The 123,831-nt window shown below is 27.7% G+C and overlaps 4 protein-coding genes across 9 annotated transcripts; 1 reads left to right on the top strand and 3 right to left on the bottom strand.

Moving 5' to 3' along the window:
• Window positions 1-5,516: 5,516 nt before the first annotated feature.
• On the bottom strand, window positions 5,517-56,916 carry LOC122509054 (AP-3 complex subunit delta-1). 2 transcript variants are annotated; one of them, XM_043622817.1, is made up of 15 exons: window positions 56,815-56,916; window positions 56,606-56,710; window positions 56,385-56,480; window positions 44,248-44,376; window positions 43,753-44,163; window positions 39,496-39,569; window positions 30,797-31,240; window positions 30,475-30,702; window positions 22,163-22,325; window positions 21,858-22,040; window positions 21,347-21,776; window positions 11,678-11,937; window positions 8,705-9,262; window positions 6,074-6,499; window positions 5,517-5,714 (listed from the first exon to the last, which is right to left on the bottom strand). In XM_043622817.1, exons 2-15 carry the CDS (start codon window positions 56,699-56,701, stop codon window positions 5,622-5,624), a joined length of 3,591 nt encoding a protein of 1,196 aa, XP_043478752.1. In that variant the 5' UTR covers window positions 56,702-56,710; window positions 56,815-56,916; the 3' UTR covers window positions 5,517-5,621. The 2 variants fall into 2 exon arrangements, with proteins under 2 accessions (XP_043478752.1, XP_043478762.1); XM_043622827.1 differs by having other exon boundaries at window positions 56,804-56,822.
• Window positions 56,917-57,565: 649 nt separating this feature from the next.
• Window positions 57,566-64,751, top strand: LOC122509203 (60S ribosomal protein L28). The gene is made up of 4 exons (XM_043623055.1): window positions 57,566-57,769; window positions 59,613-59,705; window positions 61,549-61,791; window positions 64,633-64,751. Exons 1-4 carry the CDS (start codon window positions 57,566-57,568, stop codon window positions 64,717-64,719), a joined length of 627 nt encoding a protein of 208 aa, XP_043478990.1. The 3' UTR covers window positions 64,720-64,751.
• Window positions 64,752-72,254: 7,503 nt separating this feature from the next.
• LOC122508936 (endothelin-converting enzyme 1-like) lies at window positions 72,255-120,052 on the bottom strand. Of its 4 annotated transcripts, XM_043622619.1 has the most exons (11): window positions 82,700-82,838; window positions 82,306-82,392; window positions 81,849-81,939; window positions 81,281-81,454; window positions 81,093-81,193; window positions 75,443-75,501; window positions 75,317-75,368; window positions 75,162-75,250; window positions 74,940-75,025; window positions 72,847-73,017; window positions 72,255-72,698 (listed from the first exon to the last, which is right to left on the bottom strand). In XM_043622619.1, the coding sequence occupies exons 2-11, from the start codon at window positions 82,332-82,334 to the stop codon at window positions 72,528-72,530; spliced, it is 1,023 nt and encodes a 340-aa protein (XP_043478554.1). In that variant the 5' UTR covers window positions 82,335-82,392; window positions 82,700-82,838; the 3' UTR covers window positions 72,255-72,527. The 4 variants fall into 4 exon arrangements, with proteins under 4 accessions (XP_043478554.1, XP_043478580.1, XP_043478571.1 ...); XM_043622645.1 differs by lacking the exon at window positions 81,849-81,939 and having other exon boundaries at window positions 82,700-82,749; XM_043622636.1 differs by lacking the exons at window positions 72,255-72,698; window positions 72,847-73,017; window positions 74,940-75,025; ... (3 more) ...; window positions 81,093-81,193; window positions 81,849-81,939 and adding exons at window positions 82,945-83,043; window positions 83,188-83,358; window positions 83,486-83,643; ... (2 more) ...; window positions 84,730-84,785; window positions 119,902-120,052 and having other exon boundaries at window positions 81,318-81,454.
• On the bottom strand, window positions 114,667-118,885 carry LOC122508926 (proline-rich protein 36-like). Of its 2 annotated transcripts, none has more exons than XM_043622597.1 (2): window positions 118,583-118,885; window positions 114,667-118,528 (listed from the first exon to the last, which is right to left on the bottom strand). In XM_043622597.1, the coding sequence occupies exon 2, from the start codon at window positions 117,221-117,223 to the stop codon at window positions 115,373-115,375; it is 1,851 nt and encodes a 616-aa protein (XP_043478532.1). In that variant the 5' UTR covers window positions 117,224-118,528; window positions 118,583-118,885; the 3' UTR covers window positions 114,667-115,372. The 2 variants fall into 2 exon arrangements, with proteins under 2 accessions (XP_043478532.1, XP_043478541.1); XM_043622606.1 differs by having other exon boundaries at window positions 117,239-118,528.
• Window positions 120,053-123,831: the final 3,779 nt, after the last annotated feature.

Below are 123,831 nucleotides of genomic sequence, written 5' to 3'. Positions count from 1 at the left end.
GATTATTGTCCGGTACACACCATTAGAACTCGACTGTCGATAAACCGGTTGTACTCAGGAGAGGTTTTCTACAGTTTCCCTCTTCTCTGGCGAGAAAACCCATTGACGGGTGGTCTAGGCAAATGCGAGTACTCCTAATCTCAAAAAGTCGTTCTGTAGAAACGCAAAACTAGTTGGTATATAAGAGTATGTGTTCTGACAGTTGGCCTAGCTTCAAGTCATTTAAAAAGAAAAAAAAAAAAACCTTCTCTCCTTGTAATGGCAAATGGTTGGAACAAACGTCTTGCCGCCTGTCATTACATCCCAGATAACAATAGTGCGTCGCACATAAGTGTCACGAAATGAGTTTCATTTTGTGCATGCATAAAATCTGCTTAAATGCATGAAAATAAACTACACATGACTAGCACGATATGCGTCTCATTTTCTGCGTGCGAAAATTATGTTTAATGCCATTTTTTAATGCGAGTATATTGTCGCACGATGGTTGCACGTATGTGATGGTAATGCAAGGCATTTTGTGTGTTCGAAAGAGCACCTTAAAGTTTTACATTACGTGACTTAAGACAATTTGCGTTTTGTGCGTGAAAAAGTGCACCTTTAATGAGCGTTCTTCACACTATTGGGACTATTCACCCATTACACAGGCCTACAAATTTCAGACCCACAAACGGGATAAGTCATTTCCGATGTAATTTGTCACCCTGAATCCAAAACTGGCAGCGAAATTGCTCTATCACGTCAGGATTCTGAGATATTCTAACCTAAAAGAGTAAAAAAGGCCATTTTTGGCAACATTCGACTCTCCATAACATCTACAACAAATTTTTTGTATCATTGGAACGAATTTTAAAAAAATTACAATTATTCACCTTTCAAAATATTCTACACCCGATCCGATCCGACTTTTTTTACTAAGATACAACAATTTAAAGTTTAGGTTACACGACCTAAAAACTGAAAAAAGGAAGAAAAGAATAATTGGAAAGTACTTTAACTTAAGCATGTGATTCTTAATATTTTGGGATCGTTGATTAGAAAACCGATGTCGGATTTTTAAAATTCAAAATGGCGGATCCAATATGGCGGCTGTCAAAATAAAAAATTGATCGGATTCGCTTGAAACTTTTTACTCGGGGGTTTTTGTGGTCGCTATTTACGAATCCGATGTCAGATTTTCGAAATTCAAAATGGCGGATGTAATATGGCGACATTTTTAAAAAATTTAACGGATTCGCTTAAAACTCTTCACTCGGGTGTTTTTGAGGTCGCTTATTAAGAATCTGGTGTCACATTTTCGAAATTTAAAATTATTGTGGATCTAATATGGTATTATATGTTAGTAAAATCGAAAAACGTAAAATTCGAAGTCTTTTGAGTACTTGAAAAAAAGATTTCCACACCTATAGATATCTAAATTGAGAAAAGATGTATTTACAGGTCCAGATATAAGCAAAGGAGTGATTCTGTATTATATTCTAAAAACGAAACCAACTATACGAAGATCCTTTGTAGAAAAATGTGTAAAGGTTCATAAAGAAAAATAAAACTTTTAATTTTCTTTACTAAAAAAGTGTATAAATTATGCACTAAATGTTCGAATTTTACTTTCTTCGATTTTACTAACATATAATACCATATTAGATCAACAATAATTTTAAATTTCAAAAATGTGACACTAGATTCTTAATAAGCGACCTCGAAAACACCCGAGTAAGGAGTTTCAAGCGAATCCGTTAAATTTCTTAAAAATATGTCGCCATATTACATCCGCCATTTTGAATTTCGAAAATCTGACATCGGATTCGTAATTAGCGACCTCAAAAACCCCCGAGTAAAAAGTTTCAAGCGAATCCGATCAATTTTTTATTTTGACAGCCGCCATATTGGATCCGCCATTTTGAATTTTAAAAATCCGACATCGGTTTTCTAATCAACGATCCCAAAATATTAAGAATCACATGCTTAAGTTAAAGTACTTTCCAATTATTCTTTTCTTCCTTTTTTCAGTTTTTAGGTCGTGTAACCTAAACTTTAAATTGTTGTATCTTAGTAAAAAAAAGTCGGATCGGATCGGGTGTAGAATATTTTGAAAGGTGAATAATTGTACTTTTTTTAAAATTCGTTCCAATGATACAAAAAATTTTTTGTAGATTTTATGGAGAGTCGAATGTTGCCAAAAATGGCCTTTTTTACTCTTTTAGGTTAGAATATCTCAGAATCCTGACGTGATAGAGCAATTTCGCTGCCAGTTTTGGATTCAGGGTGACAAATTACATCGGAAATGACTTATCCCGTTTGTGGGTCTGACAAAATTCTAAATTTTGTAGGCCTGTGTTATCGATCTAGCTGTCGATGTATCAACACGTCCTCGTGGTCGTTGTTGTTATTTAGTTTGGTGATAGTGGTGTTAACTGAATATTTGGATTACAAGAAGTTTGTCAAAAAGGTAAGTACTACAACAAAATAATACATTTTTGTCCTTTAAATTTTAATTAGTAAAAATATTGTTGTAAAATTTTTTATTTTTTACTGTGTACCAAGAAGTTTAATACAAAACCTTCAAAAGATTTTTCTAGTTTACGAAAACATTCAATTATTTTCATCGCTTAATTTCAAATCCGTACTTTTAATGCAATATTAAATAAATTCCTCGAAAAATACAATTAATTTTAAGAAACATTAAATTATTCAATAAAATTAGTTGCAATAATTCAATTATTTTCATAAATAACTTTTAATTCAATTAGCTTGATAAACAACTAAATTTCTTCCCATAAAATCAATTACTTTAAGGAATTTTAATAAAATTTTTTCCAAAATTCAATTATTTTTATAAATATCAATATTCATCACAAGAATTCAATACTTAAGAAAAATAATTAAATACTTTTCAGAAATTAAACTATTTTCAAAATTATATTAAAAATTCTTGTCAAGAATTAAATTATTGTCAAAAATTTTAATAAAATTGAATCCAATTCAGGGTATCTACTAACTAATTCCGGGAAAAATTTAAATTATGCGGTAAAGCAGTTAATGACTGACGAACTTGTCAGTCAATTTTCCTGGCCCGGAAGCAAAAAAAGTGAGTAATTCGGAGACACTAAGATTTCCAATCTTCTGTTCGGTAAGTTTAACTTTTAATACAGATTCATTATTTGATCTACTTAATGGATTGATTTTGCAATATTACATAAATTTTTTGTAGAATCTAGGAAAAATTAATTACTATGTTTATCATTAAAAAATACGTAAACTAAAATTTGTTCTTTAACATTAATTAAGTAGGTATATTTTAATGTTTTTATAATTAATGTATTAATCTTCATATTCTTTCATTAATTCTGTCCGCAGTTAGAATTTGCTAGAGGTGTTAGGGAAGGCACCTTCAATATCAAGAAAGGTACCAACCGCAAAGCCACCACTACCAATTTGTCCCTCTATTCTACCTACTGCAGAATGGAGGGCTGTTTCTACTGAGAAACCAGCTTTAAAAGCATGTTGTCCCTGGTGTAGAGTATAATCCCTAAAACATTCCTGTCTAATAAAATTATCCACCAGTTTCTCTAACGCCTTTAATATAAAAGAAGTTAGACTGATTGGTCTGAAGACCTTTGCAGCAGTATACCCTGATCGACCGGCCTTCGGAATAAACACAACCCTCGTCTTTTCCAAGACTCCGGTGTGTAACCAAGAGCTATACACGCTCTCATAATTTTACACAGGGGTAGCGTAATATATTCCAATCCCTTTTGCAAAAGAACTGTATATGTACCGTCCCCCCCTGAGGCCTTAAATGGTTTGAAAGTTCCTATTGCCCAATCAATTCCTTCCGGAGTTACAACTTTGGCTGCTAGGTTCCAGTGTTCCCGATTTCCACGGGCCCTTCTGGGTCCCACGCCATAGTTATTCTCCAAATTTTCTCTAAAGTCCGGGAAGTTTACTTCCATCAAATACTTTAGACACTCCCTTTACTCTTTAGACACTAACTACTGATGGTAGTTAGTTTGGCCATTGGGTCTCTAGCTAGTACCTTATGGAGTCTTGATGCTTCTGGTACTCTTTCGATTCCCTCGCAAAAGCTCCTCCAGCTGATACCCCGTGCCTTCTCTACCTCTTTCTTGCAAGAATTACGAGCGGCATGATATTCATCCCATGCTTGCTGATTCTTACGTTTCATGACTTTATTGAAAAGCTTTCTTACTGTTTGCCTATGTCCCTCCAAACAGGAGTTCCACCATTTACCACCCCTGTTGGAGTCCACTTTCTTGGCTACACAGCTTCTTTCAAAAGAGCAGATAATCGAATCTCGCAGATATTTCGCTGCGAGTTATAACTCTTCATATGTTCCATAAGAGGTGGGGAAGCACTCCATGGAGGCCTTGAGGTCCTCAAAATATGAAGCCCAATCAGTACTCCTAGGATTACGTCCCCATTTATGTTCCCGATCTTTCGATTCCATTCTGAATGTAATAAGTCTGTGGTCCGAGAGGGAATCTTTATCAGACACCCTCCAGTCCCTCACACCACTCCACACAGACTTGGAACAGATCGTAATATCCAACACATCTTTTCTGTTAATAGTAACGAAAGTTGGCTCATTACCCTGATTTAAAATTTCTAAATCCGTATCTATCAGAAAATCTAAAAGTCTTCTGCCTCTGCATCACAACCTATTATCAAAGGGAGACTTTGCCGTTTCCGTTCTTTTCCAAGTACTTAGCCTTAACAACAGCTAAGTCCCTAGTAGTTAATTCCAATAGAGGGAAAGCGTCTAGACCTTTATAGATCAGGCAAGCCCTTGGAACTGGTTCCTGTGGTGAACTAACTAGCACCCCACAGCTATGCCAATTTGAAAACCCGACTATTCAATGACCGACTCTACAAATGTCAATCGTTTTAATATGACAATTAAAAATTCCGACTCTTCAAAGACCGACTCCTACAAATTTCAAATTTGCATCATATGACAATTAAAGATACCGACTGTTAAATGACCGACTCTACAAGTGTCAATTTGACTAATTTGTTATTGTAAAATTGGTAATTTTAAAAAAGAAAAAGCTCCAGGGATACCTGAGGAATATTGTGAAGAAGGACTGTACCTCAAGTTCTAATTGTTGAAATACCAACCGAGTATGATTTCGAGGATTCAATAAAAAACAATTAATACATTAATTCTGCTTATATTATTTATTAATACATAACATAGCTATTTTTATATATTTTTGTATTTAATAATAATTATATAATCTTATTCCTTTTACTTTAAAAATTACTGTTATCTAATTTCTTGCACTGCGTTACCAAAACATAATTTGCATGGAACAATGAAATAATTTCTTTAAACGTTGGTGATAATATACATAGACTACAGAAGATTAAAAATATTTAATTATAATTCAATTGCTTTTTCATCATATGACCTTTTTTATATGTATATACATTATGAATAATTCCCGATTTATGGAAAGTAAAAAAATTATTATTATTATTATATTTAACAAACAGTGTCTTCAATATTGGTTTATTTTTCACATAAATATTTATAAAAATTTAATTTTTTTACAGTATCTAACATATATTCAATAAAACTGATAACTATATACCTGAGCATCTTATGATAAAACTTTTACAATTTCCTGTACGATTTCAGTCAAAAGAGAGCTATTATCACTTTTTCCATCAATCTTCAAATTACCCACCGCACTCTAAAAATAAAATTCACGTATTAGTTTTATTTTCCAAAGAATAGGTTAACTTAATAATATTTGCCTTTCTTTACTATTACATAAAAAAATAAAAAATTTTATAAAAAGTTTAAATATTCAGAAAAAAATGTTGATATCATTCTTTTTAAGTTCAATTACTCAACACGAAAATAAATAATGTAAACTGTACATTTTTAAATTAATAAAAAAATTTTTTAAATAAATAAACCACTTGCTAAAAAATTTAATAAGATTTCCTTTTACCTTTATAAGAATATAAATCTTCCAGATAATTGATTACTAATTTCTTAATAAAATGTAATAAAAAAAACGAGTTGTATTTTTACAATAAAACTTACGTTTTGTTTTAAGAGAAGACATACGTGATGTCCTTGAAGGGAATGTCCGTAGAGAGAAGCAGTATCGTCAATTTGCTCAACAAGAGTGAGATGACATTTTTGACAAATTTTATTTAAAGCATCGCTAAAATCTTCACATCGAGATACTTCTTTTTTTATTTTAGCTGTTAGTTGGCCACTTTTTAATAACTCCGTGAGAATATCTCTATGTGAAAGATGACCAATCATAAAATTACTGCACGACAATTGCATTGTAAAATCAAGTTTCTCTTGCACCGTTCCTATTGAACTTTCTACCATGTAAGTCAAACTTCCACGCAATTTTTGAGGAAAAGTAACGTCTGATACAATAATAGAAAGTTCAGCTTCAGTATTTGTTTTCGGCAGCAATTGAAAATTTAATTTAATTCCAAATTCGTCCTGTGGCTAGAAATAAAAAAAGATACAACAGTTCATTTTAAATATAAAGTGAAAATAACAAAGATAGAGAGTTAAATATGAATTTTCTAAAAAATTTTAAGGATTGATGAAAAATAGTGGAGTAGAATATAAAAAACAAAATGTTGATAATTTGAAGAAATATCTAAATAACTAAAATGATGATATTCGCTCTTGTATTTTGAATTTTTTTTCTATTAAGCAGACTTCGCACTCGATAATTAATTTTAAAAAAAGTAGAAAAAAGTAGTTTTCAAACTAAAAAAAGTAATAAAAAAGTAGCTATGGAAAAATTAAAATTGAAGACCAAAAAAACTCGTTTTAAACACTTCACAAAACTGACAAAAATTCCATTGTATATTTTATTTTCCTGACTTTTCCATAACTTTCATCAAAAATATTTATTTATTTCTTATCCTGCTAATAAATTGAATTCCTGCAACGAATTTTATTATTAATGAAAGAATGTAAATATTAATAAAAATAATATAATTCTTGCAAAGAATTTTATAAAAAAAGTTTTAAATAATTGCTTTCTTTCGACTTATTTTTATGCAAATTCTAATTTAAATAATTAAATTCCAGAGAAATTTTTATTATTCATGAAAATAATTGAATTGTTACCACAATTTTTACAAAAAAAATTTAAATTATTGAATTCAGTTTTGCAATTTTATGAAAATAGTAGATATTAAAAATCATTGACTTGCAAAAGGTTTTTAAAAATAATTAAATTTTACAAAGAATTCAATAAAAATTTTTGACAATAATTCAATGTCTGTGTGGTATTTTATTAAATTTTTTTTAAAATAATTGAATTCCTAAAAAGCATTTTATTATTTATGAAAATAATTGAATTCTTGCGAAAGATTTTATTACAATTTTTTTAAAAAATTGAATTTCCAAGAAGGATTTTACTACTTTCAAAACAAAATTGAATTCTTTTGATGAATACTGATATTTACGAAAATAATTGAATTTTGCAAAGAGTTTTATTAAAAATGTTTCAAAATAATTGGATTTTCGGGAATAATTTTGTTATTTATCGACATAATTGAATTTTTTCGAATAATTATTTATGTAAATAATTAAATTCTTGGGAAGAACTTTATTAAAATCTAATAGAATAATTAAATTATTTCAAAAAAATTGTATTTAAAATAATTGATTTCTTTCCAACAATTTTATTAAAATATTTGAAAACAATTAAATTGCTGTAAAAAAATTCTAATATTTTTGTAAGTAATTGAATTTTTGCAAAAAAAAATAATAAAACATTTTTTTAATTAATTGATTTTTCCGAGGAATTGAAATCAAATTTTTAAGAATAATTACATTTATCAAGCAATTCCTGTGAAATTGTATTAAAAATAATAGAAATCCTGCGATGAATTTTATTATTTATGAAAATAATTGAATAGTTGCAAAGAATTTTATTAAAATTTTCAAAAATAATTTAATTCCTGCGATGAATTTTATTATTTATGAAAATAGTTGAATAGTTGCACAAAATTTTATTAAAATTTTCAAAAATAATTTTTAATTCCTGAGAATTGAATTTGTGTAAAAAATTTTATTTTTGAAAATAATTGTATTTTTTTAAAGAATTTTATAAACATTGTTTTAAATAATCCATTCTTTCGAAATATAATAAATATTATGAAAATCTTATTTTAAATAATTGAATTCTTGTGGAAAATTTTATTTGTGAAAGTAATTGAACTTCTCGAATAATTAATTTAAAGATCTGTGGAAATTTTATTATTTATGAAAATAATTGAATTTTGGATGAATTTTATTGATTTTTTTTAAATTCGAATTCTTTTGCGAAATTTTATGAAAATACTAGACATTGAAAATAATTGAACTTCGAATATTTTTTGAATATATAATTGAATCGTTGTAAAGAATTTAATTATAATTTTTAAAAATAGTTTTTTGATTTCTAGTATTAGCGAATATAAAGTAGTGAAAATTCCCAAAAAAGAACAGAAATAGTAGCTTTTAGTGGCTGAAATTTAAAAAAAGTACCCAAATAGTAACATAACGTTAAAAAAGTAGTAAATAGGTTTTAGTAGATGGGTGCGAAGCCTGAAAAAAACTAAATAAATAATAACAAAATTTGAACAATTTTTAATACAGTAAAGAATAAAATTGAACTATTTTCTAAATAGATGGAAAAAATGTACTTACAGATCTCTCAAGTTTCAATGTCGATGAGTCGGATACATTAAAGACCAATTCTTTAACAAGATTTTCTCCAACATTAGTTAAAAGAATAGCCGTTATTACTTTATTCGTTTCAAGAGGTAGCTGTTTTAATTCATACACCATACTTATTGTTTTGTCACTAGCTAACTTTTGATACATGGGAATTTTCATCCCAGGAGAAATCATACTGATTTCCGACAATTTAATATCATTTGATACAATCTCTTTAGAGGGTGTAGAAATTCCAGCTGTTTCCTCATAACCAGATGTTTTTTTCACTTTTTTTTCTTTATTTTGTTTAGATTTTCTCTTGTGCTTAAAATGCTCATTAACATCCTCCGCATGTTTCTCGGCATTTTTTGACTTTTTGTATTTACCTTTCTTACTCTCATGTTTCCTAATGCCAGTGGTATTCTCTTCAGCTTCTTGCGATTTTTCCGTTTGACTCATTAGCCAGAGATTAACACCTTCATCTTCTTTTAATTGCTCATTTGATTGACTTTCTTTTGCATTTCTACGTCTTTTCTTAGATTTGTGATTCTGTAAAATCGTAAAAATTTTATTGATTTATATTAAATTTTATTCTTATATTTAGATAAATTTATTTTTAATTTTAATGAATTAACAACTGTTCAGGGTTGCAACGCTTTTTCTCATTTCAAATTCCCTGACTTTTCCATGTTAAAAAACGGAATTTTTCCAGGTTTTTAAAACTACATTTGTTGCCAACAAAAATTTAATTTTGTTTTTCCCTGACTTTCCCTTGAATTCCAGACAAAATTCTTACTTTTCTTTGACTCTAAAAAATATTCTGATTCAGTTCAAAAATTATTATTCAGAAAAATGTTCTATTACTTCTTTTTTAAATAAATATTTAATCATTATTATTTTTCCATAAGAGTTAAGGTTTTCAAAAATTTCGAATTCAAATCTTTTTGAAATTAGACAATTTAAAAAAAATTGTTATAAAACATGAAAAAATCGATCACTCTGAGTTTTCGACTCGGAGCAATCGATATCTTCGTGTTTTATAATAATTAGAGAGGATCGAGTTTTAAATTCATTATTTTATATTATAAGGATATTGTTACTGTAACTTCATAAAAATTATTTTTTTATCATTTAAAATTGTATTAAAAATAATTGAATCTCTGTAAAAAATTTGGTTGAATTGAGAAAATTTTTTGAAAATAATTAAAATTTTGCAAAGAATTTTATTAAAATTTTTAAAAATAATTGAATTTTAAAGATAATTGAAATTTTGACGAGAATTTTTTTTTAAACTTTTGACCAAAATTGAAATTTTGCGAAGAATTTTATTACTTTTGAAAATAATTGAACTCTTGTGACGAATTTCAATAATATTTCTTTTTAAATAATTAGTTTTACTATTTATTAAAATAATTGATATCCTTTAAAGAATTTTATTATTTATACGCAAAATAATTGAATTCCTGTAAAAAATTTTATCATTTGTAGAAATAATTAAATTATTGGAAAGAAATTTATTAAAAACTAGCAAATAATACGCGCGCTAGTGCGCGGAACGCGGTATTTCATTTGTTATTATTTTGTAAAATAAAATTCTTCTCAGAAATTCAATCATTTTTAAACATTGTAATACAATTTTTCTAAACAATTCTTCTTAAAATTCAACAAGAATATTGAAATAAATTCTTAAAAACAATTCAATTATTTTAAAGAATTATAAATAAAAAATCTTGACAAGAATTAAATTATTTTCAAAACAATTTTAATTACATTTTGTCAAAAGAATTTAATTATTGAAAAAAATGTTGATAAAATTCTTGAAATGAATTCAATTATTTTCAAATTTTTTGATAAAAGAATTCAATAATTTTCATTACATTGACAATTAAATTATTTTTGAAAATAACTGAATTCTTCAATAGAATTTTATTAAATCCTTTTTAAATAATTGAATCTCTGCGAAAAAATTCCTGTGAAAAATTTACTATTTATTGATATTATTGAATTCTTTCAAAGAATTTAAAAAAAATGTTTAAAAATAATTTTATTTTCCCTGGAATTCAATTAAAATTGTATTTAAAATAATTTAATTCCAGCGAAAATTTCATTATTTTTAAAAATAATTTAATTCTTGAATTGAATTTTATTAAGTTTTTTAAATATAATTGAACTCCTGTGAAAAATCCAATTATTTTTTAAAATAATTGAATTTTCTAGGAGAATTTTAAAAAGATTTTTTAAAATAATTGAAATTTCCAAAGAAATCAATTAAAATTGTATTGAAAATAAGTGAAATCCTAATAAGAATTTTATTATGTATATATAATAATTTAATTTATTACTAAGATTTTTAATATTTATAAATTGACTTTTTGCAAAGAATTTTATTACAATTATTATGAAAAATAATTGAATTCTTCATAAAATTCAAATACTTTCAAACTTTCCAGTAAAAATTATTTTTAAAAAATCCACTATTTTTAAGAATATTGAAATAAATTCTCAAAAACAATTCAATTAGGATTTTAAAGAATTTTAATAAAAATCTTGACAAGAATTAACTTATTTTCAATACAATTTTAATTGTTTAATTTAATTCATTTTTTTTATGAATTCAATTAATATAGATTTGTAAATAATAGAATTTTTGTTAAATTTTTCTTATTTAATTAATTCGTTTAAAATTTAAATTTTCTAAAATTTTTTATTATTTATTTTTATTTTTTTATTTATTTCTAAAATTTTTTTATGAAAATTGTAAACGCAACTCTTTTAAAATTGAATTAATTTTGAAATATTTAAGTAAAATTAAATTTCAAGAATAAGCACAATAACACTTTAGAAAACAATAAATAATTTTCCAGGATTCCGATTAAAATTCAAGGTTTATAAAATTCCCTGACATTTCCAGGTTTTCAGGTTGCGTGGCAACCCTGACAACTATTCTATAATTATAAAAAGTACCTTTTCTTTCTTAATATTTATGGATTCAATTTCATTATCTTCGACACTTCGATGTTGCAAAACTGGTAAACCTTCATCCTCCCTTAATGGTAAATCTAAATCAACATTTAGAGCTCGATGTGGATCATTTGCATCAACATCGTCATCGTCATCGCTGCCACTTAACTTTGCTCCAGGTGGCAATTCTCCTATTCCAGTATTCACCAGTTGCGACGGATAATTTTCATTTTGTTCATCTTCTGAACTACCTGATTTCCTACCTGAAAAAATTTTTATAACATTTTTATTATTATTATTATTATTATTATTATTATTATTATTATTATTCCTCGCTCACTTTTTTAAATGAAATTAGCAATTTTCATAAATAAATGAAATTCAAACGGTTTCAATTTAAAATTTTATAAAATTTCAATGTTGAATGAATTTAATTAGAAATTTCAATGAACTTGGATTTTTGAAAAATTTTAATAATTCAAAATCTTCTAAAATTAGTTAATTTGTCAATATATATATTTAATTAATTATTTAAAATAAAGGATTTATAAACGAATTTCAGTTAAAAACACGAAAAAAAATTGAATTTTGTGAAAGTTACAAATTATTGCAGAAATTCAATTATTTTTAAAAGTAATAAAATTCTTATCACAAAATTCAATTATGTTCAAAATTTACAAAAAAATCTCAACAAAATCCCAATTATTATCTTTATAAATAAAAAAATTCTTCTTCAAAATTCAATTATTTTAAAAATTTTTAATAAAATACTTGTCAGAATTTCAATTATTTTCAAAAAATTTCCTCATTTCAATGATTTTCAATATCTACTATTTTAATAAAATTACCCAAAAGAATTCAATTATTTCAAAACAATTTTAATAAAATTGTATACAAACATTTAATTATTTTCATATATAATAAAAATTTTATAGGAATTCAAGTATTTAAAAATTTTTATAAGTTTTTTTCCAATAATTCAATTTTTTTCGTAAATAATAAAACTCATTGTAGAATTTCAATTTAATTATTTTTAATACAATTTTAATCAAATTCCTTGAAAAATGTAACTATTGTAAAAAATTTTATTAAAATTAGTCAAAAGAATTCAATTATTTAAAAATTTGTTAATAAAATTCTTTATAAGAATTAAATTTTAAGAAACATTTAGAAATAATTAAATTCTTCTCCGCAATTCAATTATATTTTCAAAAATTTTAATAAAATTTTTGGCAAAATTTCAAGTATTTTCAAAAACTTTCATCAATTCAATGATTTTCATAAATAATAAACTTTTTACGGGGATTCAATTGTTTTCGTAAATAATAAAATTCTTTTTAGAAATTCAATTATTTTCATAAACAATAAAACTCATTGCAGAAATTTAATTACTTTTAATACAATCTTAATCGAAGTCCTCGAAATAATTCTTAAAATTTTTTTCTTTATTTGTCAAAAGAATTCAGTTTTTTAAAAATTTATAGATAAAATTCTTTATGATAATTTAATATTAAGAAACATGCAATTATTCAATAAAAGTTTATTTTTGTATTTGAATAATTGATCTCTAGTAAAATTTTCTAGGCCTGTGCGGTATTAAAAATCCATAACCGGTTTTCGGTTTTTGAAAAAACCGGTTCTTCAGTCGGTTTTCGGTATTAAAAAAAATACCGGTATATTTTTTTAAACTGGTTTTTTTAAAAATACCGGTATTTATTTTTAAACCGGTTTTTTTTAAAATTGGTATTTTTTTTAAACCGGTTTTTTTTAAACCGGTATTTTTTTAAATACCGGTATTTTTTTAAAAACTGTTTTTTTTAAATACCGGTATTTTTAAAAAAAACCGTTTTTTGAATACGAGTATTTAAAAAACGGTTTTTCAAATACCATTTTATTTAAAAAGAAAACTGGTTTAAGAAAATTTGGTTTATTATAAAAATCAGGTAGTTTTTCAAAAGCAACATTTTTTAATTGATCTGTTAAGTAAAAAAAATCACTGCACACGGAAAAATGTAAGGTGCACATGCTATACCTTTCAAAAAATGTATCCAACAATTAACTTCACTTCATATAAAAACAATAGGAAATAATAAGTGTAAAGTGAATTGAATAGTAAAATTTTTAGACGGGGATAACCGATGCACCAAAAGGTACAGATACTCTCCCAAACATTTTTCCGTGTATGCCTAATAAAAACAAAAAAGATTAATATTTCCCAATCATCTGTTTCTGTTCTGGCTTTATGTCACTTTTGCGCAGGCATAATGCGCAAGTCGGTTAGATTCAGTATTTCCTGAAAAACCGGTTTAAAAAATAAAACCGGTATTTCTTGAAAAACCGGTTTAAAAAATAAAACCTGTTAAAAAAACAAAACCTTAAACCGGGAATTCATAACCGGAAACCGGTTTCCAAGAATACCGAAAAAAAACCGGTATACCGGTTTACCGCACAGGCCTAAAAAAGATTAATATTTCCCAATCATCTGTTTCTGTTCTGGCTTTATATCACTTTTGCGCAGGCATAATGCGCAAGTCGGTTAGATTCGGTATTTCTTGAAAAACCGGTTTAAAAAAGAAAATCGGTTTTTCGAAAAAAACCGGTTTAAAAAATAAAACCGGTTAAAAAAACAAAACCTTAAACCGGGAATTCATAACCGGAAACCGGTTTCCAAGAATACCGAAAAAAAACCGGTATACCGGTTTACCGCACAGGCCTAAAAAAGATTAATATTTCCCAATCATCTGTTTCTGTTCTGGCTTTATATCACTTTTGCGCAGGCATAATGCGCAAGTCGGTTAGATTCGGTATTTCTTGAAAAACCGGTTTAAAAAAGAAAATCGGTTTTTCGAAAAAAACCGGTTTAAAAAACAAAACCTTAAACCGGTAATTCATAACTGGAAACCGGTTTCCAAGAATACCGAAAAAAAACCGGTTTACCGCACAGGCCTAGAATTTTCTCATAAACATTGATTTCAGTTAAAATTTTAGATTATAATTGAATATTAAAAGCATTATAATGGAAATTTTTGAGTAATAATTTAATTTTGAAAAGGTTTCAAATTAAAATTTTTGAAAAATAAAATTTTTCATACTTTTAACTAACAATTCTGTAGAATTAATTTTTTTTGAAAAAGTTTAATTGAATTTCTTTTGAAATTATTTCAAGTTTTTATTTTCTAAATATTTAATTGAAGAGTTTACAAATAATTGAAATTTTGTAAAATTGAATTTTGTAAAAAATGGATTTGAAAAATCTTAAAAGTACTTTTTCAAAAATCATTTAAAAAAATGGATTTATAGAAGATGTTTAGTTAAAAACACGAAAAAAAATTGAATTTTGTAAAAGTTATAAATTATTGCAGAAATTCAATTATTTTCAAAAGTAATAATATTTGTGTAGAAATTTTGTGGTTTGTAGGATCAAATTTAAAATGAAAAAAACTAAATTTTTAAATTTTTTTAGACGTTTCGATCCTCGTTTGGATCCTCTTCAGTAGTTTTATTGATATTCTGCAAATTACATATATTTTAGTTTGATAATAAAATGGTAATGAATTATTTGTATATACATGAATTAGGAATGAATGAAATTTATTAAGAAGACATTAAAACTCATACCTGGTTACATAACACAATTTTTGCACATTATTGTTGTTTCACTTTTTTTTAAAAATTTTTTTAAACATTTAAAAATTATTTATTTATTTCTCATTTTTTAAATTAAAACAAAACACTTATAGACAATACCAATGAATTGAGAAGTGAGATAAACTTGAGATGTGATATGTTTGGCTGTTTTTTAAATACTGAAGACTTTTGACTTTTCGGTTTTAAGTTAACATGTGTTTTAACTTTTATGGTTTGTAAAGATTCTGTATGGCGACTAAGTGGTTGGAAGAAATTGTGTGAGACGTAGTAATATGAGAAATATATATTTTTTAATTTTCTTTTCTTTTATTTTCTTTTAAATTTATTTATTTTTAGTTCCCTATAATTTTTCGTTTGCATTTTTTTCTTTCCTTTTTTTTTTTTTCCCCCTTTTTTTGGTATAAATTATTTTTTAAATCTTTTGAGAAGTGGTAAATAAATTTCTGATAGATGTTCAATATCTTTTCTTTCGTTAACCGAGTTTAAAGTAACAATGCGAGTCATTTCTAAAACCAATCTTTTTCTATATTTTTCAGTTTTATTTAAAATTGTTGTATTATCGAAGTCGAAAGTGTGGTTATATTTGTCAATATGTCTAGTTAGTGCTGTTTGTTTGTCTTGTGGTTTTAAGTAGTCTCTTTTGTGTTCATAGAGACGGTTTTTTAGAAATCTTTTCGTTTGTCCAACATAATTGCCTGGACAATTGTTACAGGGAATGGAATAAACTATATTTGAATTTTGTTCCTTTGTTAGTTTGTCTTTATTGCTTGTGAATATTTGTGAAAGATTGTTAGTTGATTTAAACGAAGTGTTAATATTTTCTTTTTTCAAGATTTTTGCTAATTTTTCTGACATATTTTTTATATAAGGTAAAGATATAAATGTTTTGGAATCAATGGGTTGTTGATTCTGAATTTGTGTTGAATTTTTTTCCCTGTCGTTTAAGGTTGTTACTCTTTTTTTGATATTTGTTTCTATAAATTGAATGGGGAATCCATTATTTATAAGAAGTTTTTTGATTTTAACCAAATTGTCATTATGAAACTGATTGTCTGAAAGTTTAATAGCTCTATCTACTAAATTATTTAACACATTTATTTTATATGTTTTCGCTTGATTCGATTCAAAATGTAAATACCTTCCTGAAAAAATGTCTTTTTGGAACCAATTCGTTATAATTTTTTCATTGTCTTTTATTAACGTAACATCTAAGAAATTAATTTGACAATTCTTTTCTAATTCATATGTAAATTGAATATTTTTGAATTTACTATTAAAAAGATTATAGAAATTTTCTACTTGATCATTTGGTATTGCAGTTAATATGTCATCGACATATCTAAAAAAGAAAGGAAGACAGTGAGGGAATTCTTTGAGGCAAGTTTGTTCTATTAAATCTAATACTGTTGTTGCAAGTATTGGTGACAGCGGGGAGCCCATGGGTAGACCATGTTTTTGCTTAAAATGTTGATTGTCATATTGAAAGTAAGAATTTTTTAGGCATTTTCTTAATAATTCTTCAAAGCGTGTTTTTGGAATTTTTGTGAATGGTTTTATTTCATCCCATCTCGTTTTTATACAATTGATGGCTAAACCAGTTTGTATATTTGTGAACATTGATTTTACGTCAAGAGAAAGAAGTAAATAATTATCAGGGATTGTAACATTTTTTAATTTTGTAATGAGTTCAAAACTATTTTTTACTTGAGATTCAGGAGGTTTTAATGATTTTGTTAGAATATCACTTAAAAATTTAGCAGTCGGATAGGTCGGACTACCAATAAATGAAACAACAGGTCTTAATGGAATGTTGTTTTTGTGAAGCTTTGGTAGACCATATATTTTTGGTGCAATACCATTTGTAACTTTGAGTGTTTTTGCGGTTTCATTTGTTATATAAAGTTTTTCATGTAGATATTTGATATCATTATTAATTTCTTTTTGAATTTGTTGAGTTGGATCAGATTTTGTTTGAGTGTAAATGTGTTTATCAAATATAAGATCTTTCATCTTTTTGTCATAGGATGTTTTTGTCATAGCAACTGTAGTGTTAGTTTTGTCTGATTTTGTGAAAAAAACACGACTTTGAATCAAACATACATAAAATTAATGAAGAGAATCGCGCAGATGTTCGTTTAAAATTTGTACAAATGATAGATAATCAATTAAAAAAAGAAAAATCCAAACAATCATCTACACGATCACATAATCTCTCTTTTAATGAACATTATAAACAAACCAAACTTTTTCTAAAAAATACCCAAAATGTTTTTTTCACAAAATCAGACAAAACTAACACTACAGTTGCTATGACAAAAACATCCTATGACAAAAAGATGAAAGATCTTATATTTGATAAACACATTTACACTCAAACAAAATCTGATCCAACTCAACAAATTCAAAAAGAAATTAATAATGATATCAAATATCTACATGAAAAACTTTATATAACAAATGAAACCGCAAAAACACTCAAAGTTACAAATGGTATTGCACCAAAAATATATGGTCTACCAAAGCTTCACAAAAACAACATTCCATTAAGACCTGTTGTTTCATTTATTGGTAGTCCGACCTATCCGACTGCTAAATTTTTAAGTGATATTCTAACAAAATCATTAAAACCTCCTGAATCTCAAGTAAAAAATAGTTTTGAACTCATTACAAAATTAAAAAATGTTACAATCCCTGATAATTATTTACTTCTTTCTCTTGACGTAAAATCAATGTTCACAAATATACAAACTGGTTTAGCCATCAATTGTATAAAAACGAGATGGGATGAAATAAAACCATTCACAAAAATTCCAAAAACACGCTTTGAAGAATTATTAAGAAAATGCCTAAAAAATTCTTACTTTCAATATGACAATCAACATTTTAAGCAAAAACATGGTCTACCCATGGGCTCCCCGCTGTCACCAATACTTGCAACAACAGTATTAGATTTAATAGAACAAACTTGCCTCAAAGAATTCCCTCACTGTCTTCCTTTCTTTTTTAGATATGTCGATGACATATTAACTGCAATACCAAATGATCAAGTAGAAAATTTCTATAATCTTTTTAATAGTAAATTCAAAAATATTCAATTTACATATGAATTAGAAAAGAATTGTCAAATTAATTTCTTAGATGTTACGTTAATAAAAGACAATGAAAAAATTATAACGAATTGGTTCCAAAAAGACATTTTTTCAGGAAGGTATTTACATTTTGAATCGAATCAAGCGAAAACATATAAAATAAATGTGTTAAATAATTTAGTAGATAGAGCTATTAAACTTTCAGACAATCAGTTTCATAATGACAATTTGGTTAAAATCAAAAAACTTCTTATAAATAATGGATTCCCCATTCAATTTATAGAAACAAATATCAAAAAAAGAGTAACAACCTTAAACGACAGGGAAAAAAATTCAACACAAATTCAGAATCAACAACCCATTGATTCCAAAACATTTATATCTTTACCTTATATAAAAAATATGTCAGAAAAATTAGCAAAAATCTTGAAAAAAGAAAATATTAACACTTCGTTTAAATCAACTAACAATCTTTCACAAATATTCACAAGCAATAAAGACAAACTAACAAAGGAACAAAATTCAAATATAGTTTATTCCATTCCCTGTAACAATTGTCCAGGCAATTATGTTGGACAAACGAAAAGATTTCTAAAAAACCGTCTCTATGAACACAAAAGAGACTACTTAAAACCACAAGACAAACAAACAGCACTAACTAGACATATTGACAAATATAACCACACTTTCGACTTCGATAATACAACAATTTTAAATAAAACTGAAAAATATAGAAAAAGATTGGTTTTAGAAATGACTCGCATTGTTACTTTAAACTCGGTTAACGAAAGAAAAGATATTGAACATCTATCAGAAATTTATTTACCACTTCTCAAAAGATTTAAAAAATAATTTATACCAAAAAAAGGGGGAAAAAAAAAAAAGGAAAGAAAAAAATGCAAACGAAAAATTATAGGGAACTAAAAATAAATAAATTTAAAAGAAAATAAAAGAAAAGAAAATTAAAAAATATATATTTCTCATATTACTACGTCTCACACAATTTCTTCCAACCACTTAGTCGCCATACAGAATCTTTACAAACCATAAAAGTTAAAACACATGTTAACTTAAAACCGAAAAGTCAAAAGTCTTCAGTATTTAAAAAACAGCCAAACATATCACATCTCAAGTTTATCTCACTTCTCAATTCATTGGTATTGTCTATAAGTGTTTTGTTTTAATTTAAAAAATGAGAAATAAATAAATAATTTTTAAATGTTTAAAAAAATTTTTAAAAAAAAGTGAAACAACAATAATGTGCAAAAATTGTGTTATGTAACCAGGTATGAGTTTTAATGTCTTCTTAATAAATTTCATTCATTCCTAATTCATGTATATACAAATAATTCATTACCATTTTATTATCAAACTAAAATATATGTAATTTGCAGAATATCAATAAAACTACTGAAGAGGATCCAAACGAGGATCGAAACGTCTAAAAAAATTTAAAAATTTAGTTTTTTTCATTTTAAATTTGATCCTACAAACCACAAAATTTCTACACTAATATAATAATTGGATCACAAAAGAGTCTTATATTCAGTAATAATATTCTTCAAAAAAATTAAATTTTAATCAAAAGTATTAAAATATTCTTCTTAGGGATTCAGTTATTTTCACAAATAATAAAACTCATCGCATAATTTCAATTATTTTTAATATAATTTTAATCGAATTTCTCAAAAAATGTAATTATTCTTAAAAATTTTATTGAAATTCGTCAAAAGAATTCAATTATTTAAAAATTTGTTGATAAAATTCTTTATGAGATTTCAATTTTAAGAAACATTCAATTATTCAATAAATTATTTATTTTTGTATTAAAATAATGGAATTCTCGTAGAATTGTCTAATAAAAATTTATTTGAAAATGAATTTTAGTTTAAATTTTCGACAATAATAGAATATGAAAATAATTTTTATGAAGTTACAGTGTAACAATATTTTTATAATATAAAATAATGATTTTAACACTCGATCCTCTTTAATTATTATAAAACATGAAGAAATTGATTGCTCCGAGTCGAAGACTCGGAGTGATCGATTTCTTCATGTTTTATAACAATTTTTTTATAATTGTTTAATTTTAAAAAGGTTTGAATTTAAAATTTTTGAAAATCTTAATTAATATGGAAAAAATAATAATAATTAAATATTTAAAAAAGAAATTATTGTTTTCGAATAATTTTACAATTAATGATATTCGTCAAGAAATTTAACAGAACTTTTTTTTTCAATAAAATTGTTTCCTTTATTTTCTAAAAATTCAAAAATTTTCAGTTTCATTTTCAATTAAATTTTCTAATTGACAAATATAATTTATAAACATTTTTTCCTTTATTTTTAAAAAACTTTGTATTTTATTAAAACAATTGAAATTAAGAAATAGAATTGATGCAAATTATTTCCTTATGAAAATTGAGAATTTTCTACAAAAATATTAAGAAACGGGAATATCTAATGTTCTTCTTCCCAAAAGAAAAAAATGAGTTTGTAAACAATATTGTTATTGAGAAATAAAAATTATGCATAAAATGGGTATATTTCCTAATTCTTAATCAAAATTTTTTAACAATTAACAATTTTCTAGTATTTTTTATAAATAAAAAGGAGAATAATTTGCATAATAATTTAGATCAGTCAAACGAAATTTGTTATAGAAAAAAGCATATAACAAACAAAATGGGTTTATTTTTTATTTGTTAAACATAATTTTTGTTTAAATTTTCTAATTTGTAATATTATTTTATTATAAGTCAGGAAAAAATACCTGCATATTTTCGATTTGTCAAACAATACCTATTTTTTAAAGAAAAAAAAAGCAAAAGCATACACAAAAACTAACTTCAAACTGTGGAAAGAATGAATGAAAGAATACGGAGATTAATATAGTTAATAATAATTATTATTTATAAAAAGTAAAACATACCTTTACTTCTTTTTGATCTTTTCTTTTTATCCATCTTTTTATGCTTCTTTTTATTAGATTCTTTATCAATGTTGAAATATTTCGTCGAACATCTAAAGTCGGAAATTTTCAACGAAACAGGAATATCAAGTTCAGCAACGGGAATATTATCAAAGTTTTCACCATCATTATTTGAATTATGATACGACAATGGATTTTTGTTACTCGAAACTTTAAGATAATGGGGATTATTTTCCTGTTCCAACATTCTTGCCTCTCTCTGTTTTTGAAGCTGTTCATTAGTTAATTCATATGATTCTCGTTTAGCAAAACTATCAGATTTTTCGGCTTTTACAAAAATCTCGTTCATATCTGGACCTTCTGAGTCAGAATTATCAGAAGGTGGATTATTGATCCATGAGTCCAAATCTAAGTTCGCTGGTATTTGGACCTGAAATAATTATTATTTTCATTATCATAATCATTAAATTTAGATGATTTATAAAAATTACTATAAATTTAGAATCATTACCTTCTTTTGTGCTTTAGGAGCCACAGGATTTAATTCTCCAACAAAAGCATTTGTTAATTCTAAGGCCAATTCTGGATTTTCTTTTAAACATTCCAGCAGAGCCACTGCAGAACTTGACCTTTCCTGTACTTCTAAATCACTACTGCATATAAAATCGGAAAGTTTCTCCTTGAGAAGGAAAATCTAGAAAAAAAATTTTATTGCACGAAAATCAAGTTTGTGACTAAAAATACACATTAAATAGAAACACGTATAATATTTAGTTCAACCATTTTTAGACAAGAATTATTAATTTTGAAACAAACCTGTTCCATTACATCAGTATTGTTATCTTGCACTGCTTTATTTAAAACATGGGCAGAAAGTTTAACAATATTATGGACATACACTGCTTGAATATGTCCAGGTAATGATGACGCTTGAGATCGAATCATTGATTGCAAAGTTCCCAAGGGATCATCCAGTTCTCTAAAATATTTACATTATTTTTAATATATAATACGTAAAAATTATAAAATTTAAACATATACAGGCTTCACAGTGCCCCTAAAAGGTATTTTAGGGGAAATAGGGGACTGAAAATAAAAAAATAGGGGACTTTTAGGGGACCATAAAAATTGATTAAATAAAGATAAAAATATAATTTATTTATACAGGGTTCCTACAAAAATTTAACTTTATTTTTCCCTGACTTTTCCCTCATTTCCAAACACAACTTTCACTTTTTCCCTGACTCTAAAGAATATTCTGATTCACTCTAAAAATTATTAGATACTCAAAAAAATGTTCTGTTCAATTTATTTACAAATTTCTTCAAAAGTAAAATTATTCGAAAACATCAATAGTTTTATTTAAAATAAATATTTAATCATTCTTTTATTGAAATTAAGATGTTCAAAAATTTCAAATTCAAACCTTTTCAAATTGAACAACTCATAAGAATATTATTATAAAACATAAAGAAATGAATCACTCCGAGTCTTCGGAGTAACAATATTCTACAAGAACATTGTTACTGTAACTTCTTCAAAATTATTTGTATCATTTCAATTCAATTAACATTTTCTAGAATTTTTAACTAAAATTCTACTTTAAATCAATAACATCAATTATTATTATTATTCGTTTATTGTTTAGATCAGCATAAGATCCATACAAAAGAGTATTACATCGAACGTATATTGAGTAAAAATTCACAACAATCATACACTTATTTACTTAACAAAACGGTCTTGTTCAGCTCTACATTTTAAAATCTCGCAAACAATCAATACAAATTCCCTAATCAAGGATGGCTCATTAGTAGACATAACACTAAACCAATATTCAGCTGAATTCGATTTACAATCAAAAATCTTGGAATATTTATATCGAATCATGTTATATGTGGGGCAGAGGGTTAACATGTGTACCAGATTTTCAGGTTCCAAACCACACAGAGGGCAAAGATTATTTATTTCAACATTATATTTTTCTCTTCTTATTATTATCCTTGAATTATAGATATTCAATAATCTTATTTGCGCAAATATACGTTTATAAAACAGAGTCATTCGTTTGGATACCCAGTAAAAAAAAACTAATTCAAATGAATTGAAACGAATTAACATTTTTGGTAGGCTCCAATTCGTATTTGTCACAAAGCGGGATTCACTCAAGCTCTTTGTATATTCAATTGAATTTAATTCAATATGTACCAATTTGTCCAAACGAATTCGCATTCGAAAGAAATGGCCAAGGAATGCATTGAATTCGTGCTAACGAATTGAAAAAAATTAAAGGCTCAAAACTTGTCCAGTGAATTGGTACGGATAGAAGGTTCGGAAGTTCAATACAGTTTCACGAATTCAGGAAAATTGCATCATGGCTCCAATTCGTATTTGTCACAAAGCGGGATTCACGAAAGCTCTTTGTGAATTCTTTTTAATTCATTTCAATTAGTTTTCGTTTACTGGGTATATATGATTTTTCGAAATCTGTACTAATCAGGTTTGGCCAGAATTGCAAACTTTTTGAAATATTAATATAACTTCCGTCTTTTTCCCTTACAATAGACTCATATTTTTTAAAAATTTTTGTCGAGTTTTTAACTATGATTTCCAAAAAGCAAGAATCCCATATTTCTACGAAGCCGCAGACATCATAATAATCACTGAATTTTTGAAACCAGTTACCATTTATCATGCCTGCACTCCCGCTTTTTTTCCTCTTTGTTAGACTCATCAACTCCTCCACACATAGTCTTGGATAACGTGATTGGTCCATCCCTTTTAATTTTTCAAACCATGATGGAGTTAATTTTAATAAAGTGTATGACAATGGGAGAATATCAGTTTCCCTTCTGATTGCTATTGTTGGTGAGTTTATAGGTAGATGTAAAAGTTTTTTTAAGAAAGTTATTTGTACTTTTTCTAGCACATCTATATAATTTAACCCCCAAACCTGAATTCCATAAGCTACAATGCTCACAACAAAACTCTGAAATAGTTTCTTATAAGTACTCCAATTTTCAGCTTTTGAAACTGTTATGATTCTTAAACATGTTTTTATTGCCAGATTGGCTGAACTGGCAACTTTCCCTGTCATACTCTCAAAACCAAGTGTGTCAGAAATGATGAGCCCCAAATATTCAAACTCTTTAACTACTTCAATGTATTCATTATCATATTAAAAATTTTTTATTTTAATGGGACCTTGTCTATTACATTTGAAAATCATAATTTTAGTTTTAGAGGTATTCAATTTTAAATTATTTTCTTCACAATAATGTTGTAACGCATTCAACTTTCGTGTGCATTCTGAGGGTGTGTCAGCGATAATATCAATTATTATTCAATTAAACTTTTTCAAAAAAATTAATTCTACAGAATTGTTAGTTAAAATTAAAAAAAAAAATTTAATTCTACGAGAAATCAATTATTTAAATAGAAAAATAAATAATATTGAATGCTTCTTAAAATTAAATTTTTACGAAGAATTGTATTAAAAATTTATAAAAATATTTAATTTCTTTTATGGAATATAATTAAAAGTTTAATGAAATTTATTATATATTGAAGAATTTTATAACAATTTTTGAAAATAATTGAAAACTTTTTGAAGAATTTTATTCAATTTTTTAAAAATAATTGAATTCCTGAGAAGAATTTAAATAATAATTTTTGAAAACAATTGAATTCATGAGAAGAATTTTATTAAAATTTTTGAAAATAATTGACTTCTTGAAAAGAATTTTTCAAAAATTTTTGACAATGATTTAATTCTTGAGAAGAAATTTTCCTATCTATTTATAAAGATAATTTAATTCTTGACGAGAATTTTTAAAAAAAATGTTGAAAATAATTCAATTTCTGGAAAGTATTTTATTACTTTTCAAAAGAATTGAATATTGTCAAAGAATTTTATTATTTATGAAAATAATTGAATTTTAAAATGAATTTTATTCAAATTCCTAAAAATAATTGAATTTTGTCGACGAATTTTTCTATTCATTTATAAAGATAATTGAAATGTTCACAATTTTTTGTAGATTCTTTAAAAATAATTGAATTTCTGCGAAGAATTTTATTAATTTTGAAAGTAAGTGAATTTTCTCAAAGAATTTTATTAATTTTGAAAATAAATTCAATTTTTGCAAAGTATTTTATTACTTTTCAAAAGAATTGAATTCTTGTGATGAATATTGATATTTATCAAAATAATTGAATTTTGGAAAAGAATTTTATTATAAAATTCCTTATAATAATTGATTTTATGGGAAGAATTTATGCGATTTTGTTGTTTATCAAGCTAATTGAATTCTTTTGTAAAATTACTTGAAAATTTTTGAAAATAATTGACTTTCTGCGACGAATTAAATGTTATTTATGGAAATATTTGAATTATTGCAACAAATTTCATTGTTTTATTGAATAATTGAATGTTTCTTAAAATTGAATTCCTTCCTCAAGTTTTAATAAAATTTTCAATAATAATTGCATTTTTCAAGGAATTTATTTAAAATTGTATTAAAAATATTTGAAATTCAGTGATGAAAATAATTGAATTCGTAAATGAAATTGTATTATTTATGAAAATAATTGAATCTTTTCGTAGAATTGTATCAAAAAGTTTTTCCTATAATTAAATCTGTTGATAAATTTTATGAAAATAGTAAATAAAATATTGAAAATTATTGAATTGCAAAAAACTTTTGAAAGTAATTGAACTTTTGCAAAGATTTTTATAAATGTTTGAGAATAATTGAATTTTTGGCGAAAAATTTTGCTATTTGTAAAGATAATTGAATTCTTGACGAGATATTTGTGAAAATTTTTAAAAATAATTGAATTTCTTTGAAAAATTTTATTACTTTTGAAAATAATTGAATTGTTGGGATAAATATTGAAATTTATGAAAATAATTGAATTTTGTAAAGAATTTTATTAAAATTCCTAAAAATTATTGAATTTCTGTGAAGAATTTTGTTATTTATCAAGATAATTGCATTAAAACTTTTGTAATAATAAATAATATTACAAAAAACAACCAACTTTTAAAAATAATTGAGACTTGACTTCACCAAAATACTAATCTTACAAATTTTATAAATTTGATGAAAAATTTCAAGATTTGAAACTTTCAAAACAAAAGTTTCCAATTGAAAGTTTCAACTGCACTTTGCTAAATTTGGTGTGAATTTATCATTAAAAGATAAAAGAAAAAAATAGGGGAAATTTAGGGGAAATTTTCAAAATAGGGTACGTTTAGGGGCCAAATATAAAAAAGGGGACTTTTAGGGAAATAGGGGACAGACTGTGAAGCCTGCATATAAACAATTAAAATTACTTTAAAATCGAAAAATCAAATGAATCGACTATCAGTCTTACTATTTAATATAGTTTTAAAATTCGTTTCAAAAATAACATTTTGACGCTATCCGATTAAATGTGACGCTTCATGCTGAAAGGAACCTTTCCAGTGTTTTAAACCTATATTTATTTTTTTACCAAATTCAGGGCTCGAACCAGTAAAAGGATTTAAAAATACGGACTTTACGTTATGCTACTATTTAGGTACTTTTTTTAGATTAATAAAATTCATCCAAAATTTAATTATTTTCATAAATAATAAAATTTCCACAGGAATTCAATTAATTTAGAATAGAATTTTTCAACAAAATTTCGAAAAAATCAATTATTTAACAAAATTTTTATCAACTTTTCACAATAATTCAATTACTTTCACTAATAATAACATTTTTCATGGAAATTTAATATTTAAACATTTTTTTTGATAAAATGCTAAGCATAAATCGAAGCATCGAAGACTTTCAGTTAGGATTATTTTTAAATACCTAATACTATTTTAAATTAATTAATCGAAAAATTCAATTCTTTTCACATATAAAATTTTTCGCAATGCAATAATTCAATTATTATTTTCATAAATAATAATTGTTTAAAAAATGTTTTTTAAAATTCTTTGAAAGAATTCAATTATATATTTACAAAAATATTAGAATTTTTCACAGGAATTCAATTTTTTTTAAAGTTATAAATTTCTTCTTGGAAATTTAATTATTTACAAAAACTCTAATAAAATCGTTCGCAAGAATTTAGTTATTTTTATAATAATAAAATTCTTTTTAGGAATTCAATTATTTTCAAAAAAATTTAATAAATTACCACACATACATTTAATTATTCTTAAAAATTTTAAAAGAATTCTTTGTAAAACTTAATTATTTTTAAAAACTTTTCGCAATTCAATGATTTTCAATATTTACTATTTTTATAAAATTTCCTAACAGAAAACAGTTTTTAAAAATCTTTGTAAGAATTCAATTATTTTCATGAACAATAAAAATTTCTCAGTAATTCAATTATTTAAATTAGAATTTGCATAAAATTAGTCAAAAGAAATCAATTATTTAAAACTTTTTTTATAAAATTCTTTGCAAAAATTAAATTATTATTATAAATTTTTACATTCTTTCATTAATAATAAAATTCGTTGCAGGACTTTAATTTATTAGCAGAATAGGAAGGAAGTAAATATTTATGATAAAAATTAGAACGAAGTCAGGAAAATAAAATATAGAAGGGAATTTTTGTCAGTTTTGTGAAGTGTCTTAAACGGGGTTTTTTAGACGCTAAGTTTAATTTTTAGATAGCTACTTTTTTAAAATTAACAATCGAGTGCGAAGTTTGTTTTTCGAAAAAATAAATTTTCAAATTTAATTATTTTTAAAAATTCACGCTATATTGCTTTTAATATTCAATTATTATCTAAAATTTTATCTGAAATTCATTTTTAAATAAATTTTTATTAGAAAATTCTACTAGAATTCGATTATTTAAATACAAAAATAAATAATTTTTTGAATAATTGAATGTTTCTTAAAATACAATTCCCATAAAGAATTTTATCAAAAGATTTTTAAATAATTGAACTCTTTCGATTAATTTTAATAAAATTTTTGAGAATAATTACATTTTGCGAGATATTCGATTAAATTGTATTAAAAATAATTGAAATCCTGCGATGAGTATTATTATTTGCGAAAATAATTGAATCCCTAAGAAGAATTTTATTATTTTTTAACAATGTTACATTTTTGCGAACAATATTATTACTCTTAAAAATAATTAAATTTCTGCAATAATTTGTAACTTTTACAAAAAAATTTTTTTTTTCAAGTTTCTAACTAAAATTTTTCTACAAATGCATTATTTTTAATGATTTTTGAAAAAGTTTTTTGAGAATTTTCAAATTCATTTGTTTACAATTCAATTTTACAAAATTTCAATTTTTCGCAAATTCTCCAATTAAATATATATTAGAAAATAAAAATTTGAAATAATTTCAAAAAAAAAATTTCCAATTATACTTTTTAAAAAAAAATTATTTACACAGAATTGTTGGTTAAAAAATGAAAAATTCAGATTTTCAAAGATTTTAATTTGAAACCTTTTCAAAATTCAATTATTTCTAAAAATTCTAATTGAAATGCTTTTAATATTCAATTCTAATCTAAAATTTTAACTGAAATCAATTTTTAATTCAATTTTTATTAGAAAATTCTACTAGAGTTCAATTATTTAAATACAAAAAAAACAATTTATTCAATAATTGAATGTTTCTTAAAATTGAATTCTCATGAAGAATTTTATCAAAAAATCTTTAAATAATTGAATTCTTTCAACGAATTTTAATGAAATGCATTTTTCGTGGAATTCAATTGAAATTGTATTAAAAATAATTAAAATTTTACAATGAGTTTTATTATTTATGAAAATAATTATATTATTGCAAAGAAATTTATAAAAAATTTGTAAATAATTGAATTTCTGTAAAATTTTTATTAGTTATGAAACTAATTAAATGTTTGTGTAGGATTTTTTCAAAAAATTTTTTTTAATAATTGAATTCTTTTGGAAAATTCTTGAAAATAATTGAAATTGAGTCAAGAATTTTATTAAAATTTTTGGAAATAATAGAATTTTGAAGATAAGTTTTATTATTTATAAAAGATAATTGAAATTTTGAACAGAATTTTTGTTTAAATTTTGAACATAATCTAAAATTTTAACTGGAATAAATTGTTAAATTAATTTTTATTAGAAAATTCTACGAGAATTTTATTCATTGAATAGATAGAAAAATAAATAATTATTAAATAATTGAATATTTGTTAAAATTGAATTGTCATAAAGAATTTTATCAATAAATTTTTAAATAATTGAATTCTTTTGACGAATTTTAATAAAATGTTTAAGAATAATTACATTTATTATTATACGTTTTATTATTTATGAAAATAATTGAATTCCTGAAAAGAATTTTATTATTTACGAAAGTAATTGAATACCTACCTAAAAAGAATTTTATTATTTATGAAAATAATTGAAACTCTGCAACAAAATGTTTATTATGTACTTGTAAAAATAATGGAATCATTGAAAAAAAATTTTTCCGGGAAATTTTATTAAAATATTTTTTAAATAATTGAAAATATTGCCAAGAATTTGATTATAATTTTTATAAATAATTGAATTTCGGAGAAGAATTTTATTACTTTGAAATTATTAAATTTCTGCAATCATTTATAACTTCTAAAATTTTTTTAGTTGTTTAAAAAGAAATTATTGACAGAAATAGAAAAATTTGAAGGTTTTGTATTAGATTTAAAAAATAAACACAATAACTTTAGAAAACAACAATTTTCCAGGATTTCGGTCAAAATTTCCTGACTTTTCTAGGATTTTTGAAGGTTTATAAAATTTTCTGACATTTTCAGGTTTTCCAGTTTTCCATGTTGCATGGCAATTCTGGAATTGTAGGTTATGTTTATGTTAGATTTATCTTGATAAAAATTTATTTTTTAATTATTTAAATTTGAAATCAGTTTTTTATTGAATATTTTTGGTGTAACAAAGACTTGAATATCAAGAATTCGTAATAGTAATTAATCTTTTTGTATTTTTACTTCAAAAATTATAAACATAACCTAAAAATCTTTGCTTCTTAGCCTTCTTAGGTACCTTTCTTGGGAGCTCGTCACAGATAATCCAATAGACTATCACTATGTCATTTGATATAAAAAATTCTAAGCTGAAACAGATACTCCACTTACTTTGAAAATTCTCCACAGATCCACGCTGCAGCGTATAAAACTTCAGACATAGTTGCCCTAGGCTGTCCAGCAAAAAAGCAAGCGTTCTCCAATAATAAGGCACACTGTTGAACAGCATATTTTCGAATTGCTTGAACACGTATTGCAACATCCAATAATTGAGTTGCTATTAATTGTCCGTGTTTTGTTCCCTCCATTCGTGTCAAATCCACTAAGACTGATATATACCTAAAATTAAGTATTACAATTTTTAGACTTAATTTCGATTTTATCTTTAATTAGAAGAGAAGAACAGAATTAATGAAGAATTAAAAGAACAAACCATTCAAAATACGTTATAAATTGATAATTATTCTGAGAGCAAATTTGTATAATTTTCGAGAGCAATTCATCCCGATAAATTGTGCCTTCAGCTTTATCCATATGGACCATAAGTTTCCTAACAATTTCCATTAGATTCTTCTTGGACACCATTCCATACAATAAGTCCAAGGCACGCAATCTTATACTTTCATCTTTGTCATCGAGGCACTGCATAATTAGGTCTTTATGAGCTTGAACACTTTTTGGATGAGTCTTTAAAATTTTTGACATTGCCAGCAATCCCAAGTATTTCAAATTTTGATCTGAATCTTCAATGAGAATTCTTAGTTTTTGTACGCACAGTTGAATGGAGTCAGAATGATTTGGCATACCAGACGAGATTGATATCAACACAGCTATAACAGTGTTGATACACTCGTAAAGTAGGGACATTGCAGATGTACTGAAAATTTAAGAAAGTAGTCAATTTATTTTTCAAAAATATTTATTATAAATAATATTGCGTCTATCTGGCAAAATATAAGCAAAACATATGAAACTTTCACTCAAGCTGTTCGAAAAAGTAATTATGAGAATTTGCAATTTGAAAGCAGTTCACTGCATTTTTAACCGATTTCGTCCAAGAAGTCCGTTTTTTCCCTTTATGTTTGTACTTACCATTTTCAAAGACTGTGGGCTAAAAAAAATTTACACATGGTGTTTCTTATGTATTTTTTAGTCCTCTTTCAGAAGCTGCAAGAAAATTTAAGTTTTGACTAAAGGATTAAAAGTTATGATTGTTTAAACAAAAAAAACAAAAAAATTTTGGGTTTTCTCTTCATTAAAACTGTATTTTCGATTGGAAATCCAGACTTCGCACTCAATAATTACATTTTTTTTAAAATAGCAAAAAGTAGCTTTCAAACTTAAAAAAAGTAGTAAAAAAGTTGATATCGAAAAATTAAACTTGACGACCAAAAAAATTCGTTTTAGACACTTTACGAAACTGACAAAAATTCCATTCTATATTTTATTTTCCTGACTTTTTCCTAATTTTCATTAAAAATATTTACTTCTTTCTTATCCTTCTAATAAATTGAATTCCTGCAACAAATTTTATTATTCATGAAAGAATTTAAATATTTATAAAAATAACTTAATTCTTGCAAAGAATTTTATAAATTTTTTTAAATAATTGATTTCTTTCTACTAATTTTTTGTAAATTCAAATTTAAATAGTTAAATTCCTCAGAAATTTTTATTATTCATGAAATAAATTGAATTTTTACAATTTTTACAAAAAAATTTTAAATAATTGAATTCTGTTTTGCAATATTGTATGAAAATAGTAGATATTGAAAATCATTGAATTGCGAAAAGTTTTTAAAAATAATTAAAATTTACAAAGAATTCTATTAAAATTTTTGAGAATAATTGAATGTCTGTGTGTCATTTTATTAAATTTTGTTGAAAATAATTGAATTCCTAAAAAGCATTTTATTATTTTTGAAAATAAATTGAATTCTTGCGAGCGATTTTAGTAGAATTTTTTTTAAATTATTGAATTTTCAAAAAGAATTTATTGCTTTTGAAAATAATTGAATTTTTGTGATGAATATTAATATTTATGGAAATAATTGAATTTTGCAAAGAATTTTATTAAAATGCCTCAAAATAATTAAATTTTCGGGAATAATTTTGTTATTTATCGACATAATTGAATTCATTCAAAGAATTATTTATAAAAATAATTTAATTCCTGTAAAAAATTTTATAAAAAATTTTAAATAATTGATTTTTTACGACTAATTTTATGCAAATTCTTATTTAAATACCTAATTGAATTCCTGAGAAATTTTTATTATTGATGAAAAGAATTGAATTCTTACAAAGATTTTTACAACAAATTTTTAAATAATTCAATTCTGTTTGGAAATTTTATGAAAATAGTAAATATTGAAAATCATTGACATAATTGAATTTAATAGATAAGAATTTAATAAGAAAAAATTTATTACTTTAAAAAATAATTGAATCCTTGTGATAAATATTGTTATTTATGAAAATAATTGAATTTTTTAATAATTTTATTAAAATACCTCAAAAATAATTGAATTTTTGGGAATAATCTTGTTATTTATGGACATAATTGAATTCTGTCGAAGAATTATTTATATAAATAATTGAATTCTTAGGAAGAATTTTATTAAAATCTAAAAGAATAATTGAATTATTTCAAAAAAATTTGATTAAATTTGTATTTAAAATAATTGATTTCTTTCGATCAATTTTATAAAAATATTTGAAAATAATTGAATTCCCGTTAAAAATTCTAATATTTTTTGTAAATAATTAAATTCTTCCAAAGAATTTAAAAAAACATTTTTTTAAATAATTGATTTTATTGAGGAATTGAAATTAAATTTTTAAGAATAATTATTCTTAAAAATTAATTAGAAAATAAAAATTAATTATTCTTTAAAAATTATTTACAGCAATAATTCCTGTAAATTTGTATTAAAAATAATTGAAATTCTAGCAATAAATTTTATTATTTATGAAAATAATTAAATAGTTGCAAAGAATTTTATTAGAAATTTTATTAGAACTTTATTATTTATGAAAATAATTGAATTCTATCAACGAATTTTAATAAAATTTTTAAGAAAAATTGCATTTTTCGAGAAATTCGATTAAAATTATATTAAAAATAATTGAAATTATGCGATGAGTTTTATTATTTGTGTAAATAATTGAATCTCTAAAAAAAATTTTATTACTTTTGAATAATATATTTAATTTTTGCGAAGAATATTATTATTCTTGAAAATAATTTAATTTCTGCAATAATTTGTAATTTTTACAAAATTCAATTTTTTTTCGTGTTTTTAACTAAACATTTTCTAGGGGAGAGTCTCCAGATGTGAGACACCTCCAGTTGTGAGACAGTCAATTTTTTTTACCATGCAATATTAAAAAGCCGATTGGTTTATAAAAAAACATTTCTTTTTATATGAGCCAACCTTTTCGAGTACGCCGAAGCGGATATATAAACTGTTTTTGTTAAATACCAACACTGTGTGTGATAATCGACTAAAAAGCGTTTTTTCAATAAATGCAAAGTACTTTTTTTCCAAGTTAATTAATTGGAAAAGGTAAATGTAATGCATTTTCTTTTAGTGTTTTCCTTATATTTTGTGATGCAATATTGCATTGTTCCAATCTACGGTTGAAAATAATTTAATTTTCCTTTTTCAAAATAGCGCCAATTTCTGGGTGTGAGACACAGCATATCACCAGTTGTGAGACGGTGTCAACACCCATCTGGGCAGCATAAAAAATACGACTTTACAGGCATACTATTTAAATGTTGTTTTGATTTTTTTTTCTAGTATTTTTGGGCATGTCAAGTGGAAAAAAGTCAATTGATTCAGAAGAAATCAATTTTAATCCTCTTGTTGAAGCTATTAAATTGTGTTTATTTGATAGTCATATTTTAGTGAATAAATATTATTATTTAGTATATAATAATATATATTATTAATATATTTAATTATTTTTACTAAACATAACGTTTTATGTCAAACTTATTAAATTTTAGCAATTTTTAATGAGTGTCTCACAACTGGAGACATTTTTTTTTTTTGAAAAAAGCGATGTGCTCGGAAAATGTATCGTAAAATTTTTTGAGTTCATCGAAACACTATACTTTCTTTTAATAAAAGTTGCGTATTTCTGTTACCTTTCGAACGGTGTATTTTATTTACAATTTCGTTTGCCCGTTTACAATTTACGGGTCAAAAATAAAACCCGTCTCACAACTGGAGACTCTCCCCTATAAATCCATTTTTTAAAATAATTTTTGAAAAAGTACTTCAAGAATTTTAAAATCTACTTTTTTACAAAATTTAATTTTACATAATTTCAATTATTCGTAAATTCTTTAATTAAATATTTGGAAAATAAAAACTTGAAATAATTTCAAAAGAAATTCAAATAAACTTTTTAAAACATTAATTCTACAGAATTGTTAGTTAAAAGTATGAAAAATTCTATTTTTCAAAGATTTTAAGTTGAAACATTTTCAAAATTCAATTATTTCTCAAAACTCCCCTCTATAATGTTTTTAATGTTCAATTATAATCTAAAGTTTTAACTGAAATCTATTTTTAAATCAATGTTTGTGAGAAAATTCTACTATAATTCAATTATTTAAATATAAAAATAACAATTTATTGAATAATTGCATGTTTCTTAAAATTAAATTCTCATAAAGAATTTTATCTATAAATTTTTAAATAACTGAATTCTTTTGACGAATCGTAATAAAATTTTTAATATGTACTTTTTGTTTTTTTATTGTTTATAACTTTATTAAAAGATATTAACAGGTAAATTAAAGTTGCAAGATTCTTTAATCCTATAGAAAAAAATAGTAAAAGAAAAAACGAAATCTTTTTGCTAATTTAGAATTTGTTTATAACAATTGTTTATAAAGTTGTTAAATAATTGTGGTCAATAATTTTTTATCTCAAAGATTTATGAAGAGAACAGTAAAAATGTCGGTGGAAGAAGACACTATTTTTCAGCTTCAATTGTTGGCAATTCTTAATTTGTCTATAAATTTGTTTATAACATTGTTAAATAATAATGTTAAACAATTTCTATCCTCAACATTCATTGCAACTATAAAAATGAGTGCCGTAAGGAAACAAAAGTTTTTTTCAATATTTGTGTCTTTTAAAAAACAATTTGTTTATAAATTATAAAAATTGTTTAAAATATTGTTAAATTAGTTATGGTGATAAAATTTTATCATATATGTCAATTTTATATTAATTTTAGAAATTTGTGACGAGAAAATGTGTTGCAATCTGTTTTTCTGACTATTCGAAATTTTAGATATTTTGGCCGCCATTTTGAATTTCGAAAATATTAAAATTTCTAATAATACCTAAATGAAAGGTCGTACATTTTGGACGCGATATTTTGTCATTACAAATTTTCCTGAAGCGATTTCCAATCGAAAATATAGTTTTAATAAAAAGAAAACCCAAAAATGTTGTGTTTTTTTAAACAATCATAACTTTTAATCCTGAAGTCAAAACTTAAATTTTCTTCCAGATTCTGAAAGAGGACTGAAAGATACATAAAAAACACCATGTGTAATTTTTTTTAAGCCCACCGTCTTTGAAAATGGTAAGTACAAACCAAGAAGGCTAGAGACAGGAGGTGAAATTTCGGTAGTGGGGATGAGTCAAGAGCCTTCCTTTAACCAGGCGTTTTTCGTTTCGAAAAGTCGCCGGCGCGGTGCTTCTGCACATCACTCACACATTCAAATTCTTGTATACCGTGTTTCACATGTGCACTGTAAAAAAATTTTTCTGTAGATTTACAGTTTTTTACAGGAATTTGTAAAATACCACCTTTGAAAGTAGCGAATTTACAATCCCTTTAGTAAAATTACTACTTTCAGCGTGTCAACTTTACAATTTTCTGTAAATTTACTACTATGAAAGTAGGTAATAATCAGTAATAATTTTGTCCTTTTATTACCTACTTTCATAGTAGTAAATTTACAGAAAATTGTAAAATTGACGCGTTGAAAGTAGTAATTTTACTAAAGGGATTGTAAATTCGCTACTTTTAAAGATGTTATTTTACAAATTCCTGTTAAAAACTGTAAATCTACAGAGAATTTTTTTACAGTGTGTATGATATGATTTTAATTTGAGGTTAACTTTAAAGTGCAATCGAGACACAATATGTGTCATAACGGATATATAGAAATAATGTGAGTGATTATTAAATTAAGTGTTATTCAAATAATTACAAATTCCGAAAACGTGCTGTGTGAAAAGTTGTAACAAAGAAGAAAGATAAACACAGCACTATGACTATTACTTTTTGTTAACTTTTAATACACTTCATGCTATAGTTCTCACATTTTTTTGATTTAAAATCTTTTTTTTAATAACTAAAAAATGTTTGAAAATATAAACACTTATATTTCATATTGTATTTGTATAGAATATATTTTCCTGTGTTTACGTGTGTAGCTGCGCAGAAGTCCGTGTGGTCTATTGCGGCGAAAACTTTTTTTGAAAGTAAACGCCTGACCATACATCAGCTGAGCAACTCAGCATTGCCATACCCCCACTACCGAAGTTTTACTTCCTGTCTCTATAGTCTTCTTGATACAAACACAAAGGAAAAAAAACGGATTTCTTGGACGAAATGGGTTAATTTAATTCTTAACAATGTTCCATGAAATCATTGCTGAAATTTACATGACAAAAGTTTTTTAAAGAAACATAAATATTTATTCTTAGGCTTCGATGTGTAAAACTTAAATAGTTATAAATATCATGTAATTCTGTTCAAATTTTTTTAAGAACAGGGTTGCCACAAACATTTAATATTGCTTTTCCCTGATTTCCAAACAAAACCCTAAAGAATATTCTAATTCACTCTAAAAATTATTAGATACCTAAAAAAAGTTCTATTTACTTTCATTTACGAATTTCTTTAAATGTAAGATTATTCAAAAATATCAATAGTTTTATTTAAAATAAGTATAAAACAAATTCAATTAAACTTAAAAAAAAATTAATTTCAAAATTCAATTATATTTCTAAAAAGTCATGGTATATCATTATTATTTTAATATTCATTTATTATCTAAAATTTTAACTAAATATAATTTTTAAATCAATTTTTATTCGAAAATTCAATTGAATTCATATAAAGAATTTTGATCCACAAATTTTGAATAATTGAATTCTTTGGACGAATTTTAATAAAATTTTTAAGAATAATTGCATTCTTCCAGAAATTTAATTGAAATTATATTCAAAATAATTTAAATTCTGCAATAAGCTTTATTATTATTAATAAAAAATTGAACCCCTAAAAAGAATTTTAATATAAATGAAAGTAATTGAATTATTGCGAAGAATTTTATAAACAAATTTTAAATAATTGATTTATTTCATAAAAATTTAGGAAAATTCTATTCTAAATAATTGAAATCCTGTAAAATTTTTATTATTTACGAAAATAATTGAATGATTGTGAAGAAATTTATAAAAAATTTGTAAATAATTGAATTCCTTTAAAATTTTTATTATTTATGAAAATAATTTAAGTCTTGACTAGAATTTAAAAAAAAATGAAAATAATTAAATTTCTGCGAAGAATTTTATTACTTTTGAGAATAATTGAATTCTTGTAATGAATATTGTTATTTATGAATAAATAAATGAATTTGGAAAAAAATTTCTAAAAATAATTGAATTTCTGCAAAAAATAATGATGAAAAAATTTTTTTTTTAAATAATTAAATTCTTTTGGAAAACTTTATTTAAATAGTAAACAAAATTATTGAATTGAAGAAAATTTTTGAAAATAATTCAAATTTTTAAGTGAGTTTTTAAAAATTGTTGAATATAATTTAATTTCTGCGAAGAATTTTATTAATTTTGAAAATAATTGAATTCTTGTAATGAATATTGTTATTTATGAATAAATAATTGCATTTGGAGAAAAATGTTTATAAATTTTCAGAAAATAATTGAATTTTTACGAAAATAATTTTTTTTAAATAATTGAATTCCTTTAGAAAACTTTATTAAAATAGTAAACAAAATCATTGAATTGAAGAAAATTTTTGAAAATAATTGAAATTTTGACAAGAATTTTATTAAATTTTTTGAGAATAATTTAATTTTGGAGAAGAATTTTATTACTTTTGAAAATAATTGAAATTTGTACCTGAATTTTTAAAAGTTTTTAAACATAATTTAATTTCTGCGAAAAATTTTATTACTTATGAAAAAAATTGAATTTCTGCAATCATTTGTAACTTCTGCAAAATTCAAATTTTATAGTGTTTTTAAATAAAATTCTTCTATAAATGAAATTAAAAAATTAAAAAATTGAAATAATTAAAACAATTTCAGAAGAATTTGAATTATTAAAATTTTAAAAAAATCCAAGTTCTTTAAAATTTCTAATAAAATGTTATTAGAAATTTTAAAGAACTTAGATGTTTGAAAAATTTTAATAATTAAAATTCTTCTGAATTTTATTTTAATTTAATATTTTTACTATATTTTATTTAATTTATTTACTTAATATGTAAGTAAAATTATTCATTAAGTAATTTTTGAGTAATAAATTTATGATAGTTCTTCAAGAATTAAATTATTCCAAAAGGAATTATTGTCAGAATTAGAAAAAATTTAAGGTTTTGTATTATAATTCGTGGTAATTTCATAGTTTATGAGGCAAACAAAAAGACACAAAAATTCTAAATTTTCTTATAAATCCTAAAATTTTAATTTTTTCTAGTAATTTTAATAAAATTCTCTGACTTTCCTGACCTGTGGCAACCCTGATGAAAAATGGATATAAATTAATAATTGTTTGAAAAACATAAATTGACTTTTGTTATCATTATTTAACAATAGAAAATAAATCTTTCAAAACAAAAATTAAAAATATATGTTGAATACATAATTATTATTTCATAATATTTCAGAAATGATTCCACTTGATACAAGCCTAAATCATTTTAATGTTTGTTTTTACATTCTTTTCAAAAATATATGGAAAATCATTATTTGTTAAAAATATTTACAATATTGGTTTAGTAATGTTTGAAAAAAAAATGCTAAACTATCTGGATAAGAAATAATAGTATGGAAAATTGTATACCTGTGTATTAAATTCGTTAAAGGTTCTATTAGCTTTTTGCCAAGCCTAGGTTCTAGGGGTGTCAATGCGCCAAACTGAAAATTGTAACATTATACTCTACAGCTCGCATACATCAGCATATTAGTGCAATGTTATATACAAGTCCCGCTTATATTATATTACACGGCACATTTATGGTTTTTAAGAAAAAAGTTCCAATCATTGGAATATTTCCAAAAAAGAACTTGCAGATTTTATTTCTCTATTCTTTAAATTAATTAATTATCTTAATTCATATTTAAATGATTTCAATGTTTAATATGAGGATTTATATACACATATACATAGTAAATATAAATTATGCATTGGAAATTTGGGTTTAGAAAAAAATAATAGGATAATATCAAGAATAATAACGATAGAATTTGCTGTAGATAATGATAACAATTAAAAATAAAAATTATTTAATTCATACAAAGGTTATATTAATATGACAAATGTTTAAAAATTATGACTATAATATTTATTTTTGTGCCACATGACCAATGTTTGCGATGCGAATTATCAAAAAACTACTGTAAGTTACTGCTGACTTAAAAAGAAAGAAATTTGCGAAATTTTACTAATTCTACAGAGCTGGACAGTAACAAAATTCATGAATACCTTAAACTAATTATTGTATTATAATTTTTAGTAAGAAAAGTTTAAATCCAAAAAATACAATTTTAGTTAAATTAGAAAAATAAGAAGGGGGATCTGACATCCCTTATAACATTTAGACAGTCAATCTTTTTCTGAATCGTCTCACAGTGGGAAAAAAATGTTAATTTTTGCCCAAAAATATGCCACCACTTAAATTTAAATAAAAATATGAGGCGCATGATTATTCCCCAAATGTCATTTGACCGAACTGTCATTCTACCGAAAACATCAATAGTTTTATTTAAAATAAATATTTAATCATTTTTTTATTGAAATTAAGATGTTCAAAAATTTCAAATTCAAACCTTTTTAAATTGAACAACTCATAAGAATATTATTATAAAACATAAAGAAATGAATCACTCCGAGTCTTCGGAGTAACAATATTCTACAAGAACATTGTTACTGTAATTTCTTCAAAATTATTTGTATCATTTCAATTCAATTAAAATTTTCTAGAATTTTTAACTAAAATTTTACTTTAAATCAATAATATCAATTATTATTCAATTAAACTTTTTCAAAAAAATTAATTCTACAGAATTGTTAGTTAAAATTACAAAAAAAATTTACATAATTCTACGAGAAATCAATTATTTAAATACAAAAATAAATTATATTGAATGTTTCTTAAAATTTAATTTTTACGAAGAATTGTATTAAAAACTTAAGAAAATATTTAATTTCTTTTATGGAATATAATTAAAAGTTTAATGAAATTTATTATATTGAAGAATTTTATAACAATTTTTTAAAATAATTGAAAACTTTTTGAAGAATTTTATTCAATTTTTTAAAAATAATTGAATTTTAAAATAAATTTTATTCAAATTCCTGAAAATATTTGAATTTTTTCGTCGAATTTTTCTATTCTATTCTCAAGGAATTTTATTAATTTTGAAAATAAATTAATTTTTTGCAAAGTATTTTATTACTTTTCAAAAGAATTGAATTCTTGTGATGAATATTGATATTTATCAAAATAATTGAATTTTGGAAAAGAATTTTATTATAAAATTCCTTATAATAATTGATTTTATGGGAAGAATTTATGCGATTTTGTTGTTTATCAAGCTAATTGAATTCTTTTGTAAAATTACTTGAAAATTTTTGAAAATAATTGACTTTCTGCAACGAATTAAATGTTATTTATAAAAATATTTGAATTATTGCAACAAATTTCATTGTTTTATTGAATAAGTGAATGTTTCTTAAAATTGAATTCTTTCCTCAAGTAAATCTGGTGATAAATTTTATGAAAATAGTAAATAAAATATTGAAAATTATTGAATTGCAAAAAACTTTTGAAAGTAATTGAACTTTTGCAAAGATTTTTATAAATTTTTGAGAATAATTGAATTTTTGGCGAAAAATTTTGCTATTTGTAAAGATAATTGAATTCTTGACGAGATATTTGCACGGAGAGAGAATATATATTAAATTTTGTAAAAATATTTTCAAATTAGGGAAAAAGTGCGACAAAGCGAAATTTTGATATAAAAAATACTAAACTTTAAAAAAACTTATGTGAAATATTAGTATAATTATATCAAATATCAAGAATATTAATTAAATTCTAATATAACTATAATAAATTTCACAAAACTTTTTTTAAAGTTTAGTATTTTCTATATCAAAATTTCGCTTTGTTGCACTTTTTCCCTAATTTGAAAATATTTTTACAAAATTTAATATATATTCTCTCTCCGTGTGTGAAAAATTTTAAAAATAATTGAATTTCTTCGAAAAATTTTATTACTTTTGAAAATAATTGAATTCTTGGGATAAATATTGAAATTTATGAAAATAATTGAATTTTGTAAAGAATTTTATTAAAATTCCTAAAAATTATTGAATTTCTGTGAAGAATTTTGTTATTTATCAAGATAATTGCATTAAAACTTTTGTAATAATAAATAATATTACAAAAAACAACCAACTTTTAAAAATAATTCAGATTTGTCTTCACCTAAATACTAATCTTACAAATTTTATAAATTTCATGAAAAATTTCAAGATTTGAAACTTTCAAAACAAAAGTTTCCAATTGAAAGTTACAACGGCACTTTGCTAAATTTGGTGTGAATTTATCATTAAAAGATAAAAGAAAAAAATAGGGGAAATTTAGGGGAAATTTTCAAAATAGGGTACGTTTAGGGGCCAAAATTAAAAAAGGGGACTTTTAGGGAAATAGGGGACAGACTGTGAAGCCTGTAAAAAATGACAATTCGAAAAAATGACATTTCGGAACAATAACGATTCGTAAAAATGACAATTCGTAAAAATAAAATTTTGCAAAAATGACTTTTCGCAAAAGTGTCAATTCGTAAAAATGTCGATTCGCAAAAGTGACATTTCGTTAAAATAACAGTTCGGATAAATGCAATTCGGTAAAATGACAGTTCACTCAAATGGCATTTGGGGAATAATCATGCGCCTCACGAATACTCCTAATTCAAAGTCGTGCTGTATACTCAATATTTAGTAAAATGGTTATTTCACTAAATATTTAACTAGTATTATCCCTAACGACCGCGTGTAGGGAAAATTATTCAATCCATACGCTCAAATGGGCTAAATTTACGGTCGAACCAATCTACCATCTTCTATATAAAAGCGCCATTTTTGTGAGTGCGGAATAAAATATTTTTTAAAATTAGTTATGCACAAATAATTTTTCAATATGTCCAACTCTGAAGTCTAACAAAATAATAAAATGTAAGCTATTTAATGTAGAATCTAGAAATCAATGTTTTTAAACCTTGATATGAGGTCAATTAGAGGTTGAGTCAATCGGCGACCCAATTTCATTTCGATCAGCGTTAATGTTGAAAACTGAGCACGCAAAATATCGAATTAAATTAATTCAAATGATTTCAGTATGAAAAATTTAAGTAATTTTAATGTTAACTCCAAACACTTTCTAACCATTAAGATCGCAAAGTTATAGTACATTTGTCACACCGTACAGGAAGAAGAATTTTTGAAACTCATTTTTGCCTTCAAAATATTGTTTTATAAATAATTTTAGACGACACGTATTTTTTTTATAAAAATAATTTAATTTCAAAGTTATAAAAATTCGAAGACTTTCAAAATTCACATCCTTATAACTTTAAAAAAAAAAATTTTTATCCAAAAAAATACGTGCCGTCTAAAATTCTTTATAAAACAATATTTTGCAGGCGAAAATGAGTTTCACTACCGAACATTCGATTAAAGAATTATACCTACACTTATTTCTTATATTTATGGCTTTGAACAAACATTTTTTTTCATCAAACTTGAAATTAATATAAAATAAATAAAACATACTTAGGCATTTTGATAAATATAAAATAGATATATGATGCATAATTTAAATAAAAATATAATAAAAATAATATTTTTAATTCCAAAGAAATTTTTGTTTGTAATTAATAAATATTATTTACAAACTGACCTTACAACGTTTAAATATATATAATTCAAAAACAATGATCGTGAAATAAAAGTAACTTGAATTTCTATTTCAGATATAAATGATGACGATAGATAGAAAATGATGGGAATTTTGTAAAAGAAAAATTAACTTACAAGTTTAATGATTTTAATAAGCATCCAGTTGTTTGTAGAAGTGGTCATGAGCTTGAAAAATACAGGAGCAAGACTCAAATAATTTTTTGGATTTTTTCTAGCCAGTTCACAGACAACATTGACAGCAGCTGATTGTACACCGCTATCTGGATCTTCGAGTCTCTCTTTCAGTCTAGGAAAAGCTGGCCTTAGAGCCTCGGGAAAACGTAAAAACACTTTGTACATCATTAACACTGCCTTCTTTCGAAGATAGGGTTTAGTTGAAGTTAACAAAGTCATTATGTCATTAACTAAATCTCTTGCAAGATCATGACTAATGAAACAAGAAAGACCACTTAATGCTAGACCTGCATCATATTGAGTTTGACTGTTCAAGTCCTTTCGAATCATATTTGTGGTCAACATCAATAACTGAAAACAAACATAGAATTAAGCATTTCATGTAAATTGGAAATAGTCTTGTTACCTAATTAATTTTGAAATTTAAAATATTACTTCAGTTTCTGTGTGGAAGCTCTGACTGGCAGCTAAGTATCCTATTCGTTTGTAAGTGAATTTTGGAGATGACATCACTTCAATAATATTGAAACCTGCCCAACTGATATCATATCCCAACATTTGTAGCTGAAAAATAATTTAGATTCAATTAATATTTAAAAAATTAGTAGAAAGCTCAGTTTAAAATGTAGGGGGGGCAATAGATTACGCTGGTTTACAAATTAAAAACTTTTTTTCGTCACTCGAACAAAACATTTTTTTTCGTTTAGTAGGTGTTTTTAGAGTAAAAAAATCATAGTTTTAATTTTTTCCCCTCAAAAATAACTGGGTTGACACTCTTTTCCTCATTTGAAATTCATTTTTAATTTTTAAAATAAGCCCCCAAAAACCCCCAGACATCAAATTTCATAAAAATCAAACAATTTTTTAAAAATTCGCTCACCATATTGGATCCGACATTTTGAATTTTTTAAATCTTCTACTTATATATATATATATATATATATATATACTAGGGGGGCTTCGCCCCCCTGCGCGCTTTGCGCGCCAACCCCCTAACTATTTTTAATATTTATTTTAATTTTTAAAATCATGTGATCTTAATATGATGGCATAGTAATAAGTTAGAGTAAATTATAACAGGAGATATTAAAAAAGATAACTAATAGAGAATTCTACTTTACGGAAGTGATTATAGTGTTAACTTTTTCAACTTTGACACTCCTTATAGTAAGTTTGATCATTCTTTTTTCTCAGTGTCAAAAGTATTATTGGGCCCCTTTTTTTCCTTGCAGTTGACATAAATGTTGACGTAATCTAAGGGCCATTAGGGGCTGTCCATAAATTACGTAAGACATTTTTTGGGTAAATTTGACCCCCCCCCTCGTAAGATATTTTACATACATTAGCGCCATTTTTCCTATTGTTCGTAATATCTTGCTGACCCCCCCTCCCCCTAAATGTCTTACGTAATTTATGGAAGGACCCTTATTTGTCCGTTTATAACCTGTAAGTAAAAGAAAATACCAAATTGACTAAAGATTTCGACGTAAAATAATAGACGTTTGTGGGCTTCATTTTTACCCGTAGGTCAAAACAGACCTTAAAATTGACCTAAATTTTGAGGAAACAGTAGGTCAGAGGGAATTTTCTTGTCAATTTTTAAAATGTAGGTCAATACTGACCTTCAAATTGACCTAAATTTTGAAAAAATATTAGATCAGTGGAAGATTTCTGGTCAAATTTTAACTTGTAGCAAAAAACTGACATTAAAATTAAAGTACATTTTGAGGACAGAAAAATAATTTTAATAGAATTTTTAAAAATAGATGTCAATTTATAACATCTTTTATTGATTGAAACTTAATATTGAAATTTCGGTCAAACTTCTTTAAAACAATAGGTCGAAAATTCCGTCAAATTTTAATATAAGGGAACGACTTTTTAAAAAGTCCTAATTAATTTGCTTTTTTTATGTGTAGGTTAAAAAATATGTCAAATTTGACCTAAACTTTAAGGAAAGGTCAGGTCAGAGGAAGTTTTTTCGACAATTTTTGCGGTGTAGATGAAAACTGCCTTAAAATTGACCTAATTTTTGGGGGCAGAGGGAATTGTTCGTCAATTTTTTCCGTTAAGGTCATAACTGCCCTTAAAATTGACCTACATTTTGAAGGTAAAGGGAATTGTTTGTCAATTTTTTACCTGTAGGTTAAAACTGCCCTTCAAATTAACCTAAATTTTGAGAGCAGAGGGAATTGTTTGTTAATTTTTGACCAGTAGATTAAAACTGCCCTTAAAATTGACCTAAATTTTGAGAGCAGAGGGAATTGTTTGTCAATTTTTTACCTGTAAATTAAAACTGCCCTTAAAATTGACCTACATTTTGAGGTCAAAGGGAATTATTTGTGAATTTTTGACGTTTAGGTCAAAACTGCCCTTAAAATTGACCTGCATTTTGAGGGCAGAGGGAATTGTTTGTCAATTTTTTACCTGTAGGTTGAAGCTGCCCTTCAAATTGACCTACATTTTAAGGGCAGAGGGATTAGTTTGTCAATTTTTTACCTGTAGGTTGAAGCTGCCCTTTAAATTGACCTACATTTTAAGAGCAGAGGGATTAGTTTGTCAATTTTTGACCTGTAGGTTAAATCTGCACTTAAAATTGACATAAATTTTACGGGCAGAGTAAAACGCAATTTTTAGCGCTTAGGTCAAAACTGACCTTAAAATTGAACTAAATTTTGAAAGAAGAGCGATAAGTTTGTCAATTTTTGACTTTAAGTCATAACTACTCTTAAAATTGACTTAAATTTTGAGGGCAGAGGGGTTAGTTTGTTAGTTTTTCACCTGTAGGTTGAATCTGCCCTTAAAATTGACCTAAATTTTGAGTAATTTTGACCTGTAGGTTAAAACTGCCCTTAAAATTGACCTGAATTTAGGTCAAATGTAACTTGTTTCTGACGATGGACCTACCTTGACAGTGGGCCAACCTTGACTATGTTCCCCCTACTATAAGGATCCCCCATTTAGTTTTCTTTGAGTCCTCTCAATCTTGGAAGTAGTGTGTTATCCCTCCGTGATGATATTCTAAGAGCATACTTGTTTAGTACCAGCATTCTTCTAATTTTCAAAGGTGGTTCATTCGCTTCAGGTACCCAGTAAAAAATACTAATTCAAACGGATTGAAATGAATTAAGATTTTTGGTAGAAAGCGGGATTCATTCAAGCTCTTTGTATATTCGATTGAATTCGATTCCATTTGCCTAAAGTTGTGCAAACAAATTCGCATTCGTAAGAAATGACCAAGGCATGCATTGAATTCGTGCTGACGAATTAAAAAAAAATTAAAGGCCCCAAAACTTGTTCATTGAATTAGTATGAATAGAAGGTTTGGAAGTTCAATACAGTTTGACGAATTCAGGAAAATTGCAACATATCTCCAATTCGTATTTGTCACAAAGCGGAATTCACCGAAACTCTTTGTGAATTCTTTTTAATTTATTTCAATTAGTTTTTGTTTACTGGGTAATAGGATCAGAATAGGAGTAGTTCTCATGCAACCTAAGGCGGTTCTAAGTTCCAGGTATTGAATTTTATTAAGTTTATTAAGGTTCGTTTTTATGCTCTTGCGAACAATGGTGCCCTCTATTCTAAATGGGCTCTTATCAGTCCCTTATAAACTTGTATCATAACCTCTGGATTGGCTCTTCAATATTTAGGTTCGTTTTGAGGATTGGGTTTAGGGTTCAGGAATGAACTTCACGAGAGCGACTCTCCAAGACTCAAGAAAACTGGAACTCATGAATCAGTCATTGAACAATTTCCTCATGTGTTCCAGACGTTCATATGATAGTTTCTCAATTGCTTCATAGGATATTTGGTCGACATCTGGAGAGGATTCCTTTTTACATGAATCCAACGCCAGCCGAAATTCCTCTTCCGAAAACGCTACATTATATGGGTTGACCCGCAATCTTCCAGTAATTGTCTTAACTGATCAAGAGACCATAAGACCTCATCGAGAAACTGTCCGGTCTACAAATTTGAATTCGAAGTGATGAAGGAGAGATATTTAAATAATATATCCGAGGATGAAGCACGGAATAAACTGTCCGAAAAGGGATGTATAAATCCAAGGGTATTCAATTTTCTCGAGGGAAGGCTTGTCATTCCGAATGACTTGAATGCACACGCCCCATACTTTGACCCTTTTGGGAGTAATGCTTCAGGAAGAGCGCTACAGGAAATCCTTGAGGTAAGAAATCTGGTAATAATGAATAACGGTGCACCGAGGTTTGGAAAGGTAGGCGTACGAGGGAGTGTTCTTGACCTCGTGTTGGTCTCCACGTCCCTCGGATGTATCTCTGAATGTTAGACGTCGTCAGATCCATATGGTAGTGATCATCTCCCGGTTTTTATTAATATTTAAATCAAGATTACAGATGCATGTGAGAGTTCTAACAGGCTAAGATTAGGCAAAGTTGATTGGGTTCAATTTTGTGAGCTGACTAAAAAAAACACTATCGGATACGCAACATGAACAGGGGTCTTACCTAAACGTAACGATCTTTAATCAAAAGTTTCTCAAATTGCTAAATTAAAAGAAATTACAGAAGCTCTTGATTCACAATTAAGAAAGGTGTTTGTTGAAGATAGCTTTGGTCATGATACTGATACTTTTGAAATTGCTGGTGAAATAAAAGATGAAATTGAAAAAACTAAAAGCGAAATCGTCAAATTTTTTTTGTCCTACCTGCACGAAAAGTATGTCATTTCGGGCACTTAAGGCGGGCGCAAAGTAACACATTACGCCCGGGAGTGGAGGAAGCGGGCGGAAAAGTATTTTGCGCCCGCTTGTATGACGTCAGCGGGCGGTAAAGTATTTTCCGCCCGCTTCCCCTACCTCCGAGCGGGCGGAAAAGTATTTTGCGCCCGCTTGTTAATTATTCGATTTTCTTCATTAAAATGCGACATTTTCGACTTTCTTTTTATGTTGACTATAGAACTGCAAACATTTTCAACTTGTTTTATTTTGTCTATAAAAATTTGCAATTTTTTTTTTATTTTCTCTAAAAAAATAATGAGATATTTGGTTTTGTTCCCATTTCGTTTATCAAAATTGTCAATTTTAAAAGTTCTTGTTTCAGTTTTGTTCAATTATTAATTACTACGTTCTAAATAAATACTATGTTTCCAGAATACATTGTTTTTTATTTCTATTTTAAAACTTCTATCATTATAGACTTCATTCGATATAATGTTTATATAGAGCTTAATTTTTAACTAATATGAGCGTTTAATCGTGCGTGCCCTCAATGCCATACTTTTCATGCAGTTAGGACAAAAAATTATGTTCGCATCATGGGCGCAAAGGTGATTACGACTTTGGCGAAATTTCGGGACCTCGGGGACACTTTCGCTCCCTCGGCTTCGCCTCGGGCGCGAAATTGTGTCCCCTCGGTCCCTTCATTTCGCCATCATCGCAATCACCTATTTTGCGCCCTTGTTACGAAAATAACTATTACAATGGTGCCAAAATCGTGGGGTGTACGAAAAATATCAGATTACTTTAATGTATCGTATCCATTAGCAAGCAAAGCTTTCTACTCCAGGTTCTTCTACAGATGTTTATAAAAGGCATCCATTATCTTAAGAATTGCAACAACTAGTGGAAAACTTATTATAATCCTAACATAATTAGAATACTACCGGGGAAAAAATATTATATTTCCGTTATAAAGAATGGAGTTCTTAAATTCATGCTCAAAAAAGATTATTGCTTGGTAATTTAAAATTAATTTATTCACTTTTTAAAGGAATGCATTCGGAATACAAAATTAGTCTAACTAAATTTAGTATTCTTAGAATCAAAGAATGCGTCCTTGCAGTCAGTAATCGCACACATGTATGTTTGTGTATGAAAAATACATCAAAATGTTAAACTGATGATAGATAATGCAGAATTCAAGAAATTATCAAAAACCGAATCTAAATTGTCATTTCTTGGCTCTTATAAAGATACATTATAGTTCATGGTGTGTGATTCTTCTTCTCCTTCATGTAACCTCCTGAAGTGTGACAAGTGCACTGGTGTGTAAAAATTAATTGATGTGCTGAGTAACCTGTTTAACGGTAATTTTATCAGCTCGGTTGTATATAGAAGTAAGTTGGATTTCAACTAATAGAACTATGATTCAGACTTTAATCGATACTGATGATGATTTTATAGAGAAATTTTTAACAAATTTACAAATTCTCTTAAAGCATGATTTCATTTATAAGCAGCAAAACAACTATTTTTCTGATTTGGAAAAATCCTCAATGCCAGGTGACATCCAGAGCCAGTAAAGGCGCTAGCACAGCTCCTACTGCCTGCCTACCTGCCTGCAGGTTGACATGGTAACACATAAGAGTAAGAGAGTCAGAAAATTCAAATTAAATGTTTTTTCTCTCTCACTCTTATGGCGCCTGCCTGCGCAGGCAGGCAGGCAGTAGAGGTGAGAGTGTACCTTAATGAGTACAACAACAAATTACATGACATCCCTTTGTTGATTGTTATAACGATCGAATTAATATAAATCATGATTGTTTTGCAATAAATTTAGAAGACTTGAAGCGCGATGCAAATGCAGTAAATTTTTTTATTCAAAAACTAATACTGAAATTAAAGGAAAGGTACAACTTGATTAAGAAGTTAATTTACATTTGTGATGGAGCAGGAAGTCAATACAAGAGCAAATGTAAATTTAAACTTTTGCCATCACTATAATGACTTCAAAATCTTAGCAGAGTGGCACTTTTATGGAACTTCGCATGAAAAAAGCTTCAGCGATGGAATTGGAGGTACATTAAAACGAATGTCTACACGTGCAAGTCTTCAAAATGTAAATGAAGAATTTATTTCAACAGCAAGTCAATTATATGAATGATCATCAAAACGGTTTAAAAAAATTACTAAGATGTTTTGGACAACGTATGAACATAACCTAAACGAGAAACGTCTGAGAAACCGTTTTTCTCAAGCTTGTCTAATTAAAGGAACGAGAAATTTTTATTGTTATGTTCAAAAAAGGATACTAGATACTGGGAAGGATAGAGTTAGGACTTAGGCTGAGGAAATGATGGAGAGTTACCAGGGCAACAAGAGAGATATCTCAACCGATAGCTCCCACCACAAATCGCCAACATTCAGACAGGTCAGACAAACCAGGAAACGAATAATGAAAACGTCACAACGTAAAATCAACGACGGTAATGATAATGAAAAAATGGAAATGGGGAGCGAAACAAAGATTCCAATCTCGATTTAATTCGAGTCATATTAAAAAAACTCTCAGTGTAACAAGAAGCTAAATGATTGTACTTAATATTAAAGTAACAATTAATTTTAACAAAATTATAAATTTATTTCTTGCAACATGTAAAAACAGTAAAAATGAATTTAAACCTTTAAAAACAATTTTTTAATTGTTTTTAACAGCCAATGGGAAATATACGTTTCACCTACTTTAAAAAATTATAACTTTCTTAAATCTTAATAGATCAAGTCCAGTAGGAGTCTAGTATGAAAACCAGATAAATAATAATGCATAATGCAATTTATTTAAATTGTTATAAACAATGTTAATTAACAAAAAGATAACTTTGATCCTCTTCATAAAAAAATTCTTTTTTTGCAGACAAATTAAAATTTATGTATAATTAAGTAATTTATGTCTATTTTGGTAAACAATTATTTTACAGTTAATAATTATCATTGTTATTAACAATTATATAAACAATAATCAAGTTTCTTTTGAATTTGTAAATATTTAAAATTTTAAAAAATTATTAGCACAAATAATTACAAATGTTATAAACAAATTTTTTTCTTTTTAACAAATAAATGGCTTATCTATGAAAAAAAAATTGTTTTTTTTTATATTTAACTGTAAATTTAAATGTAAATAAATAAAAAAAATTTTTTGTGCAAAATGAGCAAAATTAAATATTTGCTTTTTGTAGCACATTGAGAACACGTTTAAAATTGCAATGGCTTATAAAAATTGTTAATAACAATTGTAAATTTTAATTTTACAACATACATTTGAATTGGGTAACAAAATATAGAATTTTAAAGTGTTGGACACATTTTAAAAAAAAATGGTTTTTAGGAGATGGTAATCTAATGATTATAAACAATTAAAAACTGCATCAGCAATTTTCACTTAAACAATTTGAGATAAACTATTAGTTACATTTTTCTATAAATTTCAGAAAAAAGTAAGTTGTTCTATTATAAAGGAAAGAGGAAATGAATTTTCTTTACAAAAAACTTCGAAGCATTTGTTTATTTATATTTTTAATTGGTTCTTCGATAAATTGTTAGTTTATTATAGTTATACTATTTAAGAAAAAATATTTAGTATCTTGATAAATCATTTTGTTAATAAAAAAGTAAATTAAAGAATTTGCGGCTCCTGAAGTTTATCGCAGTTTCGTAAAAGTTGTCAAAAATTTTAAATAAATTAACAAACATCATTAATTTTTTTAAACTAAGGTAATATAACTTTTTCTCTCGACTTTAAAACTTTACTTTGCTTGAAAAAAATGTTTCTTATTAAAAAAATGAAACTGAAGATATTGTTCATAATTTGTTTAAAAAAGGAAGAATTATTTAAACAAATAGAAATATAATAAACTTCTCCGCCTAATTTCGTATTTTTTCTTACGAGTATTTAAAAAAATGTCAGTATATTGCATTAGGTCAAAAGTTATTAATATTTTTGTTACCGCGCTCGCTGCGCTCCACAGTGGGATAAAAAGACAAAATTTAGTTTAAATTAACTTTTAGTAGACCACAATTTTTCAAATTAAAATTTTTTTTTCATTTAACTCGGAACTAAATTCTAAAAAGATCTGTGAAAGTCGATTTTTTAAATTATGATTTATAAATTTTTAAATGTTAATGTAAAGTGAAAAAAAAATAATTTGTAGGGTTCCGTACACCTACGGTGTAACGGCGGAACCCTATTGGTGAAACTCTTGTGTCCGTAGCCAAATCGTGTCCCCCCCCCTAGCGGCTAAACTATTTGACCTAAAGAGCTCAAATTTGGTCCAGATATGTATTTTCACTCGTAGATTACAGGAAAAATATAGCAAATGTGATTGGACGTGATGGGCATAGCGTTGTCAAGGAAATAACAAGATTTTTGGCCAAAAATGCATAAAAAGTGACCATTCCCCCCCCTTAACTTCTAAACTATTCGACATGGAGAGCTGAAATTTTGCATGCTGGTGTATTTTTACTCGAATATTATAGGAAAAATATAGAGAACTTGATATGTAATATTAATACTATTCGCCATAGCGTTGTCAAGGAAAAACTAAAACATTTAAAAAACAAATTTTTTTTTCCTAACTTTTACATTATTTGACCTAATGAGCTGAAAATTGGTATCCTAGTGTATTATTACAGTCTGACGACAAAAAATTTATTTAAGAAACTTTTTGAAAAAAAATCAAAAAAAATTATTTTTTAATTTTTTTTTCAAAAAAAAAAATTGTTTTTTAGTTTAAACACGTGGCATTAAATATTTTAAGGAAGAGTGAAAATTTAAGAGAATAAATGAGAGATTGTTTTCTGACTTTAATTTCTTAACTAAAAATAAAAAAAAATTGGACAAGTGCGAGTTGTACTCGCACTGCAATGGCGGGTTCCGTACACAAATATTAAAACAATACTTTCAACATTTATCGGTAATTGGTAGAATTAAAATAAACAATTAAAAAAATATATTAAAATCATTTGATAAAAAAAAATAACTAAGAAAAATTAAAGTATTGTATATCTAATGTTGTAAACAATAATAAGCAGAGGAACTATAATTTTGAAAATTTTGTTCCTCTGCTTATTATTGTTTACAATATTAGATATATTTTAGAAATTGTTTATTTTAATTCTACCAATTACCGATAAATGTTGAAAGTATTGTTTTAATATTTGTGTACGGAACCCGCCATTGCAGTGCGAGTACAACTCGCACATGTCCAATTTTTTAAACTTTTCAATATATTTTAAACAAAATTTTTTTGACATACTCAATACTGCATACATTTTATGTCTGGGGTGTGTAAGTAGTAAGAAATTGTTTCTAATAATACAAATTGTTATAAAAAATTATATAAACAATTACAATCTAGGCAAAGATATGACTAAAAATAATTTGTTTGTTTTTATAAATTTACTTCAGCTAATTGCGATTAAACTTTCTTTTATAGAAATTTAGGTTTTACAATAATTTTTCTTAATTATTTAAACAATTTTAACAAACAATTGCACTGTAAGGACATTTTTGGGCACAAGTGAATAAAATTTTTTACAATTAATGTTTCTCCTAAATCGACTAGAAATTATCCTTATGTTTAAAAAATAATTTATTCTTGATGATAATCTCTGGGCAGCTTAGAAGAAAACTTAATTGTAAAAATTCGATTTATTTCTGTCCAAAAATGTTCATAAAATGCTATTGTTTATTAAAATTGTTTAAATAATTAAGAAAAATTATCGCAAAACAACAATTTCATTAAAAAAAGTTAAATTGCAATAAGCTGCAATAAATTTATTTTTGGAAAAAATTTCTTTTAGGCATAAATGCGCACAAAGTGTAATTGTTTATATAATTTGTTTATAAAAATTATTAAGTTATTTGTGAAATAACATTTTCATGAGGATAATCTCTAGGCTGTTATTAGAAGAAACATTAATCGTAATAAATTTGATTCATTTCTGCTCAAAAATGATAAACAAATTATTTTAGTCCTATCTTCGCCTAGAGTATAATTGTTTATTTAATTTGTTTATAACAATTTGTAGTCTTAGAAACAATTTTTTTACTACTTACACACCCCAGAAATAAAATGTATTCAATATTGAATATGTAAAAAAAATTTTGTTTCAAATATTGAAAAGTTTAAGTCATTTTTTTACACTTTACATTAATATTAAAAATTTATAAAACAAAATTTAATAAATCGACTTTCACAAATCTTTTTAGAATTTAGTTCTTAGTTAGAGAGAAATTTTTTTTTTTAATTTGGTTAAAAATTGTGGTCTAAAAGTTAATTTAAACCAAATTTTGTCTTTTTATCCCACTGTGGCGACTAGAAGGCAATTTTTTATTGGCAATTTATTATACTCTATTATCAATAGCAAAACTCCATCTTACCTCTATGAATTTTTTGATTTTATTAACAATAATGAATTTAATTCTACTAGACTTCGAGAGAGGAAAAATGTTTTGAAAATACCTTTTCATCGTACTTGTAAGAGGCAAAGATCTTTCATTGTAAGAGGCCCAAGACTGTGGAATAAACTACCGAATAGTATTAGGGAAGCGCCTATCCAATTTTTGTTTAAGAAATTATTTTTTGATATTACGTACTGGTAACTTTACGATATCTTTATGTTTTCTTTCATTAGTTTGATATTAATTATTGGTTTATTGTTAATATATATATATATATATATATATATATATTATTTCTCTTTTTTTGTTTGTTCCTTTTGATAGAGGTTTATTGAGAGTAATGTATGCCACCATAATGTATTCTTTACTACTATATTTTCAAATTACGTAATTAGGTTTAATTTTATGTATATAGTTCCTTGGTGGGCTAACAGCCCTAGGAGCTTGATTTCTTTAAATAAATAAATAAATAAAATTATAACTTTTGACTCAATGCAATATACTGACTTTTATTTTTTTTAAATACTCGTGATAAAACAGGGAATCATAATTGACCAGAAAAACTATGAAATTAGGCGGAGAAGTTTATTTTATTTCTATTTATTTATAATAATTGTTGCTATTTTAAACAAATTAGGAACAAAATCTAACAAATATTTTTTGTTCGAAAGTATAATTATTGTATATTACTCATAAGAAATTTTATTAAAATCCATCAAATAGAACGCTAGAAAAAAGTTTTTCAATAATTTGATCGGTAAAAATTGTTTAAACAATAACTATTAAAAAAATTAAAATTTTGCAAAATCAACTTTGGGGTCATATTTTGGTACGAAAATACTATAAAATTATTGATATGCAATATTAAAATATCGCCATTGAAAAATTAGTGGCACGCTTCAGAAATTTTGAGCCAACTTTTTAGAGAAAACTTTTTTTTTATTTTTTTGTTGAATCAACGTTGGTAACTTCAGTTTCATTTCGAAAAATTGTAATTATATAAAAAATTCTGTTCAGTAAAAAAATGAGTTAATTTAAAGTCAATTAAATAAAAATTTAAAAACAGACATTCTGTGAAATAAAATTTGATAAAATGAGAATTTAGGGCCTATTCATGAGCCTCCAAAATTGGAGTCAGTGTTTATTGTTTTTTTTAACAAACAGGTTAGCTTGTATCTCTTATTTTTCTCATCTTTCTCATTAATATTTTTACACGCTGTCGAATTAATTAATTACTCTATTTTCAATCGTTCATTTCAATTCGAGTGGTGTATTATTAAAATTATCATAAATTTTTTTCATTTCCTTATGTAATGAAACTTATTGGAAAACATATTATAAAATACTGGAAAAAAATTAAACTTGATAAAAAAATCTAAAAAGTATTGTTAAATAAATTTTATCACATACGTAAGTTAATTTTGCTATAGCATTCGCCTTGACAGCAATATTATCTTGCCGTAATTCCTGTTTAATCTCTTCCATACACTGTGCAATATATTTTGCCTAAAAAAAGAAAATAATTATATAAAATATTTAGAATTATTAAACAATTCAATTACATTGTACAATTTTTGTTTTATACTGAAAAACTAATATAAAAAACAACATATTGAAAAAGCATTAAATACCTCATTTTCTTTATTGTTTCTTATCCCTCTTACGAGATCTGTCAGATTTTTATCGAACATTCGTTCAAAATTTCCCTTCACTTTACGAAAAGCCATATTTGTAATCTTGACAAAATTAACTCTTTATTATTTTCACATATAAAGTAAATTTATACATAAAATTCATTTCTTTTTATTACCCTACTTATTTTCAATTACATTTAACAAACCTTGTACAACCTGCTTTAAAATTCAGCCATTTTGCTATCTCTTTTTAAACAAGGTTGGGCAATTTAGCAGAATTGTTCTTTTTAGGGTGCGATCACACGACTTTTGGAGAAACCATTCTTGTCTTTCTCTCTCCTATGACAGAGGCGTAAGTTCAAGAGTGAGAGAGATAGGAAATTATCCTATCTCTCTCACTCTTGAACGCTACTATAGCAACCTGCATGCAAAAGTTTTGCATGCGGAGGCCTGAACGCTCCCTTAAACTTTCGGTGAAAATTGTCCAGAATGGAACATCTGCATTGGAGTAAGAGAGACAGGTTGTGTATATCTGTCTCTCTTACTCCAATGTGGGTTTTCTGTTCTGGACAATAAACATTCGTCGTCACGAACTAAGAATATTTGATAGAAATAACACGACTTTTCAAAATTCCGTCAAGGCATTAGGTTGAGTCCACAATAGCACCTTGAACGGAACGTAATCGTAACGTAAATTGCTAAGTTATTGTTTCGTTACGTTTACGTTACGTTCAAGGTGCTATTGTGGACTCAACCTAAAGTTGTGTAATCCACATTGGAGTAAGAGAAACAGATACACAGCCTATCTTTCTTACTCCAATATAGATTTTCCATACAGGATAACTTTGACCGAAGATGTAAATGCTCCATTATTGGAACAATACAGCGTTCGAACGCAAACATGTAAACACAGCCTGAAATTGAAATTCACTGACTCTCTTACTCTTGTACGTTACCATGACAACCTGTAGGCATGCGGCAGAACTGTGGCCGTTTCATAATATCAATTCCAGGTGTGACCGCACCTTTACTTTGCAGTGCAACAAAAATTCGTTGTATGTTTACCATCTAAGTGCAATTTTTATTTCTATCACATGCTTTTCTTGGTATAGCTCTTTACAGATTTTACTCAACGTGGTGTGTTGCGTTAAAGTATTAAAGGTAAATAAAATTAATAAATTTACGTTTTTTAGTGCTAAATTTCATTATATTTTTATTTTAATATTAAAAGTAATAACTAAAAATTGCATTTCAATGAAATATTTCATGACATCCGGTGTAATTTATTGGATGAAAGAGAAAATATAGCACGTCGATTCATCATACCTAGAAATAATATTATTTAAAAAAAATGCAATAATTTTTCATTCAGTGTTTTTTATTTTCTGTTGAAAACATTTTTGACATATTGTTGTAATCAATAAATAATACTTTATGGTAATTTTCAAGTCGTGATTTACAGAATATAAACATAACCTCAAAATTGTTGGTTTCTTTTCGCATTGAACTTGGCATATTTGAAGTATAAATATTATGTACATTATAATTTATTTTGATTATTTTAAGTAAAATGCATTGAATTTTTATTCATTTTTATCACAGCATTAAATTTAAATGCACGGTTTTAATTATTGTAGTATTAATTAATCACTTTTATTAAAGAAAAAATCACAATTTTCGCAAAATTGTCTCGTATTATTTTTAACTGGAAACAATTTATAATTTAATTCTTATATTTTTAATAAACCAGTAGGTTTAGAAAATTCAAATTTTTACTAAAAAATTTATCATTTTGTCATATTTTTTGCTTTATTTCATAAATTGTTTAATACACAATTGTATTATTGATATTAAAATGATTTTTTCTAATTAACTTATAGTTGTTAAAGCTATAGTTTAAAAATATAAATAAACTATCAAGTGTTTCAAATTTTTAAAAATTCACCTATCAACTAATTAATATTATTTTTGTTCAACAACATTAATAAAAGTCTTCTAAAGAATGAAATTATTTTCAATTAAATTTCTTGGTAGCAGGCATCACGGTTTGTCTCCTTTTCCCCTTTACTCAATTTTGGCACCTTTTTCGCCTTTTTTAACGATTTGTCACCTTTTCCCCTTTTTTTGTGATTTCAAAATCCTTTTTTCATCTTTTTGTAATAAAAAATAAACAAGTTTTTCTTTTCTTGAAATCTTTTTCAAAGTGTAATCATAAAGAATTTTATAAATTATAAGGTGGTTCATTCAGTAGAATACAGACCTGTAGAAAAATAATTAATTAACATTAAACTAATTCAAATATTATTATTAGTAATTAAGAAATTATTATTAATAGTTTTTTCTAGAAGAACAAAAACCCTCATACAAAGCCTTTAATTTTTTCCATTTCTGACAATAATTTCTTTTTAAATTATTACTTATAAATTATTTAATGAATAATTTTACTTAAATCATTCAAAATTAATTGAATTTTGAAAGAGTTGCGTTTATAATTTTCATAAATAGATCAACTTCAAAAGGTTTCAATCTACTATTTTAATAAAATTTTTCCAAAAGAATTAAATAATTTTAAAAAAATTCTAAGAAAACATTTAATTATTTTCATAAATAATAAAAATTCACAGGAATTCAATTATTTACAAATTTTTTATAAATATTTTCGCAATAATTCAATTATTGTCATAGACAATAAAACTCATCGCAGAATTTCAATAAATTATTTTTAGTTCAATTCTAATCGAATTCCTCGAAAAATGTAATTATTCTTAAAAATTTTATAAAAATTCGTCGAAAGAATTTAATTATATTTAAAAATTTGTTGATAAACTTCATTATGAGAATTACATTTAAAGAAACATTCAATTATTCAATAAAATTATTTATATTTTTGTATTTAAATTGTAATTGAATTGAATCTTGTAATCTTAAGAAAGATCTAATTAAATTTCGAACAGTAAAAATAAATTAATTACGTAAAAATTAATTGAACTTTTTTCATTTTTAGGAAATCAAGATGTCGCACTTAACGTGGATGATAATTCGAAACAATAATGCGTTTCTGTTGAAGAAACGTACAATCAACAAGCCTTTTTCAACTGTAAGTATTTATTTTAAAAAAATTTTTCATTTAAGTTCTCAAAATTCTTCATTTTTATTTATAAATCTTATGAAAACATTGTCTTAGAATAAGGATTTTAGGTACCGAAATACTTGTAAAAAATTTAAAAGAAATACTTTTAAAAGAATATAGTATATTTTACATTAACTATGTAAACCTGTATTGCCAATTAATTTAACAAGTGAAAGATTTAAGCATTTATTATCTTAATTATGTCTTTTTGCATTTTGACTGTTAATAACTTTAAAAGTAAAATTTTTCGTAATTGTGCGACTTCAAGGGAAAATTCTCATATTTCGGAGTAAGTAAATTAATTGCAATGAAATTCAAGAATTTTTTTTAAAGAAATGTTTCCACTAAATATTACGTCAAAAAATACTGAATATTTTGACGTAATATTTTATGGAAACATTTCTTTTTATGTGTAGGTTGAAATTCCTAAGTTTCGTTGCAATTGGTTTACTCACTCCGAAATAATTTTTCTAATTAAATTTTCGAAATATACAATTAAATAGATTTTGAATAATTGAAATTTTGTAAAATTTAATTGAAAATAAATTATTTTTTCCAGTGTTTTATTACAATTTTTTAAAATTAACTTTTACAGAATTTTCAACTGAAAGTTTTGGAAATAATTGAATTCTCAAAAACTTTAAGAAATAATCCTCAAGTCAATAAAATAATATAAAATAATAAATAAAATAATAAAATTCAATAAAAATGAAATAATGAAAATTAGGTTCTGAATATAATAATATTAAAATAGTTTTAAAAAAAATTCAAATACATACACAAATTAATAACATTAACATTTTTTAGAATTATTTTTTTAATTTTGGAGAAAATAATCATATTCAAAATTTTTAATTAAAATTCTTCAAAAGATTTTTTTTTAAATTATGACAAAAATGTCAATCATTTTTGAAAAATTACATTACAATATTTATAAAAAACTATTTCTTAGTATTGTTTTATCATAATTTTTTAAGATTCAATTACCTTCGAACAAAGTAAATTAAAATTTTTAAAAATTTACTATTTTAGAATTTTTGACAAATCATTTATAATTACTTCAAAAATTTGATTATCTTTTTTATATTTTTTAAAAACTCAATTATTTTTCAAAGATTTTACTAAATTTAAATTATTTTTTCAAAGATTTCACCAAATTTCAATTTTTTGAAAATTTTTCAATTGTGTGTAATTGTAAAACTATTGTCTTTCAAAAAGTATGTAGAAATATTTTTAAAAAGTTAATTTTACGAATTTCTTATTAAAATTTTTGAAATTATTCCACCTTAATATCTTTAAAAAGAAAAATAAACGGTTTGAATTATTGTAAAAAATTGAATTTTTGTATTTAAATAATTGAATTCTCGAAGAACTTTTGAAAAATTATTAAAAATTAATATAGATAATAAATAATTGATTTAGAGATGAAGTTTAGTTAAAAATTTTAGAAAATAATTGAATTTTTGGAAGGGTTATAGTTTTAAAGTTTTAATTTTTAGAAATTATTACATTTCAGAAGTTGAAATTTTTAAAATTTTATTTCCTGTGAAAAATGAAATAAGAAGTATTTAAATATTTATTCAGCAAAATAATACATAAGTTTTGATTAATTGAATTTAGAAATCAGTGAAGAATCAGAGAAGTACAAAATAAAATTTTTGTGACAACACTAAATTAAATAAACGACTTTTTTTCTATTTTTAATCGACTAAAGCGACTTTTTTTTATCGTTAAAGTCAATCCGAGGCCTGTAATTTTTTTTGTCTTAAGTAATATTTTTTTCCAATACTTACGTTTTTGAATTTTGTAGGAACCAAACAATTTAACAAATCTCAGTAGTTATCGGTATTCTGGATTAATCCATCGCAAAAGTGTGGGTGTCATTGACACGCCAGATAAGAAGGGCTTCACAGTTGTATACAAAAAGTCAAGATCGGCTTCAAAACCAGCTAAAACTGTTGTAAGGCGTACAATGAAATCAGGAAATCGACGAGCTCTTCATAAATTGAAAACTTTACTCACCGCCAACAAGTATCGAGTAGATCTTACCAAGGTAATATATTCTTTATTATACTAGCTCCTCCGACGGCCGCAAGCGGCCGTCTATGGTGCTAGTTTTTATATGTCCATTGTCTAAGTCCATTACTTTATTAATAATAATATTCAAATTTTTTCAGTTAATAATTTGCTTATTTATATTTGAAATGTTGACGTTTTTTTGACAATGCAAAATAAGATTTATTATGTGTACTTTCTCTTAACAAAAATAAAATTTATATATTCGCGCTCTTTTTAAATAACATACGAATGCAGCGCCACTTTCACATGTACAAACAATTTTAAAAACACCCTTCTATTAAGATTTTACATTCTCATTGCCCATTCTTTACTTCGATACTTTTCGATACATTCGACCTTTCCACTCCATGTCTTTTTTAAGAAAGGAGAATCTTTATTATAAACGAAAGATTTTGTTAGGAATGCATACTAAAAATTCACTAAGAGGGCATAATAAAATAGCTTTAAATCTACAAATTGAGTATGTTTTTCTATCAATAGAATAATGTAGCTTCACATAAATTTTAGAAACATTTCATTTCTCTCACTGCATCGTAATAAAATTTATTAAAGTTTAAAGTATTTTTAAGGGGATGTCAAAGTCGATGCGATTTTCCTATTGAAACTCAATGTAAAAAATCCAATCGATTTTGACACCACCTTAAGCAATTTAATTCATTAATATCTTATTTTCAAGGAAAATGATTTGAGAATTATTTTTCAGAAATAACTAGTTTTTAATTAAGGACAGGGTTCGGAAGTTACGTGTAACTTGAGAGTTTTTGACGTATATAACGTTTTCGACGTAATATACGTCAAAAAGAGTAAAATATTCAGTATATTACGTTTTCAATATGGCGCGCGCAAGATATGTATAAATTTTTCTTCAAAATAGTTTATATTTATCTGGACGGCAGAGAAAAAAAAATTTTGTTACAATATTATATAATGCAGTAGGATAAACTCCGCAAATATCAATATTAACGTATTAATTTTTTTGTAAGGATGTTCACTCATAACATAACCTTTAAAAACATATACCTTATAATTTTCCCTACTTATTAAACTTTGCATAATTAAGCGATAAAATTATATCACGTTTTTTTAATTTAAATGTTGGTTTTTATACAATAATTATACGTAAATAGCATTAGTTTTCTGATAGTCTGTCAATTGTTTTAGAAATGTCTGTAAAAAAGGGTGACAAAAATGCGTTCAATGCAGAAAATTTGCAGTCAAAACATTCATCTTCGCAGGCAGATGATTAATAATAAACAATTTGTGGTTATTATTAACAATTTGGTTATTGAATTACAAATATTTGAGGTTATGTTATGCACGTTTTACCCGTTCTACGCATGCGCCGTAGTAATATCGACAAAACGTAATATACATATATTTTCGTAAAAAATTCAAGACGTAATATACGTAGTAATATACGTGTAGAAAACTACGTATATTACGTGCGAACCCTGATTAAGGAGGAATGGTATACCTAATCGGGATAAAAGTTTGTGACGTTTAGGGGAATTTGTAATTTTGTTATTTAAGCTACATATAGCAGTTTTTCTTTTTGAAATCATAAAAGTAGACATCAATGAATATTAAAAAGTATATATTAAATAAGGAAAATATAATAAATTTATTAAATCACATTTTTTTATAAAAGCAGAAAATAATTTTTGTTACTGTCTGTACGAATTTAAAACCTAAGAAAATAAAAGTTACTGAAATTCTCTAAAAATTATTTTCGGATTTATCGAGTATTCCATTGCAAACTTTGAAAAAAATGCTATTATTACGTATACATTTGTCTTATTATGCTATAATATTAATGTTATTAATTATAAACGTTGTCAAATAACAATTTGTAATGAGCGAAAAATCGTGACAACGTCGCAATGCAAGTAGTTTGTATTTTGATCGTTGGTAACAGTGTCAAGTGTGGTTTGTTAGGCTGCGGTTACACCTCTGCAGGCAGCCTGCCTGCCTGCAGGTTGTCATGGTAATGTACAAGAGTAAGAGAGTCAGTGACTTCAAACTTCTCCCTCACTCTCGTTGCTCCTGCCTGCGCAGGCAGGCAGCCTGCAGAGGTGTAACCGCAGCCTTATGATTTGCATTTGTGTGGTTAAAAATAATGAAAATTTGTCATTTTTGGTACCTTTGGCGCCATCTCTTGGTTCTATTGGACTAAACAGCTGTCACATGTGAGACTTTATATAGTGTTGCCACGTTTTCTCTGTTTGTCTGTCATAAAATTAGTTTTCTTCCAGAAACTAATTAATTACTTTTAAACTAATTAGTGAATAAAAAAGAACCTTCGTGATTAATAAAGCTTAAATCTTGACCTTCAAGATACAATTTTTACAAAAAATTCTGAACGTTTTAAGTATTAAATTTTTAATGATAAACATGCAAATTCGTGCTTTCTCCATAAGAGGTAATGCTAAATTAAATAATTTTTAACTTGTAAACTATTTAGTGAAAAATTCTGAAATTTGGTGGGAAACTTTATTATATAAAAGCAAATCATTTCCCAAAATATCAAAAGATTCTGAATGTATTGAATTTCTATACCATTCCTCCTTAAAAAATTTGTTAATTGAAATTTAAACTTGTCGAGTATGAACTTTTAAGATAATGGAATATAAATCTACAATTTAAAAATTTCAATGAATGTAAAGAAGAAATTAAGTGAAATTTATTTTATATTCATTTAACTCACAATTATATTAATTTAATTCTATTTAAAATCTGACAATTGCATTATAAGAATTAACGTTAGATTTGTTGTATATGTATAAGATGTTCTAACTTTTGAAAATTGTATTTACAGGCCGCTCTACGACGTGCAAGCGCAGTGCTGAAATCCCAAAAACCAGTGACAGCAAAAAAGACACGTATCGTAAAGAAAGCGGATTAATGTAATCATTAAATAAATGTATTTCTGCAAAATTTTTGTGTACATTTTTTAAATAAACTTTTCGGAAATATTACTGGTCTATAAAAAAAGTGTCATCAATTTCTCTGCCCAAATTAAATGTTTGTCGTTAACTCTATACAATTTTTACATCCCAAACAAGAAAATATAACAACATTGAAGGACACTGCTGACATTTTCAGGCTTCACAGTGCCCCTAACAAGTATTTTAGGGGAAATAGGGGACTGAAAATAAAAAAATAGGGGACTTTTAGGGAACCATAAAAATTGATTAAATAAAGATAAAAATATAATTTATTTATACAGGGTTCCCACAAAAATTTAACTTCATTTTTCCCTGACTTTTCCCTAATTTCCAAACACAACTTTCACTTTTTCCCTGACTCTAAAGAATATTCTGATTCACTCTAAAAATTATTAGATACTCAAAAAAATGTTCTGTTCAATTTATTTACAAATTTCTTCAAAAGTAAAATTATTCGAAAACATCAATAGTTTTATTTAAAATAAATGTTTAATCATTTTTTTATTGAAATTAAGATGTTCAAAAATTTCAAATTCAAACCTTTTCAAATTGAACAACTCATAAGAATATTATTATGAAACATAAAGAAATGAATCACTCCGAGTCTTCGGAGTAACAATATTCTACAAGAACATTGTTACTGTAATTTCTTCAAAATTTTTTGTATCATTTCAATTTAATTAACATTTTCTAGAATTTTTAACTAAAATTCTACTTTAAATCAATAACATCAATTATTATTCAATTAAACTTTTTCAAAAAAATTAATTCTACAGAATTGTTAGTTAAAATTACATAATTATACGAGAAATCAATTATTTAAATACAAAAATAAATAATATTGAATGCTTCTTAAAATTTAATTTTTACGAAGAATTGAATTAAAAACTTATAAAAATATTTAATTTCTTTTATGGAATATAATTAAAAGTTTAATGAAATTTATTATATTAAAGAATTTTATAACAATTTTTGAAAATAATTGAAAACTTTTTGAAGAATTTTATTCAATTTTTTAAAAATAATTGAATTCCTGAGAAGAATTTAAATAATAATTTTTGAAAACAATTGAATTCATGAAAAGAATTTTATTAAAATTTTTGAAAATAATTGACTTGAAAAGAATTTTTCAAAAATTTTTGACAATGATTTAATTTTTGAGAAGAAATTTTCCTATCTATTTATAAAGATAATTTAATTCTTGACGAGAATTTTTAAAAAAAAATGTTGAAAATAATTCAATTTCTGGAAAGTATTTTATTACTTTTCAAAAGAATTGAATATTGTCAAAGAATTTTATTATTTATGAAAATAATTGAATTTTAAAATGAATTTTATTCAAATTCCTGAAAATAACTGAATTTTGTCGACGAATTTTTCTATTCATTTATAAAGATAATTGAAATGTTCACAATTTTTTGTAGATTCGTTAAAAATAATTGAATTTCTGCGAAGAATTTTATTAATTTTAAAAATAAATTAAATTTTTGCAAAGTATTTTATTACTTTTCAAAAGAATTGAATTCTTGTAATGAATATTGATATTTATCAAAATAATTGAATTTTGGAAAAGAATTTTATTATAAAATTCCTTATAATAATTGATTTTATAGGAAGAATTTATGCGATTTTGTTGTTTATCAAGCTAATTAAATTCTTTTGTAAAATTACTTGAAAATTTTTGAAAATAATTGACTTTCTGCGACGAATTAAATGTTATTTATGAAAATATTTGAATTATTGCAACAAATTTCATTGTTTTATTGAATAATTGAATGTTTCTTAAAATTGAATTCCTTCCTCAAGTTTTAATAAAATTTTCAACAATAATTGCATTTTTCAAGGAATTTATTTAAAATTGTATTAAAAATATTTGAAATTCTGCGATGATTCAATTAAAAATAATTGAATTCGTAAATGAAATTTTATTATTTATGAAAATAATTGAATCTTTTCCTAGAATTGTATCTAAAAGTTTTTTCTATAATTAAATCTGTTGACAAATTTTATGAAAATAGTAAACAAAATATTGAAAATTATTGAAATGCAAAAAACTTTTGAAAGTAATTGAATTTTTGCAAAGATTTTTATAAATTTTTGAAAATAATTGAATTTTTGGCGAAAAATTTTGCTATTTGTAAAGATAATTGAATTCTTGACGAGATATTTGTGAAATTTTTTAAAAATAATTGAATTTCTTCGAAAAATTTTATTACTTTTGAAAATAATTAAATTCTTGGGATAAATATTGAAATTTATGAAAATAATTGAATTTTGTAAAGAATTTTATTAAAATTCCTAAAAATTATTGAATTTCTGTGAAGAATTTTGTTATTTATCAAGATAATTGCATTAAAACTTTTGTAATAATAAATAATATTACAAAAAACAACCAACTTTGAAAAATAATTGAGACTGGACTTCACTAAAATACTAATCTTACAAATTTTATAAATTTCATAAAAAATTTCAAGATTTGAAACTTTCAAAACAAAAGTTTCAACGGCACTTTGCCAAATTTGGTGTGAATTTATCATTAAAAGATAAAAGAAAAAAATAGGGGAAATTTTCAAAATAGGGTACGTTTAGGGGCCAAAATTAAAAAAGGGGACTTTTAGGGAAATAGGGGACAGACTGTGAAGCCTGCATTTTTGAAAGATTTCACTGGCAATTTTTTTTGAATGATGAGAATAAAATCAGTTTATAAATGACAATCCATTATCAAATCTTCATTACCTGAATAGAAAATATAAAGGGTATAGCGGAATAAGAATAGAAAATCTGCCTTTGCTCCAAAAAAGTTTAAATTATTACTAAAATTTTGTACTAATAAGATGAAAATTTCCACCAAATATTTTTTGAAAAAATGCATTTTTACAGGAGTTATGGAGAGGGAAAGCAAAATCAAAAGACGAATTATAAAAAAATGTACTCGAAAAATTTTTGCCCAAAAAAACCCGGAAAAAAAAGTTTTTGAAATTTTGAAAAATTTTTTTTTAACCGGGTTATTGCAGAGGTGGGTCAGAATTTCTCAAACGGATCACCTAAAACTAAAAAATTTTCTTTTTGAACCAAAATAGTTTCTTTTGACTCTTAATATGGTTAAGAAGAATCCCTAAAAATATTAGCCAAAAAAAAATTTTTTGTAAAAGTTATTAACAATTGAATTTTTTAGTACTGCTAAATTAACAAATTTTTTTCTCGAGTTCTAGTTGACGGATTTTAAAATTAAAATATGGGTTTTTTTCGTCTTGAATTGCACTATTTGAATATATTTTTTGTTTTTAAATTTTTTTATTTTTTATAATTTTTTACACCGAAAAAAATCTCGATGGTATTATTAACTACTAGCTGTCGTACCCGTCTTCGACGGGTTTTAGTTTCTACAAATACATTCAATTATAGTGTGTCGACCAGTCTCGAAAAATGGGAAATAGCGGGGAATTTAATTTGACCGGAAAAAATAATATTTAGCTACCATTAACTATTTCATTAGAAAAATATTACTATTTTAAATCAGTGATTGACTTTTTACCATCAAATAATTTATTTTTAATTAATTAAAATGCAGAGAACAATGTTTTGTCAATTATTTGTAGAAATTTAATTATTGTATTATAAGTTAATCCAAAATTTCCACCAGTTTTTAGAGTAAAGTAAAATTCGAACTAATTGTATCATAATTGCTAAAATCTAAAATAAGACCTATATTGCAGGCTGAATTCACAGTTTTTCCCGATTAAATTAAATTCCTGCATATTTCCCGTTTTTTCCAGTTGGTAGAACCCCTGTTAAAAGTATTAGTAAAAACAAAAACCCGTCGAAGAGTATTTTCATAAAATAAGTGAATTTTTGTAGCCATTTGTAGTTTTATTTATTGTTAATTCTTATCAAGAAAATTTATATTTGATGAGAAAAGATACACCTGGAAAAATTTGGACAAAGCTGGGAAAAACCGGATAGTTTGTTAAACAAAAATAATAATAGACACCCTGTTTAACTTTTGCCTTTACAATGCTCAAAACATCCCTAAAAGTTAAATCTAGAATTAAAATAACCAAACTTTTTACTATCTAAGTTTTTTCCCAGTAGCATAATGCAATAAGTATCGTATCACATATTCTTGAATTCCTGCAGTATCAATTTTATCATAAGAATCTCCATTTTTAATATTTTCGAAATTTTTGCAATTGAGTACTCCTAATAAAGTCGGCTGTAGACGCAAATTAGGTTAATATATAGAAAATTTCTAAAGTAGAATGGTTATGCTTAATCCAAAAAAGTATTTCTCGGGGACTCTTGTCGAAGTGCGTAAGGCCAATAGGGCAGGAGTATAAACAATAAAAATATTTAATTACAGAAAGTTTAAAAAATATACATTACCCTGCTAAAAATAAAATCAGAAATAAAGAGAAAACGTCAGAAATTTTGATGTTTTGTGACTACTTTGACGATTCCTGAAGCTTTTGGTAAATTCTGACTAAAGGATTTTTTATGCTCCTGTTGAATCCTGATGTTTATGGATTGTGATTATTGAGCATTGAAATCTTTTTTTTATTTACAGCCCCTCACCGAAATATAGCCGGTAAATGTAAAGTACGGGTCTCTAACCTAATTTTTATTGCTCAAAAGTTTTGCAATTTTAAAATTTCAAGTAAAATGAATATAAATTCAAAATCTAGAAATCTCCACAATTACAAATATCTAAAATTTATTATAAAAAACATTTTTTTAAGGAAACTGTAACGTATCTCGAAAACCGTAATTGTTAAATAAAAAGGATATCATTTTTGAATTTAAGTTCTAAAGTATATACTGCATGCATAATAAGAGCATATATTGTTAGATGAATTCTAAGTCGATGAAAAACAAGTATAATGTTTAAATAAATATGAATATAAACAAATAAAAAGATTTCCCTTCAATTTTATGACGGTCAGTCGACCTTTTTCCAGGTAAAAAAGGGTGTCGACTTTGTATAAAAAACCTGACTACTTTTGAAGCTTTCTGATTAAACATGACTCAAGCCTGACGTTCTGTGGCTGCAAACGTAACAAATGCAGCCTAAAAACGTCAGAGATTCTGACTAAATTTCTGTCGTTTTGTGATTTTATTTTTAGTAGGGTAAAAAATAAAATTTGGAAATTTTCCATTTTTTTAATTTTTTGAAAAAATTGAATACCTCCCGTTCTAATTAATATATTTAAAATCTGCAAATTTATTGCTTATATATATCTTACAAAAGTCATAACTGATTAATTTACAGCAATCTGTCAAAATTTAAAAAAAATTTGAATTTTTTGGAAAATTCATAATTTTTTTTCATATTAACATTATTTTTTATTCAATTTATTTTGATATATCTTTAAAATCATTTATATTATTAATAAATTAAAAAATTTATGCCAATCTGCAAAAATTGAAAAAAAAATTTTTTTTTGAATTTTTTGAAAAATTCATAACTTTTGTTCAGCTCAATATTTTTTCATCAAATATAGCTAATATTTTAAGTTAGACCAATACCTGAAAGATTGCCAAATTTTACTTCAATCGGTCAAGACGTTTTCAAGTTATACGCGAACAAAATTTTGCGGACATACATACATACATACATACACACATACATACATACATACATACATACATACAGACAGGAAATTTTCTATTACCATTTTTGGATTCTCCGTTGTTCAAATAAATAAATTATGCTAGAAAAAATTAATTTCGTGCAATGTACAGACAAAAGTCTGATTTTATTAATATAGATAGATGACTCTATAGTTAATCTTAATCTAGTAAAAGTAATAAGGATTCTTAATCATTATGGTTGGGATCGCTAGGTCGACACCCTTTTTTACCTGGAAAAAGGTCAACTGACCGTCATAAAATTGAAGGGAAATCTTTTTATTTGTTTATATTCATATTTATTTAAACATTATATATACTTATTTTTCATCGACTTAGAATTCATATTATAACAATATGCTCTTATTATGTATGCAATATATTCTTTAGACCTTAAATTCAAAAATGATATCCTTTTTTATTTATCAATTACGGTTTTCGAGATACGTTACAGTTTTCTTAAAAAAATAATTTTTATAATAAATTTTAGATATTTGTAATTGTGGAGATTTCTAGATTTTGAATTTATATTCATTCTATTTGAAATTTTAAAAATGCAGAAATTTTGAGCAATAAAAATTAGGTTAGAAACCCAAACCTCGTAACAATAGACCCGCGATTCTATTGTAAAAAAAGGTCTACGCATAAATTTCAAGTTTTAACGATACTTTACATTTACCGACTATATTTCGGTGAGACGCTGTAAATAAAAAAAAGATTTCAATGCTCAATAATCACAATCTATAAACATCAGAATTTAACAGGATCATAAAAAACCCTTTAGTCAGAATTAACCAAAAGCTTCAGGAAACTTCGAAGTAGTCACAAAACATCAAAATTTCTGACGTTCTCTCTTTATTCCTGATTTTATTTTTAGCAGGGTATACCTAAAAAATTAAAAAAAAACATTTTTAATACTTTTTGTGCAACACCTGTAAGGAAAGTAATACTTTGCATGCCTGTAAAGTAGGCGCAAAACAGTACTTTGCTGCACTAGTGCGGCAAAGTTCTTAAACTTTTGGTTTTTTTGATGATATACATAGGTATTTGTTTTCTATTGTAGAATATCTGTTTCTACAGTAATATACGCGTAGAAAACCACGTATATTACGTGCGGTAACATACGTTCCAAACCCTGCTAAACAGTACGTATGGTGGCGTCAACTAGCGTTTCCAAACAGCTTTTTTTATCAAAACCAAAAGGTGTTGCGCAAAGTACTATGTGCAACACGTACGAAAGAAGATTTTCCGACTTCGTGCAAATTGCTGCCCTCGCTTCGCTCGGGACAGCAAACTTTGCACTCGTCGGAAAACAGCTTCTTTCTGTACTTGTTGCACAGTATACTATTATTAATAAAAAATGATGGGAAAAAAGGTAATTTTTCAATATTTTTGTTTAAAGTCACTACTTTTTATTAAATTTTATTTTTTTTACTTTTTATTAAATTTTGATTTTTTAAGGTAATTTTAGATATAACCACTAGATTAGTACCTCAACTGTAAAAGTTCTTTTGGTTTTTTGTTTTAAACCACTGGGGACGGCCCTAACATGATATAAAAATTTAAAAAAATGTAATTGCTTTTGATACTTTAAATTATACTTTTTATTATATGCAAAAAGGCTTTTTAACTTTTGTAATAAAATAAGCGATAAAAAAATGTTGAATTTTGACATATTTTGCACACTTCTCATGAGGGATCCCCCTTAAATACTTTCGAGTAGTTTTTTATCAAATAGACATTAAAAAAAATTTCATAAAGGTGAGGTTTTTTATGTTTAGGACATTAATAACGTAAAATAGAGATATGGAGATAAATAATAAAAGTAAAGATATTTTTAAATAGTAATGCGAATAAATAAAATCAATTTTTACGATTTTAAAATTTTCTATTTTATATGCAAATACACAATTCTCTCTTTCCTTACTTTAGTCTTTTATGTTTAGAATAATTATAACATGAAATAGAGATAGTGAGAGAAACGCAATAAAGAATAATATTGATAATTTTGCGCGCATCAAGTTAAAGAATTTTCAGGACATTCTTAACATTAAGTTCCTTTTAAGCATATTTTAATGACAATCATCTGGTAACACTGCATTATAATTCTTTAAAACTAAAGAATTATGTAAATGATTTTTTACATTTTCCAGAAGTCGCATTTATCCCCTTCTGGATTCATTGGTCGCCCTATTGTGCAATTGAATGCTTCTGCAAATTCTTCCATATTCTGTAAAGTTCCAATAACTCTTTCCCTGGCTGCTGAATGTGTACGATCGAAAAATGCGTATTTTCTACTTTCACATAAATCCTAGAAAAACATTTAAAACAATTTTTATTTTATTTATTTATAGTTTTCAATATATTACAAGCAGAAAACAGTTTAGTGAATTTTACAAAAAAATTTAAAATATAAATTGTTTACTGTTTTTGAAAATGTAAAAAGTGTTAATATTCACATTTGCAAAAGCTATAAAAAACAGTTTGTTTGCATCAAGATCATGGAGATTTCCTAATCTTTCATCTGCTGTTTCTGAATATTTCTCAATATGTCTTCTCATTGCTCTAAATGCCAATTTCAATCCTTGTGTATCAGCAATATTTTCCTCTAAAGTATGGAAACCACTTCCCTAAATGACATTATTTGGAAGAGTATTTTCAAATTAAAAAAAACAAAAATCTTAACATTTACTATAAGATTTTATAAATATGGTCGTTTAAAAAGCCTAAATTTCAATTAATCGAATAAACTTCACAGTATCATTAATAAACGTTAAATTAAGTAAATATTAAATAAATAGAATTACATCCTTCCATAATTTTATTGGCATGAAATTAATGATCTTGGGAAGGTAATTTTGAATAAAATCCAATTCAGACTAAATTTATTATAAATAAAGCACTTCAATATAAAAATTTATAAATACTGTTAATAATAAATAAAATTAAATGTAACTCATACCAAATTAGTTAAAACAGATTATTTTAACATGCAAACATTTTTTAAAAAATGTGAACATTTTCAATCATTGGTTCGGTGACAACTGAAATTAAAAGTGATGGAGAAGTGTACATTTGTATAGCAGTTGTTGTATGGCTCATTTAATTTAAAAGGTAAAATATAGTCTGCAGGAAAGTTAAAATGTGAATTTTCGATTTTGTATTTGTAATCAAGTTTTTTATATTATTTAATGTTCTAAAAAATCGAGAGGGATAGTGGTTATAACATTAGAGGTAAATATTTTTTTTAATGGCAGACAGTTTTTTAGCAGAATATGATCACTATTGTTTGGTTTTCGTTCAACTTTATTTTTTTAAATAAATGAACTTTTTTCTTTTTTTGTGTAAATGTTAAGATGCGTTTATATAAATAAATATTAATTCTATTGCGTGGACAACAAACTTTTTTTGTTTTTATACAAAAAATGAGAGAAGATTGGTTACGGTACTTCGGGACAGTAGGGGACATTTGAAAAAGAAACAGTATATAAAAAAGAACAAATATTATATTAAGAATATCTATATTATATTCATATAAATAACTTCTTATCATTTAAAACCAAGTTCCTGTTTTTTATACATTGAATTTAAAAACTCTTACCCACATAGTAAGAATAAAGCTATTATACGGGACAGTAGAGGACATTTAATACACGGGGCAGTAGGGGACATTTTGCTCTTTTCTTGATTCACAACATAAGTATGTTATTTAGAAAGCAATGGAAGCTGTCAGATTTCTTAAAGAATTAAATGTTTTTGCTAATAATTGACTTATAAGAGATATAAAGTATTTACTTACCATTTTACAGACGGGACAGTAGTGGACAACTATGTTACAACCGTTAATCAATTATTTTTCTGCTCCACTATATAATTTGTAAGATAGAGACCAGAACATTCTAATTGCTTTGATGTTTTGAGGTTATTCATTTATTATTGTAGCATCGGTAAAACAGTGAGAGTAAGCGCGTAACCTATTCGTAGTGAGCATTTTCATAGTGATTCATTTTGGCAGAATATAAAATATAAAAATAAGTGACATGTTTTTAATCATTTCTTAAAATGATATTCTTGAATTTTATATGAAGTAATTAATGAATTTTAAAATATAAGATTTAGAGATTATAAAGAAGTTTTGTTTAAAAATCTAATACAAAAGAATGTATATATTAATTATTAGAGGCAATGTAGTGCAAGTGCCTCGAGGACAGGGACAGTATAGGGGACATTTAGTCTGCTTTTTAGTCTGTCATTTCGTTTTAAAGCACCTCAAAGTTCTTCTATAAGTTAATAAAAAATTAGAGTATGTTAGATATTAATCAAATAAACCAAACAATATTCATTTGCTAGCTAAAAACTTTTTTTTGACCAAGGGACATAGATTTTACATTTTAAATGAAATGAGCCGTATAACGAAACGGTGTGACAAATAGTTTTTGAATTTTACTCAAAATTACCTACTCAAGATCATTTATTTCATACTAATAAAGAAAATATTACTTTCTATAAAATTTCTAAATAATAATAAGGAATATATATATATGATACAAACATTTTTAAGTTGGTCAAACTGATTTATAAAACAAACCAATTTAGATGCTATATCACGTTTGAACTGTTTTTCATTTGCAGCATTATCTAAAAACAATAAACATCTCAATCAATTTTGTATTTCAAATAATCTCAATAATTACATTTTCTCTGGTTCTTAGAACATTAATAATTTTCAACTGCATAGCAAATAATTTAGAAAATTGAGTAAACATATACTTACAACCTAACATTGGTTTAAGAAGTGTATAATCGAATGCATGAGTGATTTCATGGCCAACTACCCTTCCCAATCTTCCAAAGTTATAGGCCCTATTAAAATTATAAAATAATAAATAATTATGATTTTCTATTTTCAAAAACAATTAAACAACTCACATCGGTGCTTCTGCATGAAAAAAAGGTGGAAATAAGAATGCAGGCGATATCACTGAAATATTGTATACAAATATTTCCCACTTTATTATGTATGTGTCTCAGGCATAATCTTTTTAATTTACTCACCCATAATATTTTTCTGGTACATGTAAAATGCATTCATTTCTATATCTCTTACAGTTCTTCTATTTAAAAAATATGTATTCTAATGTTATTACATATTATGTTTATCTACTAACAAAATTTAAAAGGAAAAACTACTTTGCTCGCATAATATAAAAGTGAAAATATATATAACAAGTTGTAAATTCAGATGTTCATTACCTGAACATTTTGCTTCCTCTTTACGATCAGCAAAAAAAATTTGCTTCCTCGTGGAGGAAGCATTAACGACAAGTATATTTAATTTTTAAATCATTTTTGCTTCCTCGTGAAGAAAGCTTTGTAGTCGTTTAATTTACAAAATTTTTTAAAATTTAACACCCTTACGAAAATGTATGATACGCAAAACATGTCATGCGCGCATGGCATTATTTTCGTGACGATTTTTCGCGACGCCACGCAAATCATGTCACGAAAGTTGTGACATAAATTTATGTCATGCGTAAAACGCCACTGTAAAATTGGTATTTGAAATGTGTAAAGATTATTATTTAAAAAATTAATGATATATAGATTAACTATATAAGTTTTTAAAACCAGGAACACAATTTTTATAGTGTTGTTATGAATTTTTTAAAAAATATAGTACCCAAAAATTGAATTTCAAGACAACAAAATTTCTATGTAGTTTTTCACAGAAACTTTTTAATAATTTGTTGCTGTAAACCACTGTTTGAAGATAATAAAATGTTTTATATATGATGAATGGATAAGAAAGTGATTTTCGCAAGGGCAAATTTTCTTCTATGTAGGACTATGTTATATTATAAGAATAAAACTCTAAAAAATTGTCCGGATGTATGTATGTGTGTGTGGATCCCGTTTTTTGTGTCCTTCTAAAATAAATTTTCAATTGATAATGGAAATCTACTTGTATATTCTCTCCCATTATATCTGGGGGTTAAAAGTTGCGCAGAAAATGTGTACGATCTGATGCGCGCGAACTTATTTTTGTGACATTTTATGTATTTAATTTAAGGGTTATAACCTATAGGTTGCCATATTTATTCATTTCGCGCCGGATAAGGAAGGGATTTCTCAAGATGGTTAATTTGTCCCTCTGTTATAAACTCATTTTCCCTCCAAGAGAAATGGCAGGAATATCTGTCAATGGTGTATTTGAATATTTAGATTGTTTTTCAATAGTCAACTCTCAAATATGAACGATTAGACCCTCCAGGGGCCGTCCATAAATTACGTAAGACATTTAGGGGGGAGGGGGGTCAGCAAGATCTTACGACCAATAGGAAAAATGGCGCTAATGTGTGTAAAATATCTTACGAAGGGGGAGGGGGTGGGTCAAATTTACCCAAAAAATGTCTTACGTAATTTATGGATAGCCCCCAGATGTTTAGTCCAATCCTCCAGCAACGGTTCTGAAATTTCGCCAGAGTCGTAATCACCTTTGCGCCTATGATGCGAACATAATTTTTTGTCCTAACTGCATGGAAAGTATAGCATTGAGGGCACGAACGATTAAACGCTTATATTATAGTTAAAAATTAAACTCTATATAAATGTTAACTCTTTGAAGTCTATAATGATAGAAGTTTTAATAAAGAAATAAGAAAACAATGTATTTTGGAAATACAGTATTTATTTATAGAACGTAGTAATTAATAATTAAACAAAACATAATTTTTTTTAGAGAAAATCGAAAAAAATTGCACACTTTTATAGACAAAATAAAACAAGGTGAAAATGTTTGCATTTTTATAGTCAACATAAAAAGAAAGTCGAAAATGTCGTATTTTAAAAAAGAAAATCGAATAATTAACACGCGGGCGCAAAATACTTTTCCGCCCGCTCGGAGGTAGGGGATGCGGGCGGAAAATACTTTACCGCCCTCTGACGTCACACAAGCGGGCGGTATAGTATATTGTTTACCTAGGGAGGAAAATAGTGATTTTCCCGAGGGTGAAGTTTGTAGTTCGAGACGTAGCGAGCGTACGAGCCGAAGGCGAGTTCGAGCAAAGTCGAGAACTGCAAACACACGAGGCGAAAATCATTTTTCTTCCGTGGTGCACATACTATTTTTTCTAACACATGTATATGAAATACAAATATGCAATTATTTAACGAAATTTTTCGAAATAAATACTATTAATTTTATAATGTCAATTTATTATTAGATTATTAGAAACAAATATTCATAATACTGATTATATTGAGATAAGAATGTTTGACAATTAAAAATAATTGAGGCCTTGGATCTAATAACTCACCCGACGCTCGGAGGAACGCGCAACTGCCAGTCAGTGAGCAGTGAGCGCCTCTGGGCCACTCACTGCTACCCGACTGGTATTAGCGCGTGCCTTCGAGCGTCGGGCGAGTTATTGGATCCAAGGCCTCAATTATTATTAGATCATAGTAAGAAAAGTAATTATTTGACAATACTGAATTTATCGAGATCAGAATGTTTTAAAATTTAAAAAAATTATTAATTAAAAAAATAACAATTTTATACATATTTAATCTTAAAAAATATATAGCTCTTTTTATATTTTGCATTTATTAAAAAAAATTACAAATTATTGTAGCAGCAGGAAGAGAATATTACACTCTCTCCCCGTGATGTCACAGCGGGGAGGGAAAGTATTACTTTTTCTCCCCGTTATGACGTCACATGGAGGGAAAATAGGTGATTGCGACGATGGCGAAATGAAGGGACCGAGGTCCCGAAATTTCGCCAGAGTCGTAATCACCTTTGCGCCCATGATGCTATCATAAGTTTTTGTCCTGCATAGAAAGTATGGCATTGAGGGCACGAACGATTAAACGCTCATATTAGTTTTATTTTTATTTTTGCTGGGGCTATTTTGTGCATCAAAATGCTTTTTTTAACTCAGTGATTTATTCAAATTCAGAATTAAAAGAAAATCAACTTTTGCTTATGTTATACTTCCTTCTGAAGGTTTCCTATGAGTTAGTCAATAAAATAAATTTTTTTTTCGGAGTTGTAGTCATTAAAAGTTGTGCACAAAATAGACCCCGGGATGGGGCTACTTTGTGCATTGATCTTTCTGTTTTTATAATGTTACGTAAACATTTTTTTGATTCTTTCTTATTCATTAAATCTTTTGTGTAGATATTTCAGAGTAAATTTAAAAAGAATAAGATATTAAACAAAAAATTTTGTAAATATTATACAACAAAATGCAAAATAAAACATTAAGATTTTGCTAAAATCATGATTTATTAAAAATTAACAACCTTTCTTCAAATTTTATATTACTCAGAAAATAAATAACACTTTTTCTTTTTAAATATAGGGGAGGTGGGGGCGAAGCGACGCAGTCAACATTTCTCGAGTACAATAACGTTTAATTTTTTAAAAAATATATTATTAATTGCACCTTTTTAACCTTCATAATTGGTGGCAAAACAAATTTTATTTTATTAACTTATAAGCGTTTGACAATAAATAATGTGTTTTTGACCTCTGGGCATTTAGTTTTTCGAGATAACAGATATCAAATTTTTTGCCACTTATTTTTGCTACTTGGAATTAAAAGTATGTGCTTTGGAAAGTTTAATACCAGTACTTTTAAGAACTATAAACAATTTTTGGATTTTACGTTTAGAAATGAAGATATATAATATTTTGAAATAAAAAATGTACCTTGGGGCGAAGCGACGCATTCTTGAGGGGGCTAAGTGACAGCGGTACCAAGACGCATCAAGAGCCGACGAATGGCGGTTTTTAAAAAAAGTTATGAAGAATTAACGACAGACTCTGAATAAAGCTAAAAAACATTTTTCTCATGTTTAAAAAATATTTTATATTTTTATTATTTAATTTGATTTGAAAATTATAATTTAAAAATTATTAAACTTTTATTTAATTAACAAATATTTAAATAAACAATAAATTTACAATAATCTTCTTTGTTTATTTACTTTTAGATAAGATAATTCGTTTAAAATGCAGGTAATTTTGAGTGCGTCGCTTCGCCCCACTATTTTCGTGGTTAGAAAATTGTCTATAACTTTTTTCAGGTTTAGCCTATCAACAAACTATACATTAACAAAAGTTGCGTTATGTCTTGATACGTCATATCATACAAGTTAGAACTCAAAATATAATCGGGATTAGAAAATATTTTAAAATGAAGAAAAGTGCGTCGCATCGCCCCCACCTCCTCTACATTTTACAATAATACATTATGATAATTATAATACTAACTATCATTTGAACACATGTAAATAACTTTGAATCTCATCATTTTAATAGGAGCTTTTTTAAACGTTTTGAATATGATATTTTTAAAAAACTTGAAATTAATATTTTAAGGTTAAAGGAATAACAATTTAATATCTAATACACTTTTAAAGTTATTAGAGAAACGAGAGAAATAGTTTTAAAACTAATTTGAAAAACTTATAAATATTAATTAAAGTTAATTTTTTGCCGTTATGTTCCTCACCGGTTGAAGTTTTAATCGTTTTAAGGATTTTAATTAAATTATTTTTGGTTTTTTGACAAAGAAGTTCTTTTTAATAATTTTATTTATTAAATATACCTCGTACATAAAGTAGCCCCAGTTGATGGCAGTATTATTCAATGCATAGGGTGGTCAGCTCCGTGGCAGCCAATTTTCGAAAATTTGTTATAATTTTTTTATAATTATAGCTGTAGTAAAACCGTTCAAATTACAACTATATTATGCCCTAATGATGAGGAAAAGTGATATTTAACATTAAAAAAACAAAATTTTTTTCTTTTAAAACTGATCTTGAAATTGCACAGTTACGTGAAAAACATCCAGATGTGTTTTTGAGGTTGGGTTCGATAGATTTAATATTTTATATGAATTTTCAATTGAAAAGCTTATAGAATAGTTTATTTAAATTAAGGGATCTTATAGAAAATTAGAAATATGCGGTTAGATTCAATTTTGATAATTCAAAAGTGACCATTTTAACGATTTTAGGGTATTTTTTGAGTTTAGAGCGAAACCAGGACCCATTGGCCAAATTCTGATGGCGAATTCGGAATCAGTGCATCGAAATACATCGGAATACTCTCGACTCCAGATCAAGATACTTTTTTTTTGTGTGGCTGTGTTATTAATTACTACGTTCTGAATAAACAAATACTATATTTCCAGAATACATTGTTTTCTTATTTCTATATTAAAACTTCTATCTTTATAGACTTTTAAGAGTTTAATTTTTAACTAATATGAGCGTTTAATCGTTCGTGCCCTCAATGCCATACTTTCCATGCAGTTAGGACAAAAAATTATGTTCGTATCATGAGCGCAAAGGTGATTACGACTCTGGCGAAATCACCTTTCTTGCGCCCTTGATACGAAAATAAATATTCTGAGGATTTTCCAAAGTCCCATAATCCATTTCGAGATATTATTATAATAAATATACCTAGCAAATTTTAGCCAAATTCGTTAAAATATCTTCGAGTTATCGTGTTTACAAAAAACGGGATCTACACATACATACATCCGGACAATTGTTGAGGGTCTTATATGACATAGTCCTATATAGAAGAAAATTTTTTTATAAGGATTTTTAAAAATTTTATAAATTAGACGACTACAAAGTTTCCTCCACGAGGAAGCAAAAAATTAACTTCTGAATAAAGATTTTATACCTTCTTTGTATCGAGTTAACTAAAAACAAATTAAATTTGTGCACCATTTGAGCTGTTTTAAAGTTGATAAAATTTTTCAAACAAATAGGAGTAACATCAAACTGTAAAAATTGCAACATTAACGTATATATTAGATTCAGAATGTTTTTTTCAATAGAATTATATTTAAATATACTATAATATCTTACATTGTATGCAATTGATTCTATTTCTCTTTTTGTGATGGGAAAACCCATATTACTAAACCAAAGTTTTATTCCATTTACAACAGTCACTGCTTTAAATTTTAAATCATTTTCAAACCAACTATTGACAATTTGTGATCTCAATTCCATTTTTAATTTAGTAAGTAAATCTGATAGCTAATACAGTTATAAAATCGTTAATATTCAAAATTTGTAATTATGATAAATAAGGTATCGTTATATGTATATGTCCATCCACATAAAAAGGGCTCAATTTTTCCATCTAATTTGAAAAGATTCTATAAGGATACAATCCCATGTGAGGAGAATACGTCGACCGAAAGCAGAAAATCATGACTGCAAAAGAGATAGATTGATATTGTTGTTCTTTTCACTCTCATGATTTTCTGCTTTCGGTCGACGTATTCTGCTCACATGGGATCGCACCCTAAAATTGGTTCCGATTTTAGATTTTTCTTCTATTGTTGAAAATCGAACAAGAAAATAATCATATTTATAAATAAGTCCAAAGTGGGCCTTTTCATACGTACGTACACATATCTTAACTTACAAAAGAAAATTTTCTAGAAATATTATTCTTAGACGCCAGAATATTATAATACCCAGTGGATAATGGCATTCTGAGGATGCAATTATTCGATCTATTTTAAAAAAGATTCTTATTCAATGTCTTATCATAAATTAATACATAAAAAACACTTGCACAGAGAACCTGTTTTTTTATTTAAAATTAATAATGCATTATGTGTTAAACAAAAAAATGCAATAAACATTTGTTTCAGTTAAAAAAAAGGAATAAACTTTCAAATTCAATTAAATACTATATATTTAATTTAGAACAAAAAATTTAAAAATTAGTTTATTATTTTGAAATTAAATATTCACAACATACACAACTCAGAATGTATAAAACTTTAGCCTATTGCCTAGTGTAACGCAATGTAATACATTGCGTTACGTTAGTCAATAGGCAAATGTTTATTTTAATAAAATACTTATATTGGTACCTTTCAATAAAGTTCATTTTGTTCAACATCTTGTTAACATAAAACTTTATATTTTCATCTTCTTCAAAGTAAACCGCAAATATTGAACTAAAAGATGAATATTATTAATTTTAAATATAATACAATATTAATTTTCTGTTTATAATTATTATAAATAATTATAATTAATTATAATTATGAATTATAATTATGAATATTATTAATTTAAAATATAATACAATATTAATTTTCTGTTTATAATTATTATAATTAATTATAATTAATTATAATTATAATTATAATTAATTATAAATTATAATTTATTATATATTTCCCAATGATGATCCGGAATTCAGACTAGGCCATAATAATTTTATTATATTAATATAATGTTAATTACAACAAATATAATTACCAATTACGTCGTTTGTTGATGAACTTAATACTTCACATATTGATTTCAAATAGGACCAATCAATATATATGTTGTGCAAATTTGTAAGAGAATCACCAGAAGGACCAGCAAGTTTTTTAAGAAAACTAAACCAATTTATCTAAGACATAGAAAAAGCATTTTACTAATTTTCTGCTGTTATAGCCGCCAAAATTAATTAATTTTTTGTCAAAAAAAGAATAAAAGATAAAAACATTTATATTTACCTGCGTTGTAGAATTTAAAAAGGGGCAAGATTCATTATACATTTTTTGTAATCTGTCAATAGTAACTGGAATTAATGGTAATTCTCGCTTACGTGTTTGCTGTAAATTAATTATAGACATTATTTTTTAGTGAAAAGATTATAATATAAAACTTAATAAATAAAACTGATCATAAATAAATACCTATATAAATATAAAAGTACAGTAAAGTATAAAACTTATCAAAAAAACGTAATATATTACCCAAGATATAAGCTCAACAAAATGTTTAAAATCTGCCTTTAAGGAAGCATTTAAGGATTGTTTTTTAATTAACCCTAAATAACGGGACTTATTTTCCAAATATATATCAATATGTTTTCTTATCATATTAAATTCGTATTTGTTTGATTTCGTCTGAGATGGTCTAATAATCTGAATAAAATTATTTTCTTTGTAAATTAAAATTGTCTTATGAAAGGAAACATTATATAACTGTATATTCTAAATTCTAAATTATAATATTAATTCCAAAAATTATTCAACAAAAACTTTATCTTACTTCCAATTCATTCTTGTGGCCTAATGTAACATGAAAAAAAGAAATTTCACCAATTTTATCAGCAAAATATTCAGCTACATCTTGCCAATTTGGACCTGCTTTCTTGCTTTCTTTAACAATATGTTTGTACAATTTTCTCCCTTCTTTCAACGAATAATCTGTAGTAAGTAAATAACAATGAAATAATATATTTTAAGCAACAAGAGGATAGGCGCCCCGAGACCGATACGAGTGTCACAAAAATCATCGTAAAGAAATTGGCTGCCTGTATTCTCGTGTTACTTACGATATTTTTTATTCCACAAAAGTGTCGATTGCAGATAGCAGACGACAGGGAGTAAAAGTCATTCACTTGTTCGACTTGTATGAAAATGGCGGCCGTTTTTTCCCATGGGCAAGAAAAACGCATGGAAACAGCTGATTTTCTTTCCCATGGGAGACCACGGCCGCCATTTTCTTACGGTCAAAGAAATGAATGACTTTCCTCCCTGTCGACTGCTATCAGAAAGCGCCATTTTTATGCATGTGGGATAGAAATAATATAAAATTCTACTACAACAAAATTAGCATATTAATTTGTTCACAATAGTTCAAAGCAACAAACAAGTTTTCACTTTTAAACACATTACTTTATGTAGGTATTTGTATTCTTGTATTTATTTATTTACACGCTTACCTACATCCATGCATGCATCATAGTATGCCCTTTCCTTTGAAAGTAATGGTTTATTACCATATTTATTACGATCTTCTAAAATACCTAGAATTAAAAAGCAGTAATTTACAAGTTAAATGAGACGAATATTATACACAACAAACGAATAAAATTATTTTTGATTTACCTCTAATCTTTTGCGTTATGATTTCCTTTGACATGTGATGAATATTCCAAACAAAAGAATGATTAGGTTTTGGATAAGCTTTATTCCAATTACCACAAACGTAGTCATAAAAATTTTCACACGGATCTTTGTTATAGTCCATCGCTTCGTCTAGAACTTCAGCTATAAAAGCATAATTAATTAATGTGATAATATATAAATAAATAAGTTTTATTTAGTGAATTTGTAATGAAAAAACTAGTACTAAATAAAACTAAAATTACTTAATCAAATTTGATGTCTTTCTAATAGAATGTAAGAATCAAGTATTTAAGAGATAAGAGTGTAAAATATTAGTTATACAGACACTTTTTAATTTTTTGAAAACCATTTTGCCTAGCTCTGAAAATTATACATAATTACCAAGTTCATTTAAAGTGAAAACGGCTTCACTGTAATAAACTACTGTCAATGCAGGTCTGGAAATAAATAAATTTTAATTTAACCATCAACTTACTGCGATAACGATAACTAAAAATAAAATAATATCAAAATCAAAATTTCATTAATTTTACACATATTGACCATAGAGTGGCCTAGCTTCTGTCCATATTCATATTTTTTAATCTAATATGGCTAGGATTTGAAGTTAGGCCAAAGCCAGGGTTGCCTTCAACCCACAATAAAGTATCAGCAGATATCGTAAATTTTTTAAAAATCGATAGAATTAGATTAAAAAAAGCTTAAAAATTTTTTAAATCTGTAGATTTTTAAAGCAAAGTGTCAGTAGAACTACAGATAAATCAGTAGTTGTGGCAACGCTAGCTAATGCCTAGAAAAGTGCCAAGTTCCACGTCCATCGGTCAAGTTGCTTTTGCATGAATCACGGTCGAAATTTTTTGGACAGGCATGTATATACATATGTACATATACATATATATACATAAAAAATATAATTTTTTATTAGTGTTTTCCGTATTTTCGGAACATTTAGGTAAAAGGAAAAAGAAATATTAAAAACTTTCAATTTTATATACAATATGCATACAAAAGTATAATCTTATTTATAAGTCCAGATAACAAACGTGCGTCGCAGATTATCCTCGCTCTATCCCAAATGCAAATTTTGGTCGGCCGCCACAGTTGTAGATGGGATGGTGGGAGCACGACAATCGCAACGTCGCTGCGATTTTGCCTCCATTTGGAACCGCTGTGAGAACTGATTATCGGACCAACTTTCGGTCACAGTTGGGCAAACGATCCGATGAACTGTGGCCACCAATGATGAGAAAACCTACTTTTTGATGGTCGACCCAACCGTCAGCCACAGTTGGGCCAACGGTCGGGTAAACTGTGGTCGATTAAATTGTGAAACCAATTTTATTATGGTCGGCCCAACCGTCAGCCACAATGGGGCCAACGGTCGGGTAAACTTTGACCGCTAAAGTTGAGAAACCTACACCAGCCACAGTTGACGAAAAACAAATGTTGAAATTCGACAAGTGCTTCATGATTTTAATTTCAATGAGTCTGACGAGGTTTTAAATGATAAGATCTCATTGGAATACAAGTAAGTATATATCAGAGATCATCCATAAATTTCGTAGCACCAAATTGTAATTAAAAAATAGTCGTATTTTGTATTCTGACTCTCTAGAATTCACACCCAGAGAAAAATATTATTTAAAGCAAATATATTTTATATGAGTTAAATAGATGTATATTTGTCTTAAAACCAATTCAGGGTTGCCACAAAAATTTAACTTTGTTTTTCCCTAACTTTTTCCTGATTTCTAGACAGAATTTTGACTTTTTCCATGACCCTAAAGAATATTCTGATTTACTCTAAAAATTACTCAGAAAAAGGTTTTAATACATTTATTTAAAACTTTATTTAATTATAAAATTTTTCGAAAACAACAATAACTTCTTTGTTAAATAATTATATTTAATCATTACTATTTTCCTAAAGAAATTAGGATTTACTTTAACTGCTTCGAAATTATTTTCATTATTTAAATTCAATTATTTTTCTAAAATTCACGTAATAATGCTTTTATTATTAAATTATTGTCTACAATTTTAACGGAAATTCAATTCTAAATAATTTTTTTTAGAAAATTCTACGAGAATTCATTTATTTAAAAAGAAAAATAAATAATTTATTTATTCAATAGCTCAGCCCCACAAAAAAAAGTGTCGTGTACTTTTGACCGGAGTACCCTAGCCCTATGTATTTTGACGCGCTGAACACGAATCTGAAGTCCGTTTTGCTCAATCACGTCAGGATTTTTTCTAACCTTAAAAAACATGTCGGATTTTGAGAGGTAGGCAATTTTTTTTAAATTGATGGATTTACTTCAAGCTAGGTATCTCGGGTTCTTTTGGGTCGCTGATTACGAATCCGAAGTTAAATTTTCAAATTTAAAAATGTCGGCTCCAATATGGCGGATGAGTTTTTAAAAAATATTAAGGTTTACATCAAATTTGGTATCTAGGGGTTTGTGAAGTCGCTGATTGCAAATTTAAGACAGATTGTCAAAATTTAATGTCAGTTCTGAAATATATAACTTTCCTTTATTCCCTATTACGGTAGCGCACTCTTTTGTTTTCAAAAGATCTGTGTAGCGGTTTTCTCTTTAAGTTCACACCACCTGGTAAAACATCCCTTTTCAGCATCCAGCAAAAGTCGGCCATCATATTTACGCTCCATCTTCCTTGTTAACGACTTTCCATTTCTTTAAGGTCTTGATGAAATCGCTCTCCATGTTCCTCATTGTAGTCTTCTAAATTTTTCGAGAAGTACTTTAGATGTGAGTGTAAGAAATGTAGCTTCAAGCTCATTAGGGCATCCTTGCTTTCCGAAGGTTGTTATCATATTATTTGCCATTTCTTCCCAATTCTCGCTTTTGTTATTCCTCAGAAAATTTCAACAATTAATTTAAAACTATTAGTATTCTGAAGTAATACTGCTTTTAAGCTTCTTTTAGAAGAGTCTATGAATAACCTCCAATCTTCATCTTTATATACACCAGGTTTTAATTGATCCATTAACCCATCAACGTCAGAACAATATACCGATGAGACTGCTTTTTGTCTTCTGTAAAATATTTTCTGAATTCCTTTTCCCTATCGCGATAAAAGGAAGCTGTAGTTCTTTGCGATAGAATTTTTTTTCTTTTTAAGAACTGATGCAAGATATTCTGCACCATCTTTTGGTAGTTTTAAATCGCTGATGAGATTGCTGAGTTCTTCTTGTGTGAACTTTTTAGGTATTTCTTCTGCCTGTTCACCAGTTGAGATGTATAAATCATCTTTGTCATCAACACTCATGTCGTCATCTATATCACTAAATACATTATCTAATTTTGAACAGTCGACTTCAAAATTCTTTGAAGAAGAAGGTGTATCACAGAAAATTTCTGCTTTGTTACAGTTATCATATCAGCGTACAATATTTTTCCTTTATTCTTGTTATTATAACCTTCTACATTGGTCATGCAAAAGTAACAATCTTCTTGTTTCAATGGTTTTTTCCACAACATTGGTTTTTTAAATTTAAGATACTTATCCTCTTTAGTATTATTCCAACGAGTTAACATTATGTGACAGGATAAGCAAATTTTGTGTGAAACCCAATTTTCATTTTGATCGGCTATCTCAAAATCAAAACAATCCTTGTAAATTTGTCTAGTATTATCACTGATTGGTTTACAATTCTTTGGAACATCAAACTGTCCACATATATAACAAAATGCATCTGTATTGCTATTGCATATGTGTTTTGACGTTAACGCTTTAAAATTAATTTTTGAAGCATTTGAAGTTTTTGTGTTGTTTTGATTTTGAAAAGCTATGATTTATTAAATAACCCGCACGTTAGGGATCCTGGTCCGATCGCAGGCGAGTCCACCGTCCTAGGGGGTGATAACTCTCATACCTGCCCAGGCCTAAGTATGAGAGCTTTCCGACTTTGAAGCAGAGTCTATACAATGAGAGAAGGTGCGCATCGGTGTTCGGGGCAGTTGTCATCACCTACTAACTTTATCGAAGAAGCAGGATTCAAATTGTGCCAAAGCTCAATAAGAACGTTAGACATAGATTGACAATGATATATTTAAAGAAAACTTACGTAAAAACGTCATTTTTCAAAAATCTGTATCTCCTGAACCGCTTTATGAAAAAATTTTTAAAAAATCAAGGTAGCTTATTTCAAAGAGTACTAAAAGAAAAAAATATTTTAAAAAAATTTGAGATGCAAAAGCAAAATAATTTCCGATTTGGCGTGGAATGCCCTATAGATAACTTGCAGTTAACTTTAAAAATCGGGTTAATTTATCTTTTTTAACATAATTAAATCAGAAATATAAAATAATTGTTATTTTAAATAAACAAGAAATTAAAAAAATATAATTTTCTCAATTTTTTTGTTTAAGATATTCTTTTTAACAAAAATATTTCAAATTCGAGTTTTTAGAATATTTTTATGTTTCTTGATATCAGAAATTAAAAAATCACATTATAAATATCTCTAAACTATAAAAAATTGATTTTGAAAGTCTCCATAAGGTATCAAATTTTTCATGAAATTAACACAATAAATTTATCTTTTAACTTGACAGAGGTTTTTTGCCTTTTTTAATAACTAATTTAAAACAATAGGTACCTAATTTTCATTAGACCTTTTTGATTATAATTATTTTAGCACTAATAAATGATTCAGAATAAAATGACTGTTAAAAATGTATTCCTACCAAAATTGTATGTAAATAAAATGTGTGCTTGTAATTTAATAATGTATAATTTATCACGTTATATCTTGGTTCTAGAAATCTGCTAAACTAAGTTCCAAAAACGTTCTATAAACGTTCTTAGTATGTTTAATTTATTTTTCTCCGAACGTTTTTAAAACATAAAAAGACCAGACATGAAACGAACTTAAAACGTTTTAATAAAATTCTTTACATGTTTTAAAAACAATATAATGGACGTTTTAATAACGTGCATTAAAAGTCCTAAAAACATCTTAACGTTGGGTAAGACTCCGTCAGAAAAATTACAATTTGCATGGGGTCTACGAATTATTCTGTAATTTGGTGAAGTTGTTATATTTGATAACAAAAATAAGTGTACCAAAGGATTTTTAAAAATTTTAAAAATTGTAAAAGTTACGCCATTTTTAATTTTTTTATAAGATTTTTTTCAAATGTGAATATTTCCGAAACAACTTAACGGATTTTAATGAAATTTAAATGTGTTATACTTAAAATCATGTCCTTTCAGAATTTTTCAAAAGAAAACAAAATTTTTTGTTTTTTTCAAAAGAAAAGTAAAAAAAAATTTTTGAATCAACTTATTAAGCACGGGACCGATTTTTAAGTATTTTTTGATATATAATAAAATATTCCTTATAATTTCACCTTTCATTTACAAAAAAACAATGGAGACTTCAATAGTTTTCGAGATATTGCAATTTTTGTGGAAGCGCGACCACGTTTCAGTGCCAGCGCAGTTTCTTTTACCCGGGACGCCTCACAGTGGGATTTTTTAAACTTTACTCTTCAAAATTCTAGAGCCTACAGATTTTATTGGATTTTGATGTTCTTGGTCTTAAATGAAAGGGGATAAAATTTCTAAGAGATCTCTTTAAACCGATTTTTGAATTTTTAATTGTTTATTTATTTTTTGTTACTCAAAGTTAACAATTTAAAATATTTTTGTAAAAATTACTGTTTATTTTTTATTTTTCCATTGCACAAGATCGAAATCAATTTAAATTAGTCTAGTCTGACCACCTGACAAATAATAATGCATAATACAGTTTATTTAAATTGTTAAAAAATGCAATTTAAATTAACAAATAGATAACTTTGGTCTTTTTTTTAAATTATTTTTTTTAGACAAATTTATGTTTATTTAAGTAATGTATGTCTATTTTGTAAAAAAATGATTTGAAAGTAAACAATTATCATTGTTATTAATAATTATATAACCAATAATCTATTTTCTTTTGCATTTATAAACATTTCCAGCATTTTTTTGGTCAGACTAGACTAATTTAAATTGATTTCGATCTTGTGCAATGAAAAAATAAAAAATAAACAGTAATTTTTACAAAAATATTTTAAATTGTTAACTTTGAGTAACAAAAAAATAAATAAACAATTAAAAATTTAAAAATCGGTTTAAAGAAATCTCTTAGAAATTTTATCCCCTTTCATTTAAGACCAAGAACATCAAAATCAAATAAAATCTGTAGGCTCTACACAATTTTGAAGAGTAAAGTGTAAAAAATCCCACTGTGAGGCGTCCCGGGTAAAAGATACTGCGCTGGCACTGAAACGTGGTCGCGCTTCCACAAAAATTGCAATATCTCGAAAACTATTAAAGTCTCCATTGTTTTTTTTTGTAAATGAAAGGTGAAATTATAAGGAATATTTTATTATATATCGAAAAATACTCAAAAATCGGTCCCGTGCTTAATAAGTTGATTAAAAATTTTTTTTTATTTTTTTTTTGAAAAAAAACAAAAAATTTTGTTTTCTTTTGAAAAATTCTGAAAGGACATGATTTTAAGTATAACACATTTAAATTTCATTAAAATCCGTTAAGTTGTTTCGGAAATATTCACATTTGAAAAAAATCTTATAAAAAAATTAAAAATGGCGTAACTTTTACAATTTTTAAAATTTTTTAAAATCCTTTGGTACACTTATTTTTGTTATCAAATATAACAACTTCACCAAATTACAGAATAATTCGTAGACCCCATGCAAATTGTAATTTTTCTGACGGAGTCTTACCCCGTTCCAAAAATGTTCCATAAACGTTCCTCAAAAATGTTCAAATAAAGTTTTTTAAATAATACATAGTTACTTTTTATATCTGCGTTCCTGTGCCCATGGGCATTAATGGGTTAAAAAAGGAAAATAATGTTTATAAAAAAGTTAAAAATATATTGTTAAACTATTTATAATAATAATATATACGTATATAATTAATAAATGTATTCGGGCGAGCAGTAAAGGTCATATCATCTTCTAAACTACACTGATATAGGCGCTGCTTAGTTAGCGCAACGCACAAAAATTCGTAGCGCAAACTTCAAAAATTTTTTTCTCAAAAACATCAAAAATCACTTCTTTAAAAATTTAACCACTTATTAAGGAAGGTTCAAATTTTAAGAAAATAATTTTTTTAGAAAATTTTATGATGTCCTTTGCTTTTTTTAACAATAAAAAATTATTATTTAAACAAATTATTGAAAAATTAATTTATCTTAACTTTTTTTAATATTATAAAAAATTGACACTTTCTCTACAATTTTGAATAAATGATATTTTTTGTAGAATAAATAGTTTCCGAAATAAAAATTCTCAAAAAAGTCATTTTTTCAGTTTCCGATTTTCAAATCTAAATATCTTGCAAAAAATTTCTTTTTTGCAAAACTGTTTGGCACAGTTATTTAGTACCCTAAGTACTACAAAATTACAAACTTTAAGAAAAATCGGTGATCCACCATTTACTTTTTGTATGTGTTTGAGATTGACCGATGAGAAGTGGGTTCTTTTCTATACAAAAATTGAATGCACGAATTATACACAAAAATATTAATTTTATTCAATGGTTTTAAAGGCCTGTACAAAATGGCGTGACCACGCCGTGTGGTTTTCGATGAAAAGATCGAAATGATCCTTTTGGTTTTAAAATTAACACTCTTTATTGGCGAAACTAAAGCGAGACACTTCAAGTTTGAAAATCGAAAATAAAAAGAGACTTTACTTTGTATCGTAATTTTAACTAAACTGATTTTTTTTGAATTTAATAAATAAACATCGACGAGATCTGGTCTTTGAGAATGCTAATGAGCTACTGTGTGGTTTCTTAGACGCGCTACAGTGTGTTAGTGTGTCACGAGAAGTACAGTTGAGTGTATGTGTAGCGTCGTCTTGTTTTTAATGAGATTTTGAGAGTGTGTGAGTAGAAAAATTGCGCGAAAACCGAAGAGTGTGAAAAATATAAGTCTGGTGTCGAGATTAAGAAAATGTGAGTGAAAAATTCCCAAAATTAAAAAACCTGATATTTAGAAAATATTCAACACTTTCCATCCCATCGCCAACAGCGTTGTCGATTGATTAAGTTGAGTCCTCGTCCGATGTGGTTTCGTCCACCAAGATGGGAAGAATTGCCAATTTGTGAATTGGCCGTTGATACCTTGATGTAGATGTCTTAATAGTGACAACTCTGGTGAGTCCATCCTTGCCGGGGTGAAGTTTGAGAACACGAGCGAGAGGCCATTTAGCGGGTGAAAATCTCTCGTCCGTGAGAAGAACCATTGAGCCAATCTTGATTTCATTTTATGGATGATGCCACTTTGAGGTTGATTGTTGCCGTTGTAAATAATTAGCAGACCACTTTGTCCAAAAGAATTGCACCTTTTGTTGAATGAGTTTGTGCCGTTGCAATGGTGAGAGTTTTTCGTCGAGAAGAGATGGTTCTGAAATTTTAGTGAGTGATTCCCCGATTAAAAAGTGACCTGGTGTGAGAACTGAGAAATCTTCAGGGTCATCGAAACATTTTGGTGATGTCGGTTGAGAATATATATCTGAACCTCCTGGTCCAGAGTAACACGTCTGAGATGTCCTTTTGAAGTTTCGCCCCTGTGTGTTGAATGTCATTGAGAGAAATCCCTGAGTCTGTTGAGCTTGATCCGTTGAATACAACCCGTAGTCTTGTGCTTGTACTTTGTTCCCTGAGGACTCCATGGTGAGGTAAATAGTAAACTGGTGATGAGCAATTCAAAGATGGAGCACGAATCATATGAGTGTCTTTCTCGTACTCTTTTAGAAAGGAATGATATAAATCCCCAAAATTCTTATTTTTAGAGATTCGCCTGAGCATTGATTAAAGACATCGATGAGCAGTAACATATGAGTCGCCAAGTTGACTCGGTGGTGATTTGAGTGGCAGCCGAACAATATATTTTACTGATGAGTCTCGAGAATGAGTAGATTGAAAATGTTTCTCACACTCTTGTTCATCAGGTGTGAGTGAGTCCTTGTGGTTGAGTGGAACTTCCTCTTATTCCCAAAATTTTGTGAGAAGATCCGAAATGTCCGTGAGTTGATGATCAACCGAGAGATGGAATGAGTAACTGGGCTCTGGTGAGGAAACCTTAACAGGTCCGAGGATGACCCAGCCAAAAATAGTTTTTTGAGCAGTGAGTGATGAGTTAATCCCTTGAATGACATCTGGTTTGAGCAGTTGCCCATAATGATCAGCACCAATGATGATGTCTATTTTTGAGCTGCGAAAATATTGAGAATCAGCCAATTGCAAATGTTTAAACTCGGGAATGGATTGAGCAGAAAGCGTGATTGAAGGAAGAGTTGAGGATAATTTGGAAAGGATATAAGCGTTAGGCAATAGTGTTTGAGCAGAGTGAGTTGATTGAAGCTTGATTAAAACCATTCCTCGAGTACTACCAGATGCTGTTCCTCCAATTCCAACAATTGGAATACTTGAATTTTGTCGGGTAAGATTAAGTTTAGAGACAAGCCGTTCAGAAATGAATGACAGCTCTGAGCCTGAGTCTAAGAGAATGCGTACAGGATGAGAGAGTCTAGAATTAAGAAGCAGCAAAGCTTGAGAAGTAGCGAGAAGCACAATGGGTCTAATATTGAAATTATCATTACCTTGAGCTGTCATGGCATTTAATCAATTTGACTTATCTTCCTTTTGAGCAGGTTCCACTTGTGATTGAGAGATGTCCTTGGAGGAGGATGATTGTGATTCCGAGGTGTGAATCATGGTATGATGCTTGCCGTTGCATTCCCGACATCGTTTGGAACTTTGACAAGAGTGAGCTGAGTGTCTTCCTAAGCAGTTAAAACAAAGTTATTGAGTCTTGAAAAATTCTCTTCTTTCCTTAGGGTTGAGATTCCGGAACTTTTCACAAACAACAATGTAGTGAGATCCTTGACAATGTGAGCATGCGTATCCATAATCTTGGTGAGAGGCAGTAAGAGCCTTTGCTGGTTTTGATGTTGATTTTTGTGATGAAGTTGTGGGTGCTGATTTTGCTGCCTGAGAGTTAAGCTGCATGTTTTCTAATGCGCGAGCACGGTTGGTGAGAAGGTCCTTTAGTTGTTGATAAGAAGGAGGGGTTGAGCTTGATCCTTGTTTCACTTCCCATGCTTCTCTAGTTTGAGTATCCAATCGACGAGTGACAAAGTGCACCAAGACCAGATCCCATGAGTTAACCGGTGCATCAAGTGATACGAGAGCATTGAGTGATTCCGTTGTGTTGGTGAGTAAACCGTTGAGATCACCAGCTGACTTGGCTGAAATGACCTTGGAATTGAAGAGCTTGTTCATCTGTGCTGCAATGAGCAAGCGTTTGTTCTCATAACGAGAAGTGAGTAATTCCCATGCTGAGTTGAATGAATCATTTGACAAGAGTAAATTTGCAATGAGTTGAGATGCTTCCCCAATGAGTGACGATCGAAGGTAGTGCATTTTTTCTACAGCAGTGGTGTCAGAATTTTGAGTAACTAGAGATTGGAACAGATCTCTAAATGAAGTCCACGCGGAGTATTCTCCTGAAAACTGAGGTAGCGTTATTTCCGGGAGATGTCTCCGTGTGTTTTGATTTGATTCCGTTGGTTGAGTTGAAATAGTTTTCGCTTGTGTGAGATGTTCCGTCAGAGTGTTGAGTCGCATTTTGGCATCCATGTAGATTTTGAGAGCTTGATCGAAGCAGTCGTCAGTGATGTATGGGGATTCAAAGAATTCATCGGTGCAATTTTCTCCAATTTCCTCATGCGTTTGTGAGAATTCTTTCCATAAATCATTGAAAATTGATATCATTGAGTTAACTTCATTCAATGAGTAGTGATGACACATTGTCTTGAATTGATCAAGTGATTCACTCATTAAATTAAGATGACTCATTTGAGTAACAACCTTGTAGTGGAGTCGTACCTTGTTTTGAGTTGATTCTAAGTTCTGATTCAAGAGATGAGCATGAGATATGATCCCTTTTCCGTGATGATTTTTAGGATTCGAGGTGCTTGGAGTTTCTTGCGTAATTTTCTTCGAAGTTTCTTGAAGAACTTTTTCTGTTGAGATTTCCTCCTTTACTAAGAGCTTTTCCATCGTGGTGATAACATCTTTTACTTCAGAGGAGTCCGATTCGCCGGGAACTATATTCAATTTTTCTTGAGAGGAGTGAGTTGAGTCATTTGAGTGAGCTGTATCGCTCTGTGTTGTGCTCATCGCGAGAGTTGAGAGAGAATGAGAGGGACTGTTCGTTTAACTTCGGAAATGTTCGGAAAGCCGAAGAAAGGGAGAGGAGACGGACCGTGCAAAGATGGCCGACACTGAAGATCGTAGAGAGCTTCGCCGGTGCGATACACTGTACCGGACTCGTGAGTCCCCACCACTACGCACTAATGCCTTTGTCACGTTCACTTGTTGAAACTCGCACTACAATTCTTTACAGAACACTATCCGGCACGAAGGACCAAATGTTTGAGATTGACCGATGAGAGTCGGTTCTTTTTTATACAAAAATTGAATGCACGAATTATACACAAAAATATTAATTTTATTCAATGGTTTTAAAGGCCTGTACAAAATGGCGTGACCACGCCGTGTCGTTTTCGATGAAAAGATCGAAATGATCCTTTTGGTTTTAAAATTAACACTCTTTGGGTGTTTACGAGATGCTCGCCCTAGGGCGCCCCGAGGCGACCAAAGGTTCTCAAAGTCACTTTAATTATCGTTTGTTTTCATATAAATAAAGAATAATAAAAGTGACTTTAAAAACCTTTGGTCGCCTTGGGGCGCCCTAGGGCGAGAATTTCGTAAACACCCTTTATTGGCGAAACTAAAGCGAGACACTTCAAGTTTGAAAACCGAAAATAAAAAGAGAATTTACTTTGTATCGTAATTTTAACTAAACTGATTTTTTTTTAATTTAATAAATTAACATCGACGAGATCTGGCCTTTGAGAATGCTAATGAGCTACTGTGTGGTTTCTTAGACGCGCTACAGTGTGTTAGTGTGTCACGAGAAGTACAGTTGAGTGTATGTGTAGCGTCGTCTTGTTTTCAATGAGATTTTGAGAGTGTGTTAGTAGAAAAATTGCGCGAAAACCGAAGAGTGTGAAAAATATAAGTCTGGTGTCGAGATTAAGAAAATGTGAGTGAAAAATTCCCAAAATTAAAAAACCTGATATTTAGAAAATATTCAACAGTATGGAACTGCCCAATAGCATAAATTTAAAGAAATAATTAAATTTTAAAATGGTTTCAAATTAAATTCTTTAAAAATTTGTATTTTTCATACTTATAACTAACAATTGTGTAGAATTAATTATTTTAAAAAAGTTTAATTGAATTTTTTTCGGAAACTATTTGAAGTGTTTATTTTTTAATTCGTATTTAATTGAAGAATTTCTGAATAATTTAAATTTCGTAAAATTGATTTGTAAACAAGTGGATTTTAAAATTTTCAAACAACTTTTTTCAAAAATTATTTAAAATAATTTATTCCTGTGGAAAAATAATAATGATTAAAATTTATTTACAAAAGAAGTTATTGATGTTTTCAAATAATTTTATAATTAAAGAAATTCGTGAATAAATGTAATAGAACATTTTTTGGAGTATCTAATCATTTTTAGAGTGGATTTTTAGTGAATCAGAATATTCTTTAGGGTCTGGGAACATTCCTTACTATAAGAAGAAAGAAAAAAAATATTTTTTGTTGTTAAAATAATTGTTATAAACAAATAAACTTAAAAAAGCAGTTTTTTACAATAAATATACCCGTGTAGAAATTTAATCATGGCCATGTTATGGCCTAAATATGGCAATTTCTACACGGGTAATTGTGTCTACCTAACAATATAAAATATTTTGAGGATCTTGTCTAGACAGTTTTTGGGGTCGCTGCTAACGAATATGAAGTCAGATTTTCAAAATTCGAATTTTATATACCGTCAACCGGGGCTATTTTGTGCACCAAATAGCTTTTTTTTATTCAAAGATTTATATAAATTCAGAATTAAGAGAATAAAGAACATCAACTTTTGATATATGTTGTGGACATCTTTCTGAAGCTTTCCTATAAATTTGGCAAAGAAAAAATTTTTTTTGTCTTAGTTATAGTCATTGAAAGTCGTGCACACAATAACTCCCGGGATGGGGCTATTTTGTGCATCGAACTTTGTTTTCCTATAATGTTGCGTAAACATTTTTTTAATTGTTTCTGCTTCATAAAATCTTTTGTGTATATATTTGAGAGTAAGTTAAAAAAAGAATGACCTAGTAAAATTTCTTTTGTAGATATATTATACAAAAAATGTAAAATAAAGCACTAAAATTTTGCTAAAATCTGAACTTACTAAAAATTAACAATCTTTCTTTAAATTGTATATTACGCAGATAGTAAATAACATTTTTTTCTTTTTTAATATATATTTTATAATAATATACTAATATAATTATAAAATGGTCGTTTAAACACTTATAAATAACTTTAAAACATCATTTCAATAGAAGCTTTTTAATAGTTTTGAATGATATTTTTAAAAAACTTGAAATAAATATTTTTAAGGTTAAATAGATAACAATTTAATATCTAATATTCTTTTCAAGTTATTTTAAGAGAAACGAGAAAATAGTTTTAAAACTAATTTGAAAAACTTATAAATATTAATTAATGTTCATTTTTTGAGGTTACGTTGTGCACCGATTGAGCTTTAAATCGTTTTAATGATTTTAATTAACGTATTTACATTTTTTTGACAGAAAAGTAAGACAAAAATGTATAAAAATGATAAACAGAATCTTCTTTACTTACTAAATAAAATATTTATGAAAAATATTTGATTTTTTTGAGTGCACAAAATAGCCCCATGGAATCCTGGTTTTTCAGTTTTTTCCACTTTTCTCTTAAAATAATGAATAAAAAGTTAGCGCATTACGTATGTATCATCACAACACAATTGAAAACAAATGTCTAACACAGTTTATGAAACACATTAAAACTCTAGAAGATCTGGTATAATTTTTCCGAACTTTCAAAATTTTTTAAACAAATTTTCCGTTTTTAGAAATTTTTTTCTCTTAATTGCCAAAGAATTAAATAATAACATTTAGTGCTCTCTATTGTCATGTAATCAAACTTTCATTTTACAAAATAGCAGATTAAAGTAGTATAGCTATAGGGGTACTGCTCCAGGTTCTGATCTCGGCTAAGTACCCTCGGTCGGTAAGGTAGATCCCTACATTATCAGCGGCTGGTAGGATGTGCACTACCTTACCGACCGAGTTAGTTCCGGCTGCCACCGCTAGATGCCGCCACCAGCGAATTCAAACCCCTATGGCGGGATATTTAAATTTTTATTTTCATAGTTTTAAGTGGGTTAAAAGGGTGCTCTGTTTTACCGACAGGGTTCAATGTTAAACCAATAGATGGCACCACCAGCAAATACAAATCCGTTTGGCGGGTAATTTAAAAATTTATTTTTAAACTTTCAAGTGGGTTAGTAGGGATGCTCTGTTTTACCGACATAGTTCAATGTTAAACTCATAGATGGCGCCACCTGCAAATTTAAATCCGCTTGGCGGGATATTAATTTTTTTTATAGTTTTAAGTGTGTTAAAAGGGGTGCTCTGCTTTACCGACAGAGTTCAAGGATAAACCAATAGATAGCGCCACTTTAATTTTTAAATTTCGCGGATGTTGCTTTCCACTATTTTGTTTTACCGACAGGGTTCAAGGTCAACCTAATAGATGGCGCCACAAAAATTAGTGAAAAGATTTATAATTTATGATTAAACGAACTTACAAGTGAAGTTCGATCATAATTATATGAATAACTTGTTCGAAGATATAACTTATGAAGATATAACTTATGTAGTACACGGAAAAAAAATCAGCCTAATAATGCATGGAGTCTATTGGTTCGATTTTTACATGAGCCCATTTTGCAAATATCACACAGGAGTTTACTAAAAATGCATGGCTTTTGTGACTTTTGCCACAGCACCATGCGAAAATAGGATGGATTCCAAGCTAATCACGCATGGTAGTGTGCGTGCAATATACACAACAGACGCTCATGTGTTTTTAGCCTAGTATTTTTTTCCGTGTACCGCAACTTGTTGTCAGATGACGCCACTGTTCAGAGATAGAAAGAGAAAAACTCACTCCCTCTCTCTCTTCTTTGTCTATCTCTTACTACCTACTCTCTACCCTTCATTTAGTTTAGAGAAAGGCTTAATTAACTAATAATAATTGACAATTATTAATTATTATTACATATATGTATATGTATATATAGATATATCTATATATTTATGCAATAAATATGTATTGTGATACATATAACATACGATCATAATAATTATAAATATATTTTATTTATTTTGCTTATTGATTTGTTTTTGTTATTTTATTAAATTGTTCTTATTTATTTATTTTTATTTCAGGGGGGGATTAGTTTTAAATTTCCAAATATTTCTAGCTTATATGTATATTGTTACTATTATATTTGTAATAAAAAAGGGTGGGAGTATATATCTTCGAACAAGTTATTCATATAATTATGATCGAACTTCACTTGTAAGTTCGTTTAATCATAAATTATATTTCATTTACTTGTTCGAAGATATAACTTATGTAGATGTTTAGAGTAGAACGAATCATTCTGTACGATTTACAATTTTTTGTCAATGATAACCTTTAACTTTCATTTTGAGAATACATAAAACGCTTTTGTGATGAAAACTTAAATACTGATGAACCATTCCACCAAATTATTGTTATTTGTATTTATATTTATTAATTTTATGATGAAAACTTAAATACTGATGAACCATTCCACCAAATTATTATTATTTGTATTTATATTAATGTATTTTATTTTATTCATTCATTTTTTAAGACAGTTATAATACTGAAAATAAAACTTTTCTTATGAGGAAGCAAAAGAAAAATTATTTAGTATTTCGACTAGCTACCGATCTTTTTTAATGTTTTTAATCGTTAAACAGGATTTCATATACTTTCCTTTATATTCTTTTTTTTTTTTTTTTTTTTTATTTTAGATAATGTAACGACGTTTCGGCTGTACAAAGAGTCTTTTTTTTTTTTTTTTTTAAGGAAAGAAAGACCTAAAGCTGGCCTTCTGTAGGTCTGGACATTTTAATTAATCTGTTATTATTTATTCTATTGAATGGACTTAAATGTCGATCCTAGAGCTAACATTGGGTTTAATTGTGCTTCACTCCTCTCGTATTTTTTGGACATGATTTATTTTTTGTAAATCCTGTTAAATTAAAAATAAAATTAGTTGTATCAAGGGTTGTAATCTAAAAAATTCCTTATTTGAAATTGCTGGTTCTCGGTATCTGCCAAATGTTAATAAACTCAAAAGAGGTCATTCATGCAGAAATAAAAACTTTAAAAATGCTCATTTTTGTGAAAAGCTTATTATAAAGCATATCAAAATTCACATTTTTAGTAAAAATAAAAGCATCTATAGCTTACGTTTGTGGGTTACTTTATGCAAGAAAAATATTTAAAATATATTTTCATGTAAAGATTATCTTCCATATTTTTTAAAAATATTATTCCTAAACGAGAAATCTATGATGTCTCGATCTGTATCTTCTTACGATATTCTGGAAATCTCATGTGATTATACCTGAACATGCTTTAAACGGCGAAAATTAAAACGGAATGTAGGCTATTACCAATTTAGTTTTGTTAATTTATTCTTTTATTTTCAATTTTTTTTTATTATTTATTTATTTATTTTTTTTTTATAAGCATTATTAATTTCCAATTTGTCTTTATGGATTATCTAGCCAATAGTGGACAGGACCACCTGAAATTATTTCATGATAAAAGATGACTAGATCTTATTAATAGTTTTTTTTTTAAGTCCTGTAACGACGCTTTTGTAAAAGATACTTTTTTTTTTTTTTTTTTGAGAATAGGAATGTTTTTTAGTTTTACTAAATTCACATAGTAAAGAATACTTTCTTAATTCATGTAACCTTATTTATTTATTTTTCTGTTTGCAAGATAGCTAGAATTTTCTTACTGGAATTTAGTTGACACTTATGTTGAATTTTTTGATATTCCTGAGAAAGTATTGAAATTAATCTTCTTCTTATTAACAATAAAATCCGAATAAAAGCACTTAGAAAAGCTTGTTGTTAGATTAATGTTATTTGGCAATTATTTCCCAAAAGTTTGATAATTAGAAAGTCATCTAAATAAAGGTATGAATTTGATAACTATTTCTTAACTAGATCCTTCTGGTAATACACATGAAAATGAAATGTAATGATGATAGTCAGAACAAGAGATCTTTAAATTTTCTGTCTAAATTAAAATAATTATTACATATCATCTATCAATAAACCAATAAATCTTCTTATAATTGAATCCATACGTCTGGTTTAGGGAACCATATATACATTTTAATTAATCTGTTATTATTTATTCTATTGAATGGACTTAAATGTCGATCCTAGAGCTAACATTGGGTTTAATTGTGCTTCACTCCTCTCGTATTTTTTGGACATGATTTATTTTTTGTAAATCCTGTTAAATTAAAAATAAAATTAGTTGTATCAAGGGTTGTAATCTAAAAAATTCCTTATTTGAAATTGCTGGTTCTCGGTATCTGCCAAATGTTAATAAACTCAAAAGAGGTCATTCATGCAGAAATAAAAACTTTAAAAATGCTCATTTTTGTGAAAAGCTTATTATAAAGCATATCAAAATTCACATTTTTAGTAAAAATAAAAGCATCTATAGCTTACGTTTGTGGGTTACTTTATGCAAGAAAAATATTTAAAATATATTTTCATGTAAAGATTATCTTCCATATTTTTTAAAAATATTATTCCTAAACGAGAAATCTATGATGTCTCGATCTGTATCTTCTTACGATATTCTGGAAATCTCATGTGATTATACCTGAACATGCTTTAAACGGCGAAAATTAAAACGGAATGTAGGCTATTACCAATTTAGTTTTGTTAATTTATTCTTTTATTTTCAATTTTTTTTTATTATTTATTTATTTATTTTTTTTTTATAAGCATTATTAATTTCCAATTTGTCTTTATGGATTATCTAGCCAATAGTGGACAGGACCACCTGAAATTATTTCATGATAAAAGATGACTAGATCTTATTAATAGTTTTTTTTTTTAAGTCCTGTAACGACGCTTTTGTAAAAGATACTTTTTTTTTTTTTTTTTTTGAGAATAGGAATGTTTTTTAGTTTTACTAAATTCACATAGTAAAGAATACTTTCTTAATTCATGTAACCTTATTTATTTATTTTTCTGTTTGCAAGATAGCTAGAATTTTCTTACTGGAATTTAGTTGACACTTATGTTGAATTTTTTGATATTCCTGAGAAAGTATTGAAATTAATCTTCTTCTTATTAACAATAAAATCCGAATAAAAGCACTTAGAAAAGCTTGTTGTTAGATTAATGTTATTTGGCAATTATTTCCCAAAAGTTTGATAATTAGAAAGTCATCTAAATAAAGGTATGAATTTGATAACTATTTCTTAACTAGATCCTTCTGGTAATACACATAAAAATGAAATGTAATGATGATAGTCAGAACAAGAGATCTTTAAATTTTCTGTCTAAATTAAAATAATTATTACATATCATCTATCAATAAACCAATAAATCTTCTTATAATTGAATCCATACGTCTGGTTTAGGGAACCATATATGTTCTTTTTTATATACTTATCATTGGCTTCTATATAAAGCAATTGATTGAATGAAGATTGAAAGTCTTAATTCAGGTAATAAAAAGGGTAACTGCGGTCAAAATTGTCTGTTCTTTAAACTCAAGTATTATGCATCCATGTACTAACTGGCAAACCGCTTAGTCTTAAATAATTTGTTTCCTTTAATGTCAACTTCCTTGCTGCTGTGATTAGAGGTAAAACGTAGTTAACGGGGCTAGAAAACAGATATATTTGACCCCGAAGAACAACAGACATAACAAATGTAATAACAATCTTTTGTTAAGGCTTAAACTTTAAAACTTTCTTCATGGTCTTAGATGAATCAAAAAAGGCTTTCAGTTTGTTTCCAAATTAGAGCATTATTTAAGGAATTTAATAATTTATTATTTTTATACTATATTTACCAGAAATAAAAACTTTCCTTGCTTCGGTTTTAGTGTAAATAAGTTGAAAATTTTTATTTTTTGATAACTTATTGAGAATACAGTCTTTGTCGACAATTTCCTAAGAATTCTTTAGTAATGGAATTTATTGTCAATGATACTGCTACAATGCTGAGTCTGGCACGTCTTATTAATTTTTTAAGATTTTTAATTTTTTTGTCACGAAGATTTCTGATACAGAAATTTTCACAATCGCTGAGGTATGATAGCAATTCTCTTATAATTAAAATTATATTTTTCTTATTATACCTTCTTGTCAGAAACTTTTTGTACAAGGCTTGAGTTCTATTGCTTTTAGAAGTTTTTGATTTTAAAATTTTCTGCGTATTTGTAAGACTTTTTGTTTTGTTTGTTTGTTTGTTTTTTTTTAAATTCTTCTTCCTTCTTAATTGTTTTTGGCTAAGCCGATTGTCAGATTCATATTAAATATATTCAATTTTTTTTGTTTTTTTGAAAAACTATCAGCTGAAACAATTTCAGACTTTTTCCTTACAATGTATTTGAAGAATTGACGGAAGTAGCGCTCTTAGATTTAATGAAACATTTGTCGTTAATTGCATTTTATTATTTTCCGTCCTCAACTCATGATTGAGGATCAGAAATCCCTCTCGGCTATTGGCAGCAATTCGGGATTGAAGCTCAGCCATGTTGGGAAAAGCAATGCTTTCATGTTTAAATTACTTACACGTACATATTTGAGCTTACTTCCCTATTATTCGGAGACTTTGTCTCCTCATGCTGTATAGCATGAACTTTCTTTAAAATCCTATAAACGTTCCGCTTCTGCTCTTCCACTTCCAGTTCTTCCATCTTCTTCACACTTCACACACTTTTAATTTCGTTGAAAACGTGATGTGGCTGTCACCAACGCCAAGAAACGAATGAAGGGTAGAGAGTAGGTAGTAAGAGATAGACAAAGGAGAGAGAGAGGGAGTGAACAGAAGAACTGAACAGTGGCGTCATCTGACAACAAGTTGCGGTACTACATAAGTTATATCTTCATAAGTTATATCTTCGAACAAGTAAATGAAATATAATTGATATATAATTTATAAGACTTTTTGAATTTCGCGGGCATTGCTCCCTACTATATTTTTCTACATAGTTTAAGGTCAACCTAATAGATGGGTCCACTAAAATTTAATTTTACAAGCGTTGCAAACTACTATCTTGATTTTTAAATTTCCTGGGCATTGCTTATAATTAAAATAAGTTTAGAGTTTTACAATTAAAACTGATGTAATGTTTACTAATACAATAAAAATTTATTGAGTAAACAATAAGCTGTTTTGAATTCAAATTGAATTACACCAGATCGGTAATGCAGATTTTTACTTTACCAGCAGTCGTCAAGGTAGGGATCTGACAAAAATTTTGACTCGGACGATAAGGTAGGCATCTGTTTTACCGACCGAGTTAGTTTTAGGTTAGACCGCTAGATGGCGCCATTAAAAATTTAATTTCACAGGTTTTGCAGTCTACTATTTTTTGTTTTTAAATTTCCCGGGCATTCGTGTCCACTATCTTGTTTTTAGAACATAATAATCCAATAAATGGTGCGTGTTCTTGAGTGTGAAATATAATAATAGTAAGTAAATAAAAATTATATAAATATTTTATACCATTTTAACATCACTTAAGCATGTTTATGTTAAATAAATTATTCTTCTAATTTCCATTTTTCTAGAACCTTTTTTCGGAACTCTGCAATAATATTTTTCTCTTGAATTTCTAGTTTACTAATATTATTTTTTCATAACATTACTAAACATAACCTTAAAATCCATTGTATTAAACATAACCTTGAAATCTATTTTATTAAACATAACCTTAAAATGTATACCTTATTATCTAACGTAATACTGATGACGGTATTTAATTAAATACAGTATTAATAACATTTCATACATTTATTACATTCAATATACAATATTTACACTTGTTTTATTTTAAATTCAATATGGTTGTATGGACCACCAATATACTTCAGCCGTAATTGTCCAGAACTAATAGCTTCTTGAATTTGGTCCAAGCATATTGAGTCATCAGTGAACATTGGTCCAAATCTTGAAGGTAGGAATGTATTGAACTTTTTATCCACCTCAACGACGACCTTGACTCCATACCTGGTGTTGACAACCTGGATCTTCGTTATAGGATACTTATGTCCAGGAGTCAGCTCGGATAGCGGCTTCGTAGGTAGGAAAGCATCCATGCGACCAATGGCGTTGATTTTGGTTAGATCCATCTTTTCTTAGAGATAATACTTTGTGAAGTTACAAAACAGAATGATTAAATCGGCTCAAATGCCTCTATTTATACCAAAATATCACGCAACACCCCCACCACTGCTTCCACGCATGCGCATTACCCCACCATTACTTCTACGCATGGCATTATCCTCTACTCTTATTATTGAGCCACGCCTACTTTGTGACGTCATAAGACAAGTCTAGACTAGTTTTAACATGTTTAATAGTTTTACACATGTGTAATAAAGATAATAGGATAGGGAATGGTTAATTAAAGTAAACATTAATAGACATTTAATACATTTATTCATTATATAGGAAATTTTCACAATCATTATAAAAATCTTTCAATGTACAATCATTGTCAACTTCATCATTATTTTCTATATTATTTCGTAGTACATTCGATGGTTGTATCAACCAATTTCGTAGATTACATACATTTTTCACAGCACAATTACTAAAGCTACGTGTGTGATTTGTGCATGTAGATGAACTATCTACACTTAAACTTTTTAGCGACGGACATTTAAAATCATCTAAATTAAACACATTTAATGTATATTTTTCTAACCATTTTTGTTTTTCTAAACCTTTTACATAAACAGTAGGTGTACCTATTAATACTTCTTTTATTATAGGTTGTAATTCTTCATAAGATACGTCACCAGCAGCCCAATCGATACCATGATAATTATTTGTAAGCCATCGATTCTCACATTTGTATCTTGCAGGCAATCGACTCCAGGCATATGGCGGCTCGAAGAGGTAGACCAATGGATGAGCATCTTGTTGAAGTGGTAAAATCGCCAACTCTTTGATGACAAACTCGTTGTATGGTCTCTTGAAGCACTGAATATCTACGACGTACGCCATGGTATCTGAAATAGAATAATGGCTCAAGCCTTAGAGAGACGCTCTCTTTATAGCCTTTCCCCCACCACTCCAAATACCCCCACTACCGATGTTTTCTATGATTGGTCATTATTTCCACCAATCACGTTACTTTTTTAACAACGCCGCTGATTGGTGTATACTGTATAATGCGGTCGTGAATTATAAGGCAATATGCAGCTGTATTGGCTGGAAAATTGTCATTTGCTTCAAATTCCAATCGCACATCTACAGATGCTTGTTTTAGAAATTCGTTTTGTTTTGAGCAATCAATAACAGCCAATGGTGCATAATCTTTAAAGTGAGTGGCAGGAATCATAGGATACTCATACAAATCCCATGATCGAAAACTCATTGTTATAAGTGAGTCTTTTTCAATGAATTTCAATAATTCAATTTTTTGGCGATCATTTCCCATTAAATATGGAATCAACCATTCAACTTTATTAATTATAATTTTAAATTCTTCACGCTTAGCTACTCCAATGTTTACTACAGCATTTAGATCAGTACGAGATCTTGTTAAAATAAGTTCATGTTTTGCATTTACAACAATCTTTCGATAGTCTTCAGCAAAACCAATAATCATACTTAGTGGAATATTTACATCAAAATATCCAGCATCATTTGTTACTCTACTATCATCATCATAAGGTAGATAACCAGCATTTTCAGAGCAAATCATTTGATTAGGTGGTTGTAATACCAACATTTTTAGAGCGATCAATTTCAACACCATTTAATTCATAACGAATCTCATTAAACAGGTAGGAAATACCATTGCTAATTAACTTTGTATTAGTTACAAGCGTATTGTTTGGCTTAACAATTCTGCCAGTGACGTGTAAAGTACTTTTAGAGGGAAGAATGTACAAGTCTTGATGTTGAACTGCAATTCGAATCTCGTCACTGTTATTAAATGCTGATGACACGTATGGTTGATGTGCATGAATCTCATAGTGTGCCACAGAATTATCAAATTTAACTGGACTTAGAATGTTTAAAATTTCTTCCATTTTTGTTACAACAACAAATAAAAAGTATGTGAAAAATCAATTTTTCCCCTTGTTTTCTTGATAAACTCTTAGGCCGAGCTGCTTCAGAAATAGTATGTTCTGAGATGTTAGTCTCTTACGAACTGATTGAGGAATGAATGAATTCTGACATGGCAACTCTTTTACATAGCTTCCACCAGTTTTTCTATGAAATACAATTCCCATTACGTTGATTTAACGTGTAATCGAATTGTTATAGTTTCACCTCTAAAATTTATTAAATCTCCGTCTTGATCAACGATTCTTACTTGAATATTATGTATTGCCTTCACGGCGATTGGAAGGTAAATGACGTGAGATGGAACTTCCACAATCTTATATCCAGCTGGTACAATTGGAAAAAATTCGTGAATTGTGTGTACCTTTTTATTATTTATGTATGCACCAGTAGTAATGTTACATTCAATTCTGATAGCATTTACCTTAAGAATGGCTACTGGTACATCTGACGTATGAGCCTTATTAGCTGTCAATATTCGTGGAGTAAATCCTAATAATTTACCAATTGAATCGTTTTGTTCAAAACTCACTTCAAGGCTGCTTGTTATTTCACTACGTAAAGTATTATTGTTAGGTTTAATTCTTACAATTTCAGATCCATTTTCAATAGAGTTTTGAATATATTTTTCAATATCTTCAATTTCATAGCTTCCAGGGGGTATAGTAATCACTTTGTCACCAATATAAAATTTATTTTTACCTTGATCGATATTAGGAATTGAATTAAAAGTTAGTAATTCAACTAAGCCAAGTACATAATTTTTATTAGATAATAATTCTATCGGAGGAAAATATTCTGCCTCCAGGACAAATGAATTGCCTGAGATAGTCAGAGTAAAAGATTCTTCCATGTTGATGACTTTTTATAAACTGATTAGCTGGAATGACTTACAATCATTTATATAGAATATATTATTGAGTTATTTCAAGCTGTCCACATAAGAATTTTAGACATAAATGACCACAATTAAAGCTATTATAATCTTGATAATTTTGATGATTATACTGTATTAAAGTATTGTAACCTAAGTAATTGACAAGTTCATAGGGTGGTTGAAGATTACCAAAACTATCAAAGTATACTGCTTTATTATTAACTTTTTTATATGCAACCCAATGAGTTCCAGAACCATCTTTATCATCTAAATTAATAATGGCGGATTCATTTTTTCGAGGACTACTCATAGGTAGTTCATTTCGCATAAAAACTCCTCGAAAATGGTAAATTTTCATTTCTTTAGCATATTTAAGTAAATCTAGATCTGTAAGTGCTCGTTGAGGCAGCTTTAAACTTTTTTTTACATCGTCTTTTAATACCTTGTCCTTTAACGTATGGTTTCAAATGAAGTCCCAAACCTTGTCGGTATGGTTTTAAATGTAGACCTTTGCCAAGTGCCACTGCTTCCAAATCTCTATTATGACGCTGAGCTTCCTTGAACTGCTCTTTTGCTGCACTTGCATCATTAACAGCTTTTGCTACACCAGCAGCTCCCCCAGTAAGTGCTCCAAGTGCACTTAGCCCAGCAAAAATTGGAATTAATGGTAACAGACCACCAACTTTTGATGGCACAGGTAGAATACGAGGTGTTAAAACTTTTTCTCTACCACCTGCATTCCTTACAGCTTTTCGAGCTGTTTCAATAGCTGACTTTATTGTTGATCGAGCATCATTACCAGGAATTATTGATTTTCTTGCAGCATCCACAATTTTCCTAAGATTTACTCGTTTCTTTGACTTTGTCTTCTTCTTCTTTACTCCCATTCCAAATTTTGATTTTGCTTTCATAGCGTTTGTTATTGCGTAAGCTGCAGCTCTTTCACTATATCGTGCGTCTGGAGCAAATACACGTTGCCACGCTTTGTCAGCCAATACTCTATCAGCATTTTTTCTTTCTTCAACGTTTTCTCGATTTTTCGAGTAAGCAATGTCGTGCTCCTTACAAGCGGTGTCTAATGGATTAACACCTGGATCACCTCGGTCTAGACGTTTTGCTAACTTTGTGCCCGGTCCACAATATTGATAACCCGGCAAATGTAATTCAAATGGCAACTTGTTTATAAGTTTATTAATTAAACCTTTTCCTCGAGAGTGATGATATATAATCATACCTTACTCTGTGAAAGTTAAAATTAGAATGACTTGTGAGGTATATAAGCGCCGTATTTATACCTTTAGCGGCAGTGTAAATCAGGATGCGGTTCAAGGAACAACTTCACAAGCTGCCAGTCGTCAATCTAGACTCGATTGTTGAACAACAAGACAAGAAAGTGAAGCGTCATGGTAGCTTGTTATCAGGTAGTATTCGAGCTATTTTTTGTGGACCATCAAATTGTGGAAAGACAAATGTACTACTTTCTTTAATTTTACATCCTAATGGTCTTAGATTTGATAATATTTACTTGTACTCAAAGTCTCTACATCAACCCAAGTATAAATTCTTGGAACAAGTTGTAAGTAATGTTGAAGGAGTAGAGTATTTACCATTTAGTGAGCATGAAGAAGTCATTACTCCTAAAGATGCAAAACGGAATTCAATATTTATATTTGATGATATTGCTTGCGAGAAGCAATATAATGTAAGGGCATTCTTTTCATGGGTAGACATGTTGATGTTGATTCTTTTCATCTTTGTCAAACATATGCCCGCATTCCCAAACATTTGGTACGTGATAATGTTAATTTACTAGTTCTTTTTCGTCAAGATGAGAAAAATTTAAGGCATGTTTATGATGATCATGTTAATACTGACATGACATTTAATCAATTTTGAGAACTATGTGCCACATGTTGGAATTCAGACAAGTATGGATTTGTAGTAATTGATAAGGATTCTGATTTAAATTATGGAAGATATAGAAAAGGATTTGATAGCTTTGTAACACTATAAATATAAGATCATCCTTAAAATATTGTTAGTTCAATATGAAACCTTGTAATAATAACATGTTTCATAAAGAAAAAGAATATCTTCATCAAATTGCTAAAGCTAGTGAGGCAATTAGGCGAAAACATCGTATGTTAAAATTAGGAAAAGAAGAAGCTGAAAGTGTGTTAAATGAAACTTTCAAACCGATAATTCAACCCTTACAAAAAATTATCAACTTGACAGACAGTGAACATGAAAATGTCAAGATTGAAAATGTTAAGATTGAAAAGAAAGAGCAGAAGGAGGATGATAGCATAAAGTATGAAAGTGAAACTGAAAAATCTCCAGATGATGATAAAATAAGTAATAAATTCCTATACTTATTAAATCATAATAGAAAGCAATGTTTAGATTCAACATACGGCATACGTAAGCTAAGTGATGGATCACTTATGATTGGCGATTCACCAATAACTCTTGAAGATCAGTTTGTAAAAATTGGTGATAAACGATATCTTCAAACACCTGGATTACTTGAACTTTTATTCAAAAGTAAACCTACCAGATCGTTTATAAGTGAAGCTGATGAAAGAAACTATAAAGAGATTCTGATTGCTACTAATGCACACAAAAAGAAGTATAGTTCCTCTGAATCTTTACGCACGGATAAGAGTTACAAGTATTTAAATTTTATATCTCAATTCTTCCCTCGAACACCTACCAAACAGCCATCTGTAAGCGGTAGTTCATTACCTAAATTTATGATTACAAACAGAAATTTTTAACGAGAATATATCTATTGGGATGATCCGAATGAGTTGGTTGACCGTCTTAGACTATTAATGGCTTCTCTTTATCATACTGGAAATCCTAGTCACAATAATGAAATCATGTCTATCATTGAGGAACTACGTGAAGCTAAAATTCTATATTAAGATGTGTTTTAGCAAATATCATTCATTTCAACAATGAGCATTGACGTGTTCGGACATCCTCTCAATCAAAGAGGAACAGCAAGACAAGGGCCTCCTGGAGTTGGTTTTAAACTCAATTCTCAAGGTAACTTTGACGTTGAAGGAAGAAAACTCTGTAATCTTGCTAACGCTGAAGAAGAAAACGACGCTGTCAATTTAATACTTGTACGACATATGATAAAACACGAAGTGCGTTTATTGTATGAAGCTAGTGCCTCACTTAGATCAGAGGTGGACAATAACAACTTATTTCTAAAAGTTCTTGAAGACTGTATTACAGAAAAAATAAAAAATTTTGAAAAAGATATAAATCAAGATTTATCTTATCGAACAGCTGAAATTATTAGTAAATTGGATACTCGCTTAAGTGCTCTCGAGAATGAATAACAAAAAATTAACAGTAGTGAATGAACTTCATACTCAGGCTAGAAAAAATTATCCTCGACGGCAAGTTAAAATGCGTGATATTGATGAGACATGGCAAGCAGATTTAGTAGAAATGATACCTTATTCAAAAATAAATAAAGGTTTCAAGTATTTACTAACAGTTATAGACATATTTTCGAAATATGCTTGGGCTGTTCCAGTAAAAAGTAAAAGTGGAAAAGATGTTTCTCATGCAATGCAATCTATATTTGCTAAAAAACGCATACCAAAAAACTTGCATGGTGACAAAGGAAAAGAATGCTATAACTCACAATTTCAAGCATTAATAAAAAAGCGTAAAATAAATTTTTACTCAACATTCAGTAATATGAAGGCTTCTATTGTTGAACGGTTTAATCGAACACTAAAAAGAAAAATGTGGATGCAATTTAGTTTACGAGGAAATTACAAATGGTATGATATATAGCCTACTCTTATTTCCAACTATAATGATACAAAACATAGAACAATTGGAATGAAGCCTGAAGATGTTACTTCAGAAGACGTTGAAATTTTAAAAGAACGATTTATGAAGTTGAGAAAAATTCCTTTGAGACGACCAAAGTATAAAATTGGCGACAAAGTTCGAGTAAGCAAATATAAAAACGTTTTCGAGAAAGGATATACACCCAATTGGACAACAGAAATATTCACCGTAGATCAAGTTGAATCAACTCAACCAGTGACTTACAAGCTCAAGGATTACCAGGATCAACTCATCAGCGGAAGATTTTATGAAGAGGAACTTCTTAAAGTAAAACATTCAGATATTTATCTTGTGGACAAAATTCTCAAGACACGTGGAAACAAAGTTCTTGTCAAATGGCTTGGCTTTGATAATTCTCACAATACGTGGGAAGATAAAGCAAATGTATAATCTATTATTCGCAAATCGTCCCCAGTAACTTAACGCAAATGTCAATCAACCAGCAAATCAATCAAAGATTAATGTTAGCGTAGAACCTCTCTATAAATCAAAACTACTTCCAAGAACAGACCTTTACACTGCCAGTGCCAAATTTAATTAACATTAAATCAATAATGAATCAATAATGAATCAATAATGAATCAACAATGAATCAATAATGAATCAATAATGAATCAATAATGAATCAGTAATGAATAAACAATGAATCAATAATGAATCAACAATGAATCAACAGTGAATCAATAATGAATCAACAATGAATCAATAATGAATCAAAATGAATCATTAATGAATCAACAATGAATCAATAATGAATCAACAATGAATCGATAATGAATCAATAATGAATCAATAATGAATCAACAATGAATCAACAATGAATCAATTATGAATCAATAATGAATCAATATTAAATCAATATTAAATCAATAATAAATCAATATTAAATCAGTTGGCACTGGCATTGTGAAGGTCTGTTGTTGGAAGTAGTTTTGATTTATAAAGAGATTCTACGCTAACAGCAATCTTTGATTGCTTTGCTGGCTGATTGGCATTTGCGTTAAGTTACTGGGGGCGATTTGCACATTTAAATTATATTACATTAATATAAGTTTTAATCATGTTATTATGTATATATGGAAGGATTTTTTAAATAAAAACACATGGAAATTGTATATAATTGCATTATTTATTAAAAAACATTTTATTTTTTACAATCATGTTTTACAAAATCATTCGTCGATTGTGGGGATCGCATAGTGTCCCCACGGTAGAGTGTCGGTACTCCCCGGTAACAAATACCGTTTGTCGTCTTGCGGACTTAAAGCTACTTTAATTTGTTTTACAGCCTCAAGGTTGTGTAATCGTGATCTAATATTATACTGTGTTCGAGTTTGAATGTCGAAATCTCGCAGACATTTTACATAATCATCAAAGTGAATCGATTTTTTCACAACGCCGGATTTAATGCCTTTGGCTTCTTTAATAATGTCTTCACCTTCAACCCGTACGCTGTACATCTTACTCCGCAAGCCAACAAATTCGGTAACGATCTTGCCGTTACATTCGTCTTTCATTAGACCAAGAATCTTTTTGTTGGCTTGCGGAATGCCGTACACGTTGTTGGCGGGATAGTCTGACGTATCGAACTTTTGAATGTCATTTTTCATGTCATTGTAGACATCTTTACATTTAATTTCATAAATTAGACTGTCTGTATCGGTATACATCAGTTTACAATTGTCGCCGTATTTTTTTAACATATACCCGTAGTGAAAATCGTAGATTAGCGTTTTGGAAACATCGAGCACACTTAACCACACATAGATTGGTTTGTTGAGTAGTACCTCGGTTTTACGCAGTTCAATGGTAACCAGATTTTCGTCGAATATCGCTCGACTATGGAAATTCGGGCGAGAGATTAGGGCTTCAGCTCCATAGCGGCCAAACCATTGGGTGACAAGCTTAATGTCGACATGTTTACGGACATTTTCCATTGTTTTGCCGTACACAGCGTTGTTCATGAGCTTGAACAAATTTTTCTCGAACTCATTTTTGGCATTGGTTCGCATCATTGTATTATAGTCTATGTATGGTTTAAGCCATGTTGATTGCTTAAACAGTAAGACTCGGTGGATTTTAACAAGTTTAATGCCATTAGCAACAACTTGTTTGAGAGTTCGATAGTTGATCACATATTTTTATTTGGGTAGGAGAGTTGTTAATAATTTCTCCTGTTTCGAGAGGGGGAGTTTCGCATTTTCTGCGCAAAATGGCATGTCTTTGTGGGTATCGTGAATACTTTCAGGATACTCCAAGTCAACTTCGAGTATGTATCCAACAGGTGAATCGTCGGATACATTAAAATTGAAAGAGTTGTCGACATTTTCAACCCATTTGAAGCCGCCATAAGGGAGCGCTTGAGCCATTGCCCAGCCATATAAATTGTTAGCGTCAAAGTACATGATGTAGCTAGTATCTTTGCTATCATCGAAATTTTCCATATATGGATTATTCGCTATAGTATATCGGTTGCAGCATTGACTTATGCCACCTCTAATACCAGACTCAACAAACATAATCATATTAACATCGGTTATTAGTTGCAATCCTATGCTCGTGTACTTGAGCATAGCATCCCAAGCTATACCGGGGGTCGTATAATAGTGAGCAGGATCTAACCCGTACGCTTTAACACATTCTTTTCGAAAATTTTCAAAGACATTCGCAAGTAACAATACATCTGTTTTCATGTATAAATGTACATAGTCGTAGAGATTTTTACAGTCAAACTCGGTCCATACATTTAGCGCATGCGCATACTCATCATCAGAAATACCAGCGTCATACAGAGTACTATAAAATTTCTCTATCGGGGGTAATTCAGTTTCATCGAGCTTACTTTTTGAGTCAAAGTACTCATAGGGGAAAACACCCTACAATTTTATACTCGTCTAAGTACGATGCGAGTTTTTCTAGGGATGCTGCCATGAATCGCAATGAGTCAATGAATCGAAATTTGACCTCACTCCCCTTGACGTGTTTAGTAAAAAAGATATATTTCTCTTTGTTAATGGGGAGGAAGTCAATATTCCCTTCAAAGCTCGTCGAGATCGCGTGAATTATAAAATGGGCGTCATAGCCACTTAAATTGTGGAACACCACGGGAATTGTCTGACAATCTTGGTAGTTTAAATTGCATGATTCATGGGCAGCACCCCTATATTTGCCAGTAAGGTGACAGTGATTGCGGACTTTCTTTTCGCTTGCCGGTATTTTCTCATTACAAATGTGACATATTGTCGCTCGCTTGAAGTCATTGATTTCTGGAGGAGTTAAGGCATTCATTGGTATCGGATTTTTAAATACATTATCAATTTTTTCAGATAATTGCCTTAATTCCTCAGTAAACCATTTAGCAGGGTCAGATTCATTTTTCGGGCATGGTACATATTTACATAATGATTCGTCGTAGCTACATTTTATATAATATCCGATGCTTAACAATTTGTGACGCTGGAAAACTTCAGTCTTACTTAAATTGTCTACATCTTCATCGGCGGGAAGAAGTAGACTTTCACAGTCGGCGTATATTACATACGGTACTTTCTCTTTATTCTTATAATTTTTAAATATGATAATACTATCTTTCGGCTTCAGTAATTTAATTTTACACTCATTCACTTTTTTACAATTCTCAATGTGTACATTCAGTTTTTCTAACGAATTGAAATAGTGTAGGCAACGGTCGCAAATATGTTTTTTACCTTTATAATTTGACAATTGTTTATACAGAAGCGCAGATAAACTTTTTATCCATACATAATGGAAGTTCATAAAACCATCATCGTCATGCAATACATTATTGTCAACACTTTCATCCGCATACATGTCAGCAACATACAAGAGATTTACATGCTTATCTCTTTTTTCCGCAGTGAGATGGAGAGAATGTGTTGAGAAGTCCCCATAGTATTTTAATAAACCATAGACATTAATTGAAATATCATTTAATTTTTCAAATTTCAGGATATTTTTAAGCGTCACTGGAAATTCAATTCCGTCAAAGTTCAATTCATCTTTAAATTCTTTATAACTGGTAACGCGCTCAGGATGTGATACATTTGAATGTAAAGCAGAAAGTATGGCCCATTTAAAGCACTCTTTATCTGCATTTTCAACATTAATACATGCATGCTTGTTTTTAATTTGTGGAGGTAAACTAATGTAAGAGCTCGCACGCATCGGATTATACTTATTTACATTGATTTCAAGCTTTATAATTGACTGTAGGTTCCAATTTGAACCTTTGGCGTAAAACTCTTCAACACTATGTAGAATCGGCTGCTTAATGTACTGCTCGAACCAATCATCTAAAAGGGTTGTAGGGAAGATGTTGTTGGCCTTGGTTCCAAAAGGAATCGGCTTTACAACTTCTTCGTCATTCTCCACCCTCTTGAAGTTTGCGATGAGTACGCCGTACACGACGATGGGTCCATTCTTATTTAAAGCACCTCTAATATGGTCTTGAAACAGTGTGGACCCATCGTCTAAAAACGCGCTTATATCAATGTGTTCAAGATTTACAATCACATTAGTGTACAGTCTACACGCAAACGCACTCTCACATTCTTCCCAGCGCACACGTTTATTGATATCTGGGTCACCGATTCCAGCGCCATCTACAATATGGGACTCAAATAATGCGCGAAGTCTAATGATGGATTGTAGAATGCTCACACATCTTTTCTTTTGATGTGTAAAGTACATCGACTTGAGAATGCTCGATAACAAGTTTTCATGTTGTGAGCATTCTACAACCCATCGTTCAATGAAAGAGCGTCTCTCATTTATTTATTTATTTAAAGAAATCAAGCTCCTAGGGCTGTTAGCCCACCAAGGAACTATATACATAAAATTAAACCTAATTACACAATTAATTAAACCTAAAAACCTTAAATTAAAATTAAACCTAATTACATTTACGTTACTCAAATAAGGTATCAACTCAAGGGCTTCTTTAATGAGAGTAACAGTGATGTCACTCTCGTCGAGAATAGTACCGTAATTCGGATACTTACGTGGTGGTCCATCGGTGGTCGTCACCTTCCGCTTCATCTCTGCACCTGAAATCAAAAGAAACACACTTACAAGCTAACACACTTAAAACTAAACAGAACACACTTACAAGCTAACAAAAGAACAAAAGAACGAACTTACAAACTAAAGAACTTAACCTAAAAATCAATACAAAGTAAATGCAATAAACACAGTAAATATAACAATAAACACAGTAAATATAACAATAAATGTAACAAAAAAGACAGTTAGTAATGGGAATCTGCTGCTGCTGTTGGAACCGCTGAATCTGTAAACAGAACAGCTACTGATTAAACTCGACAAAATCCCTGAATATATACCCCGAAATCCCCACTCCTACCTTTCACGCATGCGCACTAGACCATTTACCCTCACTCCAACCTATAACGCATCCCCACTCTTAAATTTTTCCCCACCTATTCACGCATGCGCAATACTCTTACTCTAACGCAGTCGTAAAAATTTCTATACAGGATCCGCAAAATAAATATACTAATTTAAAAAAAAATAAAAATTTATTGATTTTTAAAAATAAAATTTAAATTTAAAATTAAAAAATACGCGCCGCCGTCGATGGCAGCGACGCCGACCGTGAGCAAGCGGCGGCTGCGCCTCTGGTGAAGGTCCCGCCGGCTCCCTTTCCTCTACCCTGGGCTCGGGAGACTGCGCCCTGGGTATCGGTGACCTACACCGTGGTGGACTTCCGGGCGGGGTTGTAGGCAGCCATTCCACCGGTGTAGGCGACCTGGATGGAGTCCCCAACTGAATGAAGGGTGGGGGAGACTCCGGTTCCATCTTGGGTTGAGGTGTCGGTGACCTGGGCAGTGGTGTCGGCGGCCTCTCCACCAGCATCCACGGCGGTGAAAATAGACGCCACTGGAGTGCCATCTGATGCAGAGGTGACTGCGTTGGCGATCCTGGTGGAGATCCTGGTAGTGTTGTCGGGAATGGCACCTCATTCCCTTCATTCTGTAACTAGTGAATTTATATTATATTATATTATATTATATTGTATTATAGTATACTCACATTGTACTCGGACACCATCCTCACGAGGCAGTGGTAGCACCGGCAGCTCTCCATCGTGGACCGCACTATTCCTCTCCGCGATCTGGAATGAGCTCTCTACTGTGTGCTAGTCACCCTCGTAGGTCTCTCTCCCCACCAAGCGGTTCCCCACTACGCGCGCTCACCACTCTGCTGCGTGTGGCGGTTGACTTGAACTACTGTGAGCTCACCGCCGGCAACGAGCTCACCGCCGGTAACGCGCGAAATTCAATTTGAATTCAAAACGCTTATTGTAGTTTTAAGTAATAATTTCACTTACCTTAATTGTAAATTGTTTATAATTAATAAAATAATTATAATAGTAATAATTAAAAAACAAAAAAATTAACTACACTTACCTTAATTAAATAAATAGTTTTTAAATAAATATTAATAATAAACAAATATTTACAATTAATATTTTTAAGTAATAATTTTTTATATAATAAACAAACATTTAAAATTAATATTTTTTAATATTTTTTAAATATAATAAACAAATATTTACAATTGAAATTTTTTAAACAAACAGAAATGTATTAATCATTAATTAAAATTTAGTGGCTCCATCTATCGGCGGCAGCCGGAACTAAAAAAATCGGTCGGTAAAACAGAGAACCCTTTCTAAGCCATTTGAAAGTTTGAAAATAAATTTTTAAATTTCCCGTCAAAGGGGTTTGAAATTCGCAAGTGGCGCCATCTAGCAGTGACAGCCAGAACTAACTCGGTCGGTAAGGTAGAGCACACCCTACCAGCCGCTGATAATGTAGGAATCTGCATTATCGACCGAGGGTACTTAGCCGAAATCAGAATCTGGACCAGTACCCCTATAGCTATACTACTGATTAAAATAATTCATTTTAATAATTTTTTTTATTAAAAAACTCACGTGCACAAAATAGCCCCCGGATGCACAAAATAGCCCCAGTTGACGGTATATTATATTATTATATATACTATTATTATATATACTATAGGGTAATATCACCTTGAGTCGACTGCCTGAGCTTTTAAGTTATCTGACAGCGGAAACGTGAAATAAATAGTGCCGTAAGAAATTAAGTTCCGCGATAAACATATGCGTTACCGTTTGATGTAACGCGTTTTTAAGATCACAAACCAAAAAAAGTGTAAAATTTAAGTTTTAAAAGGTTTTAAAAAATATATTCATTTTATCAAACATTAAATTTTTTTACTTTAAATATTAAGGTAATAACACTAATAAGAAAATAAAACGTATCAAATTAAAACAATTAGAACCAATAAGTAAATTTATTAAAAATATATAGTATGTTACTTACAACATAATTTGTAGCAAGAAACAAAGCTTGCCACAACCCATTTTCGTATAAATCTTATATATTTACAAATATAAGTAAGTTTTAAATATAATATTTGTTGCACAAAATAATAGAAAACAATTAAAGAACAGTAATAAGTGAAAATTTTCTTAAAAGCGAAACTGATTTTATATGCGACGCATATCGTTTTGTATTACAGATGTAGTCACGAAATAAAGATATAAAGTGAAAAGAATATGTAAAATTGATAATTTTTCCTCTTTGGTTAAATATTTTCATTATAGCAAAACGAATAGTTTTTTTAGAATATAAAATAATACGTTTTTACGATTTTAAAATTTCCAAAAACTGAAATTTATAAACAAACACTCTGAAAAATCGAAATTTTGCTTTGTGTCACTCATTATAAAGAGAAAAAAGTTGTTTTTCAGTAATAAAAAATAACCCTTTATATTTTTAAAAATCCTTATTAATAAAATCTATTATTTTTAATAATTTTTGAAAAAGTTTTTTAAGAATTTTCAAATTCATTTGTTTACAATTCAATTTTACAAAATTTCAATTATTCGTAAATTTTTCAATTAAATATATATATATATGTCGTGGCGTTGATATCGTCTATTTGTCTAAGCAGTAAGCTAAATTTTCGACACTTAGCTTACTGTCCACCGCCATTTGGACATTTAGAGTAAAATAGCTAAATAAATAAATTCATTTCATTTATACCAAAATAATTTATTTAATGCGGCCAATAAAATAACAAATTTTACATTTATTATTAGTCAGCTTAATATCCACCGCCATTTCGTCATTTAAAGTCAAATATTTCTCAATGAAAAAAAAATTAATTATTGTGATAACAAAAAAAATTAATAAATAACAAAATATAACAAATTATTTATTTTTGCACGGATTGGCATGGTGGCATCGAAATAATTATTTTATAATTATTATATTTAATGTAAATTAATTTGTTTTATTGGCCGCATTAAATAAATTATTTTGGTATAGATGAAATGAATTTATTCATTTAGCTATTTTACTCTAAATGTCCAAATGGCAGTGGACAGTAAGCTAAGTGTCGGACATTTAGCTTACTGCTTAGACAAATAGACGATATCGACGTGTATTCGTCTGTCAGCAGTTAGCTAACTGTCTGCACACTTAGCTTAATGTCGGATTCGTCTAAGTGGCCACGACATATATTGTAACGATGCGAATCGTTACGACACCTGTCGACGAAATCCCCTAAACATGACCGGTACTTGATAACGTAGAAAATTAATGAGCCGGATGACCCACTAGTAATCGAGAAAGTGTGTCAGCGGCTAGTTAATAGAAGAGAAAGTGGTAGAGGTAAGGGCCCGCGGAGAGTTAGAGAGAAAAAGGTGGAAAAGAACTTTAGAGGAAAGGAGAAAATTGAATAAGGAGTCAACGACGCTACAGGTGTAATATAAATTATCGTCCATATTGAAATAAGACCCGTTCGCAACGCGATATCGAGTGACTTGAATTTCAATTTTTGTTGTAAAGATTTAATTTGTTTAAAAATAAATAGTTGATTTCCAGTGAAATGTTGTTTTTCTTAAGAGTTCCCAAACGGATTAAATCCAGGTTAAGAGACCGAGGCAGCAAGAGGAGGAAAATTAGTCCTTGTGGCGAGAAGCATCGTGGGTAAGTCCAACTTTCAGTACCGTGCCAGTCGTGTCTCGCCGTTGGCAATTTCTGCTTGCCAATCGTTCAAGCAGAATTCCCTCTGAGTGAGAGAGAAACTCGGAGGTATTGTTGTAGATAATTTGTGGTAATATTTTGAATTAAATTTACACTACCGTCGGGAATTATCGGTACGGATGCACACGCACGGCCCAAAAACATACCAATCTTTAAATCACGATTTTTTTGTAAATACAAATGTCAGAAAATTAACAAATATACCATTCGAAAGATTATTAAATTCTACGATTAATGGTACATAACTGAAAATTTTAATAATTTATACAAAGATTGCAGCAATCGACAAATTTGACAAAAAAATTTAAAAATAAAATTATTTTGGAAATTTTTTCAACCTCTGCACATTTTTTAAAAATTGCAGAAAAAATTTGAAACTTACATAAGTGTGATCATTCAAGTCTCATCTTTAATTTAAGACCAAAAGAGTTTAAAAATCTTATTCGGTTCGTAAGATATCATTATAAACGTCCGAGCATGTTTTTTGACAAATGCATTGAATTAGTCGATTTTGAACGGTCTTTGGCTGAAAATGCTCTGCCGTTTATAATGATATCTCGCTAACCGATTAAGATTTTTGAACTCTTTTGGTCTTAAATTAAAGATAAGACTTGAATTATCACACTTATATAAGTATTAAATTTTTTCTGCAATTTTTAAAAAATGTGCAGGGGTTGAAAAAATTTCCAAAAAAATTGTATTTTTAAAATTTTTTTGTCAAATTTGTCATTTGCTGCAATCTTTGTATAAATTATTATTCATTTATGTACCATTAATCGTAGAATTTAATTATCTTTCGAATGGTATAGGGGAGAGTCTCCAGTTGTGAGACACCTCCAGTTGTGAGACAGTCAATTTTTTTTAACATGCAATATTAAAAAGCCGATTGGTTTATATAAAAACATTTCTTTTTATATGAGCCAACTTTTTTGTGTACGCCGAAGTGGATATATAAACTGTTTTTGTTAAATACCAACACTGTGTGTGATAATCGACTAAAAAGCGTTTTTTCAATAAATGCAAAGTACCTTTTTTCCAAGTTAATTAATTGGAAAAGGTAAATGTAATGCATTTTCTTTTAGTGTTTTCCTTATATTTTGTGATGCAATATTGCATTGTTCCAATCTACGGTTAAAAATAATTTAATTTTCCTTTTTCAAAATAGCGCCAATTTCTGGGTGTGAGACACAGCATATCACCAGTTGTGAAACGGTGTCAACACCCATCTGGGCAGCATAAAAAATACGACTTTGCAGGCATACTATTTAAATGTTGTTTTGATTTTTTTTCTAGTATTTTTGGGCATTTCAAGTGGAAAAAAGTCAATTGATTCAGAAGAAATCAATTTTAATGCTCTTGTTGAAGCTGTTAAATTGTGTTTATTTGATAGTCATATTTTGGCGAATAAATATTATTATTTAGTATGTAATAATATATATTATTAATATATTTCATTATTTCTACTAAACATAACGTTTTATGTCAAACTTATTAAATTTTAGCAATTTTTAATGAGTGTTTCACAACTGGAGACATTTTTTTTTGACAAAAGCGATGTGCTCGGAAAATGTATCGTAAAATTTTTTGAGTTCATCGAAACACTACACTTTCTTTTAATAAAAGTTGCGTATTTCTGTTACCTTCCGAACGGTGTATTTTATTTACAATTTCGTTTACCCGTTTACAATTTACGGGTCAAAAATAAAACCCGTCTCACAACTAGAGACTTTCCCCTATTTGTTAATTTTCTGACATTTGTATTTACAAAAAAATCGTGATTTAAAGATTGGTATGTTTTTGAACCGTGCGCGTGCAGCCGTACCGATAATTCCCGACGGTAGTGTAGTTTATTAATTCAGCTTGAAAATTAATTGGCGCCTGACGGCGAGATTTACTTCAGTAAATTTCTTTAAAGTAAATTGTTGATCGCGTCAGATTTTGTTAACGTTTGCAGAAAATTTAGATTATTATTCATTTAAATTTATACGTCACATTTGGCGCCCAACGTGGGGCCAGGCCAGAACCGAGACACGTCTGAAACTAATAAAATTTTGCCATTTGAGTTGAAATTTCATATGTAAAAATTATTTTATTTGTCATTGTTTATGCCAGAAAAATTTATTTATGTGCCCGATAAATAAATTTATGCCCAAATTTTTCAGTAAAGTTGAAATAGAGAGTGTGTAGTAATTTTGTCAC

This window comes from Leptopilina heterotoma, unplaced genomic scaffold (genome assembly GCF_015476425.1).
Source record: "Leptopilina heterotoma isolate Lh14 unplaced genomic scaffold, ASM1547642v1 Lhet_115, whole genome shotgun sequence".
Lineage (NCBI taxonomy): Eukaryota > Metazoa > Arthropoda > Insecta > Hymenoptera > Figitidae > Leptopilina > Leptopilina heterotoma.
The sequence above is the reverse complement of the archived record's forward strand: the minus strand, read 5'-3'. Positions and strand labels throughout refer to the sequence as shown.

Bases quoted from the DNA above. Each gene is read 5' to 3' on its own strand.
- LOC122509054 (XM_043622817.1), bottom strand. From the start codon at position 56,701: ATGGCTTTTCGTAAAGTGAAGGGAAATTTTGAACGAATGTTCGATAAA. The intron at 39,570-43,752 runs GTAAGTTAATTT...TACAATTTTCAG, and splicing joins TTATTAAAATCATTAAACTT to TTTGGCGCATTGACACCCCT. The intron at 22,326-30,474 runs GTAAGTGGAGTA...TAAATATTTTAG, and splicing joins ATCTGTGGAGAATTTTCAAA to AGAACTGGATGATCCCTTGG.
- LOC122509203 (XM_043623055.1), top strand. From the start codon at position 57,566: ATGACAACCTGTAGGCATGCGGCAGAACTGTGGCCGTTTCATAATATC. The intron at 57,770-59,612 runs GTAAATAAAATT...TTTCATTTTTAG, and splicing joins GTTGCGTTAAAGTATTAAAG to GAAATCAAGATGTCGCACTT. The intron at 61,792-64,632 runs GTAATATATTCT...TTGTATTTACAG, and splicing joins ATCGAGTAGATCTTACCAAG to GCCGCTCTACGACGTGCAAG.
- LOC122508936 (XM_043622619.1), bottom strand. From the start codon at position 82,334: ATGTTGAACAAAATGAACTTTATTGAAAG. The intron at 81,940-82,305 runs GTACCAATATAA...TTTTTAAAATAG, and splicing joins AAAATGAACTTTATTGAAAG to ATCGAATAATTGCATCCTCA. The intron at 75,251-75,316 runs GTGAGTTGTTTA...TAATTTTAATAG, and splicing joins TTTCATGCAGAAGCACCGAT to GGCCTATAACTTTGGAAGAT.
- LOC122508926 (XM_043622597.1), bottom strand. From the start codon at position 117,223: ATGTACTTTACACATCAAAAGAAAAGATGTGTGAGCATTCTACAATCC.